The sequence below is a fragment of the Salvia splendens genome, chromosome 18 (assembly GCF_004379255.2).
Source record: "Salvia splendens isolate huo1 chromosome 18, SspV2, whole genome shotgun sequence".
Taxonomy (NCBI): domain Eukaryota; kingdom Viridiplantae; phylum Streptophyta; class Magnoliopsida; order Lamiales; family Lamiaceae; genus Salvia; species Salvia splendens.
In genome coordinates this window covers 8,669,765-8,813,943 of record NC_056049.1, presented here as the reverse complement: position 1 = coordinate 8,813,943, position 144,179 = coordinate 8,669,765, and the positions used below count along the sequence as shown (strand labels likewise).

The 144,179-nt window shown below is 36.8% G+C and overlaps 11 protein-coding genes, 2 long non-coding RNA genes, 1 other non-coding gene and 1 pseudogene across 20 annotated transcripts; 7 read left to right on the top strand and 8 right to left on the bottom strand.

The window, feature by feature from the left end:
* Positions 1-21,927: 21,927 nt before the first annotated feature.
* Positions 21,928-26,822, bottom strand: LOC121777955 (vacuolar fusion protein CCZ1 homolog B-like). 4 transcript variants are annotated; one of them, XM_042175300.1, is made up of 11 exons: positions 26,609-26,822; positions 26,111-26,315; positions 25,804-25,897; positions 25,187-25,367; positions 25,053-25,091; positions 24,841-24,950; positions 23,868-23,963; positions 23,297-23,752; positions 22,900-23,055; positions 22,283-22,512; positions 21,928-22,128 (listed from the first exon to the last, which is right to left on the bottom strand). In XM_042175300.1, exons 2-11 carry the CDS (start codon positions 26,290-26,292, stop codon positions 22,098-22,100), a joined length of 1,575 nt encoding a protein of 524 aa, XP_042031234.1. In that variant the 5' UTR covers positions 26,293-26,315; positions 26,609-26,822; the 3' UTR covers positions 21,928-22,097. The 4 variants fall into 4 exon arrangements, with proteins under 4 accessions (XP_042031234.1, XP_042031233.1, XP_042031232.1 ...); XM_042175299.1 differs by having other exon boundaries at positions 26,111-26,318; positions 26,491-26,821; XM_042175298.1 differs by having other exon boundaries at positions 26,111-26,318; positions 26,609-26,821.
* Positions 26,823-28,950: 2,128 nt separating this feature from the next.
* On the bottom strand, positions 28,951-29,978 carry LOC121776516. The gene is made up of 2 exons (XR_006045315.1): positions 29,730-29,978; positions 28,951-29,190 (listed from the first exon to the last, which is right to left on the bottom strand). It is a non-coding gene; the product is annotated as an uncharacterized LOC121776516 (long non-coding RNA).
* Positions 29,979-31,782: 1,804 nt separating this feature from the next.
* Positions 31,783-37,335, bottom strand: LOC121776398 (general transcription and DNA repair factor IIH subunit TFB2-like). 2 transcript variants are annotated; one of them, XM_042173575.1, is made up of 16 exons: positions 37,183-37,335; positions 36,631-36,910; positions 35,371-35,538; positions 34,947-35,015; positions 34,771-34,864; positions 34,238-34,338; positions 34,113-34,161; positions 33,982-34,041; positions 33,801-33,869; positions 33,475-33,558; positions 33,315-33,398; positions 33,051-33,136; positions 32,737-32,827; positions 32,363-32,443; positions 32,216-32,290; positions 31,783-32,140 (listed from the first exon to the last, which is right to left on the bottom strand). In XM_042173575.1, the coding sequence occupies exons 2-16, from the start codon at positions 36,741-36,743 to the stop codon at positions 32,003-32,005; spliced, it is 1,362 nt and encodes a 453-aa protein (XP_042029509.1). In that variant the 5' UTR covers positions 36,744-36,910; positions 37,183-37,335; the 3' UTR covers positions 31,783-32,002. The 2 variants fall into 2 exon arrangements, with proteins under 2 accessions (XP_042029509.1, XP_042029510.1); XM_042173576.1 differs by having other exon boundaries at positions 37,176-37,293.
* An 88-nt stretch (positions 37,336-37,423) lies between these two features.
* On the top strand, positions 37,424-38,383 carry LOC121776399. Its single transcript, XM_042173577.1, has 2 exons — positions 37,424-37,648; positions 37,720-38,383. Exons 1-2 carry the CDS (start codon positions 37,526-37,528, stop codon positions 38,134-38,136), a joined length of 540 nt encoding a protein of 179 aa, XP_042029511.1. The 5' UTR covers positions 37,424-37,525; the 3' UTR covers positions 38,137-38,383.
* A 1,021-nt stretch (positions 38,384-39,404) lies between these two features.
* LOC121776397 (BTB/POZ domain-containing protein DOT3-like) lies at positions 39,405-42,271 on the bottom strand. Of its 2 annotated transcripts, none has more exons than XM_042173573.1 (6): positions 42,135-42,271; positions 41,905-41,974; positions 40,773-41,671; positions 40,352-40,613; positions 40,149-40,277; positions 39,405-39,994 (listed from the first exon to the last, which is right to left on the bottom strand). In XM_042173573.1, exons 1-6 carry the CDS (start codon positions 42,269-42,271, stop codon positions 39,617-39,619), a joined length of 1,875 nt encoding a protein of 624 aa, XP_042029507.1. In that variant the 3' UTR covers positions 39,405-39,616. The 2 variants fall into 2 exon arrangements, with proteins under 2 accessions (XP_042029507.1, XP_042029508.1); XM_042173574.1 differs by having other exon boundaries at positions 39,830-40,005.
* On the top strand, positions 41,306-42,460 carry LOC121776400. The gene is made up of 5 exons (XR_006045285.1): positions 41,306-41,440; positions 41,527-41,695; positions 41,947-42,039; positions 42,126-42,248; positions 42,328-42,460. It is a non-coding gene; the product is annotated as an uncharacterized LOC121776400 (long non-coding RNA).
* A 1,678-nt stretch (positions 42,461-44,138) lies between these two features.
* On the top strand, positions 44,139-45,571 carry LOC121776389 (ras-related protein RABH1e-like). Its single transcript, XM_042173563.1, has 6 exons — positions 44,139-44,272; positions 44,417-44,487; positions 44,644-44,732; positions 44,815-44,926; positions 45,000-45,090; positions 45,178-45,571. The coding sequence occupies exons 1-6, from the start codon at positions 44,156-44,158 to the stop codon at positions 45,319-45,321; spliced, it is 624 nt and encodes a 207-aa protein (XP_042029497.1). The 5' UTR covers positions 44,139-44,155; the 3' UTR covers positions 45,322-45,571.
* A 599-nt stretch (positions 45,572-46,170) lies between these two features.
* LOC121775842 (cyclin-dependent kinase C-1-like) lies at positions 46,171-52,345 on the bottom strand. The gene is made up of 12 exons (XM_042172917.1): positions 52,118-52,345; positions 50,816-50,897; positions 50,608-50,698; positions 50,496-50,525; positions 50,285-50,400; positions 50,121-50,193; positions 49,923-50,043; positions 49,708-49,825; positions 47,704-47,843; positions 47,552-47,609; positions 47,088-47,158; positions 46,171-46,949 (listed from the first exon to the last, which is right to left on the bottom strand). The coding sequence occupies exons 1-12, from the start codon at positions 52,219-52,221 to the stop codon at positions 46,430-46,432; spliced, it is 1,524 nt and encodes a 507-aa protein (XP_042028851.1). The 5' UTR covers positions 52,222-52,345; the 3' UTR covers positions 46,171-46,429.
* A 6,388-nt stretch (positions 52,346-58,733) lies between these two features.
* On the top strand, positions 58,734-59,465 carry LOC121776695 (secreted RxLR effector protein 161-like). The gene is made up of 2 exons (XM_042173877.1): positions 58,734-59,229; positions 59,314-59,465. The coding sequence occupies exons 1-2, from the start codon at positions 58,734-58,736 to the stop codon at positions 59,463-59,465; spliced, it is 648 nt and encodes a 215-aa protein (XP_042029811.1).
* A 1,040-nt stretch (positions 59,466-60,505) lies between these two features.
* LOC121776216 (ubiquitin carboxyl-terminal hydrolase 3) lies at positions 60,506-65,112 on the bottom strand. The gene is made up of 6 exons (XM_042173377.1): positions 64,640-65,112; positions 63,527-63,643; positions 62,292-62,390; positions 61,946-62,125; positions 61,643-61,824; positions 60,506-61,147 (listed from the first exon to the last, which is right to left on the bottom strand). The coding sequence occupies exons 1-6, from the start codon at positions 64,754-64,756 to the stop codon at positions 60,736-60,738; spliced, it is 1,107 nt and encodes a 368-aa protein (XP_042029311.1). The 5' UTR covers positions 64,757-65,112; the 3' UTR covers positions 60,506-60,735.
* A 5,034-nt stretch (positions 65,113-70,146) lies between these two features.
* LOC121776694 lies at positions 70,147-74,419 on the top strand (annotated as a pseudogene).
* A 26,675-nt stretch (positions 74,420-101,094) lies between these two features.
* Positions 101,095-102,195, top strand: LOC121776153 (transcription factor MYB93-like). The gene is made up of 2 exons (XM_042173296.1): positions 101,095-101,388; positions 101,493-102,195. Exons 1-2 carry the CDS (start codon positions 101,129-101,131, stop codon positions 101,986-101,988), a joined length of 756 nt encoding a protein of 251 aa, XP_042029230.1. The 5' UTR covers positions 101,095-101,128; the 3' UTR covers positions 101,989-102,195.
* Positions 102,196-118,390: 16,195 nt separating this feature from the next.
* On the bottom strand, positions 118,391-123,237 carry LOC121777546 (probable LRR receptor-like serine/threonine-protein kinase At5g10290). 2 transcript variants are annotated; one of them, XM_042174835.1, is made up of 12 exons: positions 123,030-123,237; positions 122,078-122,234; positions 121,268-121,400; positions 121,067-121,138; positions 120,837-120,980; positions 120,679-120,750; positions 120,511-120,576; positions 120,359-120,423; positions 120,093-120,239; positions 119,674-120,015; positions 119,033-119,427; positions 118,391-118,949 (listed from the first exon to the last, which is right to left on the bottom strand). In XM_042174835.1, exons 2-12 carry the CDS (start codon positions 122,148-122,150, stop codon positions 118,635-118,637), a joined length of 1,824 nt encoding a protein of 607 aa, XP_042030769.1. In that variant the 5' UTR covers positions 122,151-122,234; positions 123,030-123,237; the 3' UTR covers positions 118,391-118,634. The 2 variants fall into 2 exon arrangements, with proteins under 2 accessions (XP_042030769.1, XP_042030770.1); XM_042174836.1 differs by having other exon boundaries at positions 122,078-122,204.
* A 1,080-nt stretch (positions 123,238-124,317) lies between these two features.
* Positions 124,318-124,391, top strand: TRNAV-CAC. Its single transcript has one exon. It is a non-coding gene; the product is annotated as a tRNA-Val (tRNA).
* Positions 124,392-124,484: 93 nt separating this feature from the next.
* On the bottom strand, positions 124,485-126,560 carry LOC121775957 (linamarin synthase 2-like). The gene is made up of 2 exons (XM_042173065.1): positions 125,971-126,560; positions 124,485-125,577 (listed from the first exon to the last, which is right to left on the bottom strand). The coding sequence occupies exons 1-2, from the start codon at positions 126,461-126,463 to the stop codon at positions 124,631-124,633; spliced, it is 1,440 nt and encodes a 479-aa protein (XP_042028999.1). The 5' UTR covers positions 126,464-126,560; the 3' UTR covers positions 124,485-124,630.
* Positions 126,561-144,179: the final 17,619 nt, after the last annotated feature.

Genomic DNA, 144,179 nt, shown 5'->3' with positions numbered 1-144,179 from the left:
TATGAATAGTCTGATCGAAACACTGGTTCTATGATCTAGATGCTTGTTTGAGGCCGTAAATGGTCTTCTTAAGCTTCCAAACCATGTGTTCCTTGCCCTTCACGGCATATCCTTCGGGTTGTTCCATGTAGATGGTCTCCTCAAGACTCCCGTTCAAGAACACAGTCTTAACGTCCATCTGCCACACATCCCAATCCATGTAAGCTGCTATAGACAAAAGTATACGGATCGATTTGAGCATGGCCACCGGGTAGAAGGTCTCGTCATAATCGACACCTTCCCTTTGGGTATATCTCTTGGCCCCTAGTCTTGCCTTAAAGACTTTAACTCGTCCATTGGGTCCACGTTTACGCTTGTATATCCACTTACTCCCAATGGCAGTACAGCCTTCGGGTAGGACGGACAAATCGTAGACTCTTTGTCTATCATAGATTGTAGTTCTGAATCCATTGCTTTCACCCATTCGCAATGATCAACATTCGCTTGCGCCTCTGCAAAGTTCCAGGGATCTAATACATTGCTGTCCGAGGAGTGATCCATAGATTCCCCCAAACCAATGCATTTATCGGGCTCATGAGAGACCCTCCCACTGCGACGCGGCACTACAATACTTGGAGTAGAAGTTGAAATTTCAGGAATTGTTTGTACACTAGGTACTGGTTCTTGGTTAATGGAACTTGTGACAGAAGTTAGCCCGTCAAGAGCCACTTCACTGCTGAGCTTATGATTCATTACAAAGTCTTCCTCTAAGAATGTTGCGTGAGTACTCACAATGACTTTATTGTCCCGTAGACTATAGAATTCATAAGCTTTCGATCCTCTAGAGTACCCTATAAACACACATACCTCTGTCCTTGATCCCAGCTTAGTTGGATCCTTTTCCAATACATGAGTCGGGCAACCTCAAATTTTGAGATGTGCTAGATTGGGCTTGTGCCCAGTCCACAACTCATAAGGAGTAGTAGGCACGAATTTTGACGGTAAGTTGTCTAAAATATGACTCGCAGAAAGCCAGACATGTCCCCAAAACAAAATAGGTAGTCGTGCATAACTCATCATCGACCGGACCATGTTCAACAAGGTCCTATTCCTTCTTTCAGCCATGCCATTCTGCTGGGGCGTGCCCGGCGCGGTCAGTTGGGATTTAATTCCCGCCACCGATAAGTAGTCCAAAAACTCGACATTGAGGTACTCGCCTCCGCGATCAGATCGCAGGCTTTTGATACTCTTTCCATGATACATCTCCATATATGCCTTAAACTCTTTAAACTTGTCAAAAGATTCTGACTTGTGGCGCATCAAATAGACATATCCAATTTTCGAGAAGTCATCAATAAAGGTGATGAAGTATTGAACCTCATCTTCCCTCGGTTGACATTGGTCCACACACATCGGTATGAACGAGCTCAAATACTTCCTTGACCCTATTGCCCTTAGCCTTAAAAGGCCTCTTGGTCATCTTGCCTTCCAAGCAGGATTCGTACATATGAAACGGCTCCTTCTCTAGGCCTTTGATAAGGTCTTGGTCCTCAAGAGATGGATCCTTCTTTCATTCGCATGACCAAGTCTAAGGTGCCATAAGTATGTTTCGTTCATTTGCGATTATTAAACTGTGTAGATGTGATTGTGTACAGATTGTTTTCCATGATACCACGACAGATATAAGAACCATCTTTCTTAACAATGCAATTGTCATTAAAAGAAATCGAATATCCATCAAAAACCAATTTAGAAAATGAAATTAAATTTCTTCTAAAAGAAGGTATCAACAAAACATTCTTCAAAATAAAAAATCTATCACTACTAAAACACAAATAAACGTCTCCCACTGCCACGACCGCCACTTTAGTAGCGTCGCCCAGCTGGACCTCGATCTCACCATCATATAGTCGTCTTGTCACCTGCATTAAGTCATGATCAAAATAAATATGATCAGTAGCTCCAGTGTCAATAACCCAAGTATGAGTACATGTCGAAGCCAAACATGATTTGACCACTAGAGCTTAGTGCATACCTGTAGCCTTGCCCTTTTTAGGACAGTCTGGCTTCCAATGCCCCTTCTCTCCACCCTTGAAACACTTCCCCCAAGGCTTCTTCTTCTTCTTCTTCTTCTTCTTCTTCTTCTTCTTCTTCTTCTTTCCTTTAAAATTCTTAGCCGCAACAGGGTTCGGTGCCTTCTTCTTTCCTGCGCCAGGCTTAGAGCCAGAGGAATGAGGCGCCAAACTCAGCATAGCTACCTTAGCTTGAACCATAAGGTCCTCCGCCGACTGAAGGTCAGTCAACAACTTTGCCAAGGTGTAATTCCTTTTGTTCATCTCGAAGTTGAGCTTGAACTGCTGGAAGCTAGGCGAAGACTCTGAAGGATAATAGTCACTTGGGACTCGGGATTGATCGTCCCTCCCAAAACCTCAATTTGGTTGAGGTGGCTCATTATCTCGAGGACATGGTCCAACACAGACATGCCTTCCATCATTGTCTTCGTCATGATACTCCGAAAGGCTTGAGACTTAGCCGCTCAATTCTGAGTACCAAAAAGATTTGTGAGATTTTGCATAATCTCGGCGGCAGTCGCCATGGCAGAATGCTGATGCTTGAGCACTGAAGACATAGAAGCCAACATATAGCACTTAACCATCTCATTCGCCTTATGTCACCGTCTATGTGCATCTCTAACTCCTACCGCAGCATTCGCCGTCGGCACGGGAGGCTGTGGAGTGAATTGCTGAAAGAGGATTGAATGACATTTTGACGATTTAGTTTGCACTGCAAAACAGAAGATTTACTATTTGTCATAAACTTATGTAAGAAATTTGAGTAGATTAACCATAAAACTTTTCAAAATCTTACAACTGTAAAATTAAAATTTTGTACCCTCCATAAGAGGTCAATACGCATTAAAATTTTAGCATTTTACTGGTCACAACACCGACGAATAGTCCAGAGACCACATAATGGCATGGCCGCCTAATGTTGCCTAAGCAAGACCACCAGATTTAGTATTACAGAATCTCATTTCTACAACACACTCCCATAACAATGTTTATATGCTGCTAACAAAATCAAGCTATCTCATAAATTCTGTGTGAACTCCTGAATCTCGTAGTTTCTTAGGAATATTGTCCCCATATAATGGGTGGCGATAATATTATAAACCACATTCTAGTTCATACTATTTATATTTGAGAAGTCTGCCCTCATTAACTTACTATTTCTTAGGATTATTGTCCCCACATAATGGGTGGTGATAATATTAGAAATTAGCTTCACAAATTGTAGACCAATCGATGGAGACCATATACAAACATTAAATTTGTAATTATAGCTTAGATATTTTGGTTATGGTATTTCAATTATAGATTAGATATTTTTGTTATGGTTTTTCTTTAATTATCCTTAGCCTTAAGGTAGAAAAAGGCTTAATTAAATTCTGTTGACATTTAATTGACTAGATAATTAAATCTTTTATTATCTTTTAGTATTTTACTTTAGGAAATTAATTATTCTAGAATTTAATTCTTATTCATGTCTACTATAAGATATTTCTAAAATAAAAGAATTATTTAAATCTTAATTACACATGAAAAATTAAATTCAAATTACTTCCATGTTCAAGATTAGGAAGAGAAATTATATTATTTAATGTATTCCTACATATCTATCCTTATTAGGATTCTAGATATATAATAATTACGAAATTATTAAATTATTCTTGTCCATATCATATAGAAACCAAAATAATATTATTTATTTCCATAGATATAGTCAATAATTTAAATATTCCTAAATTCTAGGGAAATCTTCCCAAAATATTTTATTTCTATTAAATAATAATACTTTAATGATATCTTTTAATTAAGGAATTAAATAATCATTAAAATAATCCATCATCGATATCTCATCGCACGAGGTTTGCACGAACAATGAACGACAAAAAATCCGACGAGTTCTTCGTCTGAAAACCGACGCCCATGACATCGAGGTCAGCGCCGCTAGCAGCTCGCGCAACACCCTACGCTGCTCTCGGCCCGCCGGCGAGGGGTCCCGTCCAGTGATCCAGCCGCCCTCCGCTCCCACCGATCAGCCCAGCACCGCACGCATGACGCGGTGCTTTCGACCAGGGACGTGAGCCGTCGCTGCCTTGGCTCTTACAGGACTGCCGCTCCCACTGCTCTGGCATAGCAGCCACGCCTACGCGCGGCCGTCCTCGCCGTCGCTGGGTCGACGTTGGGGTATCCTCCGCCTAGGGTTTCGGCCTGGCGGCTCGCGGTGTCTCGGTGGTTCTCGGACGAACCGCCACGCCGCGCCAGCCGCCGCCCGTTGAGGTTTCCGAGAGAGAATCGCCTAGGGTTCGCAGTCTCGGTCGGCGGCACGCACGAGCCCACGCTCGTCTGTGCGTTGCCCCGTGATTGTGAATTCCTCGGCTCCCCCTCAATTCGACTCCCTTCTCTCAATCGTGCGTGGTGCGATCAGTCTCGGTTCAAGCGCCGATAGATCGCAGTCTCGTACGATCAAAAAATTCAAGTTCTTTGATTCGATAGTTCTTGATTTCAACATGCATATAAAATAAACAAAAACACCAAGAACATGTTTCAAAATCAAATAACACATGCATACATGAATTTCGAGAAATTTAAATCCATATAATCAGAGCCAAAGACTGGCTCTAATACCAATTGAAGGGGTTGGCAGCGGAAATGTGCATCAGATTGATCACATAATAATTCTGATCTATTTAGCAGATTATTTAGACAAAATCTATTCACGTAATTATCACATGTATCATGCTCATAACTTGAATTTAATCATGCTTTAACGTAATTGAAACCTAAAACATGCTTACTACGGAGTTAACCAATTTACATCGTTAATTCTCCAACGAATCGAAGTTGGCTAGCGTCTTCTCCACGTGAAGATCTTGAGAACTAAACCACAGATCTTGAGAACTAAACCACAGATCTTCTGACTGGTTCCCGGACGGACTGTACACTGATATCAGTGTGGGCTGATCTCACCAGAATACTAGGACTTAATTAAATAAGACGAAAACTGCTCACAGAGGGAGCTGAAAAATCGTCTCTCTTGTGAAAGGAGAGGGGGACGAAAATTTGGAAAAAATATTAAGTGTATTTTCTGTCTCCTTTATTCTCCTATTTATATTAAGTCACATATTGGGCCCATCTATGGAAGAATTTGGATATGGCCTCCCCCAATTAGCTTTTTACTAATTAAATTGATTCCACAATTTAATATAAGCTTCTATTGGAATATTACGAGCAGCCACTAGAGAAGTAATATTGCACTGCACATCCAAATCCGAAATTACATGTATTTCAGGTTTCCATTTGTTTGTCATTCATTTCCCGTGCTTAAGATAGAAACGTCCATTAATTAATTAATGTCTGCTATGAACTTAATTAATTAACATATTATTAACTCTAAGAGTGGACTTAGCAAGAAACGCTTATTTATTATTCATAGAGTAATCAAACTACAACTAGCTAGGTTCCGAATAATAAAACCTTGTTTCGAGCTCCTCTTGTGGACATTATCAAACGAGACTCACCTCGCGCACGATTCAATATAATAGCAATCCTGGCACCGCTAGATATCAATCACCACTACCCAATATACCAGGATTCTTGGGTTGCGAAAAACCTGCACCTTTTGGTAAGTATAAGTAGTGCATAATTAATATCGTATGCTCAATGCTAATGTACATTGATTAAGAAATTAATTATCAAGACCTCATCTTTCAGTAGATAGCATAAAGACTCGTCTTGCTGTTAGATCCAATTTAGTGTTATACCACACCAATGTCATTTTATTTCAGTAAGGCTTAGAAATATGCGGACTGACATTGCAACCTTTCACGATAGGTAGACTAGGCCTATCTAGGTTGTGAAATTCTTATTTTTCTTTGTTCAGAACTGACCGTGTTACATTAAAGTGGACGACGCCCACAACTGGTCTACTAAAACAAAGACTTAGACTTTGTTACGCTACTTATACATTTAAACATGTAATAAACATCCATTCAATGTAAAACATAACAACATTATGAAAAATAATATGTTGCATCCATTGGAAATATAGAGTTTTACAGAATTCAATCACTCGAAAGGTGATTTCTAGTATACAAACTCTAACGGAGAATGCAATGTATGCATGCCTATTTATAGGCCAAGCCACCCGCAAGGGTTGCTGGAGTCAACAGACATAATGTCTGTCATCAAGGCCATTGACCGTAACCGTCGGGGGTTACTGACTGTTGCACTAGTCGTTGGGGGCTGAAGAGACACGATGCATCTGGACACACTACACGACGAGATACACCATGGACTGTCGGGGTCCATCGGGGACCTTTTGTCTCCCGTTATGCGTCGGGGTCCAGCGGGGACCTTTTGTCTCCCGTTATGCGTTGGGGACATGACGTGGACCAGGACCACCAGGCACAAGGCACCCGATGCACGGGTCACGGGTCACGGGTCACGGTGCGCGGCTCACGAGCGGGCGGCGGCGGCGCGCATGGGGGCTCTGTCACCCGTCTTATTCCACATTAATTATTACACATAATAATTCATCTTATTAAATTCTTCATCAAAGAAGTTTATCATCTCCGATGTGGAATAATTAACACTCAGTTAATTAATCGCTTAGTTTTTCTCATAGCTCATTTCTTGTTTTATTGTGACAAACTTTAATATATTATTTCCCACTCACCGGGAATCAGATTTGAGAAAATGAATATACTACGGTCATTTACTCGGAACTTAGATCGACGCTATTGCATTTAATTTCACAAAATTATATGTCTTGTCACATTTATTATTAGTCAAATTTATTTAACCAAGCACGATTCCAACGCTGTTTTATTCGAACCGCAATAATTGTCTCGTAACATGAACATCACTTATGGCATAGTACATTTCTTGCATTTCAATTGTTCTCTATACTTCACTTTGTTCCTTCCGGAGGTAGAATTTGAGCACACTGTGTTTAATTTGAAGTCAAAATTTCAAATTTTTATACATGCTTGTGAAATATAATAAAAGGTCAATATTTTATATATATCAAAAAGAAAAGTCATCCGTTTTAATGATTTTCATCAATAATCATAAAAAATTATGAAAATAAAATGCCATTTTAAACCTTTTAATATGATTTAATATTCCCAATTAGATTAATCTCCCACAATTAAGAATCTGCAAAATAGGGTTGGGTAAACTAATAGACTTATCAGACTAGCTAGGAGTTGTACAGAACTTAATTAGACATAAGCCACTTAAGGTTGAGACAAATATAGATTAACTACCTAATTCGGGATTAGGGGTAACTATAATAAAATGGGTTACCTTTTTAGTTTATACTATTATCTCTATAAATATGTGTGATGTAATTTAGGAGTGATCTCACTTTTGTAGGTGCAGAGCCTCATCAAATTAGTGGAGAAATCTTGTTTGATTCAATAGAGTAGGGGATTGTTGATTACAAGCTTAATCTAATTTTATAATATGAGTCTATATTGTCTCACACTTAGCCTCAAACATTATTGGTTATCGTAGATTTTGTACTGATATTTTCTTATGTTTATCTCTTGAGTTTCATAAAAAAACAATAGATAACTTAATTACTGACAAAGTAATGAAAGCAGTAAAGAGCATATATTATTAAAGTAAAACTAGGCCTGGACGTTATATAATTGAAAAAATATTTGAGCCAATTACCCTCAAACCCTAATTCAATGATTTTAGGTACTACTTATGAACATGTAACTTGAAACAAAAATAGAGGAGAACGACGTGGTACACATAAAACAAACTACATTATTATTAGAAATAAGTCACTCATCCCTTAAAATACCTTATAAAGGGAAAAATTATCCACACTTATATAGATGAGCTAGGATCATACATCAAGTTGATGTGGGACAAGATTTAAGAGTCTTAACACGCCCCTCACGTGTGGGCCAGAATGACACATCGGACTTCCATCACGTGGATAGGCAAGAGAAGAGATAAAGAGATAAAATCCATCATCGACTTGGGCCTGCTCTGATACCATATTAGAAATGAGCCACTCACCCCTTAAAAGGCCTTATAAGGGGTGAGTGACCCATTTCTAATATGGTTCATTCCGGCCCACACGTGAGGGGACGTATTAAAACTCTTAAATCTTGTCCCACATCGACTTGGTGTATGATCCTAACTCATCTATATAAGTGTGGATAACCCTCTCCCTTATAAGACCTTTTAAGGGGTGAGTGATCAATCTAATATGGTATCAGAGCGGACCCAAGTCGATGATGGATTTTATCTCTCTATCTCTTCTCTTGCCTATCCATGTGATGGAAGTCCGATGTGTCATTCAGCCCACACGTGAGGGGACGTGTTAACACTCTTAAATCTTGTCCCACATCGATTTAGTATATGATCCTAGCTCATCTATGTAAGTATGGATAAGTCTTCCCTTATAAGACTTTAAGAGGTGAGTAGTCCATTTCTAATAATTACCTCTCAAAAGAGAAATCCACAAATTTTGTCTTGTTTTAAAGGAATGATTCTTAAGTCACCAAACTTATTAAAAATGGAATTAATTTAATTTGAAAGACAAGACGAAAATAATAAAAGTGAATTACATTAATGAAAATATTTTTTTAATAAAAATAAGCTTATAGTATACTATAAAAAAAAAGTCTCAAATTAAGATGGATGAAGTAGAATATGCAGATTTGTCGAGATTGACAGAAATGGAATTATTTGTCAAACAAAATGATCACAAGCGACAACAAATCGATAAACATCAACGTTCTCTTAATTTTACAATTTTTTTGTACATTTCTGACACGATATAGAGTTATGACTAGAAAATTCAATTTTTTTTCATAGATCAACTTAGGCATGCACAAGGGTCACGAATCGCCGGTTCCGGTTCATGAACCGGCGGTTCACGGTTCAGGAAATGCTTGAACCTGAACCGGCCCGCCTACCTCCCGGCGGTTCCGGTTCCGATTCAAAAAACCGCCGGTTCACCAGGCGGTTCAAAACCGCCGGTTTTTTGCCTGAACCGCCGGTTCCGGAACCGGAACCGGCGGTTCAACCGAAATTAAAAAAATATTTTTTTATATATAAAAATTGATTTTTATATTTAAAATCAATTTTTACAAACAAATGAATACAATAAATTCGTAATAGCCCATTTATATTTGATGGGCTTGCGAATTTAAGAAACCATTCTTGGTTGTTTCTCTTTTATAGAGACATCCTTGAATGTTTTATGTTCCACTTTCGATGTGGGACAAAATCATTCTTGGTTGTTTCACTTTTATAGAGACATCCTTGAATGTTTTATGTTCCACTTTCGATGTGGGACAAACTCATTCTTGGTTGTTTCTCTTTTATAGAGACATCCTTGAATGTTTTATGTTCCACTTTCGATGTGGGACAAAATCATTCTTGGTTGTTTCACTTTTATAGAGACATCCTTGAATGTTTTATGTTCCACTTTCGATGTGGGACAAAATCATTCTTGGTTGTTTCACTTTTATAGAGACATCCTTGAATGTTTTATGTTCCACTTTCGATGTGGGACAAAATCATTCTTGGTTGTTTCTCTTTTATAGAGACATCCTTGAATGTTTTATGTTCCACTTTCGATGTGGGACAAAATCATTCTTGGATGTTTCTCTTTTATAGAGACTTCCTTGAATGTTTTATGTTTCTCTTTTGATGTAGGACAAAATATGTTGAAATATTTTCTTTTATAACTACATGTTTAGAGCATTCATTCATCTTTTTCCAATGTGGGATACAAAACTTTCTTTTGTCTTCTATTTTTCTTCATGTTTTGTATGATATATATAAACAAAATTATTATTCAAATATATTATTGATTGATAAAAATAATGAATTATTGAGAAATATGATTTGTATATAGAAAATATTTATTTGTATAATAATTATGGTTAGGTTTATACAATTTGTATAAAAATTATTTTTTTAATGTGTATAATATTATTTATTAGTTAACATATACATAAATTTATAAACATAAGCAAATCATTAATGATAAATAACTAATGAATAATAGTTTATGTAATAATATTTGTTATTATTACATAAATAATTATGTCCAATATTAAGTATTGATATTTTATAAATATATACATAAATAACTAATGAAATAGAATAATTTACTTTGATCATAAATACATAAATTTATTATAGGATAATATTGGACATAATAGTTTATAAATACATAAATAATATTGGACATAAACTATTATGTCCAATATTATTATCAATACTTAAAAAAATATCAATACTTAATAGGACATAATAGTTTATGTAATAATAACAAATATTATTACATAAACTATTATTCATTAGTTATTTATCATTAATGATTTGGTTATGTTTATAAATTTATGTATATGTTAACTAATAAATAATATTATACACATTGAAAGAATAATTCTTATACAAATTGTATAAACCTAACAATAATTATTATACAAATAAATATTTTCTAAATACAAATCATATTTCTCAATAATTCTTTATTTTTATCAATCAAGAATATATTTGAATAATAATTTTGTTTATATATATCATACAAAACATGAAGAAAAGTAGAAGACAAAAGAAAGTTTTGTATCCCACATTGGAAAAAGATGAATGAATGCTCTAAACATGTAGTTATAAAAGAAAGTACTTCAACATATTTTGTCTCACATCGAAAGTGGAACATAAAACATTCAAGGATGTCACTATAAAATAGAAACAACCAAGAATGAGTTTGTCCCATATCGAAAGTGGAACATAAAACATTCAAGGATGTCTCTATAAAAGTGAAACAACCAAGAATGAGTTTGTCCCACATCGAAAGTGGAACATAAAACATTCAAGGATGTCTCTATAAAAGAGAAACAACCAAGAATGATTTTGTCCCACATCGAAAGTGGAACATAAAACATTCAAGGATGTTTCTATAAAAGAGAAACAACCAAGAATGGTTTCATAAATTCGCAAGCCCATCAAATATATATGGGCTATTACGAATTTCTTGTATTCATTTGTTTGTAAAAATTGATTTTAAATATAAAAATCAATTTTTATAAATAATTTTTTTTTTTAAATTCGGTTGAACCGGCGGTTCAAACCGCCGAACCGCCGGTTCACGGTTCACAATTCACCGACCCTGAACCGGCCCGTGTTAACCGGCAACCCTCCGGACGGTTCAAACCGTCGATTCCGGTTCCGGTTCATGAATCGGCGGCCCGAACCGGCGGTTAACCGCCGGGCCGGTTCGGTTTGTGCATGTCTAGATCAACTTATAGAAATTAAACAAACGTATTTATTTATTGGAAAAATAAGCAAAAGTATTTACCGAAAAAAGCGAGTGAAGCTGCAATAAGACAAACAAGGCATGAATTTTAAGTGCAATCTCTATAATATTTTTCTGAAAGGTAGCCATCTTTTCTATTGCATTGATTGATGTGTGCTACATTTTAAATTTCATTTTATATTATTTCAATCTTAAGATTTTCAATTTTATGTTACACCCTCATTTTTTTAATTTCAAAATGATGATTGAAAAGTAAAAAAAGAATTACTACAAAAGTTAGATACCTTTATGATCATTTTTTTCATTGATATTATTTTAATATATGTATGCCATGATTACAACTGGGAAACCTTTTTTTCACACCAAAAGGAGCTCTTCTCTTGTCTTTTCTGCTCAAGTTTTTCTTCTCCCAAAGTTCAAATTTAATTTCAATTTGTTTTATTTACTTTGGGATATTTTTTGTTCTTCTATGCAACAAAATTAACTTGTACGAAAGTTTTTGAGGAATTCTATATTGATTTGTAAAAGGTGGAGTCCATTATTTATTGAACCACACAAGTCAATAAAGTAAAGTTTCAACGGCCAGATTATCCAAAAACATTATCGAAGTTTGATCCATTTTTTATTAATCCTAGTATTTAATATTATCATAACTTTGATTTTTTACCATTTTCAATTGTCATTAATTCTTTACAGACATGAAGTATGAAACTTACATTGAGATAGACGAAATATAACCTAGTCTGTGAGACATCAATTTAAAGGTCGTGGGAAAAACCGGAATTCAAACAAAGTTGGTGACTTTTAAGGCAGTTATCCCTTAATAAATTATGGGTTCAAATATAAAACAAATATGGAACGTTAGGTTTGTATTGAAATGACAACACCATTTAAGATGACAATGCACCACCAATGACAGCCATTAGATTTAGGAGTAGATTCAACCTTAGTTTGTCACGTGGCAGACTTGCTTGCTTATGTTTCGTAGATTGCTTGATTATCTTTGATTTCATATCACAGATTTCGTATTTCATATTGTTTGGAACCATATGTCGAATTGTCTGCCTATATATCACATATTGCTTGCATATGTATTGCAGATTGCATGTTACTTGTTGTCACGTTGTCACTTAAGAGTGGCGTCACCCTAACACAACCCTGGAACGTTATTAATCATCTTTAATTAACAAATAATCGAATTCATTTCACTAATAGGTAGTGGTTCAATTGAGAATTGTATTAAACTAACTTACCGAGAACTTATCAGTCAGAAGCAAAAACATATTAGTTGGTGGTATAAACCATATCAGTTGCCAACTGGTATCAATTGATATCACAAAACATATCACTTGCTTCAATTGATAAATTCTTAAGTTATCATTTTATGATAATTCTCAATTAAGGGATGCGATCAAATGCAAACTCTTAATATTGTACAATTTCCAAATTATGATCTGAACTGTTAGAAAATGTGAACAGATGACAAAATAATAGTAACAAAAAATGTCAACATAGTGTCAACGGTAGATGATGTGTTGAAATTGTGTTGACATTTTTTGTTGCTATTATTTTGTCATTTGTTGACATTTTCTAACAGTCTAGATCATAGTTTAGAGTTTGTACAATAAATAGAGTTTGCATTTTATCACTACCCTCTTAATTAAACCACTAGTTTCACTAATAATTAATAACTTCACCGTACGATGGATATAACTCTACCAGATAAATTAGTACAAACAACTCGACTTGGAGGTAAGATTTTAACTTTTTAACCTATGTTTCACGCGATATACTTTCATCATGAAATCCTTTTTTATTACAATTGTATTTTGGTATCAATACTACAAACTTTTTTGCTTTTTTTTTAGCAAAACATACCTACCAACGAATTATGGTTTGATAGACTATCCATGTCATGGCTAGTTAAGATAATGATCATGATATATATTATGGTTTGTGCTAGTTATATTTCTAAAGTGGCGTGCTTGATAGTTTAAAATAAAAATTTTAAGGTAGCTTTAATTTATGTTTGGTGCAATTATAGAATACCAAGTTAAATTCTGTGTAGATTAAAATAACTTCAATAATATGTATGTGCAAATTGAGAGTGGGAAAGATGGAGGACAATTCAGTAATTCATTCCACTATCTTGGTTCAATTTTCAAAACTCAGTGTAACCCACCAAAATTATTGGTTAATTTTCTAGGTTGAAACATGGACTTCTCCTGGCCATAAAAATAGCACGAGTTATTCACTAAATATGAACACCAAGCACACAATTAAAGCTTATTAAGAGCTCGTAACTTGCTCTAACATAGCTATCAAATGACACCTAAATAGTACACTTAATTAACACAACAATTCACAAGTAGGGGCGGACGCAGAAATAAATACGAGTAAGGGCTAAATTTTCAAAATTTTATTTAAAATTTAATTTACAAGTAATTTAGATTATCAATAGGGACTTTTATACTATAATATGTGTAAAATATGGATACATTTTGAAACTTTATAATAGAAAATTTTAAAAAAAAATAGATTCATTAGGTGCTAAAGCCCTACCCATTTATATGTAGGTCCGCCCCTGTTCACTAGAGTAAGATTTGTGTAGAATGTACTGAGAAAATTAGCGTTCGGTAATGCTAAACACAAATTTTACATGTATTTAGAAGTTAGACGACATAGGTCTAGAGCCATCAAATCTCGTCTAATATCACATCACAATAATCTCCAATATTTATTAATTTTATTTGATTTATCATATATTTTATTTTAGTTAGTTATCTTTATGCAATGTGTATCTTTATCGAGTCTGAATTAGTATTTTATGAATTGGAAGTCTAATAGATATTTATTTATTGAGAATATACATCATTGTCTCATTCATGCTTCTTGCGAGGAATCATCCCCCTGGAATTCAAACTAGGGTTTCACTCTCTTCAATCGTATCAATCTCAGATTCGTGCTCGATCTCTCGAATGTTAGGCTAACCGAAAACCCAACAATTGGTGTTTTCATTTGGTTCTCATCCCCATCCTTACTACTCTTTTAAGCTAAGTGGTAATGGCTAACAAATATGCTCGAGAGGCCATGGTTTATGGAGATATCACCTCATCGTGTAAGACGTTACACATATCAACGTCGACGTGTATGTTAATATAATCATAAATCAGTCTTAGACATTGGATAATATACGTGAGATCAAGGGATGAGGATTGAGGAGTGAAGGCATTCGGTTAGAGCACAACTGGAATCGAGTTGGCTTCTTGAGCTGGATCAAGGAGCCGAATGATTGAGTTGGCTGGATCAACATCTGATATAAAAAGGTGGTCCATGACCATCAGTAGTAACAAACATAATAACTGAGAAGAATACTTGATTCACCAAAAGGGGAAGAAGCAACTACACTTCTATTAATTAGTTCTAGAGATAGAGAATTAGATTAGATGTGTTGACATTAGATTTGATTCTTGAGTGTATTGTATGCAGCCTTATGATCAAGCCATCATATGAAGTATCTCTTTTTCTTGTGGATGTAGGTTTTACAATCGAACCACGTAAATCCTGATTGCATTATTTGTTTTGTATTTCTTGTTTGTTTTCTGTCGATGATAACATTGTACATAAAGACCTCGCCATCATACACCACTACTAGTTCTACACAATCGCTCAACACTACACCATGAATATCTCATGGTATTTCAATTATTTTTTAATCTCTGAATCTATTGCTTGTCTTTGGTGGAAAAGCTTATTCTATTCAACACAGATGACCCATTAGGTTAGTTTTTAGAATTCGGCGATATTTCATGATATTTTAATTATTTTTTAATGAATCTATTCGTTTGTCTTTGGTGGAAAATTGAATATCCAACATCTAATTAGTTTGATTATTATCGACAAAATAATGTTGATGGCTCATGGGAAGATTTCTTGGTGGTCGTCCATCACCATTTTGCTCCTCAATAACTAAAAAATTTTTACAAGTAGAAGATCAAAAGCAACTAGGTGGGAGTCCATCATGAAATAGTTTTCCTAACAACATTATCATCCACAATGATGTGATAAGGTTGATATCGATGCACAAGAGACAATCACGTTGGATTCTTCAATTCTAGAGGTGGTTACATACTTGTGTGACATTAAAGAGATTTTGTTTGATAGGAGTTTGGATAATAACTCGAATGTGGCTAAATCAGGAAATGATATTGTTGGGATTTTTTCCTTTGAATATGAGCGTTGACAGTTCCAAGTCAAATATTTTATTGGCATATTTGGGTGTGGACTTTGAGTTGCAACTCCCAAATTGGGAAGAGGGCGATGGTAGTTTGAAGGATGAGGCATGTCATAGTCAATGGATTTCAGGTGACGCAGAAACGCTCCTCGATGTATATGGTGATGCGACTATTCCTCCACGCAATGCATTTCCCAGGTGAGTCTTGCATTATGGGCCTTTCGAGATTGAATTTAATGGAGTCATCCTGAACTCTCTTGGATTCAACACATGTGAAGAGCTAGTTATAGATGGGTTCTATTGTCATCCCCAACTTCTCCAGCAAGACCAACTTTTGTTTTTGTTGATCCCATACTTAACTAGTCAATGAAGTAAAATGGATCAAGTTGAATAACAGAGCAGCCTTAAGAAGAGATACTCCAAAATTGATAATATTTTTAATGCGGAGGGTTTAGGCGAGTAGTCGAAGATTAACGACGACTATTCTACCCATGCTTCATTGCTTGACATGTGCACTAGTTATGCTAGTGTGGCTTTTGCTGAGAAGATTACTGATATGGCTCGATTCAAGCATGGTTTATTGGTAGTTGTTACACTAATCGGGGTACTAAGGCTGGAAAAAGCAGTAGTTTAAGTGCGCAGGAATCGAAAAGTGCTGAAGCAGCTGAGTGTAGAAGCAACTTGATCAACTTGGAGAAAAAACGGAAACTGGCCAGAATTGAAGGCAAACTGATCAATTAGAGACAAGCTGAGCAAGCTGATCGAGAGGAGCTAACCAAACGAAGACATGAGATGATGAGTCAGAAGAGAGAGAAAGAAGAGATGCTCCTTTTGGTAAGGGACATTAATGCCAAATCAGGAGAACTTTTCCCTAGGGATTGGTGTCCAAGCTGTCCTATAAATAAGGGAGGAAATGAAGCAAAAGGGGGACTCATCAATCATTGAACACTCTACATTCTCACTTAGGGCATAGATAGTATGGAGGAAGGAAGCTAGCAGTCTCTGAAGTCGACGTTCCACCATCACATCCCTCCCTTTTTCCTCATCTAGGAAGAAGGGATCTGAATCTTCGCAGAATCATTCCTCTGTTTGTGTCTTTCTTAGGCCCCGAGAGGTCGAAACTTTGCTACTACCGTTTTTAGTTTCACTTTTCCGGATAATTCTAAATCGTAGTGTTTTGATGTTCTTCTTTTAGTTAATTCTTGTTACTTTCCGTTTTGTTGCTCGTTCTTGAATCTGAGCTTCGAATTATGTGGTTTAAGTTGAGGTAATCGAAGATCGTTTATGAAATGAAGTTTTCGCTTGGAGTTAGTTGGTTTAGATCTGATGTTTTCCGAGTGGAAGCTTGTTATGTCTGAGTTTGATTTTGTTGATCTCTGATTGCTAGTATAGGTTTGGTTCGTAACATTTGAATTGCTCTATTTTGCTTGTTTAAACCCGGATCTGAGATAGAGAATGTCGATTGCATGGAGTTCGAGTAGTTTCAAGTTGATCTGTTTTCTTTACGTTTGAATTGCATGGATCTGTCTCGGATTTGTTTTCTAGCTTGATTGATGTTAAATACTCTGTTTGGATCTGCCACGGATGCTTAGCTATTTTACTCTTGCTGATCGTAGAAGAAGGCCGTAGTTATTTAGAGTAACTGTCTCTGTCAACTTTTCGTCGTAGCAGCTTTTTGGTAGTGCGTAGTTCCTTTTCAGTGGTCCCGTTTACTTTTTGCAGTCGTTTTTTTTCGGATTGAGTTGAACAGTTTATCATGTGTTATTTTAACCCTGCCAAGTTCAGTTGATCAGTTTGATTTTATGTCTTGAATAGTCCAGTTTCTAGAGTTAAAACTTAACCCACTTTAAAGCGTGGCAGTAGCCAAAACCTCCCAAATATCTCAAACACAACTCGACATGCCTTTGTCTCTGTGGGATTCGACCCTTACTTCCCTTTACTAGTTAATAGTATTGTGGGTTAAGGTCTTTGAAAGCCCGAGTCTCTCAGGTTGCACAAACAACGACTAGTCGGTACTCTTCTTGGTCCATTGCTTGTTTGTATTGATCAAGTATGCGAACTTTAAACGTTTGAATCTGTGCATAAAACTTGAGATCACTCGAGACCTAAAATAAGTTGTTTTCAATTACTTCCATTGTTTCTCTTTTGATCATGGAAAACATCTCATTGTGTGTTAATTTTTCCGCCACCATTACTTGAATCAGATTTGAGAAACTGACCATGGACCTATTAGGGAAGTGCTTGAGGACATGGTGTTTTTCATCTGTGAGGAAGTTGATAGGACCCTCAGAACTAGCAAATCTCATCCAAGATCATATCACAATAATCTCCGACATATCTTTTTAATTTAATTTGATCTAGCATATCTTTTATTTTAATCAGCTATCTTTATGAAATATTTACCGAGTCTAGTTAGTACTCCATTCAATAAATTAGAAGTATATGTAGATCTTTATTCATTAAGAAATAAACATTATTATCTCGTTCACAGTTCTTGTGAAAAATCTCTTCTCATACTGGGTTTCACACTCTTCAGTTGTTCCAATCTCAAACTCGTGATTGATCTCTAAGACGCTAGGTTAACCTAACATTGACTTGAGTATGTTTTTTTTAACACCATTGTGGTGGAGGGTTCGTGGGTTCCTCATCCCTTCATATCATAAAAGACCATTTACACGCTTTATGCCCAAAAGTGACATAGAGCCCACGTAGGGAGTAATTTGTTGTCCCCTCCGCACACATGTGAGTGACACCAAATTACTCACCTCAAAAATTACAATAAGATCAGCCTATGTTCACCAAACTTCACCATCCTACTAGTGCCTGGAATTGGAAATTCGGCATGTTGAGTTGATCCATTCTTACCAACGCTTTGATCATCGCCGGGGCTGTGTCACGGTCAAATTCCTGCTGGCCATTCTCGGGACTCCCTAGCTTCGCTGCATATTCCGCTGCTTTGTTTCCGACATTATAGCAGTGGGAATACTTGGCAACAACCTCCTTCAATTTGTTTCGGATGAACGTCGTTTGATGTCGTAGATGTGCCGGCCCGGGTTTGTTGAGTTGAATTAAGGAGATCACTTCTTTAGAGTTCGATTCAATCCACACTTTTCTACCCCTACATGTAACCATCTCAAGGCCGAGGGAAAGAGCTTGCAACTCCGCATCAAGAGCCGACGCGGCTGTCACTTTCCGAATAAAGCCTCGGATAATGTTGCCGCTAGCGTCTCAGAAAATTCCTCCCGCCCCTGCGCCTGACCGGTTCCACACTCCCTTGATATTGAGCTTTAACCAGCCCGTGTCCGTCGGAATCCATCTGACTATTTTGATAAGCTTTCTTGGCCTCTCGATTCAAGTGGTTGCATCAAAATTCTCTAGATTGTTGCATCCTTCCCACTCCTTCCTTCACAATTTACCTGCTTTGATCATGTTTTGCAAGTAAGTTTTGGTTCTTTGGAACACATTTTCTGTTGTCATCTTCACTTCTCGATGTATGTAGCTGTTACGTTCCGTCCAAATGAACCATAGAATGAGGCAGGGGATGACCAAGCTGACATGTAGCTTGTTCGATTGACATAGCCTATGGTGCCAGAATCTTATTCGAGCCTCGAAATCAATCACTCTTTCGTTCCATTTCGGTAAGTTAGGGAACCAATTTGCAGTTCTTCTCCACACTTCCCCTGCTACTTCTCCTTGAAAAAACAAGTGCTCCCTCGATTCCACTCTCTGTGATTCGCAACATCTACATTTAGAAGCAAGGGTTACTTTTCTCCATTGGAGCTTGGCATCCACCGGTAGTCTTTGGGCTAGCAACCTCCATACGAAGATAGAAATCGACGGGAGAGTGCAGGAGTTCCATATTAAGTCGAAAACCGGGGTGTGTGGGTGTCGATGTCTACACAGCTCCCAAGCCGAGCTTGTGGTGAAGTCTCGATGAGCCGAGCGGCTCCATCTCAAGACATCCCTGCCCCCCGCCTCAATCGGGATCTTTTCAATCTCCTCGATCACTCCTCTTGGGACACCTAGTCGTTCAAGTTTTCTATATAATAGGGAGGCGTTCCATTCTCCGTTAACCCAATAATCTTTCACCCGCTCTTGTCGCAAGCTCAATCTCGGGTTGCACCAATCGCTAAGTGGTCGATTACTCCACCAAATATCCTCCCAGAAAAAGATCTCTCCATCACCGAGTGACCGTAGCAGCTCTCTGTGGATCTTCTGCCCTGCTCTAGCCATACGTTTCCATGTGATGCTCTGATTTCCTTTGAAGGGGGCTTTCGATGGTACAGCCTTACTACAGTACCTGCGAAACATGAACTTGGCCCAAAGGGAATTTTGTTCCCTGAACATTACCCACAATTTCATTCCGAAGGCCTCGACCATTTCTTCTAACTTTCTAATGCCCAGCCCACCTTCATCAACCGGATGGCACATCTGCTCCCAGCTCATCCAGTGTGTGGCTCGTTTTTCCTGGGACGACCCCCAAAAGTATTTACCAAACAAGCTCTCCATCTGCATCATTGCTCCCTTAGTCGGTTCAAGAACCTGAAACACATGAAGTGGGATAGCTCCGAGCGTGCTTTTAATCAAGGTGAGTCTTCCATCGAATGAGAGAGACCTATGCGACCAAGAGTGAATTCTGGCTGAGATTTTCTCCCTCAAGAAGATGAACATGTCGGTTTTCTTTCTTCCTTTGAAGATTGGGACTCCAAGGTATTTGAATGGGAATTCTCCCCGTTGAAACCCCCCCACAACTTCGATGTTCGGTGCCCAGCTAGTATGTTTGTCGTCAACATAGAATTAGCTCTTTTCCATATTAATTTTTTGTCCCGAAACCGCTGCGTAATGCTGCAGGCACTAAATTAGATGTTGAAGTGAAGATTGCTTAGCTTGTGTAAACATAATAACATCATCTACGTACGCAAGGTGAGTGACTTACAATCCGTTCCTTGACGTGAAGTATCTCCTATCTTTCTTCCCCATGATCAGTTTGTCCAAGCTCTTTGACAAATATTCTGCTGCTAATATGAAGAGTGATGGAGACAGAGGATCCCCCTGTCTTAGTCCTCTTGATGATTTGAAAAATCCGGCAGGAACTCTATTGATAAGAACTGAGAACCATCAAGAGTTAATACAACGTTTAACCAATCCAATCCACCTTTCCGAGAATCCCATGTGCCGAAGAATTTTGATCAAGAAGGGTCATTGCACTCAATCATAAGCTTTGGCCATGTCAAGTTTGATTGCAACATTCGGTGTAGGAGAACAATGTGGCAGGTCTCGTATGATTTTTCTTGTGCAAGTAGGACATTATCACTCAGCAACCTTCCTTTTATGAACCCACTTTGGTTCGGAGATGTAAGGAGAGGGAGGAATTTGGTTAACCTTGCTGATAGGATTTTTGATATAATCTTATTCGTCACATTACAGAGACTGATCGGACGATACTCTGACCACGTTCTCGGGTTCTCTTTTTTTGGGAGCAATACAATCATGGTAGCGGTGAAGCTTCTCGGCATGTACCCTCCGGCAAAGAAGTCACCAACTGTTGCTACAACGTCGGCTCTGACAATTTCCCAGCAAGATTGAAAGAAAAGTGATGAAAAGCCATCTGGCCCGGATGCACTATTCGCCGAGATGTTAAATACTGCAAACTTAACTTCCTCCATACTCGGTGTGCTACATATGATTTCTTCATCAAGGTCGTTTGGAATCCCATGAATGAGGTCCAGTTGTGGCTCTTCAAGCTCACCAATATCAGATGAGAGCATATCTTTGTAGAAGTCAATCGCGGATTGACTTGAGTATGTTTGATTATACATTTTTAACGAATTGGTTGAGTTTTAATAGCAAAAAAAGGCTAGAAAGAAATCCAAGGACATAAAATACCGAATTTGAAGTTGGAATTGCAAATTTTACAAAGTTAGCAGTCTGATAAGTTCGCAAGAGTGAAATAAGAGGTCAACTAGAATGGTCGATCGAGGACATGTCAGATCCAACGGTAGCGGTCCGCTAACTTTGTGAGCTTCAGATTTTGACTCATCTATTATTTAGCACAAGCTCTATACCTGCAATTATACATGCCTAGAATATTTTAAGTACCGCAAATCCATTTCGATTACTATTTACACAATCTATACTGGTTTGTCTTTTCATCACTTCTAAGACCAATTATCATAAAAAAAGTTAAAAATAAGATCAAAAAATTGGTGAAACTTATATAGGATTCGAGGATCCAACCCAGTAGTTCTCTATGCTATTTATGTGTCTCTAGCAGTGTGTGGAATTTGAGTGGAATTTTATTTCTTTTTGTCGCATTACAATGAAACTATCCCATTTTACAATCGTGTAAGTTAACAGATCCAAAAAAAATCACTTGAAAATGGAGATAATGAAAAATATTCATAAAAGTAGATTCTCTATGGATTAATAAACTACACAAACATCAATCTCTTAGAGCTCTACTTCTCTTTTTTGATACATTAAGCATTCATCTATAGAATGTGTCTGTCTTAACTGTTGCCTAGTCCAAGGAAAATGCACCATTGCAGTACCTGCAAATTTATGGTGGATAATTCAAATATCAACAACTTCTTTTTTTATCTGACGTCAACAGAAATATATATCATCTCTAATATCAAACTTGACTTTTCAGGAAAGCAATCGTAGGTAGAAATTAGAATTGTTGAATATCAGCAAAAATGTTACCTCTCACTGAACTTCTCAGTAGCATCAGCAGCAAACAGAAGGGTCTCACTCCCTTTCTCCAGAACCATATAAAGTTCCTTTCCTCTAACGAGCCGGGCAATGAGCCAAGAATTATTTTTGGCTCTAATGCATATCTCTATATCCTTTTCATGACCTGAGTTCTCCCATTTAGCTCTAGCTTTCTCTAAGTCGACCTCTTCGCGGAGCTTACTTAGTGCAACTAATGATTCCTATTCATCATGACAAAGATAACCAACTTCCATGAACATGAGATATGACCAATGTAAGATCACAAATATCAGGGATTTGGAAAACATGTCTCTCCTATATGCAAATCAGCATGAAAACACATCCTACAGTACTCCGAGCACAAGGGAATAATCTGTTATGCAACTTTATCATTAATGTGTCAACGGTGTAGTGGCACGCAAACATTCTCTACAGAACTAACTTTAACAGGATTCAAATTTTCTGCATCGAGACAAAATAGTTCAATATGGGAAATTAAACTCAAAGCAACGAAAAAATGCACCTAATAGCCTCTGAAAATATATCTATGTAAGACCCAGATGAAAGCAGAATCACTGATAGGAATTATACCGAAGGAGCAGGCTAACCTTTGTCAAAGTTGTTACTTTTCCAGGTGGAGATGCCCTAGATACATATCTATCACCATCCACCAACAGATAACGATACCCACTCACATGATATGCATTCTCACCACCCCATCCTCTTGATAGCTTCTCTTCAACCTTCAGCATCTTCAGTGATGCCTAGTATTAGCAGAAAATAGCATATTATCTTAACCAATGATTAATAGCACCAACATCTCAATATCAATTTCATACTATAAGGAGCACTAAACATCTCCAATAGAAATATATCTTGAATATAATCAACAAAATCATTAATCATGCTGATGTAACCATCAAAGATAAGCACGCATCCAAGACAGAAGAAAATCTTCAAGGGAAAAAAAACAATTCGTAGAACATTAGAGGAACAAGCTCTTACATTTTCGATAATTTGCTGCTTCAGCATAGATATTCCTTGATCTCCACTGACAGATGAGACTGGGACCAGAAGTATAACAGTGAGGCCTCTATGCTGATAAGCTAATAAAAACATTTTTTCCTCCGTTGGATGAAGCCAAATTGTTGGGCACTTAGGCAGTAAACTATTTACTTCTGTTCCCCAAATATCAGTGGTAAGAAAACCATCCTTCCCCTTAGACCACTTGGAATGCTGCAAAGGCCTCACTAAAGGGTAATTGTGCCTTCTTAGAGAGGGTGGATCGTAGGAATTGTAATATTGGTCTATGTCAGAGATAGAAGTAACTTGTAAAGCTCCAGCATAAGTATTGAATGCTGTGTCTGTTTTACGCAAAGAGGACCATGCACTTGCTCCACGGAATAGAGCAATAGGAGTTAGCCTTAGGACAGCATAAGTAAATAGGTTCAGAGTGTCGATCTGAAAAAGAAAAAGGAATGAACATAACAGATCGAAATGAAATTAGATGCTCCAAAAGGGGAACATAAAGATAACAAAAGAGAATTAAAACAAGTATACAAAGATCAAACCATACAGGTGAAAGATTTGTGGAGACAAGTAGATCCTGGAACATGGTCATTGAGTAGCATTGTCTGCTCCCCACACAAGATTCCAACAATGTCACGAGAGACTGAAAGAAACCGAATGTTAGGGAACACAATTTACAAACATACACTGATATTAGCACAAAAATTAGGGAAACTTTAAGACATATACATTGAAATTATTATATTGAACAAGTAAAAGATGGATAGCTAGCTGGTCGACCTTTGCATACCCATGGTCATCCCCCATACAATAAAAACAATATTTGATGTATTAGTTGTTATTATTATTTATTTAGTTGTTAGAGATAAGTTCAAATCTAGTTTGATTTGATTTATGATTTATGATTCCAGTATTTATCTTTTAGAGTTTTATTCAAGTTGGAGTCTTTTACAGAGTCTTTATACTTTTACAGTTTTTACAGTGTACAAATATAAAGTTTAGTTCCACTATTTTGTTGTGGCCTTTTTGGAGGATGGCCTATTAATCATAGAATTGAGTATTTATCTTTTATTTTATGTACCTTAGTTTATTTCCTATCTCAGTTTTCTTCATTGTTATTTTGTCAATTGTGCAATATGCTCTGTATGCTGATATATTAGTGAATGCTTATGGTATGCCCGCCTATCACTCCATATCATTATGTCTTTTATTGTCAAGGTTAATCGTCAAATAATGCATGGCATTTTGAGTTGTAAGAATTAAGACCCTTAATTATCTCCCATGATTTAGGACTTCCCTTTTTTCCCCGGTATATTTTTGTCCGTTTTTAGTTGAAGACAGACTTGATTCTGAATTGGTTGTGGGTCTTATACCAAGTACGCTAAATTCGTTGACTGACAAGAGTGTCATTCACCAATTATATACATTGAACAATATTTCGCATAAACATCCTTCCTCATCAATGAGGAATTACTCAAGCTACACATTAGAAAAAAGGCATAAAATACCTAGAAACTTACCTGAACTTCTATAGCAGCCTCACGCCCCACAGTTAACATCTGCAACGTTCCCTGCTCTTTGAGAGAGTCACGAAAATTTGGCAATTGAAGTTTCTTCCCGATGGAAAAATCTGACCCAAAGAGAAAATGCAAGGTGTGAAAATGTCAACTTCAGATTGCTCCAAGTGCACAAATGAAACGTGAATCATTTGATACAGCAACTGCAGCATTACCCCAGCAGCAATATTCCAATGGAGATCGGTTTTCAAATGCTGGCAATTAGTAACTTAAGTTGAAATAATAGCAAATGAGAGAAAAACATCATATAGTTTATCTACAAGGAGCTTAGCATATAAGTAACGCTCACCACTTAAAAAGTCCATGATGAAATAGTACAAATGGTTTCTAACAAGTCCTCCACTCGGTTCTTTATCAACCAGTGCCCTAATACACCCATGAAACATCACAAAAAGAGAATGGATTTCTTTAAGAACACTCCGTAAAGCATCAACTCGCCAAATGGATTCTGGATTCTCTTTTTCTACTACCTACTCAAGGAGAAGAGAGAATTAAGTCAGGAACTGAAAAGAATGAATTAGACGGTCAATATATAGAATATAAGTATTTTGCAGATAACATTATAGTGCTTCAATTGTACTACTTCATAAGCCTCTTAAATCAATTCAATAGGATTTAGAATGTATAGGTTTATAGTAAGTTGTATGATATGAGTCATGTTAATCTGATCAAAAGAGATAGGTAAGATGCACTTCTTAAACCGAAAGGTAAAATGATCGCTGAGCTGCTTGAAAATCAATTCATTGCAAGGCAAACAAAGAAACAAACATCTTCTGGTCTCATGTCTCATTAGTACATTAGCTGAACTAAAGGAACAAAAAACACTATAATCTCCTGACGTTGTTTCTATATTATCCAATACTAAATGCTTTTCAATAAACGAGAAATAAGAAAACATTATCATACCATCACCATCCATATATCCGGCTCTACTTCATAGAAAACATGACAATGCTTCTCAGCTTCAATCACCTCACACGGAGCATCTGGAGAGAAAATCCTAAAGGAAACAAAAAGTAAGGCGCCTAATAACCAACCAGCAAAGATATCAAAAGGTAAGTCATAATTAATTAACTAGTTGCTCCATTTCAAACTGAAGACGAATCACTCATTACTTGTAAAAACATAACAAGAAAAGGCAAGCATTTAAAAGGCCATATACTTTCTGATACCAAATTAAACAGGTAATTATAAAAAAATGGCAAAGATCAACCTGGTAAAAGTAATCAATCCTTCGCTGAGGCCAATAACCGAGAGTTGATTCGTAATGGGCAAATCAGCAGGATAGAAGAAGAGAATCTTGTCCAACTCCTGCCCTTCCGTTTGGCCCCTCCTCAAATCAAACATACATAATTTCATTGCTTCCTTCGCATCACTCTCAGATGTTAGTCCCATTAAAACCTTTTCCCCTCAAAATTCTCCTATCAATACACATCATTTCAGCACACTAGCACAAAGAGTTATAACCAACATAAACCAGATTCGCAGTTCAAAACGTGTAATCGATTGACATGTGCAAATGAAATTTCTAATTCACAGTGACAATAATAATATCACCACCACCAATTAGTATAATGATAGTCGATATTTGACCTAATGAGAGATTTATTCGTAGAAGTGGTTAACTAAAGATGCGCAATCCACCATAACTGCCGGTGTGGATTGATCCGCACAAGGGAAACTGAAAACAAAATGAAAATAAAAAATTTACAAGACAGAGGTGGTCGCGGTGATGCCGATGGGAGGCGGCTCGGCCGGGAATCCGTCGAAGTGACGATGCAAATAAGTAGCTCGGACGGTAGCTGGGCTTCGAGATTAACGGCGGTTAGATGGCGATAACGGTAAATTATATACGGGCTAGTGGGTCAAACGGTCCGACCCGGATCCGGCTTAGATAACTAACGAGAACGGATCCTCTTGCCAGAGCCTACGGTGTTTAAAACGCAGACAAATGGCCTTTAAACGCAGCAATTTTGTGGAGACTCATTTATTTAGTTTTGTTTGGGCCCATAGAAGTATCAGATATATGTATGTACACGCACTCCATATTACATACTCCACTAACATACATGCTCTTTTTCCTCTCTTTATAATGCAAAATATATTATTATTATTATTATTATTATTATTATTATTATTTTGGATCATTGCTTTTATTTAACTACTAAAAATATTATAAAATTAATATTATACTACTTCCGTCCATAAAATATAAATTAATTTTATTATTTTGGATTGTCCACCAAAGTTAAACTAATTCTAAATATGAAAAGTTTCAAACAAATATTAATCTTACACATCATTCTAAATGTGGGCCTCACAATCCATTAACACTACTTCCACCACTTTTTTCCCCATTTCTCTTAATTTAACAATTGTATATTAAAACTCAATCATTTATAATTGTCTCTATTTTTTATGGACGGATATAATATATGTATATAGGGGTGTGTTAGGGTGATACCACTCTTAAAGTGACAACGTGACAACAAGTAATCTGCAATACATATGCAAGCAATATGTGATACATAGGCAAGCAATTCGGTATATGGTTCCAAGCAATATGAGATATGAAATCAAAGCACTATTGTGACACCATAGTTAAAATGACAATTTGGGAAAGCATTCTGCGATACATAGACAAGCAACTCAGCATATGGTTTTAAGTAATCTGCGATACGAAATCAAAGATAATCAAGTAATCTACGATACATAGGCAAGCAAGTCTGCCACGTGGCAGGCTAAGGTTGAATCTGCTCATAAATCTGCCACACGGTAGGCTAAGGTTGAATATGCTCATAAATCTGCCACACGGCATCATAAATAAAAAAAGATATGGAATTAGGCGTGAAGGGGTATTAAAGGTATGCCACTAAACTGTTTTTATTCTTCCCTAATTTCAAGCAATTAAAAGTATGGTAGATAACGTAAGTTATAATTCATCCTATTATTATGGCATGTGCGGTTTGTTTTGTACAAAATATATTTATTTCTCTTATAATGTATTATATGATTTTATTAATTATTATATTTCGCTTTCCTTAATTTTTATATGTATGATATTTTTTCCATATATTTGGCATTGTTGTAGATTATCTTAGAGCATCTCCAGTAGTTCTGGACATGCAATAGCCCACTCATAGCATTGCCACTGCCACATCATCAGCACTAAAATCCTCTTGCCACATTATCTGGACATGCAACTGGACAAACAACTGGACATGCAATAGCTCAGCCACATCACTCAATTATGAAAAACAAACAATTAACAATCACACAAAATACGGAATTAAATATACGACACATATACGCGAAAATATACTATTTTCATTTAAATTAAAAAGTACATTTAAAAAATTACATAATTTTAAATAAAAACTAACGCCTTGCAATCCTCCGCGCCCTCCACAGCGCGTATATATAGTGTTTCGAAAAATTAAAAAAAATAAAAATAAAAAATCTGACGCCGGTCTGACGCCGATCCGGGACCTACAATGGCGCCGTGAGGATCGGCGTGAGAATCGGCATCAGCCCAAGAATCGGCGTGAGCACGCCGATTTTAACGTCGATTTTGCCGACGCCGGCTGCAATGGTTCGGCGTCAGCACCGGCGTCCACGAAAAATCGGCGTGCCGGTGCGGACGCCGCCATTGGAGATGCTCTTATGGGTGGAGTTTATATTCATTGACTTACTTTAAGTTAGTGATTGATTGTTTGTTTTAGTGATTTCATATGTCAGATTGCTTGACTAAATATATTATATTGCTTGGTGATTGATTTTTTGTATTATAGGTTTGTATTACAGATTTTGTGGGTCAGATTGCTTGATTAAATATATTATATTGCTTGCTTACGAGTATGAAATTGCATATCAGTGTTAATGATTCCTTATTCGTCATTATTGTTCTAAAAATAATAATAGATGCTATATTGCATGACTTTATATACTTTATTGCTTGTTATTATAATAGATATTGATTTGTGCTTCTTGTTGTGTAATATTTAACAAGAATTTGTGCATCGCATTTTGGTTGATTTCCATAGTGAACTTCGATTCGTGAGTGATTTAGGTAATATTCGCAATTAATTTTGAAACCACAATGTCACTTGGTTACATTTGATAATTTGCTTGTGTGTGAGTCAGCAATTGCTTATACTAATACTTGATCCCTTATGTGTGATTAATGTTGTAAATCTCAATGTGCTGAATGTACTCGATTTCTACAGTCCTCTTCTGCAGGATCTTCGTTTGCCTTCCTTTTTCTAACCATTGTAATAAGCGCGCGAGCGAGTCCTGTGTTGAATGACGAAACTATTAGTATGTTTGCTCATTCTCAAGTTTGACAAGCAGCAAGCATATAGTATGTAGTAAGCAGATACTATATAATAGAACAAAAGCAATTGAACCAGCAAGCATATAGTATATGGAATCAAATAAGCATTTTTTATACTAGTGACAAGCAATCTGAAATCCTTTTTCTAACCATTTTAATAGCAAGTCCTATCTTCAACGACTGAATGCTCATTCTTGAGTATGTTAAGCAGCAAGCAGATATACAATACAACATATGTAGTATATGGTAACACACAAGCAATTTTCAAACTTGTGTCAAGCAATTCGACATAAATTTTTTAACCATTCTTATCAGCAAGTCTCGTGTTCAATGACCAAAACTATTACACACTAGTAAGCAAATATATACTAAAACAGAAGCAATTGTAGTGGCAAGCATATATATGGTCACATACAAGTATTTATCCAACTTGTAACAAGCAATCCGAATCTACTCAAAATCGAACCCAAACAAAATCAAACTCGAAATCAATATATACCAAAGCAAACAATTGCATACACAAGAGCGTCGGAGGAGGAGCTATGAATAGCAGACATCGCCACCCTTCACAAGACACAAGGAGAATGAGAGAGGGGCTGTTAATTGCTGCAATCGACGGCAAAAACTGGTGGAAGAGCGCCAATTAATTGGAGATTTCTTCCTAGGGTTTTTGGATTGAGAGAGCAACGTGATTAATTGGATAATAGGGGAGACACAAATTCTAAATCCATGTGCAAAATATACGGAATTTTCAAATCCTGTATCCGTTTCTTTGTTGGCAAAATGACTAAAATAACCATACAAGCAATATTATGTTAACAAGCAATCCAGACTCTATTTCTACAATTCAATCTCGTCCATCCACTTAAGAGATCGGATGGTTTAGAACATCCACAATAGCGCCTAGCGCACCGCCTAGCCGAGCGCCGGCGCTAGGCTAGGCGATCTATTGCAGCCGCCTAGCGGATTTCGCGAAAAAAAACCGCCTAGCGCTCGGCGGTTCCGCGGCGCTAGGCGCTATTGCAGCGTCCGGATCGCCTAGCGCACCGCCTAGCGCGAATTTTTAATTTTTTTTTTTCCGAAACACTATATATACGCGCTTTGCTCGTCATTTTCATTCGCACCACTTGTTTTAACGAGTACTCTCTCTATCTTATTATTGTATTTTTTTATTATTGTATTTTTTTAAAATTAATGTATTTTTTTAAATTATTGTACTTTTTAAAATTCTAATAGTATTATTAAATTTTTCCCGTATATGTCTCGTAAATTAAATTTCATATATTGTGTGATTGTTAATTATTTCATTTTGTATATATTTGTTAATAGTGATGTGGATATTATGTGGCTAGGCTATGGCTGGGCTATTGCTGGGCTATTTGCTTGTTTTGATGATGTGGCAAGAGGATTTTTAGTGCTGATGATGTGGCAGTGGCTAGGCTATGGTTGGGCTATTGCTGGGCTATTCCTATTGTGGATGACCTTATAGTGGTGTTAGGTTGTCATTTTAATTATAGTGTCATCATAGTGCTCCCCTATATATATATATATTATTAACTCAATACTTAATTGTTAACTACAATTAAATAATAGTCTTTAGATATTCAAATCAAGGACCTAGATTATCAGCCCCGAAATGTTAATACGATCGACAAAAAATATCACATAACTTTAAAACGCATATAACTTTTTAGATTTAAATTATTTTTTCGCACAACATATATCAAAATAAAGATAATTTCATAAGGATTCTAACGAAATCACTTGCATATGTTCCGATATCAAAATTTGAATTTTTTTTGAAATTTTTCAATTTTTTCATACAGCTACAAATGTCAACATAGTATATGAAATATGTCAATATAATACATGTAGAATGTTATTTTTAAAGCAATGTGTTGACATAAACAATGTATTGATATTCTCAAAGCATTGTGTTGATATTTTCAAAACACTATATTGACATTTTCATCAAAAACCTTAATTTTGTAATTTTTTTTATCTTTTTCGATTTAATTAATAAAAATGAAAATTACACATGACAAATTTTAGACCACTAGATTTCTAAAATCATATGGTCTTAAATTAGTTGTAGTTAGCAATTGCTAACTCAATCTTTAATTGCTAACTACAACTAATTTAAAACCATAAGATTTGTAGAAATCTAGTGGTCTATAAATTGTCATGTGTAATTTTGTTTTATTTAAATTTAAAAAGATAAGAAAATTATCAAAATTAGGATTGTAGATCAAAATGTCAATATTGTGTATTAAACATATTAATATGATTCATTGAATATGTCAACACAATTTAGTATTGACATTATATATGTATTATATTGACATATTATGATAGCTACATTTTTTTTTTTTTTTTAGAATTAAAGGCAAAGTAGCTATATTATGATAGCTACATTGACATTGAGCTGTTTCTTCAAAAATCCAAAATTTTTTTTAAAAAAAAATCAAATTTTGACATCAGAATATATGCAAGTGAGAACTCATTAGAATCCTTAAAAATTATCTTTAATTTGATATAAGTTGTGTAAAAAATAATTTGAATTGAGATAGTTATAATCATTTAAAATATGGATATTTTTTTTCACAATTGTGTTATATTTTTGGTGTTCCTTGACTTCTTACAACTAAATTTAGCGTTAAAATTGATGTGAAACTGTTTTCTGAAAAGATATAGAAATGCAAGATGATCCCCAGCTTCCTTGGATTTTGGGATGAAGAAATTTTCCAGTTGTTGAAGTTTCAACAGAGTAACCTATTGCTTCTGCCGGCGCAGGAATTCTTTCATCTGCGTGAAGATTTCTCCCTTGACAACGAGCCGCATCTTCTTCGAGTTCTCCCACAGTAAGCCCCCGTATTCTCGTGCAAAGTCGCAGGCGGCTTCGAAGACATCCTGGAAGATGAAGGCAATGAGTATGAGAATGCGTGTTCATGTTTGTGTTTGTGCAAAAAAGCTACTACGACATACCCTTGATGGGAATTCATCATAAAGATGCGCAGGAGTCATCTCCACTCTATTCAAATCTGCTTCCCACAACCTAATCTGTTTCGCAAAATAAAGTTAAAAAAATTCATAAATAATATAGCTGAAAATGATACAAAGAAAATCAAATACCTGATCGGTGACGTTTTCGGGCACAGTAGGTATCTTCTCCGCAACTCGAGGATGAGCATTCTGCTGAAGAAACGACACTATCTGCATTCACAAGTAAATGACTAATTACCAATATGATCTGCTTGAGTTTCTTCAGTAATTATATTTTATGAAGGATACATGGCCTATCATCTATCCAATAGTATTGGTATATAATATTATCAAAAGAATTTCTGGGATTCGACCCTTTCTGTGAATCATTTCGAATGACAACATGAGCAAGCAAGATATATCTACCACTTACCTAAACATGATAATATAAGAGATAAACGATACGGGAGCTTGAATTTTAAATAGCAAGATGGCTAAATAGCATATTAGAAGGTGATACTTACCTGCTCCGCTGTAATGCCATTTAGAAATGCTTTATACAAGCTCTCTTTGTTGATAGCGCCAACAATAAGGTTAGGTAGCTGGTATTCGATCCTGTAAATTACAGCGCAAGACTAAGATAAATTGAAAGTGTAAAACACCAGCATTTTTGCATTCAAACAATATATACGAGACAATATAAAAATAAAGAAATGGAATTCACTTTTCATAAAATCAAGGTGAAGACGGCAGCACTAAAGCAAATTATTTGCAAAAAGAAAACTTGACCTGATGGTAAGCTTTACTAATATGAAAGAAGGATAAGAGGATGGCACACCTTGCAAACAAGCGCAAGATCTCACAATGCAATTTAGATGTTGAATATGCGTATAGCCGAAAGTTCGTTTCCACAACAACAAAGCCCTGATAAAATTTAAAAAGAACAAGGGGAAGGAAAATGTTACAGCAACTTCAGCACTGTAAAGTAAGATTTTGATCTGTATCACTTTATGAAAAATATAAGAATAAAAAATCAGAATATGATATCTTCTGAATTAAAAGACGGTCAATTGTATCAAACAGCAAATTCTCAGAAACACACCTGTTTTCTGGTTGCCGTATCCGCTAGGCTAATGGAGAGATTGGTAGCTAGTTTAGTAGGAATAAACCAACTCTCCTTCCTGCCCTGAACCAGCAGAATTACGGAAGGTCAGTGGGAGCAAAATTCCGACAAAAACAACAAAATAAGCTGAAGGTACAACCTGCTGGAGCTTTACCAATCCCAAATCAACAAGATCCTTTACTATGGTCCTCTGTATATCTGACAACGTGTTTAGGTTATATGCCTACAAAAAACAAAAACATTTATTCAGAACGTGCAGCATCTCTGTAGCATTTACTTTCCATGTAGGGAATTGGACGATCAACTGATTTCCCTCGAAGAAATACCCTAGAGAATCCTTGAATTTTTTAAAAATGATAAAAGTAAACTACTATATGACATATATAGGTTTCGTTTGAAGAACTAGACATGTTTGTAGCACTAGTATAATTACGAATAACAGCATAAACCATCTCAACCTATTACCTTTCCCATAACATGAAAGCTGAGCTCCAACAGAAATGATATAAGGTCAGCTGTATCCACACCTTGTTCCTGCAGAAGTTGATAACATCCAAACAATTTATATAGGAACTACAGGAATTGTATCAAAAGTTGGTGAATTATGCAGGTCCAAAATTAAATAAAGAGAATATAACCCACATACCTCACAGTTAGTTATATATTCTCTAATTATGTACCAAAGTTGTGCATTTGTGTCCATCAGCTGTTACATGCATTTGTCAATTATAGCTTCACCAAGTAACCCCACATAAGTTAACGCTATTTAGCTCGTACCAGAAACTGGAAGCCACTCTCCGTCAATCTTGAAGGTTCCTTATCATCTCTGAAAGCCAATACTAATGTTTCATATAATATGATGCAAAATATGAAGACTAATGAAAAACGTGAGTATTGGGTACTTTTGACTGAGAAGACCATGCTGGAAGACTTTCATCATCGAGGAGCTTATGTTCATCGACCTTTCCACTTCGGTGGAGTTTATTAGGTGCAGCAAAAACAACTAGTTTTCCACAAAATTGTTAGTCGTAAGATGAGTGGTCAACAGATTGACATAGAATGGAAAAATCTTCTAAATGGACCCCATGCAATGCATTCAACAAAGGTTTCAAGTAACATATAAAATAGTACTTCCTCCATCCTATTGAAGATGACCCACTTTCCTTTATGCTTTGTCCCAACCAAGATGACTCATTACTAAATATAGAAATACCTTCATCTTCCTCTCTCTTACTTTATTCTCTCCACACAATCACAATAAAATCCCGTGCCGCCCAAGGTAGGAGTCATCTTCCTTGGGACGGAGGGAGTAATTAACAAGAATAAATGCCATCTATGAAGTTACGATAATTTAGCAGTAAGTTGCCACATAATCCACTGAGCATTAGTGCATGACAACAGAGACAACTGTCAAGACATAAGCAAAAACCCACACCTCCCACTGTTCGACAGCATAGGCATCTAATTCCTCCGTACTAGGAAGCCTCACTGTGACGTTTGACGGCATCGGTTCCCTAGGTGAAACTCCACTGTGGATCCAAAGAGTCTACCATGTTCAGAATTTATATAAGCATAAAACAAAGACAGTTCGTTTAAAACTTAAAAGCTTACCCACGCAGTATGTGCTTCTGGAGATTCCGCTGAAATGGCGGATTAAATAGGTAAGTAGCTTCTTTCTTCCTGCCACAGGACCGGAAAAAGGGAAATCCAAATAATGCTCGAGGATGATCGAAGCAAAGTTAAATACTCCCTCCGTCCCATTAAATATGAAACATGTGGGAATCGTCATGGGATTTTATGCAGTGTTGTTTTGTGAGTTAATGAAGAGAGAGTGAAGTAAGAGAGGTGAAAAAGTAGAGATAAGAGTTGTTTCCATTTTAGAAAATGTTTTATTTTTAATGGGATAATCCAAAAAGGAAAATGTTTCATTTTTAATGGACAGAGGGAGTACATTTGATCTGAAGCCAAGGCACTTCTAGAACTAACTAGTGAAGTAATAAAATTGAAAATAACAATGAGAACGTATCTATATTACCGTTCAACAGTTTCAGTCAGGACTCTCAGCTGAATCAGCCTGTCTATAGCTACTTTATGCTTCGAGGCACCGTCAGCAAGAACCCATTCCTCCAGCCACTTTGCTGATACTGGTCCCTCTATATACAGAAGCTGCAGCACATACTTTTTTGCTAGTGGAGGCAAAGATCTGAGTTGAAGAGTAGAAAAAATCAATATCAATAGTAAAATCTGCTAAACCATGATAACTTAAGAAATAGTTAATAACAGAATGAATACAGCTAATCACATCAAAATCTGCTGCTGCACAATGTTGCAACACAGCCACAATAATAACAAATCTTATAAAAAAAACCTCTATTGTTGGCACTAAAAAATCTTGAGTAAAGGTCAATTTTTGTCCCAAACATATGACCAAAATACGAATTTGGTCCAAAACATTCACTTTTTGAGAGACATGTCCATAACAAATGAAATCCTTGTCGGAGTGGTCCTTTTTTACGGTTCCGTCAAAAAACTATCGGTCATAGCGCTGTGCAATTAGCACTGACCATTAGTTTTGTGACGAAATCGTCAAAAAAAGGACTACTTTGGCAACATTTTCATTTGTTATGGACCCGTTTAAGAAGTGAATGTTTTGGGCCAAATTCGTATTTTGGTCATATGTTTAGGACCAAAATTGACCTTTACTAAAAAATCTTTATAGAAGAAAAACTCATGGAAAATGAAAATTTTAAATCAGTTGGCATTATTACTTAGAAGGAGAATTAAAAGACTGAAAATGTTAATCAATGAGCTCAAACATAAAAGACTCAATCAACCAAAGCAGTCACAAATAATCCCAGGAAAAAGTCGTGCAAGTTGGGCATGCACGTGACACAACCAATGTATACAAACCAATTTGGGATCTCATGGAACAACAACAAGGCTTTAGACCAAAGGTGGTAGACATGTCACATTGGAAATAGTCTTTGAAACTTCAATGGTTAGAGATGTTCAAACAAGATTTAAAATCAGAAAACAACCTCGATTCTTTTTGAAGGCTAGTAGAGTTTGCAGGGGATTGAAAAGTTTTCAGAAAAGGTTAGATTTGCATCCTCTCTCCACCCCTCTATTCTCCATTAATAGCATTAGTATCAACTTCACTATGGTCATCTATCAAACATATTTGGATAGCACCAACAATTCTAGTTCGTATGGATCTTAAAAAACAACAACATTTGAAGATTTAGCAAATATGAAATCGAACATATTAAGAAGATATAGTGTGTAAGAATATAACCTCAAGATGGCTTCGCATATGAATGAGTTTTCATACAGCTTGTCAAGTTTCACCGGAGGCAAGGATGCCACCATATCCATAAAATTCCTAGCCACAATCCTCACTTGCGGCATCTTGTCCGACCAATGTAATTCTCCTACTTGAGCTTATATATCTGTAGATGTTGATGGCAAAGAGGAATTGCTTGCAACGATTTCTCTACTTCTTCAAATTCAATCCAACAATGACTGTCTTCCGGAATCACAGTCTATGTCCAATTGATGTATTTTTTAATCAAAAGCTGAACAATGACCACAAAACCACTCAACCTTTATATACTGGTGCATAACAGTCTATTTCGATAAGAGATTCATCAAAATAAACCTAATTGAGAGCAAGCTGTTTACCATTCAAACATGACATTGTTTATCAAAAAACACTTTTATGGAAATTAATTTCGCATTTATAACACCAGTCAAAAAAGCTCAACCTCTACTGATAAGTAAGAATTGTTGGTTGGTGAAAGAAAACAATTCATGAATTTGTACAATAGATTGATAAAGCACCTGATACCTTGTGAAATTAGAGAATACAGCAGACAGAGGGAAAATAGTCGGAGTAGAATCGTCGGTGGCCGGAGGCGGAGATGGCGGCGAGGCAGATTAGGAGGTGGTGGAGTTGCAGAGACAGAGGTGTATAATACGGTTTTTTTTCTTTCGCTCGATTTAATTTCAAGTATAAACGGGTAAGCAAAATGCGTTTTTTAAAAGCGTTTAAACGGCCCAATCACATGTAGTAACATAAAAAAAACCCAGCATAAACCCTTCCACTCTCACTTCATTTCACCGAAGCAGAAATCCGCCATTGCTGAAAAGACCTAAAGCTTCTCTGCTGAAAAACGTCTCCGCTGAAAAAAATGGGAAGCCGACTGGGGAGAAGAGTTGTGAACTTCGCGAATCTTCCAATCAAACTTCTCATGCCCTCATCTTTTACCAACATTACTGAAATTGCGCTGAAGACAATCCCCTCAGCTTCTAAGGTATCTAATTCCAACTCTAAACAATGGGAAAATTCGTTTCTCTAACTGATGTTTCTATCAATTTCTCGCAGATCGAGATTAAGAGGGTCCTGGAGTCGTTGTACGGATTCGAGGTGGAGAAAGTGCAGACGCTTAATATGGATGGGAAGAAGAAGAAATACGGAGGGATAGTGATCGCGAGGCCTGATTACAAGAAGGCTTACGTCACGCTCCGGAGCCCGCTGTCGATCAATCCGGAACTTTTCCCAATTCCGGTTGTCGAGGAGGACAGGAAGAGGAAGACGAAGCAGTCGAAATCGAGCATTGTCGAAGATCCGGAAGCTGTGAAGAAGTCGCACTGGCTCGACTCTGCGCGGGATAATCGGAGGTATAAGACGCCGGAGGGGCAGACGTTTGGGCGTCGTGGGAAGGGCGCCGATCAGAAGGCGGCCGATGGAGCTCAGGTGAAGTTTCCATGGAGCAGCATGACCTCTTTTGGGAGGAGGTAATGTGTTTTATTTGTTCTCGAAGGTTTTAGTATAAGGAGAAATATAGGATGCTACTAGTCTTTGGCACAATGTAGCATAGGGGTTCCGGTTTCTTCTATTATTTGTCAGAATTTCTGTATGGGGTTTTTAAATTGCGCTGGTTGAATTTCCCCTTTTGTTTCCTTCAATTTCTTAGGAATATGAACTCCTGGATTCTGTTTTGGTATGTAATAGTGTTCATGAAATAAGTTTAATGTTTTCGTGATAATTCGTACTAGAATGTTTTGATGTTAAATTTTTTTGATTTACCTGCAATAAGCTAGAACATTGATCTTCAAAATTCAAGTGATGGCTGTTCTATGTCATTTTCCACCATTTGAAAGTTTAGTCAAACATATTCCATTCAAGACCTTTACCAGATGCAATTCTAACTTAAATTAGACAAAAACAGATAATTACACAGTTTTCCGTGTCTCGAATTTAAGTTGCACATACATTGTTCGTTCATACTACAAGCAACACTACTGGCACTTGTAAAATCTGGAAGACTGCTGATCCAGATTATTGAAACTAAATAGTGGTAAAAATGAGGTATAAGAAATGTATCAACTTTTGGACTTCCATTGTTACATTGTCTCTGATTTTTAGTATTCATCAAATGTGAAGAAAATGTACAGTAAGTGTCTATGGAAGTTATGAAGTAGCTTAACTTGGAAGTTTGGTTTCTGAATCTGCCCTTCTGAAGATCTATTAAGAAACTCATGCGAACTCATGCAAATTATATAAGGCACTAGATGCTAGAGACCTTGTTTAATTCCCGCACGTCTGTTTTATTCAGTTATTCAACACTGTTTTATTCCTGCACGTCTTCAGTTAAAGTGTAAATGAACTTGGAATGCACACTTTATGTTACAGGCCAGTAGGTTTGAAGTAGTTGTGTGATGTGCTTGGGTTTAAACATCAAGCAACTAATGTTTAATGAAATGTGTTGTTGTGAACATGTTAAGGTGAAATTTGCTATTGTGAACATGTTAACCTATGATGAAATGTGTTGAATATATGAGGAACAAGCATCAGTATTATGTGGGCGTGGTTTACTGAGCCAGGATAGACTTAGATGTAGTCTTAGGGTCATGTTGGGTCCTTAGTTCGACTCTTTAACTCTCCTCTAGACACAACACAATTAGGAACTTGCTGAATCTGAATTCGTGTAGCTCTGCCTTGGATAGCAATCTATGACCTGATGCATGCTATGGATAAAACATATTTGGAGAGGTAGCCATCGGAGATTACTTATATTTGAGTAGAACATGAAATACTAAAAGTATCTTGCCTTACTGTTTAAGACTTAATAATAGTATATTACAACTCATGGGATACAATTACAAGCTTTGACTTTTTCTAGTGATTAGTGAACCTAACTAAACCCAGTTGGCTATAAATGCATTGCCATTTCTAATACTGAGTGTTCTGGAGGTTTTGGGAAATATATTTAATGAATTCATGATACTGATTGCCTGCGCCTGCGGAGTAAGCCACTTCTGCGACTTTGGCTTGGTCTGTTTTGTCTCTCATCAGTTTCTTCCTCCTCTGCTTTCAAACTGAATAGGGCAGACTTTCTGATTTTCCGCCACCCAACTTTCCAAGCTGATGAGTTCCTTTGTTTGGGTTTCTGCTTTTTGTATTGTTTTTGTAACTCTGAGTGATCACTTTGCAGTTCAGTCATTTGCAATTTCACTTTCTCAAGTTCTATTTTGAGGGTGTTGACTTCTTTGTTTGTTGCTGATGCATTACTCTCCAGATCCGATTTATCAGCAGTTTCTGTCTGACCACTTCCTTGTATAGCCGCTCTTATTTTCATTTGCTCTGCGAATAAGACCTGGGTGCCATCTTTTTATGCGTCATACATACAAATATTGATGTGCAAATGCATGTATAGTAGACTTCAATTTGGTTTTGTTTGCTATATCTGATGGATGAGCTTTAGCACTTATCAAAAGTGTTTGTAGCTGAGGTAACTTATGTAAATTTACCTCAATCATGGTTCTCAGTGGCAGCCTATCATTTTGTGCTGCATGTGCACATGCATCTAATGAAAGCTTCCCACAATTCATGACTTTGCATAGTCTCCTTCGTTCGTGATCTGGTAGTGATGGGTGAGTCTGTAAACAAAATACTGATTCTCAGTTTATTTGATGAGAGTCTTAACATGCGAAGTAATTGTATCATAGATAACCTTGAGATAGGTGTCAATGGCTCTGTAGAGGCCGTCATCACTTGTCCGAGCATTTTCCGGCAAGGACTGAGCTAAAAACAGAAACTTGGTAACTGGAAGCTTAGGATCTCTTGCAATTTCTGCTAGGTAGCTGTCTAGAAGTTTGCTTATGGCCAACGGTCCAGAAAGCTGTTGTTGCAGCTGCTGCTGTTCATACATCAAAAAATATTCCAAAATCCTTTGCACAATCTCTGTGTTGTGCATAGTTTTCTCTTCAGTGGAGCTGTAGCAACCCGATAATTAGGAAAGAGCCAAGATGTCAAAAGATAAATCATAATTAACCTGTTAACTAGGCTCAGTTGCTACCAATGCTTGGTAAAAGATTGCATTTAGCCTGTTATATTTGAAAATTTAATGAGAATTGGAGCAGGCAGTGACTTACTCTACCAGCTTCCCTTGATCACCTGCTGCATAACTAGGTATTAGAAGATCATTCACATCTGCACCTTCTAACACCAAACCAGCTCGTTTTTCAAGCTCTGAAATTATTGCTGGGGATGCCGAGTAGAGTAATGCCATCTTTAGCATCTTTAGAAGGAACTTACAAGGGACTGCTTCTTTCTCCGGAGGCAGTAAGCTTACTAGGCTCTCCACCATCAACCGCTGCTCCTTTGTTGGTCCAATGTCCTCTTCCTGCTTTCTTCCACTTATGATTTTCCATTGTATCTCGCGTCTTCCATTGTTAGTGCTCCCAGCTGTTTCTCTCTCAAGCTCTGTGCTTGGCAACCAGTACTCCTTGTATCGGATGATACATGAACCTATAATCTCAGGTTTCAGCCCTTTTGCCTTGAGTCCTGTTATGATCCTCGTGAAGTAGTCTATGCGTAGAGTGCTCACATCATTGAACCACCACTTTTCCCCATTTACTAGACCACCTACTGTTGAAGTTTCTCCGGTAATCTTCCAAACTATTGTGTCGCAGCATCTTCGGACAATTTGAAGGTTCTCCGTCCATGGGGACAGTGTTTCACATGATTTAAGGACAGCGATGGAATCTCCCCATGAAGAGAGGACTACAAATGTAAAGAAAGCTTCGGTCTTGGAGATCAGGTTCCCATCTTCCAGTGCCTCTGTCATTTCAAGAAACTCTGATGCACATCTTAGGGCTGCTACGTTACTTACATTCAAACTTATAGGGAGGCCGTAGCAGAATTTCAATATGATTTCAAATGTTTCAGCACCACCAGGAAAGTTATCAAGCTTGACATCGCAGCATGCATCTGAAATCTGTGGCCGGAGCTCTATTCGGCTGAAGTAGCCGCACTTGGAGATCAGTGGATACTGTTTCAGGAAGATATTGATGAGGTAACATTGAATCAAGAAAATGTTTATTGCCATTGCAATTCTATTCTTTGGTGACATCTTCGTGATTTTTTGCTTTCATTACTTGCAATTACCATATTAGCTTGAGTGGTTTTGGAGTTTTGTTATTTTTTAAAAAAACCTTTGAAGCATGGTGTTTTTTTTCTATTATCTACTTGTCTAGTTGCAAATATGTTGTCTGTGTAAAGTACCTTGTGAACGTAGAAGGTGATTTCTTGAACTTGAATTGACAGATCTGTTGGAATCTGAGACATGGCAAGCCTGCGCAAGTAGAACCACGTGGCTGAGTTAGAGCCGTGGATGAAACATGATGAGCAGCAATATGTGTAAGAGTCTAAAACGGTTGGGAATAGATCTAATCACAATTATATTCATGCGGTTTCTGAGTCTGATAAGAATAATGGGATCACAGAGAGGTTACCATGAATGTTCTTTCTTCTCAAAACCGCAGTCTGCTTCTGCTGCAATGAATTTTGAGGGAACTATTACCCGTCGATCCTCTTCTGAGGTGATACCATCCGAGTTGGTTGCTAGGGTCTGTTCCATAGAAATTTCCATCTTCTTTCGGCCGTTGCTGCACCCTAATGATGATTCTTATCGTATTTTATCGACAGGGGGGTGAGTAAGTTGAAGGAGTGGGGCAAGGAGAGAGTTAATGTGTGAGAAGGAAGTTTGTGGATGAAGGAAGTTGTGCCATTAAAGGAGGTTGTTGAGGTGGGATTTCTCGAACAGCATCATAAGATTCAGTGTCACTTAGATTTTGGACTAAAAGGGACCAAAATGTGTTTGTATGGACACAAGGAATGTTGCTTCTGAGTTGTGACGAGTCTCATTCATATTTGGGTGGCTTAGTGGATATAGTATTACTCCATTTAGTCCTATTAAATGTCTCATATTTGACCTATTAGAGTTTTAAGAAATTATTTGACTTTCTAAAGATACGTGGGTGGAAGAAGGTAGTGGAATTTGGACCTCACTTTTAGTATATTAGTTTTATAATAATTGCGAGTAGAATAAGTTAATGTAATTTGAAGTCCATTTATCAAGAGTAAAAAAGTGAAATGAGACATTTATTGGATTGTCCAAATAAGGAATTATAGGACATTTAATGGGGATCATAGGGAAAAGTTTTCCTACTAACTATAGTGATTTGTATCCTCATCTTTCAGTTTGTAGGAAATGGGATGCTCACAATTTTTGACCACTTATAACCAAAGAATGCATACACTACAAAAAAAAGTCTATATTTTGGAGCCAAATTTAGGAAACGCGATGATAAGCCATGGTTTGAGTGATGTTGTGATAGACCTAATAACATATCAGTGCTTAAGACTACCTTGAGCATCTTATGCATGAGTTTCTTTTAATAATTTCTAAATAAAGTATTTATTCTCTTTCTTCCATTTGTGCAATCCCAGCCCAATACTATCTCTATCACCTTAAAGCGATATGGTATTTTTTTTTTTTACAATAAATTATATGCAAAATGTTGTTTAGTACTATATCAAGTGGAGAGAGAATAAAGTATAGCTTTTTCCTTTTTTGGAAATATGCCACTTTATGGAAATATTTTTAAAGGAAAAGATGTCACTTTGGGTGGGTGTACCATAGGGAATATAGTTTTTACTTCTATAGAAATTCTAATCCAATCTAATAAAGTTTTTATTTCACATATTCTTAATTATACTATAAGATTTATAATTAATTTTAATAAATTAAAAATATTATATAAATTACATAAATTCCTTTATATTTAAATTTTAAAATAAAAATTGTAACATTTATTATGCACATATTAATGAAGTACAACATAAAAAATTAATCAATAATAGAAAATAAACAAATTAAGCCGTAATAGTATTTTCAGTGGTTTTGTTGTGTTCCTTAATATTCTCTATAGCCAAGTATTCATCTCCTCCATTTTTACTCATAGAAGTATAACATTGTTAGTAGATGTGCACTCACATAGTATAATATTGTAAACCAAAAAAATATTTTTGTCCAAATTAGTCATATTAAGCTATCAATCATCAAGCTTAATGAATTAAGATATGATATCTTAAACATGAGAAATAAATTAACTTTCAGATTATGGTAATCTGAATTTGAATGGTAAGTCAATATTGATTATGATCGTGGTAGTAATCAATATTGAGTGTTGGAATATTGATCTTTTTTCTAGATGATATAATGCATTAATTCGATACGAAAAAAATATAAATAACATAATTCAGTAAACATCAATAGCCACAACCTTGTGTCATGAATAACAATATTGAAATTGAAAATGAAATGCTACTTACAAAAAAGAGCATTTGTAGATTAAGATTTCCCTTCACAAAAATCAGACCATTCATCCACCCATTCTACGTTATCTCTCCTTAAATTTCTCCATCTTGATCCAGATCTCGTATTCATCGTCATATTGTAGAGAGGGACAGAATGGCGGTGGTGTCACCATTAGCAAAATACAAGCTCGTGTTTTTGGGCGATCAGTCAGTCGGAAAAACCAGCATCATCACTCGTTTCATGTACGATAAATTCGATACAACCTATCAGGTATACACACAAATTCCGCATTCATTTGATATGTAATGTCAAAATTTTATAAATCATGCACTAACAATGGAGACATAATTAAATTTGTATGTTTTTTTATTTGTAAATTGTTTTTTGATGTGATTTTTGTATATATGCATGTAGGCAACAATTGGTATAGATTTCTTGTCCAAAACAATGTACCATGAAGATCGAACAATTCGCCTGCAGCTTTGGTAACCCCGTTATGCATGTTTTGTTTGAATTGAAATAAAATGTTATACTCCTACAAAACAATTGATTTTATTCTAAAATATGACTCTTATTTTACGATAAAAATACTAAAACGCGATGTCATATGAAATTACTAAAACACGACGTATGAATTATAGGGATACTGCTGGACAAGAACGATTTAGAAGTCTAATTCCGAGCTACATTAGGGATTCTTCGGTAGCTGTGATTGCCTACGACGTTGCTAGTAGGCAATTCTTGGTTTACTTTGCATAATAGTAGTGTGTTTCTTGATTGATTATTAAAAAATAACTTATATATATATGCAGACAGACAGTCATTTTTGAACACTTCAAAGTGGATTGAGGAAGTAAGAACAGAACGTGGTGGTGATGTGATCATCGTTCTTGTCGGAAATAAAACTGATCTTGTCGAAAAACGGTAGGACACCAACATGTTAAATCACATTTTTGAAAAAGAGACAAAAATAAAATCTATATTGCCTCTTTCCTAGGCAAGTTTCGATTGAAGAAGGCAATATCAAGGCTCATGAATCCGGAGTCATGTTCGTAGAAACTAGTGCTAAAGCTGGTTTCAATATAAAGGTGCGTAGAGCTCGTATCATGGTCTAGTATAACATAATTGAATATATATATATATATATGCCTTGAATGAATTTGTTGTGTTGGCAGCCACTATTCCGGAAGATAGCTGCAGCGCTGCCCGGGATGGAGGCGCTCTCGTCCGCGAAGCACGATGATATGGTGGACGTGAACTTGAAGGCGACTGCAAACGGGGGCCAAAATGAGCAGCAAGGCGGAGGGTGCGCATGCTAGGATGGGTGAAGCTGAAAATGTATAAGTCTAAATGCATTGGAAAGTCTTGAATGTTTGTTGTGTAGGGTAATTCTCATTGAGGAAACAGAGTTGTGCAGGTTTTTTGGAAAACAGATTGGCTTACACTGATGAAACATAACAAGATTTTGACATATGTGTTATTGTTAATTTACTCCAAATCGAATTATACAAAAGATTTGAGTTTAGCCACCAGCCCACCACAGGGCCTCTCTCCGGGTGTCAGATCTTGTTCACAAGCGAGGGGCAAAGGCAAAGGGAACGAAGAAGTACTCGGTTGAGGGGATGAAGGTGGTTGCTAGGCGTCATTTCCAAGGAACCAGTTGTCGGGTCCGGTCAGGTGAAGAAGTTCTGGGAGAGAATTGCTGACATGTACAGCACGAACAAATCCAGCGGGGCATGAGAGCACGACTGGGACAATCTTTGCGTGCATTGAGGGCTGGCCCAAATGGATGTTGCCAAATATGACGGTATCATCAACAATGTGCAGAAACTCAGGCCAACTGAAGAGAATGCGGACAATATTCACGAGAAGTCTCATCAGGCGTTCTTCCATGAAGAACAAAGAGAGTCCAAATACAGTGACGTCTACATCATTGTTCAGAACCATCTGAAGTTCTCATGTGGTTCGAATTTGGATGGCTCGAAGAGAGCGAAGATCAATTCTTGGGGAACTAGAGCAACAAGCAACAGTGGCGAGACGTTACTCTCCTATGGATAGCAAATCTCATACTCCATCGGGCTTCAGACAATGCATGATGGTGTAAGAGAGCTAAACATATGCTTTGCCCACAGAAACTATGTAAAGCTGTTCTTAATCTAACAAAATTATTAATTTAAAATTGATCTATTACATATAGAAATTCAAAAATCCATCTCTAGTTACAGATAACAGATCCCAACAACATATAACAATCACCCCACTCATTCTTGAGGCAATCTATACCAATTAATCAAGAAGAATCACTAGATATACAAAGCCTAGTAACAATTTGCAAAACTGTATCCAATGGAGGCACCAGGTCCTCCACATCGTCGGTAAATGAAATCACGCGTGTATGAAGTAACGGCTACTTACTTGTCTTAACTATTACTGCCAGCCATACTGCTGGTTCCTGCTGCCACCCATGGGATTCTGACCCCTTCCGCCATATTGACCGCTTTGTGAGGAGTTAGGAGGAGCCCCATATCCACCAGCTGTCCCTCGGGGGCCGTTTGAGGGAGCTGTGTTTCCAGGATACGGTGGGGGTCCTCGCCCCTGTGAGGGGAATGGGGCACTACTGTATCCTCCACGATCTTGGTAGTAACCACCACCACCGCCAGCCCCGCCTGGAGGGTATCTGCTGGGACCTGCTGGTGGGCCGCGTGGCTTTACATATTGTTGATGACTAGGCGCACCATTCATTGGCATCTGAGAGTTGTTGTTCATCTGATGACCGGAGCCGTTCCAGTGCTGTGGATGGGACTGTCCAGATTGTTGGATAGGGGGCAAGCGAGCATGTTGTTGTGGATGCTGCACCTTCTGCCGTTTTGCAGTCTCATCATTCTGTCGTTGTTGCTGTCTCTTCTTCTTTGTTTGGAATTCGTGTGATGATTCATATTTTGGCAAACTGCACAGTTAAGATTAACTATTTATGACCCACTTTGGGATAATTTTGGTTATATGGACCAAGGAATCATTTCAAATTCATCCTCAAATCAAACATCTTAATCCAAATGTAATGTCAAGAAAGTTTTATCGAGCATACCTTTTTGGGTCACAAGGTAAGGGATCAGTCCAGAAATATTCAGCATCTAAAGCATCCTTTGCTGAGATTCTCTGAGAGATATAAAGAGACAGAGAATAAAATGAGACTATGGATAAATGAGTTTTCAGGAAAAAATAGTAGTCACTCAAAAACTATGGCAACCAGATTACATCTATTCAACTACTATTTTCTCTCTATTTACTTGCCTAATAACTACTCCTAAAATCCCGTACCACTCAAGAATGTGGACATCTTAAGTGGGACGGAGGGAGTACGTAATAAGTTGAGCAAAAGATTGCTTGGGCAGAATTTCTCAATTCTGATTTCTGAGGACCTCCTTATTTCGATTCACTTTTTCGTCATATAATTATATTACTTTTGGTTGTGCTTCCAACCCCTCAACTCCACCACATAATGAATAATTTGTAGCAGAAGAAACAAACTTTACTAGATGCAGAAGATACCTGAGCAGGATCAAGAACTAGCATTTTCTCCAGCAAGTCCAAAGCATGTCGGTCAAAACTGCATAGCAAATGATCGCTCAGTAAACCCTACACAATAATAGAGTACTTCAAATAACACCACATATTAACAAAACTTGGCTTCAGTACTCAACAGTCTAAAGAGCTCCCGGATTCGCTTTTTCATCGGACGAGTGGGCTTAAATTTGTTATACCAAGGAATCTTCGAAACACCAGGCCATATCAACTCATCAGGGGTTCCACAAAGCTCAAATATTTTATTCAACTGTTCGGGCTGCAATAGGAGTGAATACAAAGATGATACTAAGTTCACAAAACACCTGTAAACCAATCAGTAAAACTATGATGAACAACACCAAAGAAGTCCATAAGTCATGCTCAAGTTTAACTCAATTCTATTCTATACAGAAAAATCAATATGAGCAGGTTCAATTTTGACAATGTCTCAAAGATACCCCTGATTACCATGAATTGCTTCTGAAACTAACATGACATCGAAATCACTCCCCTTCACATTTTCTTTTCTGTTAAGAATATTAGTATTCTGTCCCACATCGGTGAAGTGACATAGCCTAGCTTAGTCTCTTGTACTATATATATGTGGCATGTGTTGAGAATAAGACACACCAAATAGACTACTACTTTCTCTACTATGTCTATTTACTTTTCCGCTTATATCTATATTTTACTGTTCTACATAGTATCAAAGTGGATTCGAATCCGTCTCTAGAAAATTAGGGTTTCCAAAACAAAAAAAAGAACTAAATTAGGGTTTCTGCCGTTGCCCGCTCTACCATTCCCACTCTGCTCTTCCGTCACTACTCTACTCTACCCGAAATTATGTTTTGGGGTTTGCGGTGATGCTGCTCTACTCTGCCCAAATTTGGGTTCCTGCCACTACTATATTGCACAACTGCTCTTCTCTGCCCAAACTAGGGTTTCTGACGTTGCTGCATTCTGCACTATTATGGTTCTGCTATACCACTCTTTCCGAAATTACAGTTCTGCTATGCTCTACTCCGCTACTCTGCCCAAACTAGGGTTTTACGTTGCTGCATTCTGCGCTATTATTTGCATGCTGTTCTACTCCTGCTCCGTTGCTCTGCGCTATTATCTGTCTACGCTCTTACTTGCTTTTTATCTACCCGCGCTCTTGTCAGCAGTTATTATTCTACTCCTACAGTTGTCCTCCTGCTACAGTTGCTACTCTGCTACAACCGTCACTACTACGCTGCATCTACTACTTCTGCTCTACAGTTGCTACTATGCTGCAACTGTCAATGCCCTGCATCTGCTACTTCTGCTACAGTTGCAACTATTGCCCTATAGCTGCTACTCTGCTACAACTACTACTACTCTGCCTTGCAGCTCTACTTATGCAACAACTGCAACTACTACTACCCTATAGTTTCGGCTACTACTATTGCTGCCGATGTTTGAGGAAAAACATTTTTGAGAACTTTGTACCAAGCTGGACAATATAGAGGTTCCAGCTTGAGGGGGAGTTAAGAATATTAGTATTTTGTCCCACATCGGTGATGTGACATAGCCTAGCTTAGTCTCTTGTACTATATATATGTGGGTTGTGTTGAGTAATAAGATACACCAAATACACTACTACTTTCGGTACTATGTCTATTTACTTTTCCGCTTATATCTATATTTTACTGTTCTACATTTTGTTGAGTAATAAGATACACCAAATACACTACTACTTTCGGTACTATGTCTATTTACTTTTCCGCTTATATCTATATTTTACTGTTCTACATTTTCCATGTTTCTACTCCTATTTCTCAACATCCTCAGGAAAAGTGAACAGTGTTTCCAAATAACTTGGAAAGGAGATGCTTACACAGGGATATATAAGTTCTATATATGTTCTTCTAAAGGAGGTAGAGAAATAACAATGTTATAACTTATACTTTTCTTTTCCATCTACACTAACTGGTTACTGGAGTAATTCGTTGAGTACTTGTATCAAACAGTTTGTGAGAATCGCCTTTCTTCTAACATTATATCGTATGCTGCAACTGTGCAAGGTCATATACAAACAATCCACACAAAGCATTTTCAAGATCAAGGAGAGTAAAATAAGTATAAGATACTTTGCCACAACGTCCATAGATAATCCTAACCTCATTCTTTCCCGGTAAGATCGGTTTTCCATACAATAGCTCAGCAAAGATACAGCCTACAGACCACATGTCAACAGCTGGACCATACTTTGTAGCTCCAAGAAGTAACTCTGGAGGTCTACATATTAACAGCAAAAAAACCGAGGTAAAATCAGAGTCATCACTACTAACAGAACAAAAATGGACTTATGCTTGACAAGGAAGAAAGGATATACCTGTACCACAATGTAATAACACGATTTGTAAGATTAGCATTAATGTCATTAGAAAACGAACGTGCAAGTCCAAAATCTGCAAGCTTCAGGTTTCCCTCATTATCAATAAGAAGATTGGAGCCTGCAGTGAGGTACGATCAAATATTGACCAGTCACACAATTTTAATTTTCAGTATTACCCATAACACACATTCAAACCTTTTATGTCCCTGTGAAGAACTTGATTAACATGGCAGTAATGAAGACCTGTGAGTAGTTGCTTCATGTAACACTACAAAACAATATAAGTAAATTCTCCACTGGCTGAAATTCGTTGAACATGGAAGGGCTAATAATAAAAGTCTCAAGACAGCTTGCAGTACTTTTATTTGTGGAACAGTAAATCTTAGTCCAGGACGATCAGCCAGGCCAGTTAAGTCGTGATCCATGTATTCAAACACCATATAAATGCTTCCTTTGTACTTATTGTTCTCTGCATCTGCAGTTATAAAAAGGTGTCATATTGGAGTTCAATATCAATAGCAGGAGAGCAAGGAGCTCCCATCAACACAGAGCAGAGACTTAGGTTATTACCTGGCTGTACTTGTTCGCTGGTCTCCCGACCTATATAAAGCAACCAGAATGAGTTCAAAATGAGGATTGGCATATCAGGTGAAGTTAAAAGTAATTGTCAAGAAAAAAGTACCAGGAGATGTCACTATCTCTTTCAAGTGAATAACATTTTCATGCTGTAGCTTCTTTAGAATTTTTATTTCTCGGATCGCAGTGATGGGAAACTGCAGTAATGGGAAAATAATGTAAAATATTTGATGAAAGAAACAGCTATTGGCGTTTCCAATGTCAAGTTCAAAATATTTTTTAAGATAGGCAATGACTGCGGAGAAGAGCTATACCCCCTCTTTTTCATTATCCATTCGTATCTTTTTCAACGCGACAATCTCTCCAGTTCTCTTTTCTTTGGCCATATATACCTGACTGAGGGAGGAAAAAGAAACAGAACATACACAAACAAACAAATTAGAAGAGAACATTTGAGTTTATCTGAGTACTACTACTATATTAAAAAAGATTATCCCATTACTAGAGCAAAGTACAATTTACAATGCTCCAGCCTATTTTAGGTACAATAACATTAAACTATTAACTAATTGTTATGTTCCATTCACAATTTTGCTCTATGTGCTCCTGCACATGTAATGTTACGATTACAAAATATTGAAGAAACAAGGCTTCCATGTACGTGTATGTATGTGTGTATACATTTTTAAAATGTAAGTAGAAAGAGCAGGATAAGAGCCATAACTCCATCTTAATGATATCTAAACCATGGTATCATTCTCCGCACAATAAATAGACGAAAAAAAATTAAATTATGAGGCATACAAATACACTTGCAAAATGCCATTTTTTATATCATACAAACAAAAGCATTCGTAATAACATTCTTCGTAGAATCATAGATCACTTCATAGTTGTATTAAATGTATGAAATTCACTTCAAGTATGAGGTTCACTTATCTAAAAGTAGGAGTTTAACAACCTTGCTTCAAAATGCGTAGGAAAATCCAATTCAGTTCAACTTATCATAAGTACAATTACAACAAAAACAACAATCGACATCATCAAGACATTAAGGTATTGGATGACTACCTATTCTAACAACTTAATCTTTTAAATAGAAGCTCTACGAGGCAGATTTACTCTCTGCCAAAGATTTATGCATGGAAGCACGTTAACCAAGGGGGTACAAGATCGAAGAGTCTAAGACAAACATTTTTTTTCTAAATGACCCTAATACCATTGAGAATGCCCTATCATTATGGGCTGTGGGGGAGAAATATCTCCTTCACATGAATCACATCAGAAATATTTGTTTGAGCAGCAGCACAAAACAAGGAATAGTGATAAACTACCAATTTCCAACCTAGAAAGCAAAAAAAAATGCAACTGGAGCAGCTAATAGAGGAATAGCAAAATTCAATAGAACTCTCTCCAGCACAAATTTAGAACACCCTGATATTAAGGAGATACAAATAAGAAGCAATTGAATGCCTAAACAAATTCACACCAACCCTATACAAAAATCACGCATATTTGAAATTAAAAACAGAGAAATTAATAACCGCCGCTTTCAAAATCGAATTAATTCAATAAAACGGAAAATTTACGGAAAAAGGGGGAAACTTTGGGCTCACCCGTAAGTCCCTTCCCCAATTTGCTCGAGTTTTTCGAAACACTCGACGCTCCGAGACCCCCACGACGGCCGGTAGTCCACATTGAGCTGATTAGTAGCCGCCATAATCTCGACCGCCGAAGTTGAGGTCGAAAAGTCGGCTATGAGAATTGGGGTAACGGCAATTGCCACGGCGCCGGCGTTCACTATATAAGAGAGTCTACGCAGATTGATATTTTTTATTGCTATTATTTTGTCAGACGTTTCAGATTATAATTTGAAATTTATACAATAGTTAGAATTTGCATTTTATCGCTGCATATACTATATAATAATAATTTTATTATTCCCTCTATCATACTATAATTAATGATCTAAAATGACATTAATTTGGAATCATAAAAGAAACTATCACAATTTATACTTTATACATTATTGATATACCCAATATGTGATAATAATATATGTACATTCAATTCATAATTAAGATGAGGAAAAAAACTTTTCACTTAATGCATAAAAAGTCGAAACAAAAGTTATGGCATAATTTTTAAATAGTTATAAAGGCATTCATGCTAATAATAATTTATACACGAAAGCTCACACTATGCACGGGTATGGCATAATTAGATTATACCCGTGCAAATTATCCTCGCTTCAACGTACTCACTTTTCATTTCTAAAAGCTCACAATTTTAGAAATTGGCCAAACTTGTCACTCTGAACTGTTATTATTGAACTAGTATCACACCAATGCGATCCACATAATAAAAGATTTTGAAATATTGATTTTTTATTGTAAATTAATTAAATGAAATTAAAAACAATATCATTATACGAAATTGTAAATAAAAACGTACTCTAATAACTATGAAACAATTAATCAAAAAATATAATATTCCAATGTTAAATAATATTAAGAGATAAAAATATTTTACAATAACAAATTAAACAAAAAAGTATTTACTCATAAGTTTGATTATCTGCATGGGTTGGTTGTTAATGTAATTTTTCTATAATCTCATGAATTTATATACCGAAAGGTGCACTTAATAGTAAGTCACCTCTATTATATTATAGTATAATGATAATTTAATGAAATTTAAAATTATAATGATACAAATTATTTTTCTAATATACATTTTTCTAATTTAGCAATTTATGCACTTGGGTGATTTATGACATAATAAGTTAACCAAATTTTGAACAATAGTTATGTAGGTATAATTTTATTTTTAATGTCAATTCTACTATAATCTCATGAGCTTGTGCACAGGCATATACTTTAAAGGTCGGATCTCTACTATGTTAGTGGAGTTAGGGGTGGCACGGTAAAGTATATCACATCGAGAATGTCATACCGCATACCGTACCGCAAATTGCGGTATGAGAAAATGTCATACCTATACCTTACCGAATTTTTCGGTATACCGCATTATTCGGTATGATTATTTTCGATACCATTACCATACCGTCTATGTGGTATACCATACTGTATTGCGGTATACCGTACTTTTACGTTATACCGAAATAAGGTATGACATACCGTGTACGGTATACCAAAATAAGGTATGGAATACCGTTATACCTGTTTTTTATACCAAAAAAATTCTATTATAGCCAAATATTTAAAATAAAATTTCACCTATTTAAATAATGTCCAAAAGATTAAAACTACACCACAATCAAATCTATACAGTGAACATGATTTGCATCTCAACGTTAGTGTGTTTTGGGTTTGGGGCGGCTGAGCTAAAATATGAAAGTGGGTTAGTGATTTTTAACACATTAACTATTTTTATATTAATTTTAAATACAACATATATATCGAATTTTTGGCAAATATCGTAAATGCGGTATAGTGTGGTATACCGTGGTATAGGAAAATCTATACCTTTACCGTACCGAAATCTATCGGTAAGGTATAATATCGTACCGCAACTTGCGGTATACCGCAAATTCGGTATTTCCGGTATTTTTTCGATACGATAAGAGTAGAAATTGGAAGGGAAGGTGAGTTATGTCTGTGATGCAAAGATTTTTGTTTATGTTTCTCATTCGCCATCAGCCAATTTTTATGGCAATTCTGATAGGGCACCTCAGTCTTTTTTAGGGTTTATTTGGGGCGAGAATAATTTTGTAGCTTTTATAATTAGAATCTTTTGTTATAGGTGATGTAAGTGGATTCATTTTTTTCTTCTTAGAGCTTAATCAAATGATGTTTTAAAAGTCACCATTCATGTATTGTGAATCAGTGGTCTCCAAATTTTTATAATTTGTTATTAATTATTTCAAGCTTATGGTATGTTTTAGCTGTATAATTCATAGTTATTTTGTTAATTATAATTATGAGATTAATGAGACTTATCAATTTTCAGTTATATTTGATCATGAATTTTGATGTTACACATTCCCTTACTCTAATTATCATAAGAATAAAAAAACACTTCAAAATTTATGTTAGCTATTAAAAACTTTTCATTACACGAAACACGTTAAACACACCTTTTACATGCTAAAAGATGCGCAAGAATTATTATAAAAAATGTGAATTCAATATAGTAATAAATAGCATTAAAAACTTCAAAGTGGTAATGTACTTGACACGATTTTTACTTGTTTGCAATAATTATTTAGTGATTAATTTGATATTCGTAGGTGACAATTTCTAAAAATCACTTTATATCTATCATTTGTTACAATGTCATAACTAATATGGAAAAATAAAAACAAAAAATTCATATTATGCATTAAAAAACAAAATTTATGAAACAATTTTATAAAAACTCCAATAACATTGTTATTTCTTCCAAACTTATATGTATATATAGATTTTCAATTAATTTACCATATAAATATTTTATTTGAAGATATATAATAAAAAAGTTAACTGAATAAAAATGCACTGAGCTGGTAGAATTAAACTAATAAATAAATACTAAATATATGAATTAATTATAAAAATACAAATTCAAGATAAAATCACCAAAAAATGTATACAAAAACTCCAAAGTTTACAAAAGAGGGGTGCCTCCTCTTCTCTAAATCCATTTTTCAATTCTGAACTCTTCCATCTTTATAATTTTTCTTCCGAATTGATAATCTAATCTTTCCCCTCCTTCCTTCGTCAGCATCACGCGCTCCTATATTTCTATAATTTTTGTGAGGTTGAAGGTGGAGCTTCAATCATGTCATTCCAATAACAACTCTCCCAATTGTCACCTTCATATATATAAAGCCATTGTGAAGTGACTGCAAAAAAAAGCACGAGAAACAATTGGATAATAACAGGCAACCCATATTTACCAAACATCCACCAACATGTACCTGGAACCTATTATACCATCACAAAGTAGATATATAAGTTGAATAAAAGAGATCATATATCAACATAGAACAATGGTTAGAAAGCTAAAACATCCAACAATTAAACTATATCCATAAAAGTACACAGGAGAAATAGTTTTAAAATAGTTGCAATACTTGTGTTGAAATACATCAAACAAAGCTCGAAGTGAGAAGCCGAGAACAAGTTACCGTTGGAAGCCGTTGGTGACTGTTGGAAGATATTTTCCAGTTAGTTAGTTAAATAATTAGTTATGGATGAGCAGGCACTTTCTAGTTTCTTTCCCTTCTTGTTTGATCAGCTATAAAAGCGTGTTGTAACCGAATGTAATCATTGATTGAGTATATTCAAATAAAATTTCTCTGTTTTTTTCTCTTGTTGGTTCTATCATTCTATGTTCATAGTTTTATCATTCTATGTTCATGGTTTTATCATTTTATGTTCATGTCAGTCGGTATATCTTCATGTTGCTCGAGTGAGCTTTGTGTGTGTAGCTCAATCTCGTAGTATGTGTGTTTGGTTTCTCAATTTCTACATGGTATCAGCAGTTATTCCATAATTCCGCTTCGCTTATCTCCCATTTCACTCGATGGCTCGTCCTATTCGAGGAAATCGCGGTGGTGATGTAATTGTTCCGGTTGAAGATAACACAAGTCCTTACTATCTTCATGCTAGTGATAATCCAAGTCTCCAGCTTGTTCCTCACTTGTTAATCGGTTCTAACTACATCAATTGGAGTAGATCCGTCGTCACAGCCTTGATTGCTAAGAACAAGCTTGCGTTTATCAATGGATCGCTTCCACGACCACCAATTGATGATCTCCTATCTCCTTCATGGATTAGATGCAACAGCATGGTGATTTCATGGCTGCAAAATTCGGTTTCTCCTCAGATCTGTTCGAGTATAATGTATATTGAAGATGCTCATGAGCTTTGGTTATATCTTCGTGATCGATTCTCTCAAATCGACTCTGCCAGATCCTATCAGCTGAAACAACAGCTTATGTTTCTCACTCAAGGTAACTCAGATGTGAATTCTTACTTCACAAATCTCAGAATTGTTTGGGATGAGTTTAAACACTCTCAGCCTCTTGCTTGGTGCACTTGCACTACCTATCGTTGTGACAGTGCTCTGAAATGGCACAAGTATCAGGAGGATGACTGCACAATGCAGTTCCTCATAGGTCTGAATCCATCGTTCTCTCATATCAGATCCAGCATTCTCTCTACTGTTCCATTACCCTCACTCTCCAAGGTTTTTTCCATGGTTGTTCAAGATGAAAGACAAAAGAGTATTGAAGGTTGTCTACCATCATCTACTTCAATTACAGCAAGTGAGCAACCATATGCCAATGCAGCTTCTATGAACTATGGCCGAGGCAGGCTGCAATGTTCTCACTGTGGAAGAAATAATCATACTGTGGATAGATGTTTTTCTTTGCACGGTTTTCCTCAGAGTTATGGAAGAAGTCGAGGAAAGTTTTTGCCTACAAAATCAGTAAACTATGTGGATGATTACTTACCTGAAAACACTGATAAGGCTATCTCTACACCTTCATCACCATCTTTGCCATCTTCTGATCAGTGTCAGTAGTTAATATCTTTGTTGCAGTCACAGCTTGCTGCCATCTCAGCTCCATCAACATCATCTCCACCTCCTCCTTCGGGCGCACAAAACAATTCTCCAGTTATCAATTCAGTCGCACAAATTCCTTTCACTGGTACTACTCTTTTCTCTCCTTTCATTGCTTCAATTTCTTCTCATACTTCATTGTGGCTACTTGATACCGGTGCCACTCATCATGTGTGATGTGACATTACTATGTTTACATCTTCATCTCCAATTGATAATGCATCTGTAAACTTACCAAATGGTGCTACAGCTACTGTCACACACATAGGTTCTGTTTATCTCACTCCCACCATCACTCTTCATTCAATTCTATGTGTTCTCACCTTCACTTTTAACCTCATCTCTGTCAGTTCACTTACCTCATCTTTATCATGCTTTGTTAATTTCACTCATGACTCCATCACTATCCAGGAAACTTCTCCGGGGACTGTGATTGGGAAGGGTAAAAGAATGGGGAACCTATACACACTTGATGTTGAGCCTGATCCTTCCTCAGGTTCTTCTACTCCTTCTTCCCTTCCTTTTATAAACTCTGTTGTTTCTGTTGATCTATGGCATAGAAGACTTGACCATTTATCCTTTAATAAGCTCAAGTCCATGTCATCTTTTCTTCCTTTCTCAAATAAAACTCACTCACTATGTGAGATTTGTCCTTTAGCTAAACAAAAGCATCTGCCTTTCCATGCATCAGATTCTATTGCTGATGACATGTTTACTCTTATACACTGTGACATATGGGGACCTTTCTCTCCTTGTACCTCACAAGGTTTCTCATACTTTCTTACCATTTTTGATGATAAGTCCAGATTTGTATGGACCTTTTTGATGCAACATAAATCGGATGTTAAGAATGTCCTCACACAGTTCTTCAACACTATACATACTCAGTTTTCCAGAAAAATAAATGCCATTAGGTGTGATAATGGACCTGAGTTTCATCTTCCAGATCTGTATTCTTCCTTTGGTACAGTCATACAACATTCTTGTGTGGAAACTCCACAACAAAATGCTCGTGTGGAAAGGAAACACCAACATCTTTTAAATGTGGGAAGAAGTTTGCTTTTTCAATCTCATTTGCCTAATACCTTTTGGGGTGACTGCATTCTTGCATCATCTTACCTCATAAACAGAACCCCATCTTCTGTGTTGCCCAACAATATATCCCCTTTTCAAGCTCTTTTCCAAAATACCTATAGATTGTAAATGGTTATTCAAAGTGAAATTTAAACCAGATGCCACTGTTGAAAGGTACAAGGCTCATTTGGTGGCTAAGGGGTTTACTCAACTAGAAGGCATTGACTTTCTAGACACATTCTCACCCGTGGCAAAATTGACTACTGTCAAATTCATCCTTGCTCTAGCTACTATACATGGCTGGTCTCTCTATCATCTGGATATAAATAATGCTTTCCTTTATGGTGATCTCAAAGAAGAGATCTATATGAATATTCCTCCGGGGCTTCTTGTTGAGGAGGGCAATCACAGTGGCTCTAGAATGGTCTGCAAGCTCAATAAATCCTTATATGGATTGAAGCAAGCATCAAGACAATGGTACTTGAAGCTCACTGAAGTACTAGCCAAATTCGGATTGCAACAATCAGCCTCCGACAATGGTACTTGAAGCTCACTGAAGTACTAGCCAAACCATCTTCTGTGCCGATGGATCCTTCAAAACAATTACAACAGCAAGCGGGTGATGCGATGGAAGACTCTTCTAAGTATAGAAGGCAAATAGGGAGACTGCTATACTTATGCATTACTAGACCCGACATCACTTTTGCTGTGCATAAACTAAGTCAGTACGTATCAAATCCATGTGTTGATCATTGGGAAGCAAGTGAGAGGATATTGAGATACTTGAAAGCTACACCAGGTCATGGGCTGTTCTATTCTAGCAAAGCAACACCAACACTTAGCATTTTTTCAGATGCTGATTGGGCAGCTTGCCCAGATACTCGACGCTCTATGACTGGATACTGCCTTTTTCTTGGATCTTCACTGGTGTCATGGAAATCCAAGAAGCAACAAACCATATCTAGATCCTCTGCCGAAGCTGAGTACCGAGCAATGGCTCAAGCAACTTGTGAAGTGACTTGGGCTATTGCACTATTAAAAGACTTTGGAGTAAAAGTAGAGAAGGCAGTCCCTCTCTTTTGTGATAATTAAGCTGCAGTGCACATTAGTGTGAATCCGGTTTTTCATGAACGTACTAAACATATAGAGATAGATTGTCATACAGTGAGGGAAAAGTATTTGGAAGGAATCATCAAACCAATGCACATCAAGAATGACTTGCAACTGGCAGATATATTTACAAAGGCTCTTGGTGCTACTGCTTTTGAGAAGATCTTGAGCAAGATGAGTTTCTACAGCTTATACACTCCATCTTGAAGGGGGGTGTTGAAATACATCAAACAAAGCTCGAAGTGAGAAGCCGAGAACAAGTTACCGTTGGAAGCCGTTGGTGACCGTTGGAAGATATTTTCCAGTTAGTTAGTTAGTTAAATAATTAGTTATGGATGAGCTGACACTTTCTAGTTTCTTTCCCTTCTTGTTTGATCAGCTATAAAAGCGTGATGTAACCGAATGTAATCATTGATTGAGTATATTCAAATAAAATTTCTCTGTTTTTTTCTCTCATTGGTTCTATCATTCTATGTTCATAGTTTTTCATGATTTTATCATTTTATGTTCATGTCAGTTGGTATATCTTCATGTTGCTCGAGTGAGCTTTGTGTGTGTAGCTCAATCTCGTAGTATGTGTGTTTGGTTTCTCAATTTCTACAACTTGCATTACTCATCAATTTCTTGAGCACGAGATATCCAAGATTCTGCAAAACCATCACCATAAAGCCAAGTTTATAGAATATTAGAAGCCCTTGGAATTCTGCTCGTTGGCTTTCTTCTGTATCATTTCATAAATTAAATTGATGATAAATGTCTTGACCTTTCAAATTATTGTCTATTAAGAAAAATTAATTTTATTTAATAAATATTTTTTAATTGAAATGTCACTCTTGTAAATTTCTCCAAAACTCCCCTTTTATATATGCACAGATTTGCGATTGATCAACCTCGTAAGAAATAATTTCAATTAGTAGATGGAGATACGGATAAGAAAACAACAAAGTTTATGATTGACATTGGATTGATTTGTCTCCTCTACTCCAACACACCATTAGAAATATAACTAGAACAAAGTTTATGATTGACATTGGATTGATTTGTCTCCTCTACTCCAACACACCATTAGAAATATAACTAGCAGTGTAGCATACCAGTATAAGTTTAAATTTGATATTGAATTGGTTCTAAAGATATACTCCATTTGAACAACAATAAGAAGCACTATCCCTATCCCTAATCCTAATCATGAAACATTTGGCGAAACAACAGCTCCAACCGTAGCTTAGATGTGCAACAATACGCGCTAACAAAATCCAAAAGGCACATTTTATAACCATTTACATTAAATCTTCCCCTAATCCCTATTATTGTCAGAATACAACTGTCCCTATACCATTACATCTCAATCTGCTAGACATAAGCAAAATTTTCCATCAAATTGCAGCAAGGGAATGGTAAGGATCAAGAACGAAGATGAATAAATAAGAAACTTGAATGCAATGTGCTCAAGAAAGGTAAAACCTGACTCCTGCTCTCAGCTTGTGTTGCTTCTGCCAGCGTCGAGTCTTTCGTAAAATAAGATGTATCCATGATCTGTATTACTAGAATACTCTTGTGCTGATCCGAAAAACGTCTGCACTGCGGATTCGTCTATCATCTCTACATTTTCGTCATCAAAGAATAACCAATGGTTATGACTTTTCACAAGGCTGACATAGTGTCCATGGTTGGGCCCACTTCCTACATGGACAACTACAGCGAATAAAGAGTACTCAGCATCTGCATCCTCGACCGTATTGCTGAGCTTTAGCTCAAGTGGGAAGACAACACGGTATGACAACTTCTTGTACCGCCCCAGCTGTTCGATGTACTTGAATCTTTTCAAATGTATCACCAATATTTGAGGTGGCCTTTTGATCTTCATTCTCTTTTGAGCTTCTTGTAGGCTGCACGTTGCAATAATATATGTTCCAAAGTTAACAAAAAGCAAGGATATAACGACTAAAAGAAATCAGAGTGCAATGCCACTATAACACCTGCACATCAAATAAGTCACCAAAAAAAATTATAAATGTGCAAAGAAAGCTCAAACATAACTGGTTAAATTTGTGTGATATTTTATCCAATTAGGTAATCCTTAAAAGCGAATTATGAGGTAGCAAGACTTCCACAAGCAATTAGGCACAAATTGAATGGCTAGAACAGTCAGTTTATAGGAGTTATTTTTTATGACTTTCTTTGTTACATCTTCAGAAATACTAGTAGTCTGGATGTTCAAGTTAGAAAACAGAATTTCAGCGATACAACAACAGCACTCCAGAACTCAATGGAAGTTTTTAAACTCATTATACCGGTGCACGATCAGTATAAACCACTAACAAAACACATATCGAATATTAGAGAAATTAACACTTCTTCTGGTATCGAGAAGTACAACTAACCTGCAACATTTGTCACAAAAAAATTTGTCCTCAGCATTTAGGGTTTCAGTGGAGCTAAAAAATTTTAAACAACTTGTAATTGAACTGTTCTGTTCTATATCAAGGCTCAAGTCAAGAAATGTTTCATCCCTTGCTGTTACTGTCTCACAACGCAAACACCTTGTTTCATTTGTCAATGTACCCTGAGGCAAAACAAAGTCAACATATAAATGACAAAAGAACTGCATTCCAAGACTTTCAACAGGTGCAACTATAATCAACCCAGAGTTTATATGATTAGAGAGTAAATGGTGAAACAAACACCTGGAAATTCTTGTGTACCCAGGTAACAACAGGTTCCTTTGTGAGACCATTCGATGATATAGTTGTTGGTCCATTGGCAACTTTTAGAGAAATTTCTTGATCACTCTTAGCAGCTCGTGCCTCTTTCTCCAGTATGTCAACCAGTTCATTTAGCAAATAGTTCAAGAATTCATGGGCATCCTGTACATAATATATAATATATTATGGCAGTAGCAGATATAATCTGACTAAGAAGCTTGTGAACCAAGTAGGAAACTCATTTGAAGCATAAACAAATACTATCTCGCTGCGATTTGATATGCTCCTATGGTTTCTGCATACTTCCAACGGAAAATTATTACCATACCTGGTGCATATAACTGCGAAAAATTTCATTTTGTTTCTTCAGTCGCTGTACAAAACGCTTTGGAGCAAGAACACCAGTTTTTCTCTTTTGTGAGCTTATCTGCATGTAAAATCAAGCGCAATTGTATGATGAATGATGTATACATGTATGCATCTTGGTCCAAACATGCAACATCAAAATTATTGTGCATGTCGGTCGATTCAATTCATGATACACTTCATTAAATGGAATGACTTAAACTCAACCAAATATCGGTCTAGAATTCTCTCTACAAAAGTGCCTAATCTAGAAATCAAAATCACAAATCCCACCAAACAACAAGTGAAAATTGGTCTACAATTCAGGAATTTTGATCTTAATTGCAGATTGTGCAGGAGATGTCAGATTAAAGAAAAGTATTAATGATTAAAGATAATAGAACCCAGTAAAAAACATAAGACCGTTTTTCAAATTCTAATTCAATATACGGCATTAGCAGTTACCAGAAATGCAATATCAGATTAGGAACTGAATTCAAACCTAGAAAATGATAATATCAAATTGGTGGCCAAACTTAATATGTAAATAATGATCTATCTGATAACCATCATGACAGATTCGATGAGTTTTCAATTGAGAATTGCCGCTTTAGGTAATTATTCTGCAACACTAGGATTCCTTCAACAAATCCTCAACAACTCATGTGTCAACCACAAAATTTGGGACTAACTTAGGGACTCTTGCAATTGAATGGTCAGACTTCCCATCCAATACCAATCATCTAGAATTGTGATATAGTCTGTAATATATGATTCTATAAAAGTATCAAACACAATTTGCACCAATCAATTCATTTTATTGCTGGAAGTCTCTCCAAAGCTGAACAAAAGACTTTAGAAGCATGTGAATGAATCTGATACAAAGCATTGGTATTAGGATCTCCAATTACCATAAGAATTGTACACCAATCTAGCATTTGTCCCCAAAAAATATGAACACTTAAATTATGTTTAATTTAAGCAGATCATGTTACAAACTGACTTTCATTCCTTCATATTTTCTAAGTTCTATACCCAAGATCAAAGTAAGAACTATACTAAGTTTGATAGCCATTAAAATAAATCCAAACACATGGAGAAACTATAACTGAAACATAAGTCCATAAATGTGATAGATTCGGGATAAAGTCCAACGATGTGATATATAGGTTCAATAAGTGAACTGATTTTCAACATTTTAAAAAACCAGAAACATACCTGCAAAAACAAGTCTGCTAAGCACGTCAGAAGATTTTCTTCAGCATCAGCAGTATTTTTGTTATTGGAATAATATTCTATTAGCTGCTCACGAAACGGAACACAAAAATAAAGAGCCTACAAAACAAGAAGCAGAATTTAGCCGGTAGAATAAGTTGTGAATACCCAAATTGAAATCTCACTCCCGACGATGTTATCAAATTGATTACATAAAAGAGTACTAATTCCATCAAATACAAAATAATTGAACTACGACTGTCCTCCAGATAAGTAAAACTATTTGCTATCAACTACAAATATAGTCTAACAAAGCATGAAGCATCAATCAAAGTTTCTGCAAGTAAAATAAGATGATTTGTTATTCATCGTTTGGCTCTTAGCCTCAAACATGTTACCTTGAGTCCTTGACAGTATTCACCAACAAACATATACTATACATTATCTAGCAAACGAAACAATAAAATCTAACTAGAATTGGGCCTAACTGTAAACAATTAAAACCTTCAAACAAAATTTTGACCACAAATATATTTCAACCAGAACTATTTGTTCGTGGCAAGACAATTATCAGGTCAATCAATGGATGTGAAAAATCACATTTTTCACAACCATCAACTGTTAACTCATTCATCTAATGAAAACAATCTATATTTCCAAACATACACTCTTCTTTCCCAATAAAGCAACCCCACTCCTTCCAATAATCACATTCAATAGATAAGCAAATGGCAAACTTGGTGTGTTCTCAAATTGATCACCAACAAACAATCCACAGCTCAAACAAGGACTAATCGAATCAAGAGTAAACGATTAAAACCTTCAAGCCAGATTTAACCACAAAAAATATTTCAACCAAATCTATTTTCCCACGGCAAGACAATCAGGTTGATCAAGGGATGCAATAATCACATTTTTTTCACCACCATCAATTGTTAACTCATCCGCACAATGAAAATAATCCACATTCTTCCATCCCAATTAAACAATCCACTCCTTTGAACAATCAGATTCAATAGACAAGCAAAGGGCAACCTTGACGTGTTCTCAAATCGATCACCAACAAACAATCCACAGCTCAAATTAAGACTAATCGGTTCAAGAGGGAGCAACAACCTGAAGCACGCTGTTGCAGTAGCAAGTGTTGCCGAAGTTCTCGACACCGAAATAACGCTCGCCTTCCGGAAATTGGTCCCCTAATGCCTTCTCCAGCTTCGAACCCGCCGCACCCATTCTTCCCTCACTTCATCCCATCCTCCCTCTCCCTCCGAATAATCTATTCCGCAAGCGAGATTCGATTGCGAGTCCGCACATCTAGGGTTTGATAGGCGCGATGGAAACACCCAACAACCGAATTGTAGCTCGGAAAAAATGGCGCAAACGGAATGAAATTAGGGATATCAGATATGGATAGGAGGAGGTGGAAAAGGAAGAATAAAAGTGGAATATCTGGTAATTGTGATGAAGAAGATCGCGAGGACGAAAATGTGATTGAAATGGAAAGGCACTATCTGCACTCCAGTTTTTGCTATTTGCATTCCTAATCAGCGCTCGCCATCATCTTCTCTATCTATAGATGGAATACACCGCCATTGTTTTCCTTAATTCTATTTTACCAAATGCATAATTATCACGATTTGTTATTTATTTTTCTTTTATTAAGTGGTGAATTTCAGATATAAATTCACATATTGTGAATATATTTTTCAAATAAAATCAGTAAATCGTAACAATAAATTTTTTTTTTGTCCATGAATTATTGAGGTTTAATGTGCTTAATCAAATTTTGTTACATGAAATTTACTAATACGAAATATGGAATTCAAATAGTTGTTGGGTCGAGATAGGGATGAGAGGGTTTGACTGCCCCCTCCGTCCACCCATAAGTGTTGTCGAAAATTTTCCTAATCGGCTCACGGATCTCATATCAACAGCTCAACTCTTTCCATCTTATTCTTCCGGTAACACTGAAATTATCAATTTTATTTTCGATAAAGTAAACGCTCAAACCACATGTAAAATGGATGAGCAAGTAAAAAACAATCTGGTCTAAGATAATAAAAAAAAAGCAAATTAGTTACGGCAACCAAAACACATAGACCAACAAGAACAAACAAACAGAGCCAACAAAAGCAGCACACAAGACTCCACCACCTACAGCTCAGGCAGAAAACAAAAGGGAGGAGTACAAAGAGAGGTCACCTTAGCAACGTCCATGAAGTAGTGATGGTCCATCAATTTTTCCTGTCCATCGTCTAACTTTGGGCACCTCTTCACTCATTTGACTTGGTAGAAATGTGGTTGGGATCTGCGGGCGCGATTCGGATTTGATTAGGTTATATAGAAGATAACCGATCGGATGGATCAGTTAACAATTGTCGTTGCCACTTGATCAAGGCGTTCTCGCTCTCGCTCGCCACCAATGTAATTTGTAACTCCCGAACTCGCACAACTTTAACAGTAAAGCGGCAAGAATGGGGTCGATCCCACATAGAAACCGGTGTATCGAGTGTGTGAGTAGTGAACAAGGTTCGGCTGCTACCACGCTTTAGTTTGGGAGTTTCTAAGCTACTGGATTTACGCTAGGCAAAATGTAAACTATCTACTTGATCAAGCCACTCATTATGCTGACACAATTTAATGGATCAAGTAAGCAACATGCGGAAATAAAATCTTAACTACCTAGGAATGCTACGAAAAATACAAACACTTTGCCATTCAACATAATAAAGATTCAGACAATTAATCGAAGACTTAAAAGCGAAACTGAACTGGAATAGTAAACAAGATGACGAAAACAAAATAACTTCGACTTTTATAGCTCAGAACAGTGCGGTGAACATGCGGAATACAAAAAGATTGATTCTTTAACTACGAAATTAAACTAAGCTATCAACTTCGGAAATTAAGAAAGCGAGTAAAGCCGAGGAGTTCTCGGTTGGAAACTTGGGACGGCGCCAAACAGATATTGAGTATTCTGTCGCGCTCCCTTCGGTCGCTCTCTCTCTAACTATTTCTTCTACTACGCTACCTTCGGAACTGGAAACTAAAAAAGAAAACTGAAAGGAAGAGGCTAAAAAGAAGATTTTTAATTATGGTGGCTCATCCTCTATTTATTAGCTCGCCGCGCTGACCTCCAGCAGGATAACGATCTCGAAAGAGATATTCGCTCACACTGTGATCGAGCGTTTCATCGATTGATACTTGCCTTCCTTCTAGAATGGCGTCGCTTCTCAATAACAGAATGTTGACTCAGCTCCGTCCTTGCGTCTTGCGTTTCAGCACGTGTCCCCTTCCAGAACATCGTCCTTGATAACAGAATGATGATTACCATCCAGCTCATTAGCCTCACGTGTCCTTCTTCTAGAAACCAGTGGTCCCCGCCTAACTACTTGATCACCCCCTTGATCATTTTCCTCGATTTTTGGCCTTTTTCGCCTTTTGTACCAACTTGATCAGCTTTGGCCTTGTTGTCTTGGTCAAGCGGCATTCCTGCACAATTAACACTTGCTTTGCGCAATAAACTGATCAAGTAGCATACACCCCTAAACCAATGCATGAAATATGTCTTATCAAACTGCTCACACTTAAAACATACTTGTCCCCAAGTATAAAGAAAAAGAAAAAGATAAGGCAAATTTCAGTTATGGTTTACTCATTCCAAGAAAGTAAAAGAAGACGAAGAAAACAAGACTCAAAACAAAAACACATATTCACATAGATGCATTAGACCGAATAAACTTTCAACAATCTTACCCGAGGTCGAGGTCAATCCATTTTCCAGTAGCTTATGTTTCTTCCCTTTCGCGTTCACTTGATCAAGGTGTCAGTTTGTCAAGATTGCTCAATTAAAAACCAAATGTTGGATTCGCTCAGTCATTCATTTCTCACCAGAGATGTTAGGACTGTTCACTCAGTATTGCCACAAGTTTAATACATCGAATCGGAGTGCACAAGATAGTTCCTTAAGGTCTTTGTTTCGGGTGTGATGAGGCTTAAGGGAAGTAATGTATTAAGGTAGGGTCCTAGGGGTTCTAAGTTAAAATTATAAATGGTAAAAAGAAAAAGAAAAAACATGAGTCAAGAGACCAAAGATCTGAACAAAATTGTTGGATCAAACTGTACTATTTATTCTGCCTCTAAATATCTCGCTGGGTCAAGTTGCGACATCTAGCCTTTAATTTTTGGCTTATTCCCTAACTTTCGATTTACTGGGTCAGGTTATAAATTTTCCCTGCCCTCTTTTTCTTAAACTTTCTTTTTCTGATATTTCTAACATTTTTTTTACAACTCGATTCTTGACTTGATCAACCTGATTGACTGACTTGCTCAACCCGGCTACCCTTTATTTCGACTTTCTATCGTTATACCCCTTTTCTTTTGAAATGATTCATCTCACTCACCCCTTTTCCTCATGGGTTTGTAAAAAAGTATAAGGATGTGGGTTTCGGTTTCAAAAGAACGGGTAAGAGTGTATATGGGCTCAATGCGGTTAACTAGGGGGTGCCTTGTTTGATGGGGCGGGTTCATGAAACGAAAGAAGAAAAGGCTCAAATGGTTAAGTCATAATGCCTTTAGTCCTTACTACTTGTGCAATTTTCATCTAAACATTAAAGAGCAGCCTCTCGTAATTTTTTCTTTGTAAAAATAGTAGAAAGTGTTCTACTTTGGCTTATAACTCACATATAGAGAGGCTTCACATATGATTTTAAAATTGAGCATTTCCATCATACTTGCATCGTTCAAACTGATCAAGCTTTAGCAATCAAGTTTCTACACGTAAACATACTGATTCCTTTTTCTTACTCTTCCCAAAGCAATCAAGTCTTTCATTTATCCAATTGTATGCATACTGTCTTAATTATTACTAATTGATATTTGCATTTTTTTTTATAAATTTGACATGTTTGATTAAATTGAGGCTAACCCTCCCCCCTCCCACTGCATATGAACTCGTCATCGAGGGACTTGATGCAGGGAAAAAGGGTTAGGCAACGGCACAGACAAACAAAGGAAAACTTCTCACACTTAGACCAGACACTGGGCTAAGTGGGGGATAGTGCCGACAATCAAAGCATATCAATCAAAACAAAATAAACACAATAACGAAAAACATATAGGCAGTCACAACCAAGACAACATGCATAATCTTCTCACACTTAGACCCAACAAAGGTTTAAGTGTGAAAGTGAGACAGAATATCAGTTATATTACAGACCAAAATAAAAACATAAATTGTATCAAATTGAAATGAGCTGAGTTCAGGGGGTGGTATACTAGTGCTTCCGTGAGGGTTGACCGGGGGATGCCGAAGGATGCCTGAAAGTGGAGCGCCGGGGTGGAGGAGAGCTTGTAGAGGGAGGTGGTGGTTGCCTGGCAGGGGCTTGGTTGCGGATAGCCTCCAGCAGTCTGGCCAGTGCGACCAGTTGAGCATGTGAGTTCTCCGTCAGCTGCGTTAACATCTGCTCCAGGCGGAGCTTCCATCCATGATCTCCTTATGCAGCCTCCTCTTCCCAAGATATGGAAAACCTGCAAATAAAAATCTGAGATAGAGAAAAAATTTGACTTATGGAAAGTCCAAAGAAAGAGAAAGTTATTTATCTATTTAATTTCTCAAATTCTCTATATGTTAGGCCCTTCTTAGTACGATTGAAGGGATAAGAGAATGAAATGATGATTAATACTTCCATTCTATTCCGCAATTTAGAGTATAATGGAATTGAATGTTCATATGATGAAATAGATGGGAGAACGGAGTAGGCATACAAATGAATATCATTTCTTATTTTCCTTCCATTTCTATCTTGATTTCATTCCATCATATCAAGAAGGGCCTAAGTATATTCTTGCCCGTTATTACTGCTAGCTACTTAATTTACTACTCCCTCCGTCTCAGCTAAAATGACATATTTCTTAGTTGGCATGAGATTTAAGGAGTTGTTGGTTAATGTGTTTAATTGGAGAGAAAAAATGTGGTTGTAAATATGAAAAAAAGAGAGTTGAATATTTTAATTGGAGCAGGATAAAAGGGTTTGGATGTATTAACTCTAGAGATAAAGTTACCCAAAATAGAAATGCGTCTTATTTAAGACAAATTAAAAAAAATATAATCTTAGCTGGGATAGAGGGAGTATCAATTATGAAATCAATATGTCCGCCGACTGCTCACTAGTCTCTTCGCATCAGGCTCAACGATCGCTGTCTCGAGCTCGGTGGATGTTGGGCGTAAATCTCGTAAAGAAGCGTTTTGAAGTGGGCTGCAAGATGTCAGTGGTCGACCGCTGACTATCAGTAGACTGTTGAGTTGGTTTAATAGGTCTGGACACTAAACACTCAACAAACACTGTAAAAAAATCAAAATGTATAAAATATGTAATAGATCACAATTCACATGTTATGTAATTCAAAACATGCCATATCTAAAGTCTTGGAATCATGCAAGTGCAATTTAAGATTCTCCACTAGCGGCTGCAACTGATTAATTGGAGCTCACGGTCGAAATAACGAAGCAAAGTGACTATAGTGGTACTTATGTAAAATAAGGGGACTATAGTGGTATTTATGTAAAATTAAGGGGCAAAACTTGAAGGAAAAGACAATTGAGAGGCTAGAAGAAAAACTAACTCGCGCTTAAACAGAGCAATACGAAAAACAGCCTTATCTTCAACAGACCAGCAGCGCCAGAGAAGATAACGAGCCTCTCAATTTCGACCTTGATTTTCCCGGCCAAATCGAACCTCGCCAAACCGCTCTCTTCATCTACATTCCACGGTGTTCGTATCGCGCACCGCACCCATGCCTTACTCACCGCGCCGCTTCTCCATCTTATTCGTCGGTGGTGATGATGGCGAAGAGAGGAGCTGAAGGAGATAAGGGAGAAGTCTACCGAGCAGATTAATGAAGAGATTGTCGACCTTAAAGGGGAGCTTTTCATGCTCCGCCTCCAGCGATCGGCAAGGAATGAGTTCAAGTCTAGCGATTTTCGCCGAATGCGGAAAAGGGTAAAAAAAGCTTAAGGAATTTTGAATTTCAGCTGTTTTTTGCCTATTGAATTGTCAATTTTGATTGGGGTTTTTTTATTGTCAATTTTTGAGGGGTTTGTGAAATGGAGCATGAATTTAGGGTTAATATGTGATTCTTATGCTAATGTCTAATCTTCAATTACGATAATGCTGCTCTGTGATTTTCCTAAAACTGAAATGCTGCAGAAATATTGGTGCATAGGTTTGATTTTGGTGGTTGAATGGGTTTTTTTGGTTCTGAACCACAATTAACATTAATGATTGTTATTTGGAGAGAGAAAGATTTAAAACAGAGAAGAGGATTGTTTGAAGTGTCGGAAGAGCGTATGTGGACAATTAAATGGATAAATTCTTGAGATCTGCTGACAAGGACGGCCCCACTTGACAGAACTAGCTTCCGTACCTTCTTCGAACTAATTCAAATTGTTTTGTGCAGATTGATGTATAAAATTCCTGTAAAATAAAAAATAAAAAATAAAAAAAAGTAAAAAAATATGAATCATGAAAATCGAAATATGGAAGAATCAGCGCATAGATAGGAATAGGAATTAGGAAGAGGATAAGAAAGTCATGGGCATGGGTTGGAAATGCTCTGTGATCTTAATCCATCAATATCTTCAATTACAAACAAGTCATGGGCATGGGGCTTCTCCGTTCTTATCCATTTTGGCAGGCTTTGTTGACTCCGTATTTCGTTTTTCCTAGCCCCCCTTGACGTGACTATACTTGTAGACCTTGAGTGTCACAGTATAGTGTATGTATTTAGAGACGCATGAGCCTCATGTGTCTCTCCCTAATGCGTCGTTCAAAAAAAAGCGAAAAAAATGAGAGACGCATGTCCCTCATGCGTCTCTACGAAAGACGCATCTCCATCATGCGTTTCATTAAAAGGAGATGCATGAGGGTCATGCGTCTCTCCTAAAATCGGAACAAAAAAAAAGTCCAATACACTCGAGGAATGTTAATTGTGGTTTAGGAAAAAAAAGAAAAACCTGTGGTTGAATGTCTGATGTTGCTAGGTTAAAAAGATGTGAATTAGACGGTGTTAGTTAGGCCATCCACAACGCTGTTGGTATACCGTTCCTTAAACAACTATTTGCGGACCCCACTGTACTTTTTTACTCCATTCCTTAACTAAGGAACGGAACCTGCAACCCTCCGTTCCTTATCCGTTTTTTAACCGGTCCTTAAATTACTATTCATTCAATTTCATTTTTTATTTTTATTTCCAATCCAATTCAATTAAAACAAACACACTTCATTAAAAAACACACATCATAAAAAAATTTACAACTTAAAATTTTAAAAAATAAAAAACACACAATTAAAATCCTAAAAAATTAAATGTTGCATAATTTAAAATCCAAATTTAAAGAAAATAAAAAAACTACTCCGTCGGCGAATCATCCTCCGAATGAGTTCGAGGTGCAGGGGAGGCGGAAGGCCAAGTTGTACTGCCATATGCACAATTCCGTTCCACCAGGCTTGGTATTGGGAGAGCGAGAAGCGGGCAGTGTCTGCCATTGTGGCGGTCATGTACACCGCCATAAGGGTGTTCGAGCCTCCCCCGAGCCCGATCCCGCCTGGCTTGATTCGCCTCGGCCCTTCCTCGCTCTAGCCGCCTTCGCCGCCTTACTCCCTTGCGGCCGACGGCGCCCACGGCTGGATACCGCGGCATCGCAGGCCGTGCCCGCAAACTCCTGCGGTGCACCCTCTTGTCCGCCGCTTCCCTCACCGGTGTCACCAGACGAGTATTGGCCACTCGCCGTGTGCTTCGTGCGCTTTGAGGTTGAGCCCGAGCTGGAGCGGACACCGCCGGCCCACCTTTCCTCGTCCTTGACGACCTGCCAAATATCAACATATTTGAATTGTTTACTGGTGTCCTGGTTGTAGACGCGCAAAGCTGCCCTCAGAATGTCTGCTCCCGAAGCTCCGCTTTGGTAGATGCACCAAAGTGAGAGCGGAGCATCTTATATGTGCGCTTCCGGAACCCTTTCGGCTTAATCTGGTGGTAGATCTCGGTGACCTTTTCCCAGAAGCACTTGTTGGGTTGTTGATTCCCGACGACGGGATCATACGAGACGGTGATCCAGGCGTTGTACACCGTCATCGTTTCGTTGTTGTTGTATGGATGCCGGCCTAGATCCTCCTCTTCCTCCTCGCCCGCCTCCGACTCCGCCCTGGAGCTTCGCCTGCCTCGGCCTTCTCCCCCGCCTCGGCCTACTCCCAGAGTGGGTTCAACGGGGAAATCCTTCTGAATCTGGGATAATCCCTGCGAATACCGCGGGGTGGAGGGACGAGCGTATGCATCCACGTCAAAAGTGGGTGGTTGGTACCCACCCGGCGTCGCCGAACCCTGGGTGCCCGGCGTCAACGAACCGGAACCACCCAGTGTGTTGTACATGGTCTCCCAATCGTTAAACGTGTTGAGAGCCCACCCGCCGGAGCCGCCACCGCCGGAGTTGCCGTCGCCGGACATTTTGTGATGAGATGTTAGATGAAAATTGGAGAGAAAATGAAGTTGATTTAGGAGGAATAGATGTGTAGTTGTGTGTGAAATGAAGTTTATTTTTTAAAAAATTCGAATAAAAAAAAAAAAATTTATTGCGTTAGCACGTGACGACGCCCACTCGCAGGCCGGCGAGTGGGCGTCACGCACGACGCAGGGGCGCGCCACGTCGCCATGGCGCGTGGCGTGACAGCCCGTCCCGCGTTTCGCAGGGACGGGTTACTGGACGAGATGGGAACGGTTCGGGGGCGGGACGGTGTGCCGCAACGCGTCGCGCTGGCATTTCGTTCCTCTGGAACGAAACGCGGGACGGTTCCGCGCCGCGTTGTGGATGCTCTTATATGATTGCCATTGAAGCCCCCTCTCTTTTTGATGGGGGATTTATGTTCCTTACTAACTGTTTGGTGCTTCTTGAGGCATAACCCTTGTACAAGATGTTTTGTGCACATGAAAATGTATTGATGTTTCTAATGTGTATTCCCCTCTTCGTTTGTATGTTTACTCGGTATTCAGAAGTACTAGAGTGGCCTAACACTAAGAGAATTGGATAGTAACATAGTAAAACAATGGTGAGATTATTGTGTCAAATAGAAGAAACTTATCTTGATTTTGATAGGTTTATTGACCTTCCCCTGTATATACCACACCCAACTAGGATATAACGTAAAATGCATACAGACTTTGGCAATATGACTATGAGATACAGCCTGCTATGGTGCTTTTGCTTGTGTGATGTGGTTGAATAGCTCGAGAAGGTGCTGCTGGCATTATTGCTTAGTACTTATGATCATTACTTCTTGAAGGAAAGGGATACAGATGTATGATGACTTGCAAAAGATTTGATATATTCCCAAAAAATGCTTTCTTGACCTGTACTTTTAACCCTCACCTGACCTCAGCATACATGTCTATGACTTATCCGTGTCATTGTTAGGCTCATCTCTGTTCTTATGGTTTTAAAAACAGATAGCCCGAATGCTCACAGTCAAGAGGAAGGAATCAACAAGAGGCTGTCAAGAAAGCTCCACAAGAAATGGAGGCAAAGCAGATATTTGAGTTGGGGCAGAATCTGAAACAGATTGTGAAGCTGAAGAACTGCATAATGCTAGAGCTTTTTGATATTGATATGAAGTGAATGTAGTATATTCATCAATATTGATTCAAATGTCCTAGAGTTGTCAAAGGGTCTTGGCCCGGCCTGATTTTCAGGCTAACCCGCCCAAAATTTGAACAAAGAGACTTTTGATTGCTCTACTCTAGACTTGAAAATGGTCTTGTTCAATGAATGTATGGCTGAATCTACAGCCCTTATTTAAAATTTGAATAGCTTTTAAGATTCATTCGAGTTTAATGGGCTTGCCAATATATAGTGAGAGTTGTGTCAAATGGACTATTAATTTTTCATGAAAAAAACAGACTTAATTGCATTAATTCTGTAATGTAACTGCAATGCTCTGAACTTATAAAATAATTGTATTGAATCTGTGTACGAGTAGATGAACGTTTAAATCTTTCATCTAAAATGTCATGGAAATTCAATCTCACGACATTTGGATAATTTACCACAAATGTTACGAGGTGACTTGAACTTGTAACCTTGTAGGACTAGGGCCTTAAGCTCCCACCAAATAATTTTAATTGTAAATTTTGTTATAAAAATGGTAAAATCATTCGTATGCTTTTTAGACCATCTCCAACCATGCGCTAAATTTCATTTTTTGGTGTACAAAACTTCTCCAATTATCCAAACCTATTTTTGCATTTTTCAACTGAACAATATCAAAATATGGAGCTACTGCAAAAATTTTGTGAGAGATATACTTAAAAATAGTGTAAAATTTGAGTTTAGTATAAGAGGTTTGAGTAAAATTACTTTTGAATGTGACATATACATAAAATGAGTTTAAATTTAATGTAAATAGTTGAAGCTACTCTTATAAGTATTATAAAATAGCACTCCATCAAAATGTGTTTTTTGCATACACCCCTACTTGTAATCATATTCCAACCAAATTGCCCAATGACATTATATACCTAATGTGTGATATGCTGTCAACGTTAAAACCAATTTGGGAAAATGTTCAACTTGGTAAAATCAGGAATTTAGGGTATCTTGCAACGAATTTTTTTACTTTAGAGGTCAATCTGCCCCGGCAATGTTTCTTAGATTTAACCTATGGTCAATTATAATATCCCAAATTAGGGTCGTCATTGTTTGACCTCTCATGGTTGTCCTTTTTCTTACCTATCAACCAAATGGATCTTCATTTTTTTTGACAAAATCTTTGTATAAAATTAATAGCACATAAGTCGCAAACAATATGTAATTACGCAGTGGCTTGATAGTAAATGACCAATTAACGTTAAGCTCATTAATATTGAATTCGTCATGATTAGGATTAAAATACATTATTAGTGTTTACTAAGCAAGTCATCGAAATTCTTAATCCCGGAACATAAGTCATAACAGTTGGGAAAAATTTGAGGTTAAGCATATGATATTACAAAGTTGGAGTCTTGTACAAGACTAAACCAACAATCAATCATAGTTAATTTTGAATTATTTATGAGTTAGTTAATAAGATATGACTGTTTAGTGTTAATTGTCCCATTTCTTTGCATTTAAGGAGACATGAAGTCCTCTAAAGAGTAAAGATACGTAAGATGAAATTAGCATAGACTTAATCGGCCTAACACGGTTACTTAACGACTTTAATTAACGTCCTTGCTTGGAGCATCCACACTGGGGCGGAGGATAGCCCGCCCGATGCATCCTCCGCCCTATAATCAGCCACTGTAGGTGGGCGGACGATGCTCCCCCCATCGTCCGCGCCCTATCAGCCAATCTTTGCATCCTCTGGCCTATCCTCCGCCCCATTGCGGGGGTCCGGACGATGCAACACATTTTCCTATTTTATTTATTAAAAAAATATTTTCTTCAATATGTATCACCGTTTTTTTACTTCATTTCACATCTTTCACTCCACTCTCTTCCCCCATCTCAATTTTTCTCAAAATTCACGAATGAATCCCGACGATTTTCTATATTTGCAAACATAAAATAAATATTAAAAATAGGATTTACCTTTAATTTGTGGTGTTTTTATATTTATTTTGCTAATTGACATATTTACAAACATAAAAAAATAAACATATACAAAATAGTAGTAGTTAAAACTATAGGGTGCCCACTGCAGATGGATAGGGTGGAGGATGAAATGTTGATGTAGCGGAGGATAGGGCGGGCTATAAGGCGCCCATTTTAGATGCTCTTAATATTTAACTTTTAATTATGAATTACTCCCCTAGTTTTTAAAGTAAATATTGGTATTATCTATTTTTGACTTAGACATAGAAACACACGAAATTAATGGTTTGGGTCAAATCCTCTTAGGCTCTTATTTTTATCGGGTTGACCCCTTCAATCTTGATTATTTTTGGTTGAGTTTGGGTTTGATTGAAAATAATTTAGTTTTTTTTATACATATAAAATAATGCTAGTACTTGAATTTTATTCTCTATTAGGTTTATAACATATACAGAAGATTGAAAAATTAGGTTTAATTGTATATTATCAAGTTTTAATCATGAAAATTAGGTTTATTTGTTCAGGTTTTTACCATGTAATATCATGTTAGGGTAGTTACCGTGTTTGTATCGTGTCGTGTCAACCCATATCATATCTTGTCGTTAATGGGTTTGTCGCGTGTCGGGTTTGAAGGTAGCAGATTGAGTTCGTGTTCGATTCAAGAACTTCGATAATAGGTTATATTCAAGTAAGACGACATTGTTGTGTTAGATTGTTATCAAGTTGACCCGTTAACAACCTAACCCGCACGATTTGCCACCACTAATATCTTTTAGTATTACTATAACGTAAAAATTAAAAATTATCCAAAAAATTAAAAGTGAATTAAAAAATTGCATGCCCTCTCTAAACAAGTTCACCTATCCATATATAGAGAATAGAACCGCCGTCGCTGCGATTTGGCCACCGTCCGCCACCACCTGCGGCTAGGCGTCGCCGCTAGTCTCCAAGTGGCGAACATTAAAAACAATCTATCTGAAATCCAATCAACAATAACAGAAACAAGCTGCCACCACCGCTTGATTTTGCTACATCTGCATTCCATAATTTTCAACCTATGCTGCGACTACATTAAAATTTGGTGCAATAATATTATTAAATTTAAATGAAATGGAGAGAAATTTACTTGGCGTGTATCACCATGTAACAGTCAGGAGATTTGGATGAATTGGTTAGAAAACCATCACAACAAGCAAATTAGTTGTTTACTTGACACTAACACAATTCTTTTTTTTTTCAAAAATATAGTAATTGAATATCTATATTTTTTAATATTTTGTTGATGATATCATCTGTAAACTAAGCTCTCTACCTTAGTTTAAGAAGCAATATCTCAATCTTCATCGATCGTTTTCAAATTTCATAATTTTCTATAATTTTATAACTATACATAGGCAAACCGTAAAAAAGTGTTTTAATAAAAATAGATTCAATTGTTATAGTTCGAGGAGAAATAGTTCAAAAAATCATCAATAGTATAAAAAAAAGGCGACATCACATCATATATGGAGTATGAAATTATTATTGGAATAATAATTAACGAATTTCCAAGCTCAATCAGTTCAATTTTCTCTTGAATTCATTGAGATAAATAAAATAATATATATGTAGACTTTTTTTAATATTTTGTAAATTTGCTATTCTCGATATATAATAATTGAAAAATTATTTGTATACTTGTATTCTATGCACGAAAAATACAAAGTTATTATAAGTATATAGTAATATACAAGTTGATAATGTAGTTGTTGTACAAAACATTAATGAGGTTATCCACTAGGCGTCTAATTAAATATAAAATCGAATCTAATCATTTCAGGATTATATGTGAAATATCAAATCGAATTTAAGCATTTTTAATATTTTCTTTTTTGTAAAACTGTGTATATTTGATTTGTGTTTGATTTCCTTTTAAATATTGATAATTTTACACAATAAATAATTACTGCTGATTTAATTCACATCGTAATAACAGTATATGCATTTATCTCTGTGACTATATATATCCAATATAAATTGGAAGAATTGATCACATGTAGAGTAGTACTAATCTTTTAAAACGCAGTTCTTGACTTCTTGTCAAGAGGAAAGTTGTTAATTAGATGATCTTTCTTTTAAGTATTCACCAAATTATTACCATAAAAGTGATTTTTGACTTATGATGCTTCCTGTGCCACTCTTACACGCTTCTTAGAAACCAAATTAGGATTTAAATTTTAGAATATCCATAAAAAATCAAATAGATAATAACAAAAAATACCCCACAATCTCAGAAAAACATGATTCACGACAATAAGTGATGAGACACTAATTTTGGACCATTAGAGAATAAATGGCGGTAATTAAAGTAATATAGTTATTATTCGGGCATAAATATAATGAGAAATGGACCACACGGTATAATAAAAACTTTAAACTCCAATAATATGTGGTATATTTGACTAGTTTTCAATATTATTTTATTTATTCATAAAAAGCCATACATATTTGACATGTTAAATTAACTTGTATAATAAAGTATTGCTATCGATACATCGTCTATAAATATTAATCAAACAAAATTGCAAATAATGAGAGTTCGAATTTTTTTCAAAAGGATGAATAATATCATAAATTTAACATTGGTAGTTTATACATGTGACGATATATACTTTTTTAATCTAAATTTTAGAAAAAATGTAAACATTAATTCTGTCGAAATTGAGAATCGCATTTGATCATACATGCAATGACATCTTTATGTACAAATTGGAATTATGAGATTAATAATACACATTTAAATTTGTAAATATCTAAATATAGTATTCATAAAAGGAGGGAATATATAGTAGAATAATAAAATATACTCCCAATAAATAGGAAACTCAGGTTGCATCATTATTTCTTTTAAGAAATAATCCATTCGTTCATAAAGAATATACACTTTGGGTAAGAGTTAGGTAAAAATAAAAATTAAATAAAGTATTGTTAATGGAGAATGAGTCACACCTCATTACAGAGAAAAGAATTTTCAAAAATTTAAAAGTGTATATTCTCGTGGGACGAACTAAAAAAGAAAGAATGCATATTCTTGTGGGACGGAGGGAGTATAAAAGAAAGTGAATAAATTTTTTTAATGGTAAGTGAGCCATATTAAATAATTTTATGATAAAATGTGAGTATAATTGAGTTAGTAAAATGTGAAATTCATTATCAAGAGTAATAAAAATGAAGTAATCAATAAATCAGATTAAAATATAAAACTGAGAGATAATGGGGACGCAAAGTGTATACGTAAATTATAGAAAACTAGTACTCCTGATCTATGTTGTAGTACAATCATCATTATCATTATTTATTGTCATAAGATAATCAAGATACATGATAAGGAGTACTCCCTCCTGCCTTCATCCCAAGATAATTGATTGCCTCCGTCGCAAGATGATTGAGTTAGCATCTTTTTGAATTGTTCTAATATAGTTGAGTCATTTTATTTTTTTTAAAAAGCTTTATCCTCTTTCACACTGTATTATCTCTTCTTCTTTCTTACTTTATTTTTCTATTTTAACCTTTAATACATCAATTTATTCTATCCATAGTTAGAAAGAGTAAAACTACAATATTACTTCAAATTTAATTTGGTTCATATATCAAATGTCAGTGCGAGACTACTTAATTTTCATGACTAAGGACGCTAAATTATTTTTGTCATGTCCTTTTTACTGCGTAAAGATAGGGAGTAATAGTATCTATTTAAAAAGTAAAATAAATATATTTCCTAGTGTCTATTTTGTCTAAATTCTGTATTTTTGTTTAATTCGCTTGCACTTGCTAAAATTTGCTCTGCAAATTTGTTCACGCTGATTATGAAAAGCAAATTTTAAATTAAAATTACACTATCTGATAATTAAATGGCATATGTCAGCGTGACATCATGCAAATTTACTGAGGGACCCCCTTGCAAACTTCACTGATCATGTGATGTTGTCATTACCATGTCAATAATGTGTTTAATTTCATTACAAATCTCCCAATCTTAAACTATTAGCTTCAAGATTTCTTTTTATATGAACAAGTAAAGAGAAAATGGTGAGATACATAATAAATATGACTATAAAATGGAGATTGATATCTATTAATACAAGAATCTCGATGATCAATTCCCACATTATTGTTTATATATGATTTTTTTATCTACGTGTTATATATTTGAATTATTATGTAATTAATTATCTCTTTTCTTTCTCTTTTTTAAAAATAAACTCTTATATGAAGAAGGAAATTACAAATAAACTCTTATAAAAAGGAGGAAATTACAATTGATGTCAAGAGAGGACTCGAACTCAGCACCTCATACAATAATATTTGTAAGTATTTTGTTTTGCAAAAATAAAAAGGTGAAAAATATGATAATGGAGAGTTTGCTACACCAACTTGTCTAACCATCTCTTTCTCTATAAGGCATGTCACAATCGTCATATTTGAAAATTTCACTTGTTTGATAGAGCAAATACTTCTTCGATTATATCGGACCATGATCTTCATGGACATATATGCATTTATTTATACATTTATATTTGTGGGTTCTCTTTCGTCGTGGGAATGCAAGTCATTAAGTATTATATACATAAGTCGCACTTAAATTAGCATTGCTCCAATAAGAAAATTCTCAGTGAAGAAGCAATCCCTAAAAGGCGGCACAGAAAAAATTGAATAAATTGTAAGGGTGTCCACTATAAGGTGGACACGCCCAATAGCCCCGCCTCAGTTTTTTTCTATAGCCCCAATTTTGTTGTCCACAGCTCCAAAATTCTATTTCCGCCACTATAGTGGACACCTCCAATAGCCCCTAAATTTTATAATCAATTTTCATTTTAAAATATTTTTAGTTTCAATCGAGTGTAATTTAAATAATCGCAGTGTAAATAACTAGAAAACGAGGTAATTAGGGCCGAATATTCGACGGCTGAGAAGCATATCCGCCAAAACCCGATGGCTGCGAAGGATAGGCCGAGGGGTTTGATGGATTGCTGCCATATCCCGATTCCTGAGAGTCGGGTGATTGGTCTTCTCATCGGTGCATTTTTTAGAGAGTGGTTGTGTAGATAGTGAGTGGATGGATTTTGTGAAAATGGTGAAAAATAAGTGGTGGGGAGTGGTATTTATAGAGGAAAAAAACAAAAAAAAATTTAAATTTTGACCGCAGGCGCCGCGGCGGATGTCCGCACTATAATCGCCGCGCCTATAGGCGCGGCTATGTCCCCCCGCCGCGTCCTCGCCCCTCACCCGGCGATCGCACGTCCGCCGTCTCTCGCCACGTCCGCCGCGTCCGTCCCCGGGCGGACAACCTCGCCACTATAGTCCGCCCGCCGACCTCCCACCCTCGCGGCTATAGCCGCGTCCACTCCATAGTGGACACTCTAATGAGAGTGATGTATAAGCTATTAAAATCAGCCGTCAGAGGTGCTGAAAATTAATGGGGAAATAATGTAATGTTAGTATCATAAGTAAGAAAATTGAATATGGATTTGAATATATCTTATGCTAAAATGACAACCTACAATTAATATTGAAAATTAATGGGGAAATAATGTAATGTTAGTATCATAAGTAAGAAAATTGAATATGGATTTGAATATCTCTTATGCTAAAATGACAACCTACAATTAATGAAAACCCTTAGATTTAAAAGCAGATTCAACTTTAGCTTGTCATATGACATGTTTGCTTGCCTATGTATCGAAGATTGTTTGATTATTTCTTATTTCGTATCATAGATTGTTTGGAACCATATGTCGAGTTGTTTGTCTATGCATCACTGATTGCTTGGCTACGTTGTCATTTTAACTATGACGTCACCATAGTGCTCTGATTTTGTATATCAGATTGTTTGGTACCATAATGCAAGTGGCTTGCCTCCGTTCCACAATAAGAATTATATTTTGCCATTTTTCGTCTGTCCCACAATAAGAGTCTTATTTCGCTTTTACTATAAATGGTAAGTAAGCCCCACATTCGACCAACTTATTCCACTCATATGTTATTATAAAACTAATATATATATAAGGGTGTGATTCGTTGCTAACTTTTGTTAAATTGCTAACTTGCTAACTCATCAACGTAGTGTATTAAAAATGTCAATACGATGATACTGAAATGTCAACATAAACTTAAGTTGATATTTTAATACATTGTGTTGACATTTTAATGTGATCGTATTGACATTTTTAATACACTACGTTGATGAGTTAGCAAGTTAGCAATTTAAGAAAAGTTAGCATTATAACGCACCCCTATATATATATATATATAGGGAAGCATTAAGCCCCCATTGCCCTCTTAGTGTTAAGTTCTAACATAATATCAACCTTTAGATTAAGAGGTTGGACGGACTAGATGATGATTAGATTTATGGTTCCGCGTTACATTATTACGTCCATTTGCTACATTATAAGGGTATAACTGTAAAACTATAATGAATTAAAAATGGCAGGTCTTACAATTAAGCGAGATTTTCATCGAAACCGCTTGACATTCCATCCACTCCCTCAAATCACGTTCAAAACCCTTCTCCCCCAATTCCAACCCATTTCTAAACCCTAGCCGCCGGAAAAGCAGAGAATACCCCATCTCACGGTCGATTTTCACCGTCAAAACATCCCAAAGTCGACGATTTGCAGTTGTTGTCGGACTCCATCCGCGGTCGACGGTGGTTTTGCCATCGTCAACAACCCAGGTTTCAAAAGTCCCAATTTTTTGTAAGAGATGTTCCGATTTTTTTTCCTAAACAATGTCACGTTTCTCACAAACCAGTGTTCGATTTTTCCGTAAATCTACAAATCGTTTTCATTATTGCTAGGATTCTGTTCAATATTGGCGAATTTGGTTAAATGCTGCTTTGGATTTGTGTATTGGTCAATTGTGTTGAGGAATTAGTTGTATGACCTTATGGTTTTTGATGGTGATGTCACGTTTTTCACAAACCAATGTTCAATTTTTCCGTAAATCTGCAAATCGTGTTCATTATTAGTAGGTTTCTGTTCATTATTGGCGAATTTGGTTAAATGCTGCTTTAGATTTGTGTATTGGTCAATTGTGAAAAAGGAAATAGTTGTATGACCTTATGGTTTTTGATGGTGGGTGTCTCATAGTGGTTTGAAGAGCCGATACGCCCAGAATGTCGAAAAGGGGAAGACAATTTAAGAGTCAACCCACCCAAAATGCAGGTGAGCAATTGTTTGGGTTTCAATATTCAGAGTTGCACCGTGGTTGACATTTGTATTCATCGATTAGTTGTACATTGTGATAGATAGTAGTGTACATTATATTGGATTTTATAAGCTACAGATCTCGCTTTCATTGTTTTTTTTAATTATTTTGAATTTACTGTGCAACATCATTGTATTGTTGTAATTGTTTGCTTATTCTTTTGGTGATTTGTGCATTAATTGCTTGTTTTTTACAATATGTATATGAATGGATCTTTACATTACATTAGATTATTGTGATACATTATTCATACAGTCATATATATTAAATTGCATTACCATGATACATTATTTATACAGTCGTATACATAATTAAATGCTACATTATTTCTGCAAATATATAATGCTTAGTTACATTAATACGGTTTTTTACTTACATTACCGGCTATATAATGTTACAGTAAATATGCATACATTAGGACTTTACACATTGTTGCATCAAATATTTACATTATTTTGCATTGATGTGTTACATTATTATTTGTTATTGGTAGTAATTTAAATCTGTATTAACTAGTAGTATAACATTTTGGCTAATTAATGTATCTGTTTATGAATAGGTACAAAGAGGGCGTAAGTCGAATTCGATGACAGTGAGGAGTCCACTTGTATTGGATTTCCCTTTTTTTGGGTTTGTTGTAATATGATGGAAACAGAAAATAATGAATGCTTTGTAACTTAGTTTTTGAAAACATATAATGCTTTTGAAACTATTAACTTAGATTTTGAGGATATAAAAGAGTTGTAAAGTACATTCACATCTAAATAGTGTAACAATTATATATCTAATGATGTACATTTACGATCTAATAATGTAGATAGAGGATCCCAACATTGCATTACTTGATGTAAAGCATATACATTATTATTGAACATACATATGTTGGGGCTCCAATATTTTAATAATGTAAATATACTTCAAAGTAATGTAAATCTTTAGTAATTAGTAATGTAGAATCATAAAATATCATGTGTAATACTATAACGTAGACAACACATAAAATAATGTAAAAGACATATACACAAAATCCTTATATTTGTACATTACAATCAGTATGAATTCAACGAAGACTAAATCAAATACGAACTCTGATGTCTGGTTTGGTACTATGCCCTAACGAAAAAGATTTATCTTCCTGCTCTTGGTGACGTTTTCGGTAGTCGGTCGGTACTACAACCTAACTCGATGGATTGCTAAACCCAAAGGGTATAGATGCAACAAACATTAAGTTCTGTATGAAACCAAAACCAAAGGATAAAAACAGAAAATGTAGGATAGTGTTGGTAATATGTCATAGCCAAATGTATTGCTAAACTCTAAGGGAAAAGAGTTGTCTTCATGCTCTTGGTGACGTTTTCGTTAGTCGGTCGGTACTACGACCTAGCCTGATGGATTGCTAAACTCAAAGGGTATGGATGCAACGTGCTACAAGACATGAAACTAAGTCTTTTGTACATTAAACTAAGTCGTTCGTACATTACTAAACCATATTCGTACATCATGTTCCGTATGAAACCAAAAACCCAAAGGATACAAACAGAAATTATAGGAAATTGTTGGTAATATGCCCTACCCAAATGGATTGCTAAACCCTATGGGAATGACTCTAACTCCCTTCCCATGGTCAAGATTTGTTAGTGAGTCGGTACTATACTCTACATTAATTCTTTATTTAGTTACATTATTAATAGATTAGTATACATTAATTGCTTGATTTTGTACATTATACATAGAAAAGGATGTATACACTACATTAGATTAATTACTAACAGGTAGATTTATTTTTATTTATTTATTATTATTATTTTTTTAATCTTATATGTTCTTCGAAATTTCTCTAGTCGTAGTCAAATAATTTTTAATGTTTAAATGACATATGAACCTATGGCTACGATTGAAACATATTGTTAATAGACATGATCAAAAGGATATTTATTAAAACAAAGTTAATTCGAATCTGGAGACTCGTTCTGGATGATTTTTTTGGTAATAAACAATAACAGTTAATCTACTTTAATAATATAAGAGAATGAATTAAACGTATTTTGCTGATCTTTAAGGGAGTAAATCAAGGAAACTACCATAACTGAATTCATTTAGAGTGCCAAAAATGACCTTTTCGAAATTTTTAAATATTTTAATTAAATACATGTGGCACTATTTTTGGCCATTAGATCTTCAAATTGTAGGGCTGAGATTTAGTTGGAAGAATGAACAATAAAAAAATGATATGAATACATCCACACACACACACATATATATATATATATATAGGGTTTTGATCTATGCAAAACTAGATTTAAATACAGAAACACAGAACAATATCATAATTAGGTCACTTTTAGGTCATAATTAGGTAATTTTTAGGTCATGCTAACAAAGCATGACCTAAAACGATCTTAGCATGACATTAAACCCAAATATTATAATATGACCTAAAATTGCTTAATTATGACCTTCCGTGTTTTTGGTTAATTATTAACCATTAGATCATCTAATCCTAGGGCCAAGACTTGGTCTGCATTTCTGGATTTAAACACATACTTATTTTGATCATCTCCCTATATATATATATATATAGGGGAGCATTATTCTCCTATTCATCCCTTAGATCATTTCTTCTTCTTATTATTAGTAGTTAGATCCGATCCATCAACGTCCCAGATTGATTCTAAGATTCTGTCGCCGAGTTGCATTATAGGGCGTTTATTAATGCATTATGAGGGTATTACAGTCATGTCACATTTTAGATGAACCGCCAGAATTTGGCAAGTCCGATTTTGGTGGGATTTGAATCATACCGTCTTTTCATTCACCCTCATTCAATACTCTGTAATCTCTCTCCACTCTCTCCACTTTCTCCACTACCATAAACCCTAATACCGTCCGCCTCTCTGAGCATTCGTCAGAAGTTTGAAAAATTCCGAGATTTCTCCACCCAGCAGTGTCAGCGAACCAAAGCAGGCTACACGATTTCAATTATAATCAACAATTCAACCAGATATTTTTGAAAAGATTTTTCTAGAATCATCAAACCAACATATATGTTAACTTATGAGAGTGCAACAGAACTCCTTCATTTGAACCAGGAAGAGGAGGCTGAACTCAGACTTCTTTCAGAGGCTGCTACACTGCGATTTCAATGGCGTCGAAGGCAGGTCAGCATTCCTATTCCTATGAGATTAATTCAGCCTTTCTTGGTTAAGTTTATGGTTTCTTCTTTGCATATTGTGTCATCTCTGAAACTATTAGTCAATAACATTATGCATTTTTGCAAAGTGGATTCTATTTTATGAATCTGGATGTAATCAACTCGTTCCAATTTTCTTACTTGGGAAAATTATAGTTTTAAACGTTATACTGTCAAATTGTTGGCAAAATTATATATGTGCATTATTTATTTTGGACTGTGCATTATGTACCATGATTTTTGCATTATGCTGTCTATATTAGGCATTAATACGGGTATTGTCTATGATGGTTAAGCAATTCAGTCAAGATTCAATATGGTTATTATTTGTTTTTTTGATGTGGGACATTATTGAGTGCATGCATTATTTGTTTGTTGTGGGACATTATTGACCAGATTATTGCAGGACCCTGTTTTGGCATATTTCAAAATTTGTTGTATAATAACTACTGTTTGATGATTGAGGTCTTGTTCTTGCAATCTGAGTCCATTATTTATGTTGTATTGTTGCATTATTTGGTTAGTGTGGTACATTATTGTAGTATGCGTGAAGGCTGAATGTTTATTTTCTAAATGTACATTACTGGGTTAATGTTATGCATTATTAGGTTGATGTTGTGCATTATTTAACTATTTCTATGCATTATATACATGTTTCATGCATCAAGCGTCTGCTGTTGTACATGGGTTAAAGAGTGAATGAAATACTTTTATGTTCATAACTAGCATGAATTTGTACATTATGTAGCTAATTCTATGCATTATTTATCATGTTTTATGCATCATTTGACTGCTGTTGTACATGAGTAAGAGTGAATGAAATATTTTTATATGTTCATTACTTGAGTGATTCTGTTCATTATTTGGCTATTTGAATGCATTATTTATCCTGTTTTATGCATCATGTGACTGTTGTTGTACATGGGTCAAAGAGTGAATGGAATATTTGTATGTTCATTACTTGACCGGACCTGTACATTATTTATTTATTTTAGTGCATTATTTATCATGGTTTATACTTTATGTGACTGTTGTTGGACATGGGACAATGGGTGATTGCAATATTCATGGTGCATTGTTGATTTATTATGAACATTATTTGATTATTAAAATGCATTATGTATTAGTTTTTAGGCATTATTTTGATCCTTATGTACAAAAGTGTATAAGTGAATGCAGTATAACTGTCCACATTATTTTTTCAGTTTGTACATTATGTAACTAATTGTATGTTATTATTCTGTATGTTGTACAACATCAAAGCAGCGAAGATTGGACATCGATGAGACGATCGATGATATACTGCCAGTAGGAATTGCCCAGAAATTCCGGGAGCGAGTATCAGAGGCCGGGACTAGTACAGCTTCGGAAGAGACGAAGGATAGGAAACCAAGGGGTAGGAACGTCGACCATCTGTATTGCCGACGAACCCCTACCGAGTTTCTGAATGGTATAAAGAGTTTAACTCCACGGCAGAAGGAAGCCGTCACGGAAATTGTACATGAGTGTAGGAGTGAGTGCAATATTTGTACATTATTTAGCTATTTCTATGCATTATTTATCATGTTTTATGCATAATTAGATTGTTGTTGTACATGAGTCTAAGAATGAATGCAATATTTGTATGTTCATTACTTGAGTGATTGTGTACATTATTTGGATATTTAAATGCATTATTTATCTTGTTTTTATGCATCACGTGGTTGCTGTTGTACATACTAGCCCCTAGGCTTGTTAAACCCTTAGGGAAAACAAGAAACGTGCGTCAAACTTCGAAACACAACACAACTTAAATTAAACGGGTCAGGATAAATATTCATTCCATATTACAAATAATGCATTACAGAAACTAAACTACGCATTATACTATACTAAATTGTACATTATGTATGTTTGTTTTAAAAAATACATGCATGTGCAACCCGAGATGAAATACTGCAGCGCGTGTATTTCGATAACGTTTTTTAGACTTAGAACATACTACACCCTAACCCCTATGCTTGTTAAACCCTTAGGGAAAACAAGAAACGTGCGTAAAACATCGAAACACGGCACTGTAAAAAAACAAATATATCAGCGAATGCATACAAGCACAAACAAGCGCTTTTTGGAAACATTATCATTATTGTGTACGTACTATACCCTAGCCCCTAGCCTTATTAAACCCTTGGGGAACACAAGAAACGTGTGCCAAACATTGTACCACGGTACATCTTATTCATATGCATTGCAGTTCACATACTTTGCATTATACAATCATTAATATCCATTATTGGTAACAAATTGGTGCATTATTCGAATCGGTTTACATTTTGCAATTAATGTGTACGTACTATAGCATTGCCCCTTATCTTATTAAACTCTTGGGGAAACAAGAAAGATGTGCCAATATTGTAACACGGTACATCTTGTTCGTATGTATTGCATTTCACATATTGTGCATTATATGTTCAATTATATCCATTACTCATTTACACTTGGTGCATTATTCGGTGCTTATTACAATTCATTATTACATTCTTCCATTGTTCAATTAATAACAAACACCAACGAGGCACACCCGAAAATCGTTAACGAACGGTTGCAATAGACTGCACTTCTACTGTTGCAATATATAAATGAACGGTTTTCTTCAATAACAAAATCCGACGACGAACTTCAGGCGCCATGATATTTGTGGAGTGCAGACGCGTAAATTTTTGAAAGATACCAACCACCAACGTTAATTTTAAGCAATATATATGTGCTGGCTGAGTTGCTTGCTAAGGTTTTTAGCAGTAAATTCATTATCAAAGATGAAATGTAGAGACACTGAAAATCACAATTCGTCATATTTTCTAAGCAAAAGAATACACATTCTATAGCTTTTAAATTCAATACACACTCGAGCAATGAACAGAAAGGAAAAGCACTAAATTTACTAATCAATTTATCTATGCCTGGCCAAAATCGGCGACTTTGAGGATTCCGTCGGCGGAAATCAGCAAATTGGCGGCCAACAAATTAAGGAAGATCTTCAAATGAGTTTAAGGAAGTTTCCATACCAACAAAATATTGTTTACCAATTTTGCCCTACACGGTTTTTTAAAGGATTAAAATTAATGATTAAAGCCAATAATTTAGGCCATTGGATGTAGGAAATCAACGGCTGAGATCAAGAAGGAAATAGGAGAATATATGGGAAAAGGAAATGAATACATCCCTATATATATATATATATATATATATATATATATATAGAGAGAGAGAGAGAGAGTCGTGATCATATGATAACCCCTAAATATCGTAATAACCCTATAACCAAATCTGGACCACACATATTTCTAATCATGCGGTTGAGATTCAAACTTAGATTTACTTCATAAAAAAAGCGCAGGGGTAAAACTGTCATTTCCCTCATTTAATTTCTGAATTTCGCCAAATATCACGTAAAATGATAAAATGATAAAATGATAAGTTTATTGCATAGAATGATAGTTTTGCCAGATAGAATGATACTCTGAGTTGATAAAATGATACGTTTGACTGACTGATAAAATGATAGGTTTATTGCATAGAATGATAGTTTTGCCGGATAGAATGATACTCTGAGTTGATAAAATGATACTTTTGACTGACTGATAAAATGATAAAATGACAAAATGATAGGTTTATTGCATAGAATGATAGCTTTGCCGGATAGAATGATACTCTGAGTTGATAAAATGATACTTTTGACTGACTGATAAAATGATAAAATGATATATGTTAGGTTTATTGCATAGAATGATAGTTTTTTCCGGATAGAATGATACTCTGAGTTGATAAAATGATACTTTTAGCTTATAAATGTTAGGTTTACTGCATAAAATGATAGTTTTGCCGGATAGAATGATACTTTCAGCTGATAGAATGATAGTTTTGCCGGGTAGAATGATACTTTCAGCCGATAGAATGATAGGTATTTTTGGTGTATAAAATAACATTTTTATTTAATAAAATGATACTTTTACCTGATAAAATGATAATCTAAGCGGATAAAATGACAGTAACCTTATAAAAATGATACTCTGAGTTGATAAAATGATACGTTTACTGCTTTGGAGGTTTGTATGTTATGTATTGTGCCGATTATATTAGGTTTATTGCATAGAATGATAGTTTTACCGGATAGAATGATACCCTGAGTTGATAAAATGATACTTTTGACTGACTGATAAAATGATATATGTTAGGTTTAGTGCATAGAATGATAGTTTTGCCGGATAGAATGATACTCTGAGTTGATAAAATGATACTTTTGACTGACTGATAAAATGATAAAATGATAAAATGATAGGTTTATTGCATAGAATGATAGTTTTGTCGGATAGAATGATACTCTGAGTTGATAAAATGATACTTTTGACTGACTGATAAAATGATAAAATGATAAAATGATAAAATGATAAGTTTATTGCATAGAATGATAGTTTTGCCAGATAGAATGATACTCTGAGTTGATAAAATGATACGTTTGACTGACTGATAAAATGATAGGTTTATTGCATAGAATGATAGTTTTGCCGGATAGAATGATACTCTGAGTTGATAAAATGATACTTTTGACTGACTGATAAAATGATAAAATGACAAAATGATAGGTTTATTGCATAGAATGATAGCTTTGCCGGATAGAATGATACTCTGAGTTGATAAAATGATACTTTTGACTGACTGATAAAATGATAAAATGATATATGTTAGGTTTATTGCATAGAATGATAGTTTTTCCGGATAGAATGATACTCTGAGTTGATAAAATGATACTTTTAGCTTATAAATGTTAGGTTTACTGCATAAAATGATAGTTTTGCCGGATAGAATGATACTTTCAGCTGATAGAATGATAGTTTTGCCGGGTAGAATGATACTTTCAGCCGATAGAATGATAGGTATTTTTGGTGTATAAAATAACATTTTTATTTAATAAAATGATACTTTTACCTGATAAAATGATAATCTAAGCGGATAAAATGACAGTAACCTTATAAAAATGATACTCTGAGTTGATAAAATGATACGTTTACTGCTTTGGAGGTTTGTATGTTATGTATTGTGCCGATTATATTAGGTTTATTGCATAGAATGATAGTTTTACCGGATAGAATGATACCCTGAGTTGATAAAATGATACTTTTGACTGACTGATAAAATGATATATGTTAGGTTTAGTGCATAGAATGATAGTTTTGCCGGATAGAATGATACTCTGAGTTGATAAAATGATACTTTTGACTGACTGATAAAATGATAAAATGATAAAATGATAGGTTTATTGCATAGAATGATAGTTTTGTCGGATAGAATGATACTCTGAGTTGATAAAATGATACTTTTGACTGACTGATAAAATGATAAAATGATAAAATGATATATGTTAGGTTTATTGCATAGAATGATAGTTTTGTCGGATAGAGTGATACTCTGAGTTGATAAAATGATACTTTTGACTGACTGATAAAATGATAAAATGATATATGTTAGGTTTATTGCATAGAATGATAGTTTTGCCGGATATAATGATACTCTGAGTTGATAAAATGATACTTTTGACTGACTGATAAAATGATAAAATGATATATGTTAGGTTTATTGCATAGAATGATAGTTTTGCCAGATAGAATGATACTCTGAGTTGATAAAATGATACTTTTGACTGACTGATAAAATGATTAAATGAGCGAAATTCAAAAATTAAATGAGCGAAATTTGGATACGTAAATTTTATCATGAGCGAAATGACATATTTACCCTCGCGCTTTTTTTTATGAAGTAAATCTAAGTTTGAATCTAGACCACGTGATTTTAAAAATGTGTGGTCCAGATTTAGTTATAGGGTTATTATGGAAATTGGGGTTATCATTTTAATGCACCCATATATATATATATATATATATACATATATATATATATATATATATATATATATATATAGGGTTGTGATCAATTGAGATTTTTTAGCCTAATTGAGAATTGAGATGCATTATAAGCCACTCATTTTTATTAAATGAGTGGTCTAGAATTTGCCACATGGAAAATATTTTTACATTAATTAATTGTGAAAGGGCATATTTGTAATTTCATCATATATTTTATTTAATAAATATTTTTTTTATTTTTTTAAAAAAATTATTTTTTTTTCGATTTTTTATTTTTTTATTTATTTTATTTATTTTATTTTTTGTCAACTACATATACAATTCATGTCAACTACACACATGTAATGTCAACTACATATACAATTCATGTCAACTACACACATATAATGTCAACTACATATACAATTCATGTCAACTACACATATATAATGTCAATTATAAGCTGTTGACATTTGATGTGCAGAGCTATTGACATTTGATGTGCAGACTACACATCGTAGTTGACATAATGTCTCAGTAGTTGACATCGCGCGAAAATTTTAAAAAAAATTAAAAAAAATTAAAAAAATTAAATTTTTTTTAGTTGTTGACATTTTAATACGAGTTGTTGACATTTGATATTCTGGCTATTGAAATGAAATGACGATAATACCCCTTAGTTGACATAATCTACTTGCAGTTGACATTTCAAAATGAGTGGCTGAAAATGCATCTCAATTCTCAATTCAGCTAAAAAATCTCAACCTAACAAGACCCTATATATATATGTATATATATATAAATATAGAGTTGTGATCAATGTCGAACCAATTTTAAAGACCGAACTAGAGACCAAATCTGGGCCATTAGATCTAGTTTTTTTTTATGAGATGTGCTGCTGTGTAAATTTTTCGGTCTTCATTACAAGCTCATTTTACTTCATTGTATAGGTTTATTACTTCATTCCGTACATAATACCTTGAAACTACAACATGTTTTTACTTTCTTCCAATAGGTTTTGAAATGATTCAACATATGTTTCATTTGAATTCATTGACCTGAGTTTTTACTTTATTTACATTAAAAAATGCAATTTTTTCAAGTGCGTTTATTACTTCATTCAGAAACGTTATTACTTCATTGGATAAGGTTTTTACTTCATTCCAGTATGACTTCAAATGCTTCTACACATACTTCATTCCAATAATTTATTACATCATTCCATGTGTTTATTACACCATATCAGCGTTGTGGCGGTGGTGATAGATATTATAGAGAGAAAGAACGGAACGCGACAGCGAAACTGCATTTACGTACTGGAATGAAGTTAAATCTTCGTAACATGTTAGTATGACTTATTTACCTTCGGATGAATTAAAATAGGCTCGTGATGAAGGCGAAAATAATTGATAAATTTGTGTCTCTCATCCATAAAAAACTAGATCTAAAAACCCTAATTTGGTATGGTTCGGTGGTTCGGTCTTTAAGAGTGTATTTGTGAATAATGGGACTCTATAAATATATATATATATATATATATATATATATATATATATATATATATATATATATATATATATATATATATATATATAGAGTCGTAATCATATGATAACCCCTAAATATCGTAATAACCCTATAACCAAATCTGGACCACACATATTTCTAATCATGCGGTTGAGATTCAAACTTAGATTTACTTCATAAAAAAAAAGCGCGGGGGGTAAAACTGTCATTTCTCTCATTTAATTTCTGAATTTTGCCAAATATCACGTAAAATGATAAAATGATAGGTTTATTGCATAGAATGATAGTTTTGAGATTCAAACTTAGATTTACTTCATAAAAAAAAGTGCGGGGGTAAAACTGTCATTTCCCTCATTTAATTTCTGAATTTCGTCAAATATCACGTAAAATGATAAAATGATAAAATGATAGGTTTATTGCATAGAATGATAGTTTTGCCGGATAGAATGATACTCTGAGTTGATAAAATGATACTTTTGACTGACTGATAAAATGATAGGTTTATTGCATAGAATGATAGTTTTGCCAGATAGAATGATACTCTGAGTTGATAAAATGATACTTTTGACTGACTAATAAAATGATAAAATGATAGGTTTATTGCATAGAATGATAGTTTTGCCGGATAGAATGATACTCTGAGTTGATAAAATGATACTTTTAGCTTATAAATGTTAGGTTTACTGCATAAAATTATAGTTTTGCCGGATAGAATGATACTTTCAGCCGATAGAATGATAGTTTTGCCGGGTACTTTCAGCCGATAGAATGATAGGTATTTTTGGTGTATAAAATGACATTTTTGTTTAATAAAATGATACTTTTACCTGATAAAATGATAATCTAAGCGGATAAAATGACAGTAACCTTATAAAACTGATAGTTTTGCTGAAGAAATTGCATATAAGCTGATAAAATGATACTTTAACGTGACAAAATGACATAAAACTGATAAAATGATAGTTTTGCCGGATAGAATGATACTTTCAGCCGATAGAATGATAGTTTTGCCGGGTAGAATGATACTTTCAGCCGATAGAATGATAGGTATTTTTGGTGTATAAAATGACATTTTTGTTTAATAAAATGATACTTTTACCTGATAAAATGATAATCTAAGCTGATAAAATGACAGTAACCTTATAAAAATGATACTCTGAGTTGATAATATGATACATTTACTGCTTTGTAGGTTTGTATATTATGTATTGTGCCGATTATATTAGGTTTATTGCATAGAATGATAGTTTTGCCGGATAGAATGATACTCTGAGTTGATAAAATGATACTTTTGACTGACTGATAAAATGATAAAATAATAAAATGATAGGTTTATTGCATAGAATGATAGTTTTGCCAGATAGAATGATACTCTGAGTTGATAAAATGATACTTTTGACTGACTGATAAAATGATAAAATGATATATGGTAGGTTTATTGCATAGAATGATAGTTTTGCCGGATAGAATGATACTCTGAGTTGATAAAATGATACTTTTGACTGACTGATAAAATGATAAAATGATATATGTTAGGTTTATTGCATAGAATGATAGTTTTGCCAGATATAATGATACTCTGAGTTGATAAAATGATACTTTTGACTGACTGATAAAATGATAAAATGAGCGAAATTCAGAAATTAAATGAGCGAAATTTGGATACGTAAATTTTATCAAGAGCGAAATGACATATTTACCCCCGTGCTTTTTTTTTATTAAGTAAATCTAAGTTTGAATCTAGACCACGTGATTTTAAAAATGTGTGGTCCAGATTTAGGTATAGGGTTATTACGGAAATTGGGGTTATCATTATAATGCACCCCTATATACATATATATATATATATATATATATATATATATATATAAGTGAAATCATATTTCACTAACTTATTCAACTCGTTTATTTATATTTCTTAAAATTTGTGCCCAATCTAAATTCTCTGGACTCCTATGGTGGATTGGATAGAGTAATTTTTTTTAAAATTGAAAAATACTTTTCAAAATATTCACTAATCTCTCTATATTTGTTATAACTATTTGACGCCAACATTCCATATTTTATGATATTTTAACCATAATAAGTTTAGAGCATCCACAATAGAAAAGACTTCTCCACAGATTAGCACTAGGACTTCCCAAAAACACCTTCTGCCACGTTACTAAGACTTCTCACCCAACTGCCACATCACTAGGACATCCCATTGCACAATAGTGGACAAGCACTAGGACATCCCAACAAACAAATTCACATTTTAATAATACGGAATTAAAATTTCGACACGAATACAGACAAATTGCAATCGTAATTTCATTAAATTAAAAACATTAAAAAAGTACAATAAAAAAATATTTCAACAAATTACATTATAAATATCAACGTGCACTCCTCCGCGCCCACAACTCTTCAATTATATCTTGCTGGAGTCGAATATGTGTTTCTTGTTGGAGCATGTCGGCATGTGCTTGGAGTCGTCCGGCGTCATCATGAGGTATCCCCATTCGTACACTGGCGGTGGACAAGCCATGGCTTGGCCCGGCGTCATCTTTATTGGTCCAATCAGTCAGTTCTGGACTTTCTTGTTATGTTGTGCATGATAATACACGCGTACATGACATCAGCTATGTAGTCGTCATACCACAAACGGGTTAGACCCTTAACCGCCGCCCATCGAGTCTGGAGCACACCAAATGCCCGCTCCACATCCTTGCACGTTGCCTCCTGTCGGCTCGCAAATTAGACCTTCTTTTCTTCGGTTGGACATCTGATTGTCTTCACAAAGACGAGCCACCTAGGGTATATTCCATCCGCCAAATAGTAGCCCATATCATGCTGGTTGCTGTTGGTGACAAAACTGATGGCCGGACCGACGCCCAAGCACTGCTCGTTGAAAAGAGACGACGATTGTAGGACGTTGATGTCGTTGTTTGACCCGGCTACCCCAAAATATGCATGTCAAATCCACAGCCGGTAGTCAGCTACGACTTCGAGGATCATTTTGGGATTCTTGCCTTTGAAGTCGGACGTGCAGTTCTTCCACTCCCAATGCATGCAATCTGTACTGCCCAATATCTCGGGAAACCCATGCATCGTCTCGTGCATATCCATCTGATCCTGGCAGTCTTGGGGGGTAGGCTTCCGCAGGTACCTCTCCCCGAATATTTGAATGACGCCCTGACAAAAATACTTGAGACATTCGCGAGCAGTCGTCTCGCCGATGTGGAGGTACTCGTCGAACATGTCGGCCACGCCTTCATAGGCCAACTGCCTAATTACAGTAGTGCACTTCTGTATAGGCGAGTGACCGGGTCTGCCACTCGTATCCTCCCTGAATCAGAAGTACTTGTACTGACGCTCTAAAGCGTTCACGATACACATAAATAGATACCGGTGCATCCTAAAACGCTGCCGGAAGAAGTTGTCCCCAAACCGCGGCTATTCCGTGAAATAGTCATCAAACAACCGTTGGTGTGTAGCGACGTGGTCGCTGCGAACTACAGCTCGATGCTGGATGGGGCGAGGTACCGCCGGCTGCTGTTGCTGCAAGGCCTCCCTCATAAGGCGATTTATCTCAGCGGACGTATTGGCCCATATCTGTTCGCGGATTCACCGCTATACTTCATCATCCCAGCCACTGCCACCCGTACCACTACCACTGCCACCCGCACCACTACCACTACCACTACCACTACCACTAGCCATTTCGGGATGTCGAGAAATGTAGAGACAGAGAAGAGAAACTCGTTAATACAAGTTGTGCGAATGAAAATGAACCGAAACGAGTCGTATATATAGAGTTTTTTAAAAAAATGAAAATTGCTCTCGTCCGTCGAGGACCCACAATAGCGGACGAGACGACGGACGAGCTCCTTATCCGACGGACGAGAGGTCGTCCGTCTGGCTCGTCCGTCACGCGTTCGTCCGCCCCAGCAGTGAACGTCCCGGACATCCTGCGGGTCGGACGTCCGCCGTGACATTCGCTATCGTGGATGCTCTTAATCATATATATCTTCTCAATCAGTTTAGAAACGGACAGAAGACGTCATCAATTAATTGATAATTAGGAAGAGAGACGTATTTGAATACGTACTTAGAGCATCCGTATCGGTGCTCTTATACACTGATTAAATCTCTATAATCATTTCTCAGATCAAATTTCACCAGTAATTTTTTAACTCTAAAACTAGTTTAAATTTATAGAGATAATAGGTTCATGGACGGATTTAGGAAATGAAATTCGTTGCCAACTCGCCGACATAGTCTGTCGCCATTTGGGCTGACAAAACATTTTTTCGTTTCATTGTTATCTTTCTTTCCTCTCTGTCTCGTGCAAAAGCTTTTTGACTAAAACAATAGTAACTTGTGTAGTAATATCTTCTCAAAGAAAAAATGTGCATATTCAGAAATAGAATGTGTAATAAATTAAATACCAAACGCTCCTTGCTCAGTCAAATTTGTTTTTTTCCATTTAAAATTCCAATGTTTCTCTCCACATAAACAAATCATACTCTCTCCATCCATGATTAAATGTCTCATATTTGTATGTACAAATTTTAAGAAATTATTTAATTTTATATAATAAAGTGCACTACAAAAAAAATGCTGTTTTATTGACGGAAATTTCCGTCGATAATTTCTAATTTTTCGTCGTAAATCTGCTTACCGACGGAATTACCGACCGAAATTTTCTCTTGGTAAAAAGCTTGTCAGTAATATTACCGATGACTTGTATTCCGTCGGTAATCACCGAGGAATTTGGTTCCGTCGATAATTCCCTCGGTAAACCAACGTTTTTTTGTAGTGGTGAGTAGAATAGTTAGTGGAATGTAAAACCTATTTTTATATATTATTTTTATAATAAAATGTGAGTCGAATAGGATCCACTTATCAAATATAGTAATAGTGAAATGTACTATCTCCGTCCCGCATTAAGTGTCACGTTTACTTTTCTGCACTCGTTTTGCAAAAATGATAATAAATAGTTAAGTGGTGAAATAATAAAGTAAGAGAATGAATAATGTAAAGAAGACTCTTCTCTACCTTATTCTTTCTCTTATTTTACTATTTCTGGACTTTAATTATTTATTATCATTTTTACAAAACGAGTGCAGAAAAGTTAATGTGACACTTAATGCGGGACGGAGATAGTAACATTTATTGATGGACGAACGAAAAAAAAATGAGACATTTAATAGCGGACGTAAGAGTATTTCACAAAAACATTTCAATTTAAAATCTACTCCACTAATTTTTCTGTACATAGTAAATCCCATCTTATAAAAAAATATCATAAATCTATGATTATAAAATCCAGGTATTTATAATTAGGAATAAATTTGTCATGTTTCTAGCCAGAGAAGAATATGAATATAAAGATACTATAAATTCAAATGATATCAATCCACGTGGCTAGATACTGGCAATAAGTAGAGTACCTCAATAGTCAAATTTATACGTCCTATTAACAAAACCCAAAAGTTGTTTATAGTTAAATTTAAATTCTAATCAAATAGCAATATTTTATATGGATGGGTAGACCGTAGAGGCATTTTATTTTCGTGTCAAATTATAAGCTATATATATAGCCTGTAGACTGTGATAATAAAAGTTGGGAAAATGTGGAAAACAATCGGTCAAAGGTGGCAAGAACTATCGGTAAAAAATGAAAGGATTAATTAGGTATGATGGTACGCACGTAAAAAAAAGTATTTATGATAGATAATAAATGCTACTAGCTAGAGACCATATCTATAAAAATAGATATGCAACTTATATAATTTTCCATGCAGATTTTATAATCAAATGACGAAAATTGCGTGCATGGAGAGTGTTCCTCTCTTACCACAAAGCACCCTCCACCTGTTTTGATTGTGACTTTGATTGGTTTTTAATAATTTCTCTCTAATAAAAATCAAAGCATAACCACTCTAAATTCATTTCTCTTCTATTTAAGTCTTTCTTTAACAACTTTTTTGTAGATTAACAAATAAAATCCGTGCCCAATTTAAATATAGTGCGATAGGCGATTTTAATTGTTTATGAGGTTTAATGAAAAATTATGAGGACATATATATTTTTTCTTATGAAAATGATTAGAAGGCATATCACATCCATAGATGAAATTTGTTCTGGTTCAATCAAAATCCAAACCCCCTTTAATGCCAGATATAGAATAATTGTAAACCATTTCATAATTCTTATTTGACAAATATAGGAATGCCTTATCGGTATTTTACTCATCCCAAATCCTTTGTTTCTTACCTCTCATACTAAAGTATCCCTTGGGGAAGCCTATTCACTAAACAAACACCAAAACAACAAGAACAAAGCTTGTCACTAAACAAGGATTAACTATGTATTTTTTTTTAAATAAAATAGTTGCACTTTCTCCGTATTCGTGTCGAATTTTTATTAATTATGTATTTGTAAATTTGTTTGGTTGACTAGGGCGTTGGCTAATCCTAGTGTTAGCCTATTACTGGGCTGTGGGAAGTCCTAGTGATGTGCCATGCTGTGGGAAGTCCTAGTAACGTGGCAAGAGGTGTTTTTGGTTAGTCCTGGTGCTAGCCTATTGGCTAGTCCTACCTATTGTGGATGCTCTAAGTGTATGATTTTTAATTTAATATAAATCCATAAGGTTTAATCCTAAAACCAATTAATGTTTCATTAGACTTATATTTAGTTCTCTCTTTTGCTTCATTTTCCAACATCATCCCTCAAATCCTCGAATGTAACCTTAGAGGGATTGAATTAGCTTCTTTTTATAGATCGAATTGTATCAGCCCTTTATCAAACTGTTATCGTCAGGTCAAACATTTTTCAATTTTAGTTTAGATATGTTGCCTGTTCAGTTGAATTTAGCATATTCGGTGATCCATTTTGATACCATAATTAGAAATTCATTGGGTTCCATCCTAAAACCATAAGTTAAATGAAATATTTAATGATGAATATCTCAAATAAATACTCCTATTATGATATTACTACTATTATGATAATGACAAATCTTACTCAAAGACGAAGGATGATACGGCTACCTTTCTAAATCACAAAAAACGAGTCTATATATAGACACAAACGTAATTAGTGATCTGGTAGGATTTGAAGCACCAAAAACCAAATCCAATATTAAAGAAAAAATGGGGACGATGGGAAGATCGGAGAGTGGCCTGAAAAAGGGGCCATGGACTCCCGAGGAAGACGAAAAACTGATAAACTACATCCAAAAACACGGCCACGGCAGCTGGCGCGCCCTCCCCAAACTCGCCGGCTTGAACCGATGCGGCAAGAGCTGCCGCCTCCGCTGGACCAACTACCTCCGCCCCGACATCAAGAGAGGCAAATTCTCCCAAGATGAGGAGCAAACCATCCTCAATCTCCATGCCATTCTTGGCAACAAGTATATACATATATATAACTCCTCTCAAAAATTCAAATATAGTATTAAGTAGTAGTAACATTTTTTATAGTACTACTAACATAATTTTTGTTAAATTTAATAAGGTGGTCGGCTATCGCGACACACCTGCCGGGAAGGACAGACAACGAGATCAAGAACTTCTGGAACACGCATCTGAAAAAGAGACTAATACAAATGGGGTTCGACCCGATGACCCACCGCCCCCGGACCGACATTTTCTCGAGCCTGCCCGGGCTCCTCGCCCTCAAGGACCTAATCGAGAACCCGGAGCAAGCCATCCGCATACAAAACGAGGCCGCGCGCCTCAACAACTACTTAAGCTACATTCTCCACCCGCCGCCTCCGTCTCTCGGCGCCGCCGACCTCCCGAGCCTAGCTCCGCCGCCTGAGAATTTTTTTCATGACTCGATTGCGTTCGGTCACATGCCGGATTTGGTGACAGCTGGCTGTGGAACGGGCCAAAATTGCTCGTCGGATGGCTCGTGGATCATGAACACGGGCGATGCGACGAGCTACGAAGCCACGCAAATGTGGCCGGAGCTGCAGCTCGATGATTCCTTCTTCCGTGAAATCGCCTAGTGTAAAATATTTATTCCTCCTAAATAAAATAATATTACTATGAATTTCTTCATTTTCCGTTTTTTTAAAGACATTGTTCATATATAACGAGTTTCCGTAGCGACTATTTTACGTGTGATTTTTAATTTTTTAGGTTACACATTTTACTACTATGCCAAGTTTGGTTTCTTTTCATATGTACAAAGAAAGGAGCTATACTATATACATGATCACAATAATTTTATTCTCGAATCGCCTTACTATTTGTTTTGTTGCGTGTGTAAGTATTTTAGAGGGTTATATTAGATGAGAATTTGATGATTGGAAAAGGATTGCAACTTTCATGTTTTTTTCCTTTTTTCTATTAGCAAAGTACGTGGTGTGGTTGCTCTAAATCTGACTAAATTTTAATTTGCGTTGAGACTACATTTTCTTTCCCCAATAAAGGGGCGCAGGTAGATATAATTTTCAACGCAAATATAGTGCGTTTACTTTAATCAAATGAATAGTCACTACTTAAAGATGACAATTTATTCAAATATGTGTACATCTTTATGAAAATGCAGCTTCAATAATTCAATCATGTCAAAATATTGGGAAGTTAAGTATGTTCTTTTGAATAATTAGATTTTCTGTTAACTCATATGCTTTTAATTAAAATCTATTCCCTCCGACCTAGATAGTTTGTCTCACTTTGACCGGGCACGGATTTTAAGAATATAATGAAAAGTGGGTTGAAAAAGTTAGTGATATGTGAGTCCTATTTTTATATATTAGATTTATAATAAAATGTGAGTATGAATGAGTTAGTAGAATATGAGGTCCATTAATAAAAATGGTAAAAAGTGAAATGAGACAAATTATGTGGGACGAACCGAAATGGAAAAATGGGACAAACTATCTGGGACGGAGGGAGTAATAGAATTTGAAACATATTTTTTTTAAAAAATTAGTAGTATAAATTTAAAACTAGTTTCAACTCTTCGATCACTCACTATAAAAAAATAACAGCTAATGATATTTTTAATATAATTAAGGATGCTAATTTGTGTTTGTAAATATATTATCAACGCTTCAAAAAACTTCTTCATATGGACGCAAATGCATGCGTCCTAGAAAAACAAAAAATTTAAGATAATTTATTCTCAACTATACATTTTTTTAAACCTAAATTAAATTTATTTTTAAAATTTTTCAATATGCGTCTTAGTTTTTATGTCCTTAAAAATACCATTTACTCACCTTATTTGATAAGTGTAGCATTATAAGGATTTCCACTTGCATGAAAGGCAGAAACGGCATTTCCTTCAACACTACTAATATAACCCTATGTTTCTAAAACACAACTTAATTTGTAGGAAAAAAATATAATGACAATAATTGAACAAAGAACCCCATCCATCTCAAATTACTTGCAACATATTCTAATTTGAATTGTTCCAAGCTAGAATTAAATATCCTCAGGCCAACTGCACTGCCCACCTCACATTCAAATAGTATAAATATATGTTTCATAATGATTGGCCATTGCATAGAAAATTTAGATTTACATTATTAAATTGGTACTATGAAAGTATTTAAGCTAGGCTGGGCATCAGTTGATTGATAGATAAATGTCAAAACTGTGACATGCAAAGGATTCTCAATGATAAGAGGGGCCCACCCCAAGTAGTTAGAAACAAAAAAGGTTTAAGTATTAATAAATGTCTTTATTAGTGAGGATAGTGAAGTTGATAGTAATGGATTATATTTTCAAACTCCAACCCCACAGGTGACATTAAAGATTTCAATCTCGTTTGTGTGTATTGGTAAAGCGGTACGTGGATTAGTTAAAATGAGACCAAAGTCTTTAAAATTAATATCGAAAATTAAAAAAAAAATCTCGTGTTTTGTACCACTGGTTGAATGGTATATATGCGACGCACGTAAAAATTTGAAGTAAAAAAGCATAAAGCCCCACTAGTGCTTTTCTTCATCTATTTAAAAAAAATCATTTTCTTTGGGGGTACTTGCTTATGAATTTTTTAACTTTAGTTGAATTCCGATTGTGCTTTATCAGCTTTAAAATATGCCTATAAATGATAAAACTATTAACTTATTCTAATTTTGCAACTAATTAAAATTTTAACTCAAATATAGCTTCATTAAAATCATAATTAAATGAATTATTTAGTTTAGCGTTATATGATGTGTTTTGCTATCTAAACGAGTTGATATTCGATAGTGCATGCCACATAAGCATTCATCAAGCTCTATATAAGCACTGAAATCTTGATTGGTTGCAAAATAAGTAAAAAACAATAGTTTGGTTGAAAAAAAAATATTTTAGAGAATTTTAAAATTGATATGAAAACCAAAATTTAATAAATGTTTAGAAATTTACAAACAAATTACCCTTTTTTTGTCATTTGATTTATGAATTTGGTGACCTAGGCAACAAATTTATTACGTTGAATTATACATTTGATAGATTACTTAATCAAACAATGTTTAAATTGGTTGACTAACATAGTACACATGATCACCTCAATTCGAATAACAAGAATACATGCATGATTGGATATTTTTATGTTATTAGAATTTATCGATTACTACTCTTTGAGATATGAATCGACACTAAAATTTTTATTTGTCTTTATTTTTATAACACCCTATACATATAACGCTGGTTAAATTTATAGTCCCCAGTCCCTCCGCCTGCGTTTCTTTCAACACGGGATTGAGAAATTGTATTAAAAGTGAACGTAGAATAAAATGGGAAAGAAAAAAGGTAGATAGATTAAGAGAGAATAAAGCAAGAGAGAATAAATAAGTTTGTTTTTTGCCAAAAAACGGAAAAATGACACACTATAGTGAGACAATCCAAAAAAGAATACGACTCTTATTACAACGGAAGCGGAAGGTGTATTTATTATGAATCAACAAATACCCAAACGTATATAGAACTAATCCATAACTAGTAACGGGATATTTTTAATAGTCCAATTTTCGATTAAGAGTGCGACAGTATTATAGTCTCATAGATGGGAACGTGGCACTCAAGAAATTCACAGACCTTAAACAAAATGGATGAATTTACTCTATATAAAAGTCACTTTGTTTTCACTAGATTTTAGAGAAAATAAATTATGTCACGTATCAAATGTAATCATATATACCGTGCAAAATGATGCATCTCAAGTATACTTATTTAACTAGAATTGTTTATCTCAAAGTTTCAAAAGGGCAGGTGGGATATTGCTTGGGTTGAATAGTAGCTACATGCATGTATAGAGTCTCATCTAATTTTTGCTTCTATTTTGAGATAAAATTTAGAACCTAGTTTTTATAATTAAGACAGTTTTCGATGTTGGGGGAATGCACGTAGTGTCTTGATCATATGATATAATATTACAAGAATTGATATGATTTGTTATTTGGATAAATGCATGTGATTAAACTATTCCATCACCGATGTCACTAGCTAGAGTGATGGGCTTATTGAACAAGTTGACAATAATTTTGTAATAGTTGGCAAAATATTAATGAATACTCACTCGACAAACCGCCTCAGTTTGAGTGGAAGATAACTAAGAATAGAAGGTTGAAAGGATATATTACTCCCTATTTATATGGTCTTCTTGATTTATAATTCATCATGCAAATAATGTACTTTCACGTGCTTGGAGTTTTTTTGGGATTAATAATAATTCACCGTTTATTTTTGTGGTTTCAGATGGAGATTAAGTTGTGCTTTTATCGTCAAAATTTTTAATTTAATTTTAAAGTAATATCTAAATGTTTACATCTTGTTTCGACATTACAAATGAAGTCTACAAAACTAGCTTTATTAAAAGAATTAAAATAATCTCTTTGTTTGGATTTACGATGAACAAATCGGGTAAAAAATGTGGAAAAGTTCGAATTTCATCTCCTATATACTCCAGTTAACTCTCATATGTTTATCGGGATACTTTATCATATACGTAAAATTAGAAGTAGATAAGTCGGCAAAATACTGGTTAATCGTAAATGATCAAGTTAGCCTAGCTAGTTAAACTACATATATGTATCTGCACGTCTTAATTAATTGAAATCAGCACATAATTTGATAAGCACGTGAAACGTCTTAATTAATTGAAATTAACAGATACTTTGATAAGTACGTGAATTATTAATTAAGTACTCCTCCCTTCGTCCCGTTGAAGATGGTCATATTCTTGAATGAGGCGAGATTTTAGGTAGAGTTGTTGAATGTATTAAAATAGAGTGATAAAAGTAATTGAATACTTTAATAAAAGGTATATTGATCCCTAATATCATGAAACTTTCAAAAAGTTGGTTTTTTCCCACGAACTTTCAACTTAGAAAATAAAATCATGAATTTTTACCTGGGGTTGTTATTTCCCACTAGCGAAAAAATTTCGGCAAATAATATCATGATACAATTTTTTTTTCGTAATTTCTCGACAACAACTTCGAGAGCTTCAAGTTCTTCAGTCTTTGAGGCTAGTTTTTCTTGAAGCACACCCTCCAAAATTATTCTTCAATCCATTAATATAGCCAGAATTTGTAGGCTCGTAGGAAATAACAAACCCGGGTAAAGTTCGTGATTTTATTTGTCAAATTAAAAGTTCGTGGGATAAACCCAACTTTTTAAAAGTTCCATGATAGTAAAGGCAATGATATCCCTTAATAAAAAGGTTAAAGAGAAATGTTTTTTTTTCCGAAAAAGGAAAGTGGATATAACAGAGTGAGTATATATTAAGAGTGTCCACAATAGGGAGTCGCGGCCACCGCCCGATGACACGGCTGGGCCGTGGCTCCCTATAGGGGTGGAAACGTTGGGGTGCGGTCGGGGGTGGATATGGGCGGGCCGACTAGTCGGCCTGGACACAACACATGGAGGGGCGCCGCGGCCCTGCCCACAGCGCCGGCGGCCACGGCTTTGGAAAACTTTTTTAAATATTTTTTTGAATTTTCGATTTTTTATGATAAAAAAATGTGATTTGCGATAAAATAATGTGATTTGTGGTAACAATTGAAAAAATAATGTGATTTGTGACTGTGGTTTGTCCATTATTAGCTAGGTTGGACAAGTTTTTTTGTGGCTGTGAACAAAAATTTGTGGCTTGGCGAAAATATTGTGGACAACTCTAATGTGGTGGAGTTATTTACATAAATTTTTATTTATGTGAATATGTGAAAACAATTACATTGAACCAATTGTGTTCGAATGGATTAATTACTGCATTGACTGAATAGAACTTTCACTACATCCAGATTCGAACGAAATTTGCACTCACCCAGCAAAAAAAACGCTTCCACCATAAATATTCACAATCGAGTAACCGAAAATAGTTTTGAGTTCTCTCGATAAAGAAGGTTTTGTTTAACCATGCATTTCAGTGGCAAATACCAAAAAGATCATATTTTTATTCGATTTGAATTTGAAGACATTCATAATAATGATGATCTCACTTCTTAATTCTTAGCAAACAGATAGGCTAAAATTTTTCCTCCTAAAAAATTGATCGAAATTTTTTCGAAAATCCAAAAATTTACTTCAACTTGATGTGTATGCAATTAGGCCAAAATCAATGTAATTTTTCGACAATTAACCTAGGTTAATTAATTTTACTCTATGCTTATATATACAGCATTTATTACGACAGTGCATGAACAAAGGATTTAATGAATTACATGTATAAAAGCAAGACGTTTGAACAACTTAGGACCTAGATTATAACTACTTCACATATAAATTATCCATATTTTATTTAAAAAAAAAATTAACAATATACTAATAAACCCAATGACTGCATATTTCCTTGGTGAGTAGGTGAACTTCGAAACTTTTCTAACAAGGGATTGACTATTGAAATGAAAAACCACCAACTATAAAATTACCAAACCAGTTGATTAGTTTCATTAAATTAATGTTCTAGAATCATTAGAAATATTATACGGTTGCTTGTAGTAACCGGATGGATTATAGTGGAAACATTGACGTGGGCTAATGTGTTGAGTTAGTTCTTAAAAGGTAATCTAATTTTCCAAGTGTTGTGGACAAAATAAATTCAAGGTTGATTGAAAGTCAAAGACATTTCTTGTCAAACCAAAATGTAAACTAAATACATGTATATTACTTGCTTATATGCTATAAAAGTGTAAGATCATTTGTGTTCAAGTTTTCTCTATTTCCCCTTATGGGGATGGTCTAGCGCTAGTAGTTGAGTGATAATTTTGAAGCTAAATTTTTGTAATTTGAATCACACTAGCTAGTAATAATACCATGTTTTGTCATGTGTCTAATTTGCAGGCTATTTGTGATGATTAAAATATTAATTTTAAATACTTTATTAGGCATTGTAACGTGTAACTTAGTATTTTGTGTTTGGTTAGTTTATATTATAATTGAAGTCAAATTGAAGAGAATTATAATTAAACTTCTTTTAAGTATTTTGTATTTTTAATTACCGCAGAGCAACGATGAAATCACATCCTAATTTTATAGAGCTGTCCGTGAAATTAGAGCTCATGTTCATAAATATTTCGTTCTTGTTAATCTAAGGGTCATTAGAAATAAATTTGCAATATTCTCAAGTAAAATTGACTTAATTAATACTCCCTCCGTCTCATTATAAATGAGATGTATTTCTTTTCAGGCCATCCCACTATAAGTGAAACATTTCCTTTTTTTGGCAAAAAAGAAAACAATACTCCCTCCGTCCCGGGCTACTCGCCCCTTTCCTTTTCGGCATGGAGATTAAGGAATGAGTGTATAGGAAAGTAAAAAATGACGGCTGTAGGTGAATTTTTTTACTAAAAATGGAAAGAGTGCAAGTAACTTGGGACGCCCAAAAAGGAAATAAGTGCGAGTAGTGCGGGACGGAGGGAGTACTATATATCTTTTAGAGCTTTATCTTCTCTCCTACTTTTTTATTTACTTTTTTCAATCTTAAAAACATGTGCCCAAAAAATGTATCACGTGCAAATGGGACGGAGGGAGTAAGAGCATCCGCAGCGGTGACACCACGCCGTCCGTCCATCCGTGCCAGCGGCGCGGCACACCGCTGCTCGCCGCTGCGCTCTTGCCACTGGCGCGGAGCTGGTCAATGCATCGAGCACGTCCGTGCCAGCCAGCAGCACACGTGTCAACGCCTGATTGGCCAAAGGCAATGCCGTTGGAATTCCTTTTTTTAAAAAAATCGGATTTTAATTAAAAAATTTGATTAAAAATAAAAATAAAAATCTCACTTCCCAAAAATTTATATCCGTTTTCTCCCCACTTTTAATTTATTTTTCAATTTTTTTCCCCAAAAATTCACATTTTCATCTATAAATACCCCCACTTCCACACAAAAAATTTCACACCACACTACACAATTCTCATTTAAATTCTCTCATTTCCATTCTTACAATTCTCAATCTTTCTTTCACTCTTACAACAAAAAAATGACCGGCTCCGGCGATCACCCCTACGACTCCCGCGGTTGGAACCACGAATGGTTCGGCTCGCAACCATTTCCTAGTTTGAAAATGGAATTTTCGGCCCCTCCTCAAACCCAAAGTTCGCAAGCTCCGGGTGGCTATCGGCCTTACCCGGTGGACGACCAAGGTGCCCCCGATGGGCAATACGGGTGGGCACCCGAACCACCCGTACCTAGAGCGGGAGGGAGCGGGAGCTCTCAAACTCCTCATCTTCCTATTCGTGGTATCCGCACCCCGTACACTCCGGGGGAGATGGATCAATTATTCAAAGTGTTTTTGTCTATCTTCGAAGATCCGGAGATTGACACGAACCAATCCGAGGACCATTTTTGGTGGCGCGTCTGTCGCCGGTACAGTCAAAACCGGCCAGCTGGAACAATCGAGCGCAACGAGAGTATGGTGCGCAATGCCATATACAGAGCCAACGAAGAAATCCAAAAGTTCCAGGGGTATTACCTCCAGGAAGAGCGGTCGGCGGGGAGCGGCAGAAGCGAGGTCGACATCATCAGTGCCGCGTTGGCGACCTACCAATCCCAACACTACAAACCGTTCAAGTACCTCAATGTTTGGCAGGAGGTGCGTGTGCATCCGAAGTGTAGGGGAGACGTATCATCCTCCTCTAGCTCCTCCAATAAAAGGTCGAGGTCGGTATCCCTTTCCGACGCCGGCTCCGATGAGGTGTCCACCCAGCTCGCCGGAGCTAACTTGGGTATCCCCGACGCTGGCCCGAGTAGTTCCTAACGCCGGCTGCAAGGAAGGAAGAAATCGACGGCCAACCGCCGTCGCGCCGCGACTCCATCCATCCCCTATCCCGCTCCCGCTCCCTTTGTGCCACCTCAACCCCCCACCAACTCGTCGTGGGGGGTTTTGGCCCAACTCAATTTGGCCGATAGGTCAACTATGACCCCCGAGCACGATCGCATGTGGCAATGATACGGGGTCTCCAAAGAACATTGGGGGTACAGCCGGATGAATAGTCTTCCACGAGGTATTTTTAGCCTTTAATTATGTAATTTTTATTTTTAGGAGTTTAATTATGTAATTTTTATTTTTAGGAGTTTAATTATGTAATTTTTATTTTTTAGGAGTTTAATTATGTAATTTTTAATTTTTAGGATTTTAATTATGTAATTTTTAATTTTTAGAATTTTAATTATGTAATTTTTATATTTTTTATAATTTATAATAGTATTCCGGGAATTTTAATGCATTTTAATATTGTGGAAATGTTTTTATTTAAATTGAATAATAGAATGATAGGACCCTTGAGCTTGTCCTTGCGGAAGAGCACGGATGTGGGTGTTGTGCTCTTGCCTAAGGACATGGAGTAAAAGTGGGTTTGGGCCCACATCCATACTCGTTGGCAAGCGCACGGACGGGGATGCTCTAAGTGACATCCTTGAGATTTCCTAGCCCTGTTTGGGCAATTAATTACTAAAATTGATTCATTAATTCTCTGTGTGTGTTTAGGTTAATTTTGGATAGATGTAATCAAATGCAAACTCTAAATATTGTACAGATTCTAAACTATGATCTGGACTGTTAGAAAATGTCAACAGATGACAAAATAATAGCAACAAAAAATGTCAACACAGTGTCAATGGTTAGACGTCACCAAACTGAACCGAACCGGCTGAACCGGCCCGGAACCGGAACCGTCGGCGGCGGTTCGAACCGTGACCGGAACCGCCGGTTCCACCGGGCCGGTTCAGGTTTCAATTCTAGGCGAACCGTAACCGGCGGTTCTGAACCGCCGGTTTCGCAACCGCCAACTTTTCTGGCCTATTTCCGACCTAACCATAGGCTTGTCAGAAACCGGTCAGCAACCGCCGGTTTTTGTCAGAAAACCGTTGACGAAACCGGCGGTTTCCAACGAAAAACCAGCGGTTTACGCGTGAAACCGGCAGTTCCGGTGGTTTCAAAATTTGAAATTTTTTTTAAATTTAATCATAATTTTCCCCTATAAATACCCCCCTCCTCTTCATTTCTACTCACCACATTCTTGTGTTAATAAGAATTTTCACCAACGATGTATTTGTCATATTTTAAACTTATGTGTACAAGATGCTTTGTCTTTATGGTAAAGACATATTCAACCTATTACTACAGCTGTATCCTTGATTCACTGCAAGCCTCAAATTGGCAAGGCGTGGAAGAAGTATTGTCACTCGAAGAAAATAAGGTACACAACTTTTACTTTAGATGTGTCTACTAGATGGAACTCTACATATGATATGTTGCATTCTACATTAGAGCATATAGAATATTTGGTTGATTTTTATAGAACTTACCTTGTTCATGATTTATATCTAACATCTTCTTGTTGGGATCAAAGCATGAGCTTATTTAAATTATTCAAAGGTTTTCGAAATGCCACTGTTGAGTTATCGGGTGTGTATTATTGCACATCCGTTCATGTTTTAGAACATTGCATGATCATATCACTTGGTTTTAAAACTGCAATGAAAAATTCCACACACAATCTTGAGCTAATGTGTGTTTTATATTACATGGTTGAAAAATGGCTCAAGTATTTCAACGAGATCCCAACTGTTTTTTTGCTTGCCAAAGTTTTGGATCCAAAGTGGAAACTAGTTGGTACTTTCAAAATTTTAGAATTTTATTACAACAATTTGGCTTCTATTGATCTTGAACCACTCCGAGCTTTGCAAACTGACGAGGACGACGACAACTACATAAACTTAGCCCAAACATTCCAAATAAACCTCCCCCACCTCCCAAGCCTCCAAAGAAGTTTTGAGTTCGACTTGCGGGCTCTCTTTCACGATTACGAAGCCAAATACAACACTACCCACCAAGTGAGACCTAGACCCCCCGTCAAACACATAACTTTGGCTTCTTCCAAGTTGATGACCCCGACGCCCAATCCCAATTGGCGAACCTATACGGCTTCAGCAGCGGAGGAAGGACGGCAAATTCGACAAGTGACTTAGATTTATATTTTGACTCACACTTTTCATTCAATGAGGAAGAATGAGGTCCCGTTCCCTAACAAATCGACGTCCTAGATTGGTGGGGATCACACGAGAAAGATTTTCCCATCCTTGCATCAATGGCCAAGGAAATCTTTTCGGTTCCGGCTTCCACTGTCGCCGTCGAGTCCGCCTTTAGTGTTGGAGGCAACGTCTTGGACGACAGAAGAAGTAGACTCACCGGGCAAAATATGGAAGCCACCATGTTACTTGATGATTGGTGCTCCGCCGAAATTAGAGACCAAGAACCGGATTGGGACAATCAAGTCGTACAACCCGACCAAGACTACTTCCCCGACGAAGAAGAGTAGGCGCCAATTCCTCCGATCAAGCCAAATAGGTAAGCAAGGTAAGAGAACTACGTGGACTTTGATTCCAAAATGCAATTGAGCATTGAGGATACGTAGGCATCTCAACTTAAATTTTAAATTTAAGTTGAGCTCGAGTCCTTTTCCTTTATTTTTTTTCTCCCCTTTATTTCGAATATGTAATTTGTAAATTGTAATCAAGACTTTAAGTCTTTTGTAATTTATAATTTTTAAGTTGTAATTTGTAAATTTCAAGTTGTAATTTATAATTTTAAAGTTGTAATTTGTAAATTTTAAGTTGTAATTTGTAATTTTATAGTTGTAATTTGCAATTTTAAAGTTGTAATTTGTAATTTTGAAGTTGTAATTTGTATCAATAAAATTGCATTTGAACATCGCTTTATTCTAATTTTATTTATGCAAATATATTTACATATTTTACTTGAATTACAAATTTACAAAATTACAATGTAAAAAAAAAAATGAACCGCCGAACCGGACGAACCGGCCCGGAACCGGATATGCACCGCCGGTTCCGGCGGTTCACGGTTCAGGAACCGGAACCGCCGAACCTTGGCCGGGCCGGTTCAGGTTCACGCCTTTCTTGAACCAGAACCGGCGGTTCCGAACCGTGAACCGCCGGTTCCCGAACCGTGGTGACGTCTATCAATGGTTGATGTTGTGTTGAAACTGTGTTGATATTTTTTTGTTGTTGTTATTTTGTCATCCGTTGACAATTTCTAACAATTCAAATTACAGTTTAGAGTTTGTACAATATTTAAAGTTTGAATTATATGACATTCCTAATTTTGGAAAAAGAAAAGATGCAACATAAACGGCTGTAATTAACTATCGAATTTATTTTTATATTATTAGCTCATATAAAATTAATTGTTTAACTCGCCCACGATATAACTATCTGTGTGATAATTCGTGTTAAAAATTAGGATTATTCGTATAAGAATCAATAGAATCTAGAGACTCAGTCGCCACCTAATCACTCTTGTGGCCGATGCAATAAAACTTTGTTTAGCAATTGTAAAATCCTTTTCTTTCCTTTTTTCTTTTCTTCATTTCTCTTTTGTTTAAACTATGACAGAATTGAGCCTCTTTTATCTTTCTATTTTTCTACTTTTCCCCTATCTCTTTTGCCTATCCACTTCTGCATTTTTCTCTTAATTGTTCGTTATGATCATTTTCATTTCGCTTTCGTAATACACATTATATCATACTCCCCTTTATCATAATAGATGGCATATTTGAAAATGGCACTAAATTTTTGGAGATATTATTTTATGTGTTAGATGGAAAAAGAAAATAATATATTTATATTAATGGGTAAGTTTTTCCAGAAAAAGGAAATGTGACATTATTAAGAATGTGCCACTCAATACTTAAAAGACCTTATAAGAGGGAGGAATATTCATACTTATATAGATGAGCTTCACCAAGTTGATGCGAGACAATATTTAAGAGTTTTAACAGACATCTTTTATGAACAAACTAAAAAAGGAAAGTGTGACATTTATTATGAGACAGATGGAGTAATATTTACATGAGGTTCCTCTTTGAGAAAGTTCCAAATCCAAGGATCTGACTGCGTCCCTTTACAGAATGAGCCGACGACTCATAGCAATGGCTAGGTCAGGGCAACCTGTTGTCCAGTGCTGTAAGGTCAAGGAAGTTGAAACTATCCAAAAACTGGTCAATGTGTATTAATTTAGATCTAGAACGTTCTAAATGCCCACAACTTTAAAAACTAATGAACAAGCCATATAAGTTACTCCCTCCATCCGTGAATAGGAGTTCCGTTTTTCCATTTTGGTCCGTCCACGAATAGGAGTCTCATTTCATATTTATCATAAATGGTAATAAGGTCTCACCTTCAACTAACTCATTCCACTCACATTTCATTTAAAACTAATACTCACTCCGTCCCAAGATAAGTGAAGCTTTTCTTTTGGGCACGGGATTTAAGGAATTGATATTTAAATAGTTAAAGTGAAGAGAGTAAAGTATGAGAGAGAGAAAAGTAGAGGAGTGAAGAGAGAATAAGAGCATGCGCAGCGGTGGCGTCCGTCGCCACCGCCGTCCGCGCCGCTGGCACGGACGCCATCCGCCGTCGCTGCGCTCGCGCCGCTGGCACGGCGCTGCTCGATGTATCGAGCACGTCCGTGCCAGCGGACGCACACGTGGCGCGCTCCCATTCGTCAACGGCATAGCCGTTGTGTTTAAACATTTTTTATTTTTATTTTTTAAAAATCGGTATTTAATTATAAATAATGCTAAAAAATAAAAAAAAATATTTTCCAAATCCCAAAAATATGGCCGTTTTTCCCGTTTTTTCTGAATTTTTTGATTTTTTTGATATTTATTTATTTTCCCAAAATCATCTATAAATACACACATTCATCACTCATTTATCACATCAATTCACCTCTCATTCATCTCTCATTCATAATTCTTATACAAACTATCAACACATTCAACATTCACTCAAAACATCAAATGGATTTCACTCATCTCATGGCGGAAGCAGAGCGCGAAGAACAAGAATACTACGAACAACATCGTGCCGCTTACGAAGCATATGTCGTGGCGAATACCCCCGCTCATCCTCCTCAACGCACTAGATCAAATCGCCGCTACATCCATCGTGACCGGGAGGGAGCCCACGAAAGGCTCGTTGCCGACTACTTTGCCGACCATCCGCGGTTTCCGGCAGATTACTTCAGGCGCCGTTTTCGCATGTCAAAGCGCTTGTTCATGCGAATTGTCAACACATTGTCCGCACGTGTTGAATACTTTCAAACAGGTGTAGATGCAGCCGGCCGGCAAAGTATCACGGCGTTGCAGAAGTGTACGTGTGCCATCCGACAACTCGCTACTGGGCAAACGGCCGACATCTTCGACGAGTATTTGCATATCGGTGAGTCCACTGGAATCCTTTGTTTAAAGAATTTTTGCGAGGGCGTTCGTTCTGCTTTTGGGGATGAATTCCTTCGGGCACCCACCACCGATGATTGCCAACGGTTGCTTCGTCTTCACGAATCAGTCCATGGCTTTCCCGGAATGCTTGGCAGCATTGACTGCATGCATTGGAGGTGGAAGAATTGCCCGACTGCTTGGAGGGGGCAACACTTAAGCGGTCACAAAGGCGGCGGCCCAACACTTATCCTTGAGGCGGTCGCCGACTATCGCCTATGGATTTGGCATGCATATTTCGGCGTTGCCGGATCCAACAACGACTTGAACGTGCTCTATTCTTCACCACTCTTCAATGATGTGATGAATGGTGTAGCACCGGCGATCGACTTCACCATCAACGGAAATACATACCGCATGGGTTACTATCTCGCCGATGGTATCTACCCAAGGTGGTCGACGTTCGTGACGACGCTCCACAACCCGCACGACCCGAGACGGGTTCTTTTTGCGCAGCGTCAAGAGTCAGCGCGGAAGGACGTCGAAAGAGCCTTCGGGGTCCTTCAAGCTCGATTCAACATTGTGAAGGCCCCGGCTCGGCTGTGGTACGTGAATAATATCGCCGACATCATGTTCACGTGTATTATATTACACAACATGATTATAGCCGACGAAGGGCCGAGGGCGGTTAGCTTCTACGACGAGGACGAAGCCGGAAGCTCAACAGCGAGGTCTCCCCCACGCCGAGGCGAGCATACGACGGTTGGCCAGAGGATCGAGACAAGACACACAATGCGCGATACTCGAATCCACAATCAACTACAAGAAGACCTAATCAACCACATGTGGGCGAAATTCGGCAACGAGTAGTGGTTTTTTTTAATTTTTAGGATTTTAATTATGTAATTTTTAATTTTTAGGAGTTTAATTATGTAATTTTTCATTTTTAGGATTTTAATTATGTAATGTTTAATTTTATTTGTCATTTGTAATATTTATTGTGGTTTTTAAATGAATTTTAATATTATGGAAATGTTATTGTTTAATTGAATTTTAAATTAATTGTGCTCGTCCTTGCGGAAGAGCACAGTTGTGGGTGTTGTGCTCTTGTCAGAGAGCAGGCATGAATAGTACCGCCCGGGCCCACAACCGTGCCGCTGGCAAGAGCACGGTTGTGGATGCTCTAAAGTAGGTGGAGAATAAAGTAAGAGAGAGAATTTTTTGCTAAAAAGAGAAATGACTCTCTTATAGTGGGACATCCCAAAAAAGGAATACGAGTTGTTTATCTTGGGACAGAGAGAGTATATACAAGTGGAGCCCCTATTCCACTAACTTTTTTCCACCCACTTTTCTAAATATTTCTTAAACCCCGTTCCACCAAGGGATGATACTCCTAATGGCGGATTGAGAGAGTAAATAACATTAAAATTGAAGAGATTATAATAAACGGTGATCAGATTTTTAAATCTAGTCCTCCTTGCTCAAAATAAGTCAACCATTTCAAATTTTCAGTAATTTATCTTTTATCAGGCATACTAGTTCTTTATGTTTTTCTATACATAGAATCAATAATGGTTTTTGTAGTGAGCCTAACCACCGATCTATTGGATGGAGAATAAGCGTCTTACTAATTGAGTTACGATTAATCGTCTATTAGTTTCTTTATGTTGAGTGTCACTCTAATCCTCTTAAGTAGTATTTATTTCCAAACAATCACTATTAAAAGTGAAAATTGATTAGGAATATTGTGATATTAGGATTTAGGCCTATTGGTATCAGCCCACTGCTAAGCAATACAAAAGACAAGAATCTCGGCCTAGTAGGCCTTCATCGAATGATTGATGGGGCATTGAATCATTTCTCACCTACGAAGAATTAGTATTGAGAAAAATGCTACAAACCATTTCATTCACGCAGAATTACATACTGCCTCCAATTTTTATTTTTTTTAAATAACAACTATTTCCATTTTGAGTCGTTCTTTAAAAATAGAAATTTTAGCATTTTTTTATTTTAGGACATAGACCTCACAATCCACTAACTCTACTTTCACTACTTTTTCTCTTCCTCTCTCTTACTTTACCAATTTTTCTCACTTACTTTACCAATTGTGCATTAAAACCCGTGCCATTTCAAATGTTTCTATTTTTTGAATACGAAAGGAGTATACAATAATACTACTACAATCACTAATTTCAAAACCATACGACCTCAAAACCAATTTCAAAATAATCAAAATCATACAACCTCAAAACCAATTTTTTTCCAACATTGAAACAGAATTATTTAAAAAAGACTTGGAGGAGTAATAATTAAATAGAGGAATGATATGCTACATACCTTATGTGGGCTCCTTATGTGAGCACCACTCTCGTTTAATGCACGTGTAGCATTGTTCGTTTCGATTTATATATTTAGTTTAGTTCCAAGACATTAAAAAATATTATTGCAATTTTTAATTTCATAAAATTCATAAAAATCAAAGCTCGATTTGTTATTTTATTAATTTATTTGAAAATATAGAGAAAACGAGCAAATCGGGTTTGATTTTTATGAATTTTACGAAATTAAAAATTGCAATAACATTTTTTAATATATTTGAATCAAATTAAATATATAGATCGAAACGAACAATGCTAAACGTGTTGTAAACGAGTGGTGCTCACATAAGGTATGTAGCATATAAGGTATGTAGCATATGGCAATATCATGGCTTCTGTATAATTTAACTGAGAACAGAAAATATTTCATTCCAATTGAACCAAAGCAAACGAAACACATAAAATGTGGTATATATGACTCATCTTTTCAAACGATTTTTCACTTCCAACTTGGGCTATATTCTGCGCCAACAAAACAATACATGAACCAAACATGGCCGAAATGTGCAATACAACGAAGACAAAGGCGGATAAACGCGACACCGTAAAAACACGAATGCACATAACTCGTTCGTATAAGTTTTACCTTATCGTCCCCCAGAGAGCTCAATGGCATTCTGGTTGTAGATTGAATCCTCCCCCCAGTCAAACCTTCTCTGCAGCCTCTCGTGCTCTTGCCTCCTCGTGACCTCCACGTGCTGCCACTCCTCCCATCTCTCAGCAAGCCCTTCCCCTTCCAGCATACGGACGACTTCTGACATTGCTGGCCGGTCTTCCGGTGAGCCTTGAGTGCACAGCAGCGCCACCTGGATCATCATCTCGACTTCTTCAATGTTGTAGTTTCTACTCAGGTTCTGATCCACAATGGCATCCAGTCGTTTCTCCCGTTGCAGTTTCTTGACCTTCGAAAAGATTGAGAGTTGACTATCAGTAACACATCTTATTTGGAAACGAAGAAACATCACACGTTGACAACTTGACTTACATGGTCGAGCAGTAAGACATCATCTTCTTCTTCCAAGCGGGAGAAATCTATAGCTCGTTGACCCGTGACGATCTCTAGAAGAAGGATGCCGTATCCGAATACGTCAGTCTTCTCCGATGATTTTCCGGTGGACAGGTATTCAGGAGCTATGTGGCCCATCGTCCCGCGAACCTGTGTCGTTACATTGGTTTTCCTCACATCTACGAGCTTTGCCAGCCCGAAGTCACCAACAACGGCCTCAAAATGTTCGTCCAGCAAAACATTTGCAGCTTTTACGTCCCGGTGGATGATTTTCGGATTGCAATGCTCGTGCAAGTACTCTAGCCCACGCGCTGTGCCCAGCGCCACCCTCTTTCTGCTCGGCCAGTCCAAAACGGGATCCCCGGGTTTAAGCTCTTTTAAATATCCGAAAAAAACATCAGCTTTGGAAACACAAATCGAGCGACGTATACCAAAAAACATCAAACAAACGGAAAGAGCACAAAAACTATTGTACATCCAAATGTATGGTGCTTCGACCCCGATTATGGTTAACCAATTTAAATTAAGGTTTATCAATCCCCAATTAGGACTTGTTAATCCCTACTTAGGGTTTATTAATCAGAATTAGGATTCAATGGGTGTGCCCCGTAGAGTAATACCTCGAAGACGAGAGGCAACACTCAAGTTTTGCATAAAAGGGTAAACCAGCAGGCGCTCAGTTGGCGTTGTGCAGAAGCCAATGAGTCGGAGAAGATTTCTGTGAACGGCCACACTGATCATTTCGACTTCGCGCTGGAATGCCGTATCCCCACCGGGACTCTCAAAATCAGTTAACCGTTTGACAGCAACCTTGGTGTTATCAGGAAGGACGCCTTTGTAAACTTTTCCAAAACCACCCTGTCCCAGCACGTTTTTCTCGCTGAAACTGTCCGTAGCAATCTGCAACTCTCTCCACGCAAATCTCTTCAGTTGGCCGAACTCAATTCTCCGATCAACTTCACCTGTGCACGAGAATTACAAAATTTGAGCGGCCATAGGGACAGTAACATTCATTAAATCCACCATAACCGGAACCAACCTGCAACGTCAACAAAAACTTCGCGTCTGTAGCCTTTATGCCTACCCTTCCACAAGAATAAAAGCAGTAAACCTCCGAGAACAATAATAGCAACAAGGGCAGCAACGATCCCGATTATCATGCCAGTCTTTGATTTACTTGAACGGCCTGTAAATATGGAATGAACAACTTACTACCGAAGACAAGACACCCTTTTAGAAATTTGAACAACTCTAAGTACAGACACAACAAAAAATGTTCTCCACGGTCATACAATGCATACATACCTCCATTTTCGGAGGCACAACTATGGGGAAAATTGATACCACAGTTTAATTGATTGCCTGTAAAACTGAAATAAGTAACTTACGCTTAAATCAATGGAAATAATGCTGATAAATTAAATAATACACATAAGTAAATGAGCAACGACCCTTACTTATACTTGGAGATCCTGAATAACGGCTCTGGGATTTTACCACTCAGACTGTTAGAAGCAAGTTGTCTGCAAAATGAAACTTCATCAATCCATGTAAATACAATTCAATGAAGTCACGAACACCATATTATGTTACCCCAAAAATACACCAACAGCAAATTCGCTTACAGATTAACCAAGTTTGAAAGACTTGAAAGTGATTCGGGAACTGGTCCAGAGAGATTGTTTTGATTTAAAATCCTGTCAAGCAAATGAACGTGTCTTGCAATCGACACAATAAAAGGAAGAAGAAAAGACAAAGAGAAAAACCCTTAATGCTTGCTTACAAAAATGTGAGCCTCCTGAGATTGCCTAGGGAAGACGGTATTTCTCCAGTCAAGTTATTATTTTCGAGATCCAACATTGTCAAGCTCGACAAATTTCCCAACTCTTCAGGTATCATACCAGTTATGCCGTTTCCTTGTAACTGGCTGCAAAGAGTACACAACCATATAAATACATTTTCTCTTGTCACATTAGAAAATCAATCAATGATAAAGCTTTGTTCGAAACATACAGTGTATTCAGTGCCTTCAAATTCCCAATTTGAGGTGATAAGGTTCCAGTAAATCCCATATTAGACAATGTCCTGTCAAAATGTGATCATGTGAGATTGTAACCAAAATGAAATACACAAAGTCCAATTGGAAAATATTCATCATTTAATAAGTAAATTAAACTCAAAACAACAAAGTTTTGGGATAAGCAGGTATCATACACTGTCGTCACATTGTTAGTACTGTCGCATATAACTTTGGACCATGTACACGGGTTAACTTGATTCTGATTCCAATCGATAAGCTGATTGCTTGAAGCTTTGAGTGAAGTCCTCAAAGCAAACAATGCATCTCCTGAAGAATCCCCCAAAAAAATAATAATGTTAACCCTTCTTTTAACAGTGGCAAGCTAAATCGTAGGAAAAATGTCTACCGTTTGATAGAGAGAATACTAAAAGAGAATAAAGTTGTTATTATGAACTTTAACGAATCCAACTAAGAAACGACGGAAAAAAGATAGTACAAGTATTTAACCTACAACTACATGATATAAAAAAAATAGAGGGAAAAAGTCACAACCATTTCATAATATACGATTGCAAGTTTTAAGATGGTCAAAACACAAAGCATTAACAAGAAACTTCGAAACAATTCCCATGGTGCCACTTCATACGAAGCATTAACAAACATATTCGAAACAGCTTTCAGAACATTCACGTACAGGAAAATGTAAAAGCAAGTATTCAGTATATTGCAGCCTATTTAGCATTACCAACCACTATAATGCAGTTTCAATTTGTCGACAGCATTATTTTGTCAATCGAAGAACATTCTAAAGTAAGAACTACAAAGTATCAAACTTCATGAATGTAAAAAATTCCTACCAGATTTCTAAACCAACTTTGACCTATTCAAATTTACTTCTTGTCGCATTTCAAAAATCCAGACAAAGTCAAAACTTGTATCTTCTGATAAAAATAAAGCATACACGAGCCACGATTCAGACGATTCTAAACGAAAAAGAACACTACCTTGCGCATCAGGAGATACAAAAGCAGTTGAACATGCGAGCACCAGGACTGCAAAGAGCAGGACCATCTCCATATCACATCAATTCACGCGTATACAGCCAGTGAAACATAGTATAGCGTCTACTCTCTGTGGATGATCATCAAGAAAACGAGAACCCTATCAATATCCCATCAGCAAAGCCAACATCAGAACCTTTTGCTGACATGTGCGCGACTATATATGACAATGGTTAAGAAACAATCTGTACAAGTTAATAGCACAAAATACATGAACAAATAGGACATTATTTGTAACCAAGCAATAACCCAAAGTTCTTTCTGGACGAAATATAATCCGATAACAAATCCCATAAACAGAAGCTTAGTAATGTTAAAAAGCAGAAATCTCTGCTCAATTCTCCTCTTTTAGTAGCTCGGAATTTCAGTCCCCAATCCTGATCATAAGGCTAGATCTCTTGCATCTAACTGACTTTATCTATTTCACTTTAAGGACTGAATTCAGGCATTGTCAGTGTATTCGTCTATTCTAGTTCAATTCTTCCCACAAGAAAGCAAATCTCTTCAAATTCAAACAAAACAAACAATAAAAAAAATATAATAAAGAATTACAAACATTCAGTCTGCTGTATATAAACCACAAAAACACAAAATTGAACAACACCATCCGTGTTTCCCTCCAAATATTTCACATAATTAATAACCCAACCGTCCAACTGCTTCAGAAATAAATGAACAGATTTAGTAATTAAGTTTCCCTATGGAGCCAATCAATAAATTCAATAAAAAGATCAAATCTTTAAGACAAAGCTCATAAAATAATTGAAGGGCGTGAAACAAAAATCTCGAATTCCAAATCCAACAAAAAATCAAAGAAGAGTGTTGCATACATGTTCATAAATTAAACAACAATTTCGCCAATTAAAAAGGTAAGGATAGATTCAAGAAAAGTCACCTAAGTGAAGGACCAGAAACGGGTCTGATTTGGGATGGAAAGTAATGAAGTGTTGCGTACTTGTGTTTGGAGCAAATCTGAAGCAGAAAAAGGAAGTTTCTGAAAATGCTCTTTTGCTGTGATGGGTTTTTTTAACCAACTGTAAATGCGTGGTGTGTGTGAATGGTCAAAAGGTCTTTCCTTTCGTCTAGCTCGGCCCCTCCTCCTTCCACTTTTTTTTTTTTTTTTTTCACTCTATCTCTATGCAATTATTTTACAGAAAAGCACTACGACTCGCGTAAATCAAGAAACTATTAACTTGCTGGTTGACTGGCGGTGGCGGAGCGGGTCCTACTTGGCATGGAGCGGGTCCTACTTGGCATTTTCTTTTTTTTCCTGATTTTGAATTATTTTAAAAGAAATAAAATTACTACTACTACTTTCTTCAATTTTTCAAAGTAGAAATACTTTTCGTTCTTATCCATTTTCTGAAAATACAAACTTGCCAATTAAAAAACTTTTTTCTTTTTTAAGGTGAGGAATTTTTTTCATAGCTTTCTTATTTTATCAAATTTTATATTCAAACTCGTGTCAATTCAAACTTATAAAAGTAAAAACTTTTGAATTAAACAGATTTTAATACAAAACTAATAAAGTACTAACATTGAAGAAAAGAAAATGACAATAACTCAATAAGGGATTAAGAGATCCACATTATTAGTAAAGTAAATTTAATTTAATTATAGTAATATACTCCTTCTATCTCCTATGAATTGACATTATTTAATCTAACATGAATTTTAAGAAATATAGTGAAAAGTGAGTGGAAGAAGTTAATGGAACATGAGTTATACTTATGTATATATTAATTTATAAAATATGTGTAAAATAGTTAGTGGAATGTGTGGTTCATTATTAAAAGTAATACTATATATGTCCGTCATTAAATGTCCAATTTAGTTCTGTTATAAATATTGGATAGACCTCATATTTCACTAACTCATTACCCTCATATTTTATAAAAGAATGACCAAAAGTATGGGAAGAGGAGAAAGGTTGATTAAAAGGGAGAGAGAGGACAAGTGTAGCATTTTTAAGAATGTGGTAGACTCCATACCACTATCCTCGAAAATAGCATGTATAGAAGCAGAATATGTATGCTATGACAATTTATATGTTTACATTTCAACTTTATGTTTAGTCTCTGTTATACTGCTACTATATGATACTCTTTCCAAAATCAAATACGACTTTTATTCTTATATTCTTACCATTACTTGTATAGATAGCGCAACTTCAATCTCAATAAGTCTGGGTGGTGTAGTTGGTTATCACGCTAGTCTCACACACTAGAGGTCCCCGGTTCGAACCCGGGCTCAGACATTATTTTTGTTAACATCAAACTGATATTACCACATTTTATAAAAGAAATCTTTTAGCATATTAAAAGAGACCACAAAAGAATGAGACACAAAGTGACAAAAGACACACATATATTAATTCACTACACAATTACGATAATTAGAGGTAGATTTACATATACAACACTACTTTTTATTCCACACATAATTTAACTATCCCACACACCACAGACCACACTAATTAAAATAAAACAACATCAACTAACAATTTTTTGCACTTCCTTGGTAACCAAGAATATCATTCACCAACCTATCAAAATCATTATAAGACTCACCACCAACCCTCGTAGCCACTTCCGCTTTCCTCTTCCACTCCAAAGCATTCCCCTTCATAACCTTCCCCATCTCCCCTTCCATCACCTCCCTCACAACTTCCTCCACCCTCTCCCTCCTCACATCCTCATCCACCTCCACCCCCATCCCCCATTCCACGCACACGAACCGCCGGTTCGTGTGCTGCTCCGCAAAGAACGGCCAGCACACCATCGGCACCCCCGCCCCAATGCTCTCCAGAGTCGAGTTCCATCCACAGTGGCTCAAAAACACCCCCACGGACGGGTGCAGAAGCACCTCGTCCTGGGCGCACCACCCCGCGATCAAGCACCTCCCCTTCGTCTCCTCGACAAAACCCGCGGGCAACCGGGCCGACCCACCCATGGCGATGTCGGGTCGGGTTATCCAGAGAAACGGGTGCTTGCTGTTGGCCAATCCCCATGCGAATTCTTCTAGATGTTTCTCGGAGATTAATGTCACACTCCCGTAATTTACATACACCACGGAATTCTTTTCTTGTTTGTCTAGCCATTCTATGCATTTTCTATCTTCTTTCCATAGATTTGGCTTGAATGAGATTTGTTGGTTTTTGGAAATTTGATTGGAAAGCATGGAGAGAGGGCCGATGGTGTATGTTGGTGGAGATGTGGAGGAGATGGCTTCGAGGACTTGGTGTTCAAGTGAATTGAATGTGTTGAAGATGATTCCGGTTGCTTTTAGACAATTTTGAGCTTCGTCTCCTAAATAATTTAACAAGATATCATCCTTGTTTGTTGTTCGGATGAAGCTAGGGATGTCTCTGAGCTTTATGTTGGGCATGCCAGGAATCCAATCTACTTTTGTCTCTAGCAATCCCTTCTCCATGAACTTGTCATCTAGGCACAAAATAATTTGATTAGAATAATAGTAGTACTATATTTTTATAATGAAAAATGGTTAGTATGGTTGGAAATTGAAACAAAAAAACTACTATAATAATATTCCTTGTCGTGTAAAGAGAACAAAATCTCACTATATGAAACTTATAAGTCACTTCATCTGACCAATTGGTTTAGGATAATAGACCCAAATTTAACAGATCCAATAATATATATGAGCTTTAAATTTGAATTAGTTTGACAGCGGACTGGTCCAATCCTACAATAAAAATGAAATGAGACAGCTAATGAAGATTGAAGGGGTATAATTAACAATATCTCAAATCAACTACTCCTTCAATCACCGTTTGATTTTAAGACGAAACCATATATTTGTAAAAATGAATATACCTTGGAAGGGAACGATCCCTTGATTTCGGAGTTCCCGGTAAGAGAGGTAGCCCATGAAACCACAAGCGGAGGCCGTCCACAGCTGAAACACTGGAATCCCCAATTCGGCACCAGCCCTAATCGGGAAGCTCATTACTCCATCCGAAATTATACAACTAATCCCCGGCACCTCCGCCGCCGCCGCCAGCTTCCCCAGCACCCGCCGGAAAACGGGGAGGCAAGTCTTCCTGATCGAGTCACACAGCGCCGCCGGATCCTGGGTGGCGTCGCGGTCGGACGGCGGCAGCCCCTCCGGCATCGTCTCGAACCGCAGATTCTCGAAGCTCCGCATCCACTCCGCCCCTTTAGACCGGATCAACCGCCGGTGGTTGAACTCGGTGTTGACCACCGTGACGAAGAAGCCCTTCGCCTGTAAGAGCGAGGCCAGCTGCATCGCCGGAATGAGGTGGCCTTGCGCCGGAAACGGCACGAGAACGGCATGCGCACTGGTCATGCTGGATTATGGTAAGATTTAGAATTTGAGCGTTTCAGATATCTTTTATATAAGATTGTAGTTGAAAAGTATAGTAGTTGAATTTAAATTGGATTACTACTTATAATGAATGTAACGTGAGCATCATGAATTGTGGGATCAATTTTATTTGATGGTTTGGGATTCGCATGGAACTCGTGCATGTTTACTTGTTTGACTTTAAGTTCTATAGGACAAATAAATTAGGCTGCAATTGGTCAATTTTATTGAAAAGTCTGAAATAATATTATACTATTATGGATAATTTCTTGAGTAGGTAGAAACTTTGAAGGACTAAAAGTATTTAGTAGTAGATCATTTTAGTTTGGGTAGACCATGGATCTGAATTTTTTAATCTCTATTTCTATTACTTTTATTAAGTAATGTATGTTTTGCTAGTTTTTTAATTTAATATCTAATTTTTCTATTTATAATGTGTAAACATAATATTAAAATTGAAATGAAAAATGGATAATTGATAAAGCGGACACTAAGGTGAAATCATTGCAGGAAAAAGGGGCGGACTAAGAAATGCTGATGTGGCGATTAATAGGGCGGATGATCATCCAACCACCATTGTGGATGCTCTAAACTATAATTTCACACACTTTTAGTTGTTAGAGTTTCAAATCAGCCCTTTGCTCCTAAATCTGAATTAAAGAGACATCAGATAATAGGTCAATGCTAAATTAAATTGTTCGACTCAAACTAACATAGATAAAAATAAGGCAACTGAGAGGGACTCAACATCTACTACAAAGAAATCAGCAAACGGGCTGCAGCCTGACAACATTGAGCCTGCTCCATTCAAAGCCCAAACACGTCTGAAGGGTACGGCCCAGACCCCGCGAATTGGCTGACCAGTTCATTCCCGGAAGAAACTCGCTCACTACATGGATATCTTTTGGTTTATTTTGTTTACTCAATTTTAAAAAATTATTTTGAGTCATTAGATTTATTATATCTTCCCAGTTTTCTTTTTGATTCTTTACAGTTCGTGTTAAGAGAGCCGAATAGGGGTCCGGATTCCCTAAATACTAGAATCCTTAGCAATTAAATTCATTGAGAAATAAGAAATCATCTTTTCTCGTTCACGGGTTCCACAAAACCCTTTCTTTTCTGTCGTTGATTTCCCATGTTCCTATAATGTCAAACTCAAGCTTAACACAAACCCTACTACAAACTAGGAGCAATCCGAAGATCTAGCCATTCATGTTTGTTGAATATTAAACTTGATCTAAAATGGCCGAGAAAGTGTACAATAATTAAAAGAGAGACTAGAGCTCTACTCCCTTCACCGACATGAAAAAAATCTCCATGCAAACTTGTACTCCCTCCGTTCCATGTTAATAGAGTCATTTTTCTATTTTGGGAAGTTCCAAGTTAATTGAGTCATTTCTATTTTTAGCAAAAAGTAATTCTTCTTTTTACTCTATTCTCTCTTCATCTCTCTTACTTTACTCTCTCTTACTTTTTTCACCATCCATTTAACACACTATTCTTAAACTCCGTGCCGAAAAGAAATGTCTCTATTAACAAGGAACGGAGGGAGTATTGAATATTAGTGCTAGAATAGTCTAGCAAAATCTATCCACCACCGCCTTAATATTAAAAGTCAGTCTAGGCATCATTAAAAATTAGGTAGCCATGTCCACCGACTTAGTAATGTCGGTTCTATCAACCAACTTTGTCACCTATATATAGCCAATAGGGCATGGTGTAGCAGAGAGTAGTACAAAAAAGTAAAGTGTAGCCAAAATATAGTGTGCGTGTGAGTGTAAGAAAGTGAGGGCGTACACAAGTGAATTAAAGTGTGTATTTTCCCATATATTCCACCAAAATTATTCTCCCTCCAATATATATTTCCTATATTCCAACAAAGTGGTATCAGAGCCATAAGTTCCTACCTATATTATGGCTAACTTGCCGTTGTTCCAAGTCCCCATGCTCAATAAGAGCAGTTTCGATAATTGGAGTATCAAGATGAAAGCGTTATTGGGAGCCCACGATGTTTGGGAGATCATGGAGAGTGGCTATAAGGAGCAGCAAGACGAGACCAGTCTATCCCAACAACAACGGGATAGATTGCGAGATGCGAGAAAGAGATACAGGAAAGCTCTCTATCTCATCTACCAAGCTCTAGGGGACGACGATTTCGAGAAGATCTCGAGTGCAAGTACCGCCAAAGAAGCGTGGAAGAATCTCCAAATCTCGTGTATTGGAGCGCATCGAGTAAACAAGGTATGTCTCCAAACTTTAAGAGGAGAATTTGAATCTTTGCATATGAAAGAGTCCGAATCAATTTCAGATTCGGTGTCAAATCAAATGAAAAGAAATGGTGAAAAATTGGAGGATGTTAGAATTATGGAAAAAATATTGCGTTCTCTAACTCCTAATTTTGAGCACATAGTAGTCACAATAGAAGAAACAAAAGTTTTGGAGGAAATGAGTATCGATCACTTATTGGGATCGCTACAAGCATACGAGGAGAAACAAAAGAAGAAACAAGAAATTGTGGAGCAACTTCTAAAGTTGCAAGTAAGTCCAAAGGAGAAAGAAGAAAGTTCGGGCAATGGTGGTGGTCGACAAGGAACAGGTCGCGGACAAAGACAAGAGCGCAGTCGTGGTCGAGGATATGCTCGTGGACGTGGACGAGGATATTTTGTAAATAATGAAGAAAGAAAGGAGTTCCCAAATAAGGGACGAGGAAGGAGTTCCCCACAGTCGAGGTACGATAAATCTTCAATAAAATGTTACAATTGTCATAGATATGGGCACTATGCTTCCGAGTGCAGAGATGCAAAATCAAAACTTGAAGAGAAGATTAATTACGTGGAGAATACGAATGAAGAAAATGGTTGTGTCCTTCTAGCTTATAAAGGAGAAGCTGGGAGAAAAGATGATACGTGGTACCTCGACACAGAAGCATGTTCGTGGAGCTTGATGAATCAGTAAGTGGCAATGTCTCATTTGGTGATGAATCTAAAATTCCAGTTAAAGGGAAAGGCAAGATATTAATTCGTTTGAAGAATGGAGCTCGTGATTTTATTTCTAACGTATATTACGTGCTCAATATGAAAAACAATATATTGAGTCTTGGACAACTCCTAGAGAAATGTTATAACATTCATATGAAATATTATAGCCTTTCAATAAGAGATGGTAAAAATAATTTGATAGCCAAAGTGCCAATGTCCAAGAATAGAATGTTTTTATTAAATGTTCAAAATGATGTGGTGAATTTGAAGGGGTTGGCAGCGGAAGCGTGCATAAAGTTCCGATCACATAAATTTGATCTATTTAGCATATTATTTAGACAAATTCTATTCGCATAATTATCACATGTATCATGCTCATAACTTGAATTAAAACATGCTTTAGCATATAAAATCCCTAAAACATGCTCACTACGGAATTAGCCAATTTACCTCGTTGATTCAATCAAGAATCGATGATGGCTTGCTCCGTCTCCACGTGAAGATCTTCAGTACTCGACCTCTGATCTTATGACTGGTGTCCCGGACTGTATACTGATATTTGTGTGGGAAAATCTCACCAGAATACTAGGACTCGACTAATGAAGACAGAACTCAGCTCACGGATGGAGCAATTTTCGAACTCTCTCTCTAGGGGGGGCGAAAATTCTAGCAATAATAATGTCTCCTTTATTCTCCTATTTATATTAAGTCACATATTGGGCTCAGTCAGGGATCTAAGGAAGAATTTGGATATAGCCTCACCCAATTAGCTTTTTACTAATTAAATTGAACCCACAATTTAATATAAGCTTATATTGGAATATTACAAGCAGCCACTACAGAAGTAATATTGCACTGCCTTTCTAAATCCGAAATTACAAGTATTCCGGGTATCCTTTTATTTGTTTAATTCATTTCCCGCGCTTAAGATAGAAACATCCATTAATTAATTAATGTCTGCTATGGACTTAATTAATTAACATATTTTATTCTCCAAGAGTGGACTTAGCAAGAAACTCTTATTTATTATTCATAGAGTAATTAAACTCCAACTAGCTAGGTTCCGAATAATAAAACCTTGTTTCGAGCTCCTCTTGTGGATGTTATCAAACGAGACTCTACTCGCGCACGATTCAACATAATAGCAATCCTAGCACCACTAGATAATGATCACCACTACCCAATATACCTGGATCGTTGGGTGACGAAAAATCCACACTTTTGGTAAGTCAAAGTAGTAGATACTCAATATCGTATGCTAAATGCTAACGTACATTGATTAAGAAATTAATTATCAAGACCTCGTCTTTCAGTAGATAGCATAAAGACTCGTCTTGCTGTTAGATCCATTCAGTGCTATACCACACCAACGTCATCATATTTCAATAAGGCTTAGAAATAATCGGACTGAAATTGCAACCTTTCACGATAGTAGTCTAGGTCCATCTGGGTTGTGAAATTCTTATTTTTCTTTGTTCAGAACTGACTGCGTACCTTAAATTGAGCGCAACCCACAACCGGTCTACTAGAACAAGGACTTAGACTTATGTTATGTTCGCTTATACATTTAAATATGCAATAAACATCCATTAAATGTAGAACATAATAACATTATGACAAAAATAATCTGTTGCATTCATTGGAAAATAATTATTAGAGTTTTATAGTATTCAATCACTCGAAAGGTGATTTCTAGTATACAAACCCTAACAATCTCCCACTTATACTCAAAACAGCTTTCGAGTATACAAAACAGTGTGCACACGTCAAATTTCTCCCACTTATACTGAAAGCGAGTTGAGGTCTTGAATGAGTCGAACTCCCACCCCTTCAACGTGGCCCTCGAACGGTTTTACCGCCAATGCCTTTGTAAAAGGATCTGCCAGGTTGTTCTCTGACGCAATCTTGACCACTTGTATGTCTCCTTTCTGCACTATATCCCTTATGATATGATACTTCCGCTCTATGTGTTTGCTCGCTTTGTGAGCTCTCGATTCCTTCGAATTTGCCACAGCACCAGAATTGTCACAATAAACCGTGATGCTCTTGGGCAGATTCGTAACCACACCTAAATCCATAAGGAAGTTCTTGAACCATACTGCCTCTTTTGCAGCCTCTGAAGTGGCCACGTACTCGGCTTCCATGGTCAAGTTCGCGATGCATTTCTGCTTCACACTCTTCCAAATTACGGCTCCACCTCCTAAGGTGAACACATATCCTGAAGTAGATTTTCTCGAGTCCTGATCAGCTTGAAAGTCCGAGTCAGTATATCCCAAAGGATAGAGCTCGACTGCATTGTAAACTAGAGCATAGTCCTTAGTCCGTTTAAGGTACTTGAGTATGTTCTTTACGGCAGTCCAATGTCCTTGGCCCGGATTCGACTGATATCTTGCCACCATGCCAACAGCAAAGCAAATATCAAGCCTCGTACAAAGCATAGCATACATGAGACTTCCAACTGCCGAAGCATATGGAATCCTTCTCATTGCTTGTATCTCAGACGGCGTTTTGGGGCACATCTCTTGAGATAGATGAATGCCATGTCTAAAAGGTAAGAAACCTTTCTTGGCGTCCTGCATGCTAAAGCGACTAAGTACTGTTTCGATGTAAGGTTCTTGAGATAAGCACAACATCTTCTTTTCTCGATTCCTAAGAACATTGATCCCGAGGATGTGTCCCGCGTCTCCCATATCCTTCATCTCGAACTGGTTTGACAACCATGTTCGTACTGATGACAACATCTTTTTATTGTTTCCAATTAGAAGAATGTCATCTACATATAGAACTAAGAACACTACATCCCATTTTCAACCTTCTTATACACACAGCTTTCACTTGGGCATTTTTCGAATCCAAACTTGCGAACAGTTTGATCGAAACACTGGTTCCATGATCTAGATGCTTGCTTAACGCCATAAATGGTCTTCTTAAGCTTTCAAACCATGTGTTCCTTGCCCTTTATGGCATAACCTTCAGGTTGTTCCATGTAGATGGTCTCCTCAAGACCGCCGTTTAGAAACGCAGTCTTAACGTCCATTTGCCATACATCCCAATCCATATAAGCTGCTATAGACAATAGTATCCAGATCGATTTGAGCATGGCCACTGGGGAGAAAGTCTCATCGTAATCGACACCTTCCTTTTGGGTATACCCCTTAGCCACTAGTCTTGCCTTGAAGACTTTAACTCGTCCATCGGGTCCACGTTTACGTTTATATATCCACTACTCCCAATGGCAGTACAGCCTTCGGGTAGGACGGACAAATCGTAGACGTCTTTGTCTATCATAGATTGTAGTTCCGAATCCATTGCTTTCACCCATTCGCAATGATCGACATCTGCCTGCGCTTCCGCAAAGTTCCAGGGATCTAATACATTGCTGTCTGAGGAGTGATCCATAGATTCCCCCAAACCAATGTATCTTTCGGGCTCATGTGAGACCCTCCCACTGCGGCGCGGCACTACAATTCTTGGAATAGAAGTTGTAGTTTCTGGGATTGTTTGTACACTTGGTACTCGTTCTTGGTTAATGGAATTTGTGACAGAAGTTAGCTCATCAAGAGCCACTTCACTGCTGGGTTTATGATTCATTACATAGTCTTCCTCTAAGAATGTGGCGTGAGTGCCCACAATAACTTTCTTATCTCGGAGACTAAAGAATTCATAAGCTTTCGTTCCTCTGGGGTACCCTATAAACAAACATACCTCCGTCCTTGATCCTAGCTTAGTTGGATCCTTTTCCAATACATGAGCCGGGCAACTCCAAATCTTGAGATGTGCTAGATTGGGCTTGCGCCCAGTCCACAACTCATAAGGAGTAGTGATAAGTCGCATTCTAGGCCTTAGTTACTGGTCAGTATAAGGTGCTTTATTGGATAATATCTGCAAAATAGTTGTTAAAGTGTGCAGGTTGAAGTACTAAATCAGAAGGGAAGGTTCAGAAGGAATTCGAGTGAAAAAGCTGCGAAGAGTGTGCAAACTGGTCAGTATGAGCAGAAAATACGCAAACTGGTCAGGATGGATGCTACAGAGCTGGACACGAGAAGGAAGGACTTGCTTGGAATAATCACCTATCTAAAGAAGGGCAAAATTGTCATTCCACATGAAGAGAAAACCCTAGAAATTAGGGCAAGCCACCCTATAAATAGGAGCTGAACATAAAGAAAAGGAGGAATCTACACACCACTTTACTTAGGACTTATCATCACTTTTGAGGAGAATAGTTCCACTAGCTCTTAGTTCCATCTAAATCCAGCATCCTGACTTGAAGATTCCGGCCACCTGCCGGCGAGGAGCATCATGCCTGATTCATTCCAGCCGCCGTAGTTCCAGAAATTCCTCCAGTTTCAGTTTCCGATGAGCCAAACAATCTTTTACTTGCTTTGTTTTTAAGATTTCTTAGTTTAAGTACTTGTTTTTGCTTGCCTTTGATTTGGATTCCAGTAGCTACTTAGTTAGAATATCTTTTGGGTGATAATCTTGAATGCAATGAAGTTTATTGTGGTTTTATTTTGTGTTTCAGCTTGCTTATTATTTCTTTCTGCCAAGTAGCTAGATCTGGTAGTTTTACATTGATTTCCGTGGTTTAAGTGCTTGAATCTGCTTTGCTTAGTTAGATCTAGGTTTTCTTGGAGTGTTTACAAGTTTTAATCGAGTTAAGTTTCTAAAAAATGTATGGGAATCGTTTCTGCTTGCTTCTGTCACCTTGTCTCGCTGACCAGTTTGCGTAGATCTCAATTTCTTAGCTTTCGTTCTCGATTTCAAGTTAAATATTGCATTTACGAATTTTCAAGCTTGGTCATTCATCAATGGAGTTTTTTAGATCTTGTTGTTTAGCTTGGTGAAGAAGATAATGTCACAATCACAGAATGGGACCACTTGTGTTGCTTTTGTTGCTTTTTGCTTTTGTACTTGCACTTTTTCAGCTTTTCTGCACACCCAGGAGGCAGTCTGCCAGCATGTCCTTTGATTCTCTTTACCTTTTGTCTAGCCATTTTTAGTAAGTTTCGTCTAGTAGCTTCTCACATGCACACTCGTACCCTAATTTACACACGCACTTTAATTTCTTTTAGCACGCAGCATTTAGAGCCCACCCTGACCTACTGGTCAGGAGGGGTATAGGTTCCATTTCATTTTCCGACTAGGTAAAACTCAACCCCAAAAAAGCGTGGTAGCTAACCAACCGCTCCCAGAATGTCATCGCAAGTGTATCTCGCCCACATCCATCTCTGTGGGATTCGACCCTTACTCCACTATACTAGCCAGTAGAAGTGGGTTGAGGTATTTTTTTTGTTGATAGGGAAGATAGACACAGACCCAACGACACAGCTAGGTCTAGGTACCCTCCTGGCCAGTTGACACACACACACAGAGTCATAGTCTCATCTTTTCCCTCCTATCAAATGGCGCCGTTGCCGGGGATGGATGGCGTTTTTGCATACATTTGTTGCATGACATTTTGGTGTACATATAGTTAATTATTTTTCTTTTCTTTTGTTTATTAGTTTATGAGGAGTTTTGTTAAGAATTTTGGTGTAAATATTGTAGATAAACTTTTCTTTAATTTTTGTGTTCCGCAGTTAAATGAAACTGAGTCCAACTGGCCAAAGGAAGAAGGGGTGAATCCAGTCACCACTCATTCAGAATTAACCACTGCCTTGCCTGTTGACTTGGATGCGAGCGATGAGGAGGATCGCGGCACAGCCATCAAGAGTGAACCGGAATCAATATCCGCAGCTGAAGATGAGAAAGCCAACATGGCTGACGACCAGGAAGATGATCCCGAGATAAGCTCATTGTACGCCCACTTGGATGGTGAACCACCGCAAGCAATCATCATGACCCTAGGACAAGAAGCAGTCTACGTGAAGCCTCGTATTATGGCCGTCCTGCCTGTGTTCTTGGGGAGGAGTTGTGACAACCCATACGAGTTCTTGCATGAATTTTGCAAAATCTGCAAGGCTCAAAAGCGGCCAGCGGGGTCGAGCGAAAATGATTACAGACTGAAGGCCCTTCCCCTTGCCCTTAAAGAGGAGGCGAATACTTGGTTCAAGAGGCTGCCACCAAATTGTATCAGAACCTGGTCTGACTTCAAGATGATGTTCTTGGATCAGTTCTTCCCAGCGGCCAGGACAAGCGCACTAAGAGAAAAAATTCTAGGAGTTACACAAAGTTATGATGAGACCCTTACTCAGTACTGGTCAAGATACATGGGTCTGTTGTGCATGTCCGAACCATCGCATGACGGATATTGAGATACACCATACCTTCTATGAGGGGATGAACAAGGCAACCAAGGATCTTGTAAACTCATCGTCCGGAGGAAGCTTCATGCAACTACGGGTCAGCGAAGCGAAGAGGGTCCTAGGGAAGCTACTGAGTGCAAAGAAGGAGTACGACAATTCAAGGGATGGATACAGCCGAGAAAGGGTTGCAAGTGCCTCGTTTACTGATCAGGAGCAGAAGCTTGAACAGAAGATGGATTTGAAGATGGAGGAGTTGAAGAAGACACTTCTGAGTGCAATTGAGAAAAACACTCCACCACCTTCCTCAACTGGGAGCTACAAGGGTGCAAAGCAAGGGAATCAAGGGTTGACCTATGATCAGCCAAACGACTTGGCTAGTATGGAGCAGGTCAATGCTGCCGGCTACTTTAATTCAAGTGGGAATTGGATCCAGGGTAGGCAACAGGATGCACCATGGATGGATCACCCGAACTTTCGTTGGGGAGATGGGAACCAGAATCAAAACCAAGGTCAAGGTCAGAACCAATATAACTCCCATCCAAACCAAAACCCAGACCGTGGCCTAGCAAACCCTGACCACCAGTTTAACTGGTCAGGAAGGAACCAACAACCCCAAAACCAAAACCCACAAAACCAAAACTCTAACCCTAACCAGCATCACTACCCCAACCAGTTCAGTCAATACCCTTCATACCGAAATCAGCTAAACTACCCCTACAACCAAAACCATCCATACTACCAGTCGTATCCCAACGGCCAGTATAACTCCCATCACCAGCAATATCCCTACCAACACCACCTGAATCCCAATCACAGTCAATCCCACAACTCTAACCAATTCGGCCAGTACCCCTCTCATCAAAATCAGCCAAACTATTCCTACCACCCATACCCTAACACCCAGTATAATCCCCACCATCAGCAAAACCCTAACCATTTCTCACACCAAAACAAGTCAGAAAGATCTATGGAAGAGATGATGGGAGAGATGCTTGCTTACCAACAAACCATGAGGAGTGAATTTCAGTCAAATAATGAAGTGGTGCAAGGCATGCAAAACGCCCAGGAAGAGCATAAAGAAAATATGGACATGTTGAATAAGCAACTGTCCTACCTGGCCAGTTCGATGAACGAGATTTGTGGGAATGCGGAAAGGCTCCCAGTTATGGTGCACATACATGACAAGCCTAATGTTAGCAAGGTGACATTGTGGTCAAGAACATCATACAAGGAGCTTGAAGGGAATGAGTCATTTGGGGAATCAAGCAAGACGAAGGATATGGAGGACATACTGATCAAGAGGAGTGGTCCTGATAAAACTGAACCAGTTGCTGAACCTCAAATCAACCAGGGTCTGGAAGAGAGTTCAAGGGAAGCCACCAAAGAACCTGATGAAGAGGATATTGAAGAGACTATTTGTCGGAAGTCAAGATTCGCTAGAGCCACTTGGGCTCACCTACTGGCCGAGAAGAATGCAGAGAGAAAACAATGGATGAAGCGCGCATCGAGGCGAATCATCGGGCGTAGGATTGAGAAAAAGAAGGGGGCCAGCAAGGTTCATGATCTTGTAGAGATCTCAAACAAGGAGGACAAGAATCCTTGCAACAAAAAGAAGAGCAAGGACACTGATACTGGCCAGGAAGATAGTGGACCTTCTACAAAACCTAGGGAGGATCCAAAACATACTACAACTGTTGCTGGACATCCGTCATCGACCCTTACTATCCAAGAATGGGGTTTTCCTACAAAACCTGGGGAGAACCCGACTGCTACTTTCGCCCAGCCAGTACAGGAGGCCAACATCGACAATCCACTTGCCATCCCTGCTACCCAGAAAGAGACACCAGTACAAGAAACTGACGTACAGGAAAATCAAGACAAAGAAGGAAAATGCAACCAAGAAAGAAAGAGGAAAGACAATGGGGCAGCAAAGCAAAAGAAGGAGACCAAGAAGCCCAGGGTGGTCCTATCGGCCATTATGATCAAGAAGCTGGGACAAGTGCCCAAACTGATCGGGAGCAAGGTCCCCAGCAACCATCATCTGCGGCCCATGGAAAAGAGGAAAATCAAGGGGACTTTCAAGAATCATAAGAAAAAGAGTGACACCCTGATGTGTACCAACAAAGGAACCCGAGAAGGAAACTGCACAAGGCTCCTAACCAGAGAGTATCCAAAGGAGAAGATGACCGACCCTACCAACTGACCAGTTAGCTTTCTTTTTATTTTCAGTAAACTTGAGTTTTTTTTTTCTAGTTGTGTTATTTTTTTTTGTACATGTTTTAGCATGCGTATACCCTCATTCATAACACTTAGTCTATTCCATAGTCTAAGTGTGAGAAGAAGAGGGTTTACAACTTTATATGTGTTTAGGATGTTTAGAAGTTGTCTTTGTTTTGTGTTTTTTTATGTGAGTCCTATACCTTCTCCCACTTAGCCTATTGCATAGTCTAATTGTGAGAAGTTTTTGTTGACATAGTATGTTTTGCATATTAGTTCTTGTTCCACATTGTCTATGTGTTCTCTATGTTCGTTATTCTTCTCCCACTTAGCCTATTACATAGTCTAAGTGTGAGAAGTTTCATATATAATATGTTTTCCATGTATTATGTGCTTTCTGGTCTTTTGTGTTTCTATGTGTTGGATACTGGTCATCCTGTTTTCCACTTCACTAAACTTGCGTGAAGGCAAGCAAGGATGAAGTGGGAGGAGGAGATAATGGCCAGTATAATTGTATATATGTGTTGTCATGTGTTGTGTCAGTCCCTAGTAAGTCAGTTTAGGTTAAGTTTTGTTTTTTTTAGGACATGTGTTAAAACACGGGCTTAAAACTCAACTGCCTCAAACTGACGGTGAGGGGAATTGAGGGAGATAAGGCATGCTGGACAATGGAAACCACCCCCCTTAGTATCTCCTAGTCAGTATAGATGACGCAAGTATGAGAGAAAAACTCATCCTTAGAGCCAGATACAAAAGCCCTCTTAAATTGTGAGTTATAAGCCTAAGTGGAACCACTTTCCACCAATTTAGAAAAGAAAAGAGTGCCTGCCACATGATGCCTAGGGTAAGGTGACTGCGTGTAGCAAGTCCTGAAGGCAGTAGGAAACCCCCCATCTTAAAAAAAAAACCATCCTTTAGAACCCCTCTTTCTAGCCAAATCTATACCCAGATATATAACCCACTAGCCACTGGGACTGTGTGTGCGAGGCATAAGGCAAGAAGGCGACTGGCCAGGAGGACATACAAGAAAAAAAACAACTAGAAAAAGAAATCGAGAAGGAAGGAGAAAATCGATCAGGAGAAATTCCAGGTCCAAAAAATATAAGAAGGAATAAGGGTGGCGAAGCCACATAAAGAAATGTTGAAGAAAATGGTCAAAAACACTTGACCACAAAAAGAAAGAAGAAGGAATAAGGGTGGCGAAGCCACAAAGAAGCTACTGACCAGTTGGAGTCCAATATCAGAAAACGTCCAGCCAAAGAGAAGCAACAGCCAAGAGCTCAAATGCACACAGTTCCCCCACATCGAAATAAAGTAGTAGTTTTTGAACCTTAGAGCCTTAGGAACATCTACCCCATACACTACAAACCAATAGCCCCGTTACAAACCTTAAAGCCCTTCAGGAGCCGCACGTGAGATCTGAGTCCGAAACATCTGTGGTTCAGCATTTTGAGAGAAAACAGTCCTAATATCCCTAGTGAGGAATGAGCGACTGAGCGAATCTGGTGTTTGGCCGAGAGTTTGGGTGATCTTGACGAGCAGATATACTGACTGGGAAGGAAAAGGGGGGCGGCAGAAGTTCAAGGCTGTCTAAGGCCGGATTGCACCTAATCCCAAGGGGAGGGATGGTTGAAAATATAGCCCGTTCAATATGTTTAAGTACTTGTGAGTCTGTTTATGTGTGTTGTCCGTCGTTTATGTGTTTTTCTTTGCGTCCAAGTTTTAGAGTCTTAGGTCGGTCAGGGGTGTAACCAGGCTAGAATTCGACTTATTTCTTTATGTTTGTTCTTCACGCTTGAGGACAAGCATGTGGTAAGTGTGAGCAGTTTGATAAGTCGCATTCTAGGCCTTGGTTACTGGTCAGTATAAGGTGCTTTATTGGATAATATCTGTAAAATAGTTGTTAAAGTGTGCAGGTTGAAGTACTAAATCAGGAGGGAAGGTTCAGAAGGAATTCGAGTGAAAAAGCTGCGAAGAGTGTGCAAACTGGTCAGTATGAGCAGAAAATACGCAAACTGGTCAGGATGGATGCTACAGAGCTGGACACGAGAAGGAAGGACTTGCTTGGAATAATCACCTATCTAAAGAAGGGCAAAATTGTCATTCCACATGAAGAGAAAGCCCTAGAAATTAGGGCAAGCCACCCTATAAATAGGAGCTGAACATAAAGAAAAGGAGGAATCTACACACCACTTTACTTAGGACTTATCATCACTTTTGAGGAGAATAGCTCCACTAGCTCTTAGTTCCATCTAAATCTAGCATCCTGACTTGAAGATTCCGGCCACCTGCCGGCGAGGAGCATCATGCCTGATTCATTCCAGCCGCCGTAGTTCCAGAAATTCCTCCAGTTTCAGTTTCCGATGAGCCAAACAATCTTTTACTTGCTTTGTTTTTAAGATTTCTTAGTTTAAGTACTTGTTTTTGCTTGCCTTTGATTTGGATTCCAGTAGCTACTTAGTTAGAATATATTTTGGGTGATAATCTTGAATGCAATGAAGTTTATTGTGGTTTTATTTTGTGTTTCAGCTTGCTTATTATTTCTTTCTGCCAAGTAGCTAGATCTGGTAGTTTTACGTTGATTTCCGTGGTTTAAGTGCTTGAATCTGCTTTGCTTAGTTAGATCTAGGTTTTCTTGGAGTGTTTACAAGTTTTAATCGAGTTAAGTTTCTAAAAAATGTATGGGAATCGTTTCTGCTTGCTTCTGTCACCTTGTCTCGCTGACCAGTTTGCGTAGATCTCAGTTTCTTAGCTTTCGTTCTCGATTTCAAGTTAAATATTGCATTTACGAATTTTCAAGCTTGGTCATTCATCAATGGAGTTTTTTAGATCTTGTTGTTTAGCTTGGTGAAGAAGATAATGTCACAATCACAGAATGGGACCACTTGTGTTGCTTTTGTTGCTTTTTGCTTTTGTACTTGCACTTTTTCAGCTTTTCTGCACACCCAGGAGGCAGTCTGCCAGCATGTCCTTTGATTCTCTTTTCCTTTTGTCTAGCCATTTTTAGTAAGTTTCGTCTAGTAGCTTCTCACATGCACACTCGTACCCTAATTTACACACGCACTTTAATTTCTTTTAGCACGCAGCATTTAGAGCCCACCCTGACCTACTGGTCAGGAGGGGTATAGGTTCCATTTCATTTTCCGACTAGGTAAAACTCAACCCCAAAAAAGCGTGGTAGCTAACCAACCGCTCCCAGAATGTCATCGCAAGTGTATCTCGCCCACATCCATCTCTGTGGGATTCGACCCTTACTCCACTATACTAGCCAGTAGAAGTGGGTTGAGGTATTTTTTTTGTTGATAGGGAAGATAGACACAGACCCAACGACACAGCTAGGTCTAGGTACCCTCCAGGTCTAGGGGGAAGACTCTGAAGGATAATAGTCACCTGGGACTCGGGATCGATCGTCCCTCCCAAGACCTCAATTTGGTTGAGGTGGCCCATCATCTCGAGGACATGGTCCCTCACAGACGAGCCTTCCAGATTCTTGAGACGTAGCCGTTTGATTCTGAGTACCAAAAAGATTCTTGAGATTCTGCATGATCTCGGCGGCAGTTTCCATGGCTGAATGCTGATGCTTGAGTACTGATGACATAGATGCCAACATATAACACTTAGCCATCTCATTCACCTTATGCCACCGTCTGTGTGCATCTCTGACTCCTGCTGCAGCGTTAGCTGGTGGCACTGGAGGTCGCGGGGTTGTGAGTACAAAGATGTACTCATCTGCTGTGAGAACGATGTCCAGATTTTGTTTCCATTTTATGTAATTTTGGCCCTCGAGTTTGTTTTCTTTAAGAATTGCAGAAAGAGGATTGAACGACATATTGACGATTTGATTTGCACTGCAAAACAGAATATTTACCATTTGTCATAAACTTATGTAAGAAGTTTGATTAGATTAACCATAAAACTTTTCAAAATCTTACAACTGTAATATTAAAATTTTGTATCCTCCATAGGAGGTCAATACGCATTAAAATTTTACAATTTTACTGGTCACAAGCATCGACGAATAGTCCAGGGACCACAGGGCGGCATGGCCGCCTAATGTTGCCTAAGCAAGACCACCGAATTTAGCATTACAGAATCTCATTTCTACAACACACTCCCATAACAATGTTCATGCACTGCTAACAAGATCAAGTTATCCCATAAATTTGTGTGAACTTCTGAATCTCATTGTTTCTTAGGATTATTGTCCCCACAGTGCATGTGGCGATAATATTGGAAACCACATTCTAGTTCATACTATTTATATTTGAGAAGTCCGCCTTATGAAGTCGCTATTTCCTAGGATTATTGTCCCCACAGTGCAGGTGGCGATAATATTGGAAACAGCTTCATAAATTACAGACCAATTTTTGGAGACCATATACAAACGTTGAGTTCGTAATTACAGCTTAGATATTTTGGGTTATGGTTTTTATTCAATTATCCTTAGCCTTGAGGCAGATTAAGGCTTAATTAAACTCTGTTGGTATTTAATTTGCTGGATAATTAAATTCTTATTCATAGTTGGCGTCTTCCATTAAGAAAATAATGTTTTAGTATTTAATTCTTATTCATGTCTACTATAAGATATATCTAAAATAATTAAATTATTTAATTCTTAATAAGACATGAAAAATTAAATTCAAATTATTTCCGTGTTTAATATTAGGAAGAGAAGATTTATTATTTAATGTATTCATACATATCTATCCTAATTAGGATTCTAGATATATAAATATTAGAAAACTATTATATTATTCTCATCCATATCATCTAGGAATAAAATAATATTATTTATTTCCATAGATATAGATAATAATAAAAATATTCCTAAAATCTAGATAAATATTAGGAAACTATTAAATTATTCTCATCCATATCATCTAGGAATAAAATAAAATTATTTATTTCCATAGATATAGATAATAATAAAAATATTCCTAAAATCAAGGTAATTCTTCCAAAAAGATTTTATTTCCATTAAATAATACTCCCTCCGTCCCGTGTTACTTGCACTTATTTCCTTTCTGGGCGTCCCAAGTTATTTGGACTCTTTCCATTTTTAGTAAAAATTATCACCTACAGCCGCAATTGTTGACTTTGCTAATGACACATTCCTTAATCTCCGTGCAAAAAAGCAAACGTGCGAGTAGCACGGGACGGAGGAAGTAATATTTTAATGATATCTTTTAATAAAATAATTAAATAATCATTAAAATAATCTTTCATCGTTATCTCATCGTACGAGGTTCGCATGAACGATGAACGATGAAAATCCGACGAATTCTTCATTGGAATCCGACGCACACGGCGTCTTGGCCACCGGCGCGCCAGCGTCTCGGCCAGCGGCTCGTCGGGTGTCGCATCCTCTCGGCAAGGAGCGCGCACATCGGTGCCGCTCCTCTCGGCCAGGTTCGCCCCGCCCGTCACGGCGCGTTGATCCGTTGGGTGTCGACGCTTCTCTGCCAGGCGCGCCTCTTGGCCAGCGTCTCGACGCCTGTCTCGGCCATCCGAGCCGTGGGGGTGGCGCGAGCTCTCGGCCAGCGGCGCGCACGGCGGCGCGCCCGCTCTCGGCCAACTGCGACCACCCTTCCTTCCGCCTAGAGTTCCAGCTCTCGGCGCCTGGTGTCTCGGTGGTTCTCGGACGAACCACCACTCCGTGCCAGCCTTCACGTCGGTCTTGGTGCGGGGCCACCTGGGGTTGGCGGTCTCGGACGGCGTCGCACTTGAGCCCACACTCGACTGCGCGTCGCCCCGTGATCGCGATCCGTCGGCTCCCACTCAATCGACATGTTTCACGATCGCGCGTTGTGCGATCCGTCTCGGCGCGAGCGCCGACGGATCGCACGTCTCGTACGATCGAGTAATTCAAGTTCTTTGATTCGATAGTTCTTGAGTTCATCATGCATAATTAATTAAACAAAACACCAAGAACATGCTTCGCAATCAAATAATACATGCATACATGGATTTCGCGAAATTTAAATCCAAATAATTAGAGCCAAAGACTGGCTCTAATACCAATTGAAGGGGTTGGCAGCGGAAGCGTGCATAAAGTTCCGATCAAATAAATTTTATCTATTTAGCATATTATTTAGACAAATTCTATTCATGTAATTATCACATGTATCATGCTCATAACTTGAATTAAAACATGTTTTAGCATATAAAATCCCTAAAACATGCTCACTACGGAATTAGCCAATTTACCTCGTTGATTCGATCAAGAATCGATGATGGCTTGCTCCGTCTCCACGTGAA

Bases quoted from the DNA above. Each gene is read 5' to 3' on its own strand.
- LOC121776399 (XM_042173577.1), top strand. From the start codon at position 37,526: ATGGGAAGCCGACTGGGGAGAAGAGTTGTGAACTTCGCGAATCTTCCA. The intron at 37,649-37,719 runs GTATCTAATTCC...AATTTCTCGCAG, and splicing joins CAATCCCCTCAGCTTCTAAG to ATCGAGATTAAGAGGGTCCT.
- LOC121777955 (XM_042175300.1), bottom strand. From the start codon at position 26,292: ATGGGACTAACATCTGAGAGTGATGCGAAGGAAGCAATGAAATTATGT. The intron at 23,753-23,867 runs GTATGGTTTGAT...TTTCTTTTTCAG, and splicing joins TCTCCACAAATCTTTCACCT to ATCGACACTCTGAACCTATT. The intron at 23,056-23,296 runs GTAAGAGCTTGT...TGCTAATACTAG, and splicing joins AGCAGCAAATTATCGAAAAT to GCATCACTGAAGATGCTGAA.
- LOC121776397 (XM_042173573.1), bottom strand. From the start codon at position 42,271: ATGGAAATTTCTATGGAACAGACCCTAGCAACCAACTCGGATGGTATC. The intron at 41,672-41,904 runs GTACTTTACACA...TTCCTGAAACAG, and splicing joins TCACCTTCTACGTTCACAAG to TATCCACTGATCTCCAAGTG. The intron at 40,278-40,351 runs GTTATCTATGAT...TTTTGTTTACAG, and splicing joins CCATTGACACCTATCTCAAG to ACTCACCCATCACTACCAGA.
- LOC121776389 (XM_042173563.1), top strand. From the start codon at position 44,156: ATGGCGGTGGTGTCACCATTAGCAAAATACAAGCTCGTGTTTTTGGGC. The intron at 44,488-44,643 runs GTAACCCCGTTA...TATGAATTATAG, and splicing joins ACAATTCGCCTGCAGCTTTG to GGATACTGCTGGACAAGAAC. The intron at 44,927-44,999 runs GTAGGACACCAA...CCTCTTTCCTAG, and splicing joins ACTGATCTTGTCGAAAAACG to GCAAGTTTCGATTGAAGAAG.
- LOC121776695 (XM_042173877.1), top strand. From the start codon at position 58,734: ATGGATCCTTCAAAACAATTACAACAGCAAGCGGGTGATGCGATGGAA. The intron at 59,230-59,313 runs GTGATAATTAAG...ATTGTCATACAG, and splicing joins GAAGGCAGTCCCTCTCTTTT to TGAGGGAAAAGTATTTGGAA.
- LOC121775957 (XM_042173065.1), bottom strand. From the start codon at position 126,463: ATGACCAGTGCGCATGCCGTTCTCGTGCCGTTTCCGGCGCAAGGCCAC. The intron at 125,578-125,970 runs GTATATTCATTT...TTTTGTGCCTAG, and splicing joins AGGGATCGTTCCCTTCCAAG to ATGACAAGTTCATGGAGAAG.
- LOC121777546 (XM_042174835.1), bottom strand. From the start codon at position 122,150: ATGGAGATGGTCCTGCTCTTTGCAGTCCTGGTGCTCGCATGTTCAACT. The intron at 120,981-121,066 runs GTATGTTTCGAA...TACTCTTTGCAG, and splicing joins TTGAAGGCACTGAATACACT to CCAGTTACAAGGAAACGGCA. The intron at 120,577-120,678 runs GTAAGCGAATTT...TTCATTTTGCAG, and splicing joins CTTTCAAACTTGGTTAATCT to ACAACTTGCTTCTAACAGTC.
- LOC121776153 (XM_042173296.1), top strand. From the start codon at position 101,129: ATGGGGACGATGGGAAGATCGGAGAGTGGCCTGAAAAAGGGGCCATGG. The intron at 101,389-101,492 runs GTATATACATAT...AAATTTAATAAG, and splicing joins CATGCCATTCTTGGCAACAA to GTGGTCGGCTATCGCGACAC.
- LOC121775842 (XM_042172917.1), bottom strand. From the start codon at position 52,221: ATGGCGGCTACTAATCAGCTCAATGTGGACTACCGGCCGTCGTGGGGG. The intron at 50,194-50,284 runs GTACTGCAAGCT...ATTGTTTTGTAG, and splicing joins TTACTGTTCCACAAATAAAA to TGTTACATGAAGCAACTACT. The intron at 47,610-47,703 runs GTTGAGTACTGA...TTTGCTATGCAG, and splicing joins ATCCGGGAGCTCTTTAGACT to TTTTGACCGACATGCTTTGG.
- LOC121776398 (XM_042173575.1), bottom strand. From the start codon at position 36,743: ATGCCGCAAGTGAGGATTGTGGCTAGGAATTTTATGGATATGGTGGCA. The intron at 33,399-33,474 runs GTTGTACCTTCA...CTGCTGGTTCAG, and splicing joins GATTGGTAAAGCTCCAGCAG to GGCAGGAAGGAGAGTTGGTT. The intron at 32,141-32,215 runs GTATGTCGTAGT...TTCATCTTCCAG, and splicing joins ATGATGAATTCCCATCAAGG to GATGTCTTCGAAGCCGCCTG.
- LOC121776216 (XM_042173377.1), bottom strand. From the start codon at position 64,756: ATGGGTGCGGCGGGTTCGAAGCTGGAGAAGGCATTAGGGGACCAATTT. The intron at 62,126-62,291 runs GTATGGTAATAA...TATTATGTACAG, and splicing joins TTCGCAGTTATATGCACCAG to GATGCCCATGAATTCTTGAA. The intron at 61,148-61,642 runs GTTAGTTGTACT...TGCAACGTGCAG, and splicing joins TTTTGTGACAAATGTTGCAG to CCTACAAGAAGCTCAAAAGA.